We start from the raw sequence: 142,071 nt of genomic DNA on the forward strand, positions 1-142,071 counted from the left end.
CGAGATGTATGTAAAGCTGGGCGTAGACTGGCCAGACGAGCACCGGGAAGCTATCATAGCTCGGATAAAACAGTATGTGGAAGAGTTTACCAACAAGCCAGAGGATATTGGGGGGGTAGACCCTAAGATCATCTCGCACAAGTTAAACGTGGATGCAAAATGCAAGCCTGTCAAGCAAAAGAAAAGAACTTTCTCTCTAGAGAAACAGATTGCTATCCGAGACGAAGTGGAGAAGCTCTTGAAAGCCGGGTTCATCAGGAAAGTAGACTACCCTGAATGGCTGGCCAATGTAGTCTTGATCAAAAAGTCCAACGGTAGATGGAGGCTTTGTATAGATTTCACTGATCTGAACAATGCCTGCCCAAAGGACAGTTTTCCTCTGCCAAACATTGACCAACTGGTGGACGCGACGTGCGGATTTGCGGTCTATGCCTTCTTAGATGCTTCGCAGGGATATCACCAGATCCCGATGAGTAAAGATGACGAAGAAAAAACAGCTTTCACAACGGATCTGGGGACCTATTGCTACAAGAAGATGCCTTTTGGTTTGAAAAATGCTGGAGCAACCTATCAAAGACTCATGAATCATGTTTTTAAAGATCAACTGGGCAAAAATGTCGAGGTTTATGTGGATGACATAGTAGTAAAATCTAAGGGGATCGAGGATCACGCACAGGATTTGGCAGAAACTTTTGAAAAGCTGAAGGGTTTTAACCTCAAGCTGAATCCAGAAAAGTGTGTTTTCGCAGTCCGCTCGGGGAAATTTCTAGGGCACCTCATCTCGGAGAAAGGCATTGAGGCCAACCCGGAGAAAATCGAGGCAGTGATGAGCATGAAAGCACCCAGCTCGGTGAAGGAGGTACAAAAGTTGAACGGGAGAGTAACGGCGTTGGGCAGATTCATGAGTTGCTCGGCCAAACGATGTTTGCCATTTTTCAAAATCCTGAAGAATACAAAGAATTTCAAGTGGACAGAGGAGTGTAACGCAGCTTTTGAAGAGCTGAAGGTTTACCTCAGCACACCCCCGGTGCTAGGTAGACCTGAGCCCGGAGAAATCTTATACTTATATCTCTCGGTGAATGACGAGACAGCAGCAGCAGTCCTTGTGAAGGAGGATAAGGGTCTGCAAACCCCAGTTTACTATCTCAGTAGAGTCTTGAAAGGCCCGGAGGTCAGATACCCAAAAATTGAGAAATTTGCTTTGGCATTGAAGGTGGCGGCGGAAAAACTAAGGAGATATTTCGAGGCTCACATCATTGTAGTACGTACGAACCAACCTTTGAGAAAGGCGCTGCAGAGGCCAGAGATGTCGGGACGGCTGGTCAGCTGGTCGGTCCAGCTGGGAGGATATGACATCCGGTATGAACCAAGACCGGCTCTGAAAGCACAAGTATTGGCAGATTTTATAGCTGAGACCACAGCAAGCGACCAACCTGAGGAACCTGACGAACAACTTCTACGGTGGGTATTAGAAGTCGACGGGGCATCAAATCTGGATGGATCTGGAGCGGGCGTAGTCTTGAAAGGCCCTCACGGAGTCACACTCCGAAGCTCGGTAAAATTCGATTTCCCGGCATCCAACAATGCCGCGGAGTATGAGGCTCTGTTGATCGGATTGAGAATGGTAAACGTGGTCAAGGCCGAGCACGTAACGATAAGGAGTGATTCTCAGTTAGTCGTTTGCCAAATCTTGGGTACTTTTGAAGCTCGGGATTCGGAAATGAGGAGATACGTGGACAGAGTCAAGTTCTTCTTGAACAAGATTCAGGAGCTCGGAGGAAAATGGGTGATAGAGCAAGTTCCTCGCTTGGAAAACCAAGAGGCCGATGTATTAGCCAAAGCAGCAACAGTGAACGAAAAAATACCGGGGGCTCATTTCTCTGTTCAAAAGCATTCCAGTATCGACAACCATGAAACCATTTTTCTAACTCAGCTGTTGGAAAATTGGATGCAAGGTATAGCCCACTACCTGATGGATGGAACTCTGCCAGAAAATAGAGATAAAGCCTACAAAATCTTGCGACAAGCTCCGTACTACGCGTTCCTCGACGGAGTCTTGTACAGAAAGTCATTCACCCACCCGTGGTCGAGATGCTTGACGGCAGAAGAAGGGGAGTATGTGTTGAGAGAAATACATGAAGGTATTTGTGGGGCACACATAGCTCCTCGCATGTTAGCAAAGAAAGCAGTGTTGCAGGGCTACTACTGGCCCTTGATGGTCAGACAGGCAGAGGAGATAGTAAAGAAGTGTGAAAACTGTCAGAGGCACCAGAACATCCGACACGCTCCTACTACAGAGCAGTGCCCTATTACTAGTCCTTGGCCATTTGCAACGTGGGGAATTGACATCCTGGGGCCTTTCACGCCAACCACGGGGCAGAAAAAGTTCTTGATAGTGGCAGTAGATCACTTTACTAAGTGGCTCGAGGTAGAGGCAGTGAGCACCATCACGGAAGCTCGGATCCGGGATTTCTTCTGGAGGCAAATCGTGTGTCGTTTCGGTATACCCAGAGCGTTGGTAACTGATAACGGAAAGCAGTTCAACTGCCGAGCCTTCAAGGAATTTTGCAACGACTTGCACATTGACTTACGTTTCACTTCAGTAGTTCACCCACAGAGCAATGGGATGACCGAAGTAACCAACCGGACGATCCTAAAAGGGCTCAAGGCCAGGCTGGGGGAGTTCGATAGACAGTGGCTGAAAGAGCTACCGAAGGTCATATGGGCTTACAGAACCACGCCAAGGGCAGGCACAGGAGACACCCCGTTTTCTCTAACATATGGGTGCGAGGCGATGATACCGGTGGAAATCGGGATGCCAACTCTAAGGGTCCAGTTCTTCGATGAGGCTAAGAACGTGGAAGAACAGAAATTATGCTTAGACCTACTGGAAGAGCGAAGAGAGCAGGCAGCGCTAAGAATCGAAGCATACAAGCAAAGAATGGCTAAGTATCATAACAAGAGAGTTAAACCCTTGAGTTTCCAAGTTGGCGATCTGGTCCTACGACGGGCAGACATTACTAAGGGAAATGCTGGAGTGGGAAAACTCGAACCTAACTGGGAAGGCCCCTATCAAGTCACTGAGGTCGGACGAGCAGGAGCTTATAAAATAGCACACATGTCGGGCAGAGTGCTTCCGAGAACTTGGAACTCCCAGGTTCTTCGGAAATACTATCAATAGTTACTTGTTTTACTTTTTCGAGGTACCTAGGGGTTTTTTCACTTATGTTTGAGTTAGGCCTTTGTAAAACTCAAACATAAGTTTTTCCCCTCAATGAATAAAAAAGATTAAAAAGAATTTATGTCTTTTCAAAACCCGAGCACTCTACTCGGTAAAAAATCCACGGGCTATGTGCCATCCACGGGCTATGTGCCATCCACGGGCTATGTGCCATCCACGGGCTATGCGCCATCTACGGGCTATGTGCCACCAGCGGGCAATGTGCCATCCACGGGCTATGTGCCATCCACGGGCTATGTGCCATCCACGGGCTATGTGCCACCAGCGGGCTATGTGCCACCAGCGGGCTATGTGCCATCTACGGGCTATGAGCCACCAACGGGCTATGTGCCATCTACGGGCTAGGTGCCACCAGCGAGCTATAAGCCACAAACGGGCTAGATACCACCAACGTACTACGAGCAATTCTCGACCCCGAGCAACAACAACTCCGGGTTGTCCCAAGACAATAGGCTATCCACGCCGAGCAACTTGCTTAAACTTGGTCTATGAACAACTAAGAACCAACATATGAAAACAAGAGGATAGAAAAAGTCCACACTACTGGAGCCAGCTCGGAAACTAGTTTGAATTAAGTATGCAAACGTGTTGTCACATACTTAACCAAAATTTTCAAAAATAGAAAACAAAAACATCATTCAAAGAAATAACACGAGTATAACAAAGAGAACATAGGCAAGTAAAAAACAAGATGTATATAAAGGCCAAAGTGATCAAACCTTGCAAAAATATTCAAAGTATAACAAAGGAGCTCGGAGCTCGACATTACAAAATAAAGGAAATCTCATTCAAGAAAACAAGTATATACAAAAGAAAGTATTCAATCTTATAAAGAGAGCTCAAAGCTCAATATTCAGGAGTTACAAAAACTGTTCAAAAATTACAAGGCAAAAAAGAAAAAACTATCTAAGGAGGGTTGGAGCCCGGTTCCTGGTCATCAGCAAGGTAGTCTTCGATGTCGGCGGGCACATCATAGTCTTCTGGCAGCTCCTTGGCTCGCCGACCCAGCTCCTCGATGTCCAGAACAAAGTCTGAAACATCCACATCGGCTCCGAAACGACCTCGGACATACTCGCCCGCTTTAACCTCGCTGACATAGAGGATGCGGCGGAAGTCGTCATAAATCTTCTCTTCCCGGCCTGTGACTTCCTTCACCTCGGCCTCCGCTTTCTCAGCCCGCTGGGTGATCTCAGCAATCTGCTTCTTCTGGTCGGCCACGGTCTCCCGAAGACCCTTAGAAGCCAGATCGTTCCGAGTCGTCAAGTCGGCCAGCTGCTTGGTGAAATCGTCCCGGGCAAGGACTCTGTCATTCTCGAGTTGAGTCACCTCAGCTCGCAGCTTCTCCAGCACACCGAGGTCCTCAGCCCGGCGATCCTCGGAGCTCTTCAACTGAGACTCCAGCGTAGCAACCAGGGCAGCCCCCTCAAAAGCTTTCTTCTCTGCCTCGGAAGCCCTCCTCTCGGCTTCCCGGGCCCTCTTCTTCTCGGTCAGAAGAAGGTCCTTGGCCAGTGTCAGGTCGATCTCCACCTTGCTCTGGTTTTGATCGGCCATGTAGGCCATCTGCGAGGCCTGCAATAAACAAAAAACACAAATCAAAATAAAAACAAAGACAAAACAAGTAAAAGGATGAGAATAGAAGATATTTACCTGGAGGCAAAAGGAGGAAACCACAGCCCACAAATTCTCAGGCTGGTGGGACTTGTAGTGCTCTCGGTCAGCAGGAAGAGTGGTCACACGAGCAACGTCGCCCGCAATGACCAGGTCATGCAGGGTAGCTGGTCGACCATCGTTGTGCCTGCTGACCCACTCGGCGAAGCTGGCTCGAGTGATGGTCTGAGGACCCGGAGCAGTGGTGCTCGACCCCGACGAGATGTCTGGAAGATCAGGCATCCGAGTTGAAGGAGCCCTAGAACTTTGCCCAGCGGGCGCAGGAGTTGCCCCCTGGGGATCAGCCGAGCCCCGGATGGGACCATCCACCGTCTCGGTGGAGTCCAGGTTCACGAACGGGATATTCCCGACCGGTTCGGCACCCACCGGCACCTCGATCCCCTCCGGTAAACGAACTCGGAGGGGGATAGCATCAGCACCCCGCAGGGGTTCTTCAGGAACACCCGTGGTAGCAGGTGCCTTGGCAGCAGGTGACTTTGGCACCTCGGTAGCTCGGGGAACCGGAGCAGGAGCCGGGGCTACATTTCGGCTCGCCGGCCTCTTTCTTTTCTTCCCGGCCAGCTTGCTCAGATCTAGGCTGTTCACTGCAACAAAAATGTACACAACGAAGTCAGTACTCACACAAGTAACAAAATTCAAGGTAAAAAAAAAAAAAACAAGACTAAGCAAACAAGACTACAGAGCAAGTCACAAACCCCCATCACCGGGCGCTGAACTCTTCCAATAGTCAAAAGCAAGCTTCGGGCACAAGTCATCAGCTTGTGCTTTTTTCCCCGGGGGGGCATCATCCCGAAGGGCCGCGATGTCGTTATCCTCCAGAGGTCCCGGGATGTGGAACCACTTCTCCGGCTTGTAGCATTTGGTTACCCACGAGGTACCCATCCCATCAAAGGCCGAAGGATGGGAAATTTGAAAATAATCTTCTTTGAAATCCCGGAGTGAATCAATCACTCCAGAGACCAACCCCCCGGGAACAGCCTTCCTTTCGCTCCGGAACCGCAGGTATGCAAAATGGTTCCGGTCTTTGAGGGACATGAGGTACAGGCAGCAGAACAACCTCATGCTAGGCACCACCCCGGTCTTCTCGCAGAGCTTCAAGAAGCAAGAGAAGTGTCGAACCCCATTAGGGTGAATCTGCGACAAGGGCACCTCGAAGTAACGGCTCAACTCCTTGTAGTGCTCGAGCAGGGGAAACCGGATCCCAGACTGCAAATGCTCCAGGGTCAGCATGATGGTGTTCGCAGGAGGCACGTCGTTCAGCTTTTGCCCCTCGGGCACCAAAGACAGCTCGTATTCGACAGGAATACTGAACGTTTCCCGTACTGCTCTCAGAAAACCCCGGGTGCACCGAGAGGCCTTGATATCACGGTCATCATTTTTCTCGCTGGCCTCGGGAGCTTTTCTCTTCTTTTTCCCTTTCTCGACCGGTAAAGGTTGAGAGGTCCCAGTCTCTTCCACATCCGGGGTGTTACCTCGGAGAGGGCGAACGACTACGAACTTCGTAGACGGCTCGTCTGTGCCCACACCGTGATCATCATAACCCCTCCCCTCTTCATGATCTAAGGTTTCACCCGACATACCTATAGACACAGAAACCAGCTCGGATGAGACAAGTTTCAAATAGAAAAACTAGATAAACTTATAGCAGAATCGAAATTATGGATCAAAGACAGAGTTCCTAAGGGGTGAAACCATCAGAACATGAAGAACATCACGATGAATTTCCAGAATTTCTGGAAACTCATCGCTCAAAGCAAAACATAAACTCAAACACAACAAGGCATTTCAATTTCTGGAAATCAACAACAAAAGATCTAGCAAATCACAGTACTGAAACACATAAAACAAGGCAAACACGAACGAGTTTCATCCATCTTTGAAAATCAACAGACTACAAAACGCAAGGGGAGTTCATTCTCTCTATGATTCAGAAATCCAAAATCAGAATTACAAAGGCAGAAATCAAAAATCAAGCACACAACCAGAAGCCTATCACTAAGAACACAGAAATTCAAACACGTATTCAAAACTGAAGGAAACAAAGAACTAAAGCAAAAACTCAGAAATACTCACTTGTATATAGCACAGATGATCCTTGGAGAAAACAACAGAGCACAGTAAATCCTTCGCAAGAAGAAACGAACACAGCAGCGAACAACTTCAATTAACAGAACCAGCAAAATCTCCCCAACGATGCGAAGAACAAACAAAAAGGTCTTCAAACTCAGAGAAACAGAGAAATTCAGAAGGCGATGAACTGAGAAATTATAAGTTTTTAATTGTCTAACTCAGAGAAACAGAGAAATGAAAAAGTCTCTAAAGGTTTGAAAAATGAAATTTATACCTGAAAAGAGAGGGAAACTGAAAGGACACGCCTTTAATTTTTCTCTCTCTTTCCACTCATAACGTCTCCTAGAAAATTGCACTAGCAATAACTGCTAAACACGTGGCTGAGACGTGCGCTGAAGCACAACCGCCATTTAAGACACCCACCCAAACAGCTGTCATGCACGCCAACTCGAAAGGACAGGTCTTTTCACATAGCCGTTTCAGCCCACCCATCTCCCTGACAAGCGGCTCGGTGTCAGAGATCACTCAAAAACAAAGTAAGCACGCCCAGAATCACGTGACCTAATAACCCGGATAAACTCACCATCTCGGACATAAATATCCGACGCACTGGGGGGGGGACTAGTGATAACGTAGCACATCTAGTAGGGGCGAAGCAACCTCGCCAGGAACGAACATCGCTAAGTCAAGCATTTTACCGACCTGGTAACAATTCCCGACCTTCTTGAAATCATAGAACGCATGACTTGGGGGGTCACCGGATCGATGGGAATTCAAACATCATCCGAGACAATCATGTCTGATAAGGTCGGACCAAGAATCGTACCCGAGCTCTGAAGTATGTCCAATTCAGACCTAAGCCGAGCTCCGAGCTCCTGAGCCCGAAAGACTGGACCATCTGGTCCGAGCTCTGAGCTGCTCTCAGATACAGGAACCATGATAACTTGACTCCCAAGATATCCGGGCTCCGAGGTCCTGCCCGAGAGCGCTCACTCGTGTACCAGATCCTGGGACCACAGAAGATCTTCTGACAGGTACGTGAGGAATGTTCCCTCTGACACACCTAACAACCCGTGCCACCCGCAGGGATATTCTACCACGTCAGCATAACTGATTCTTGGGACCACTGGGCTCACAGCCTGCCAGCAAGGCAGGTTTGTCCTTAAACCCTAACTATAAATAGAGGGTTTAAGGACAAACCCTAGGTAATTTCTTTTTCTCTACTCTAAGCACTCTCTTTTCTCTTCTTCTTCTTCCTTTACCTCAAATCTTACTTGAGCGTCGGAGTGAACGTCCGGTGACCCCCACCGGAGTTCTTTCTGACCTCTGTCTGTTTGTGGTGTGCAGGTCGTTATAGCTCGGATCCTGTTTGGTGATTTATCAATAACCAAATTTTGTAGTAGTATTTTTTTTAGTTTAGGAATTAAATATTTTTAAATTGAATCAAATAAACTTTTAATTTTTGATGGAATCAATTGAAGCTACAAATTCAATTGTGGGAAGAACTGTCAACAATCCATCAAAATTACCCGGCTGATCACAAAAGTCAACCATATTTGTGGAAAAACGAATATTACAAAAAACGGCTTGTCGTCGCATACTCAAAACGGCAGACAAAAACCTAAAACAATCAGTAGAACAAAACATTAGGGTTTCTCACATCAAATCCAGACCCAAACAACTTAGCTTTCACAATCCACCAAAAACAATGGCGACAACAAATCAACAACAACAGCAGGGAACCACAAACAACAAAATAGAGAAAAGAAAACCCGTGTTCATTAAAGTGGATCAGCTCAAACCCGGAACCAACGGTCACACACTGATCGCAAAAGTTTTAACTTCGACCACAGTTTTGGAAAAGGCACGACCCACTGCTTCATCTAATCGCCTACGCAATACCCAGATCGCCGAATGTCTTATCGGCGATGAAACTGGCGCTGTTCTCTTCACTGCCCGTAATGAGCAAGGTGTAATTTTTTGGATCTTAATTTTTAATTTGTTTGTTTATCTTTAATTATGAATGTACCCTTTGTTTGATTTGCTTGAATTGTTGATGGGTTTTAATATGTGTGTAAATTGGTGTACATTACGTGGAAATGTTGGGAAATGTCTGGGATTTGGTAGGTAGTGTTATTGGGTTTGTTTTATTGATTTATGGGACTTATTTGATTGTTTGATGCAGTGTTTTTTTTATGCTTTGTAGTGTTTTTTTTAGTTGGGAATTTCTATGGCCAATTTGTTTTGGTATTTGGGAATTATGGATTTATTGGAAATGTTGATATTGAAAGATAGCTACACTGGCAATTTGGCATTTGATTAAAGTATTGATGGTGAAAGAATCGATAGATTCGCAATTTGGCTTCATAAGTCTCGGTCTGCTTTTGCTATTTTGTTCTTAGCTCTCCTATGGATGTTCTATGTGATGGAATCTTCAAATGAGCTCTTAAAGGCTGGGTGGGGTTGCAACCTTGGATGTATATGCCTGTGTGTCCTTGTTTATTGAGTAGAATTTTAGATAAAGTAGCTCTATTTCCAGAGTAAAGAATTGTTAGGAATAGATAAATTTTCTTCTAGTTTGACAAATTACCTCTCTTTCACCGAAAAGAGAGAAATTGACACAAATTGAAAGAAGGGTTGATTGCAAAACAAATCATGAAGTATGTTTTGCACTTTTAACACTAACTTTCAATTTTGGCAATTTTAAACAAGAACTATTAGTTTTTTGAAATTTAAAACACCGATCAATTTCCAATAAAAATGCTGACATGGACTGTTCTGTTGTCCACTGGCCCGGCGTTCACATCAGCGTTTTCTGATTGGAAATTGCTAGATATTATGAAATGGAAAGTATTGTCAGTTTGTGTTTTAAATGGCCAAAATTGAAAGTTCGTTAAAATTGCACAATAGTTTATGAATTATTTTGCATGTACCTCTTAAAAGACGATGATTTTGTCAAACTGAAAACTCATACATTGATTATTGACTTCTAGTACTTCCCTTCTACCTTTTCCTTTAAACAATCTGTGAGTTGTGTCAAGATGCTTTTGTCACCAGAAAATTTTCAGCATGGCAAATGAAAGGCTTGAGCGTGATAATTTAGGTTTTATTGTTATTTGTTTATATAATTTCCTTCAAAAGTAGATGCAGTAACAAGTTTTCTATTTGTAGTCATGGACTTGACCGTTGTCCATCTGTGAGTTGTTTATTACCGCTTACGTTGATAACAATACTGGCCATCTTTTGCGCAGTTGACTTGATGAAACCAGACACTACTGTAATTATCCGGAATGCAAAGATTGACATGTTTAAGGGTTCCATGAGGATGGCTGTTGACAAGTGGGGACGCATCGAGGTCACTGAACCGGCCAATTTTGATGTAAAAGAGGATAACAATCTTTCCCTTGTGGAGTATGAACTGGTGACGGTGGCTGCTGAAGAATGAAGTGATTATGGTAGTAATTCTGCTAGTAATTTGACGTCTACATAGTGGTTAATGAAATCGAAAAGCCTGGTGGTTGTTTCTGCTCGTTCTTCGTGTGGCATGGGTGCTATTAAGATATAATTTCAATGGTAGTTGGGTTTGGTATACAGAAATTCCTGAAATTGGTTAGCCCTTCTTTTTAATTTTAACTTTGTTAACGTCTATTAGGAGTATTTAACGTCATGAAGTGCTTGACGAGATTGTCACTTGATCTAATCTTGTGAAGGATTGGTGGAATCTGAACTATTGGTGTTAATAGTAAAAATCCAATTATCTAATTTCTTTCTCTTTGGTTATTTATTGTTTACATCAGCTCTCTTTTGAAAAGATATTTGGTTTCCTTTGATCAATAATCGGTTGTTAAGCTTCATAAGCTTATGCATACTCTTGAAGGGTTTAGCTTAGAACGATATTAGTCTCACGTAAACAACTCAATACTTGCTTTTTCATATGCTTCTGAAAGAAGATGTGTGTAATGGTGCATTTGCTTTGCAGGGATAGATCTTAAAAAAGCGAATAGCTCAATTGAGCAGCGAACTTATTATCAATGTTTAGCAGCAGCAGATTACAAAAAATATCCGCTTTCATAATGTACTATTCATTGCTTGCAATTAAACGTTTTCGAGTTTTTAATTCTGTCAAAAGAATGATGCTCTATAAGGAATAACAAAATCCACTGAAACTCCATGAAAAATGACCTTTGAATTTGATGCACCACATCCGAATAAAGAACAATCATCCATCTACAATACAAGAGGTATGAGAAAATAGAGTTACAATCTCACAATTGAGTAAACTTGCTAGTTGACTATTATCAAAAGCAACAAAAAGAATAATGACAGCAATGTTAAGACGCTGTAACTTTTTAATTCCCCAACCTATTAAGTCAATCAATGGTGATCACTGATCAAGGATCTTAACGAGAAACATCCGAATTACAACAGCCTAAAAATGATCATAAGCCAAGGAAACTGCACAGTTATTATCAAACCAAGTAAACGACTAGTTCTTCCCCAAGTTCAACAGCCCTTAAACATATTCTTAGCTTTCTAAACTGGAAGAAGTATCTAAGAATCCTAATAGGCTTTCTTTCATCACCTTCTCATTCAGTGCATGTACAAAAACATCGCTTGTATCCTCTGACATTCATCATACATCATCATTGCAATCTGAATGAATACAACGAATTAGTACGCCCCCTATATGATTATACGCACATGAAAGGAAAATATAATTTCACATCAAGTCACAAAACTGGAATACATTTTTGCACTGCCATCAAATTGCCTAACAGTTTGTTTAGCATCAAATGTGTTCGAAATGTAATAAATCAACGGAGGCATACATGCAAAAACATAATTACCACCGAGCATGACAACAGTTTCATTCCCTTACTATTTAAAAGGTCGTTTCTACAACAGAAACCTAAGAATTCCCAAGTATCAAAACCAAACAGGTATAAATTAGTGTTATAAGCCTCGACATTATTTCTAGAAGAGCCGATAAGAAAAGAATGCAAATGACCCCATCTTTGGTTGCTTGAACTTCATCTAGGCTTGGATTGCCCTACAAAAGGAAGAAGAATGAACATTCTCTTATATAACGAACCGAGATAAGCATAGACTTACAACACTACTAAAAGTGGAAAACCCCAAAATCTTAACGCTTCCTCATTACGGAAAGATCATAAAATACCTAATCTTGCAATGTTCCCCACTTCCCTAGACACCTAATGAAGGAAAAAAAAACGGTTCCATTATCAACACTTTAAAGAACGCAATACTAGAATTAATTAACAATCCGACAATACTTATCAAGATCGCCAAGCAGATTAATTACTAAGAAATTCAATTAGTCATAATTAATTATCAAGATCACCAAGCAGCAAACACAAGCATACATGTTATTATGCGTAAAATTATTGAAATGTACCGACAAGTTCAAAATAATTCACCTTCGGGAGTCCAATTAAAGGCACGAGGCGAAGCCGAGAGCATGGAAGTGAGTAAAGCAGAAGCAGTAGCAGTGTGATAAGGAAGCAATGTCTCCACACTGCAGCTCATTTCCACCGGTGACCTGTAAAAAATCGAAAACAACAAATCGCCAATTAATTTCAATGACAAGTGCTTATACTGTTATAAAGAGGAAATAACAGTAAATTTACCTGAAAATGCGATTGGCGAGTGAATTTTGCTTAGGGATGCGAAACGGAGAGGAAGTTGAGGTGGTTCCGGGCCTGGATTTGAGGCCGGAGCTGAGTCTGGCGGTGGAGCGCATGAAGGACCTGGCGGCTCCGGTGGCGGACATGGCTGTCAATATTATTGTTACTGGATTGGGAATTTGGGAGTGTTGTGGGGAGGTGATTTGAGGGTTTAGATCAGGGTTTTGCTTTTGCAGTTAAGATCTAAGGTGTTCACAATTGTAGGATACGTGGATCGTTATGACCCGTTAGATCATGGTATTACCTTCTGTATTTTTTTTTTAATTTTTTTTTTTGATATAGCCTTCTATTTTACCATTGTGATAAGATTCCTAAATTTTCCCCTTTCAATTTCTTACCAAGAAGGTAAAATATATATATTTATACTATATATAAAAGCACGGATGTGGAGGAACAGGCACATTTACTAAATTATCTTTTTTAATTTATAGCTAATTGATCATTTAAATGAAGGTTTTATAGTAATTGATAAATTATAAAAATAAAATATTAATTATAACTACTTCTAATTTACTTAGAATTTGTACTTTAGTTAAACTACTCCTAACAATATTATAGTTAACTTAGGATACGAACTATGTCTTGATAATTTGAATCCATCCTAAATATCTTATTACGGTAAGATAAGAGTTTTAAAGGTAACAATTTCCATTAGTTGTTTGGTTTACATGGTAAAATTATGTATATACAAAAAAGGCTTCTTTAAATAAGTACCCTACATGGATATACTTAATTAGATTTTTACTGGTTACCAAAAAAAAAGTTGATGGCATATTTTTTAAGTTTCTAAATTGCACAAATAACTTTATGATATTTGAGGATTACTGTCAACTATAAAAAAGGAAGGAAGTGGTTATAAGAATCAAAATCTCCTACAAAATCTCAAAGCATAAATATATAGCAATTAATATTCAAAATTCTTTAATAATCCTTAATTATAGCAACTGATAATTTGAATTATATGCCATAAACGGCAAAAGGGAAACCAAAAAAATAAAATGATTAAAAAAATGAAAACAACAAGCATTTGAGAAATAAAAAAAATCCAGCAAAACAAGAAATTCAAATGTAATTCCCATATATAATGGCAAATACATGATTCTTAAAAAACAAATAACAATTTTTTTAAAACTAGCTGTAATTATTTTTTTCAACAAAAAAACGATTTGATTTTTTTTAAATAATAAAATTTTACTAATAGTTACCTAATGGTTAACTAATATGAAAATTAACAAATTTTTTATTTTATAAATGCAAGAATGACAACATTGAAAGTTCTGATATGACGGAGTATGGAAGGAAGATCTTTATGTAGACATTGGTTTTACTTTTCAGTTAACTAATAGTATACTATGAATCATTAAAAATATCAATTTGTTCTTAATAACTTAACATTAGGTTGAAAAAATAAAGTTAATATGAAATTAACATGCAGTTAACTAATAGTATGCTATTACTCATTAAATAGGCACAATTAGTTAACTATTAGTCACATATTAGTTAATTGTAATTAAAAAAAGTAATTATCAATATATATTCATATTTTATATAAAAATTCATACAAAATCAGTTAACTATTAATTAACCATTAAAAAACATATAGTTAACCTTAATTATTTGTACATCATTGCCAATATCCCAATTATAATAAAAAAAGACAACAGCTGCCAGACACCGCGCCTTCGTTTATCGTTCGCTTTCGTTCATCATTCGCCTATCTTCGTCCCACTCCAACGACTGCTTTCTTCGTTCAACTCAAACCGCCTTCGTTCATCGTTTTTTTCATCAGTTTGCAGGAAAAAAACTGCAATATAAAAAATAACAAAGACGATTCAAAAACTTTAAAAATGCTTGCAGAATTAAAGTTTCTGTTATGAGTTAACTAATAGTGTACTAATAGTTACCTAATGGTTAACTAACATGGATACTGACAGTAATTATTTTTTAAAAATGCAGGAATGACAACATTGAAGGTTATTGTTTATTATAAGATCAAAGGAATTTTAATTAAAGACGATGCTGGATACTGAACTCTAAAAGCAATAACATATAAGGATTTTTTAGAACAATTATCTTGGCATCAACGGATTTCTTGACGTTTCTGTCGTCTCCTCCATGGCTTCATATCTGCGATTTTCGGACGTACGGCGGCAGCTTGGGGCTTGAGACAAATAGTTAGCTGAGGGCTGCAGCAAAAACGAACTCGATGGCGGTCGAGATGGCGGAGGGCTTGCGTCGGAGGCGGGCTAAAAGAGATGAAGAGATTTCTCGGTTGGAGGTGGGTTTTTTGGCAGCCCTTGTTTTCGTCATTTTCAGAAGATATTCAACCTAATTTCTAAACAAAATGGGGAATATTTTGTTAATGATAGGAGTTACGGATTGAAGGCAAGAATCTAGGGAAAATATATGAGGAAAAGGAAAGTGCATATAAAGTCCCAAAAATCTAGAGAAAATCTTAAGAAATAGGAAAGTAACGAATTGATTGTGGGTTTGCTGAATTAACAGTTAAGTATTTGTCAAATTTATAAATTTATTTGTGTAAAACATATATTGTTAAATCAAAAAAAAAAGTTTGTAACCGTAAAAAATTAAAATGAATTTGGTCACCGTAAAAACCACAATATTTTGGCCCAAAACAGTATATGGGCTAATTTTCTCTACAAAAAAATCAATCTTTGATAACAAGTTCAACTTTTATTATTTCATAATAACTTCACTAATTTGATAGTCATATGTAAAGAATTTTGCTGTACTATATTAAACGTACAGATGGGAGAGGTATGTATACATGTCCGTTAATATTTTAATATTTAATAAATATACACTAACTAAAATAATCTACTTATAATTGTCTAGATTACTAACTATTTTAAATATATAATTAATACTATTTTAATTATTATTTAATTAAACATATATATTTAATCCGTAATAAATATAATTATCATTATTTTAACGAGTCATACTACGAGCCACGTGTGAAACACGTAAAGCGACACTAGTGTACAAAAATACTGCGACAATAAAAAAGTACAAAATCGAGTTAAAAAATTACAAATTTTGAATCTAATTGACTTAAAAAAATTAAAATAAACTTATTTCATTTCGAGATATAAATTTGAAAACCGCGTTGACCTTTTACTCTAAATTCTTATTCCATATTTTTTGCATTGTTTGCATTATTTTGCTTTAAGTATATAGGATGTTAGATCTAATTTGATGTTTTCTAGAATTTAATTTATTACTCCCTCCGTCCCATTCTAATTGAACACTATTTCCTTTTTGGGTGTCCCATTCTAATTGACACTTTCTATTTATAAAGTACTTTTCACACTACTTTTCTCTTTATACCCTCTTCAATTAATACATTTAGAAAGCATATTTTGAAAATTTGTGATGCATTTAATGTAATGTAAGGATATAAAAGTAATGTTACTAAAATTTCTTAAATAATGTGCAATTGAAATTTTTTCAATTAGAATGAGACGGAGGGAGTACATAGTACTTCAATTTTTCTTGATACCCTTTATCTTTAAGTTTGAAAAAAAAACTCATTTTATACATTCCTTGTAATTTTTAACTCAATTTTGTACATATCTTTTCTATGTGTCAAAGTATTTTTGTATCTTCATTGCATTAAACAAACTTAAGAGATGTCAAATACCATTTACAACCTATTTTTTTAAAAATTGCTACTTTTTTTATATAGTTCAATTTAGCTAAAAAAGCATAAAATTTTCTAAAATATTGAATCTACAATATGAGCATTTTATTGAACAAATGCTAGAACTTTATAAAACACGCACATCACACATCTTTATGATCAGAGTATTTTTAAAAGAAAAAATATAAAATGTGTGAACATATGAACAGAATGGAGGAAAGACGAAATCACCTCCTTCTGCCATGAAAGAAACCAACTTTGATTTAAAGAAAGGACGATCGCTTGGCCTAAGATTGGATGTTTATAGTACATCAGAGTCTTGTCGTTATAATATTATAATCTTAATCACAAACAAGATGCTTGAGATGTTAGCTCTTTAACTTCTTAGCCTTCATTTTCTAAAGTTTTCATGCACCTATTATAAATTTTACATAACAAAAGAAACAATATTATAAATTTTTATCAAATTATTTAAGTTTAAACAAAAGTGTCAAGTTCTAGTAGTACTAAAGTATATAACTGCATCAATTTTTAAATAGAAAAAGTTGTATTGTCATATGATCTTTATCCAATTTCCAATTTAAGTTATCCAGCGCTTAATCTATACTATATATAAAAGCACGGATGGGGGGAGGGGACAGGCAAATTTACTGAATAATCCTTTTCAGTTTACTACTAAATAAAGGTTTTATAGTCATTAACCAATTAGTTATTTAATTAATCACTATTATAATTAAAATCCTAATTAGAATAGGTAGCTAAATTGTCTCCAAATTAGTAGGAATACCTATCTTTTAGTTTGATTGAACTATAAATTAAAACACTGTATTTGGTCAATATATTATTATTTAAATTTCAATCTTATTATTTTTAAAGATATTATTAATAAAATTAAGTTAATTATAATTATTATATGACCAAAAGAAGAATAAATTTAGTATGGAAACAAATTTAATAACCGAATTTATTATATTTATTTTTATAAATTTTTTTAATTAATTTAATATTAATTGTAAATAAAAAATTGATATAATTATAATAAATTTACTAATATATACATTCACAAGTTACGTTACGAGCCACGTGCATAGCACGTAATGCGAAACTAGTACAATAATAAAAGGGTTAATTTCTAAAAAAATTACGAACTTTACACGAAGTTTCATTTTAATCATGAACTTTAAAAGTTGTCATTTAAAGGCATGAACTTTCATTTTGTTTCAAATCTATCGCCAAAGTAAAATCCGGTGTATTTTATCGAACCAAAAATTCCTAATCCTATATACTCTAACTAAAAGATAATAAGATTTAATGTCAATTTATACTTTGGGTCTTTCATTAATGGTTTATTGAAGAATTTAGTTAACAAAAATACACTGAAATGATAGATTTGAAACAAAATGAAAGTTCGTGCCTTTAAATGGCAACTTTTAAAGGACATGATTAAAATGAAATTTCGTGTAAAGTTCGTGATTTTTTTAGGAATTAACCCATAATAAAATACCGAATGATTAATATATAGAAAACATGATATCATTCATTTAATTTCAAGTGTAGCAGCTGATTACTGCAGTTACATTGAATTCATGATCGTAATTGGCTAAGAAATGTAAGAAAATAATTGAAATTGAGTCAAAAACAAAGAAAACCGGCAAGTTTTGCAGCAAGAAAATGGAGAAATGGGCCATTTATGTGTGAATTAAGGTACCATTATAGTAACCAATTTTTCTCAACAGAACATATTTTACAACAGCAGACAAAAACAGAAGATCAGATTATAATCAAATGATGTTTATCTTATCAAAAAATGCAATTGGACTATCAAACTTTTGTCTTGCTTTTACTTCTGCTCATCTTTTCCATAGTGCCAACTAGTAAAGGAATGCAGATTCCTTCCGACATTTCCTGTCTATGCCTTGTACTTACTTCAGAGTTCACCACTTTAACTGGTTTAGTTTCTCGTTCACTTAAGCCAACTCTTCTGGCAAAGTAATGGTCTCCTTTCGCCGGTCTAATGCCGATTAGCCGCCCCAGCGACACGCTATTGTCTTGGAAAAAGGATGCTGTAGACTGGTTCGAGCCGCAGATGGGCATCAATAGGTGAGCGAGTCATACAAGATTTTTATTAAGTCTCGACGCAATCATTATAAAGTTCTATGTTTCAATTGCGATAAAATTCTTAAATAAACTTTGTTCCCCATATAGAACTATAATTTTTTTATTAAGTTCTCGATCTCTGAAATCGAATTCTCAAGCAAGCTAGGCGATCCTGTAATATCGACTCATCTAGCTCGCTATTCAACACAACATCTTTAACTAGAGAAAATACTCTATGATTTGTAATTCATGACGCAAATTTATGAATCACTAGGACGATAATTATGCTAAATTCAAAATGCGACGCCAGCAGCCATATTTATGCTAAATTCAGATTACTATTATATGCTTATCAAAAATAGAAAAACTTAGACGATTAAGTATAATATATTTCTAAAACATAACCTATTCATTTATTCAATTCACCATTATAGAGAATACTACTGAACTTTAATGTAATTGAATCAAAAACATTCAATCAATAATGACCAAATAATCTTAAAATCATTTATCAATTGAAAATCTTAATATAATTTCAAATGGTAAATTGAGTTCATTAGTAGTAAGTTCACCTCAGTGTCAAGATTAGAGGACGAGTATGAGGAGAAACTGGCCGAGCACAAACGCAGAGCGGAACGAGGTTCAACCGGAGCAGCCTGGCAAGGGTCCGCCACTCGAAGCCGCATGTTCATGATCTCCAACCCAAGTGGCCATCCATTTGAAGTCTCATTCTCCTGCAACTGCAAACAAACCATTAATTAATGAACATCTAAAATAGTTAATCATACATAGATCAAACAAGACTAACAAACCACAAAAATGAAGCAACCGTACAAAACAAGAAACTAATTCAGGACAAGCAACAAAAATGACCGTTGGTTACCTCTGTTGTTGCCATAGGTTACACAGCTTCCACAAGACAAGTTAATTGGTTTAAAGACAAATTAATTTGTAAGAAATTGTATAATGCATGACAAGACCACTGAACCACGTTTAAACTCTCTCTGCCGACTTGCTAAATTCCCTTCTAAAAACATTAAAAATTTAAGACTTATGGACCCACTAATATATGTTCAAATTTTCACATCAAACCAGCAAATTTTCACTTAATTAACAATTGACAATCACAACTGACAGTTAACTTACCGCCAGATACTTATTAAAGACCCTATATAGCAATTAAGAGATGAAATTGAACGGTCCAAAGGGGTTATGTGGCACCTACTAATGACTTTGATTAGCTGAAGTACTTTAAATCTAAATTAGGAGGAGATTCTGTGTCTTATCAGAAAAGGGTTAAATATAAAAATAGAATTTTTGACTAAATCCTAAGCTAAAAAGTTTTAATAAATGGTGGAAGGTAAAATTGCTGCATCGGTTTCACTTTCACCCTGCATTGTAGGTTAAAGAACATATCATTTACTCAATATTAAAAAAAAAATAGACAAAACGCTTATTTGAGTCCCTACGTTACCATATTTTTAAAATTCGATCTCTTACTATTATTTATTTCAGTCGCACTTACGACACGTGTGTGAAGTACATACACTCCATTTACGTGACCAAAAAAATCAATGTCCGTAAAACTAAAAGTGTACAAATCCAATGTTGATAAATAAAAATAAAAAAAATTATTTAAATTATGCGATCGTGCAGGGATTTAAATATGTGCTTTTGCCGGTAAAATAAATTAGATGTAGGCGATCAAAGGCTATATACAGTTGAAAGTTGCAATCACGATGTACTATTGAAAAGTATTAGCAGCAGCAAGTCATTTTCAGCTTGAAGATGACATTGACAGGCCAAATTAAAGAAGGAAAAAAATCACAACTTTTTTTTAAGTTTAGGAGACGACGTGGCAACCATTACTACTACGAAAAGTAATATTTTGGTCTTTAATTTGGCTGGCAAAATAGTCCTCATTTCCTAACTGACCCGGCACTTTCTTTCTGTTTTCTGCTATCCAGTACCATTATTAATCAGCTTTGAATTTTTCTTCTAGCAAACAATATTTTGGTTTTTGAAATTATATTTCGAAATTAAATAATTCATTTTTAACTATTTTGATCAATTAGAGATAATATTTTATATTTTTTTAATTAATTAAGGACAATAGATTTTATTTTTAAATAACATTCCGGTTCATGAATGCGTCCATATTTTACAATATTTTTTAATTAATTTAAATATAAAGATCATTGTCTTTAATTGATCAAAACGGCGGAAAAGAGAATTATTGCATTCCGATCACAAGTTCAGGAACCCTTTTACTCATTTTTCTTCTTTATGAAATGGGTAGGGTATTGACCTCTCCAATAGTTGATGGGTCAGGCCTGAATCAAAGGTACAACACAAGAAAGGCTATTGAGGCAAATATGAGGCTTTCATGACATGGATCTTTATAGATGGGTCATTGGGCCTATTGTGGAATTGATATTCGGCCTCATGTTCTGTTTGATAGTTTCAAGCATTTGGGCTGCATAACATTCAAAACTTGTATTTAAAGTTTTCTTGAAGTGAATATGTGATTTAGTTTGAGATGGTTACGGCCCAGGTTGACTCATAATGCGGCCCAAAATCAGCCTGGCCAAATTTGTAACCGGAACCGGTCACAATATAAAGAAAGTAGATTTTGGGCTGGTTTTATAGTTTTTGAACCGGAACCTCAAATTTTAGTTCTGAACCAAATTCGTTTAAAATAGTATATTTTAATTATCTAATCTATATATAATAAATTAAATGAAATTTTGTTAGTTTTAAGTATAATTAATCACTTATTTCAAATTTAATTTTAATTTTATGTATTTATGTTCAATTTTCTAAAATATATATTTTTAGAACTAGCCGAAACCAAAATCATAAACAAGATTCAGCTAATTTAAGCTGGGCCGAAACCGGCCAATTTTGAACCGGTCCTTGGAACCGTCCTAAAAATGGATGTGAATTAGAACTGCCGGTTCATAAGCCATAACCACTTGCAGATTGAATAACATGTAATTTTATTTAATATGATAACAAATATTTTATTATATAAATTATAGTTTTATATGGAATCGTATGATTTTTGCTTATACTTTTATTATATAAATTATAGTTTTTATATAGAATCATGTTTTCACTTTGTAATTTTCCCTTTTTACCTGTAAAATTTGCTTCTCTCAAAATCAATATTTTACTTTACAAGAATCAGATCGTAAGTTCGTGACTTATGGTATTTTGTCACTTCTTTGCAACATTTATTCTTTCATGCAAATGATGATGAAAATGTTGTTATTTTGTGTGAACCTATTCAAAGAAATATTACATTAATTAGACATGATTGGAAACCCTGTGAAATGGATCCAATGCCAGTTCCATAATTTAAATTGCAATAAATGAAGTAGTACGTGACTACCATGTCCTGTCCTATTTACCTAATTAACATAATTAAGTTTACTTTAATTTGAGTAAACTTATTTAATAGTACAAATCAAGTACTTAAACTAAATCATAAGGAAATAGACAATATGATGTAAAGATGGAGGTGTTGGCAGCAGAAGTGGGTGGCCGTTATTATTAGTCACTATTATATCACCCAACTTTTTTTATCACCATTTCATATCCAACATAATAAGTACTTAATTGGTACAGTTTGTTTTTTTTACTTTTTTTATGTATCAATATCATTCATCATCATAGGGCTCCATATCCTTTAACACTTTTTGGCTACATTTTTTCCTAATTTATTCCCAAATTTTATATGGTCGGATCATTTCGGTTCATAAAATTGTATCGGGCTGATCAATTAAATCTGATTCCATCCATTAAGTCAAAAGTTTATAATTTCAAATCATATAAATCCAATTTTTTTATTATTCTCTCGAGTTGGATGTATCTGATACGATTTTGAAAATTTTAGGTCTATCTGATATGACTTTAAAAAAATTAGGACTGTTTAATTTTAATTGATCAACTGAATCTATTTACTTATACGATATAAATTTATACGTTGAATTGACTCTTTTTTCACTATGCTATATTAAAACTTATTAGTATAAAAAACCTTCAATTATGTATTGCATAACAAAATTGCTTAATTATACTTAATATTCTTTGGTGGATTGAATAGGTCAAAAAAAGAAAGGACAAAGGCACCAATTCTTTAATTTTGAAACAAAAACAAAGTTAGAATTAGAAAACATTCATATATATCTAAAGAGTCAATCCACCATTCACGGAGGAAAGCTTTGAGCTATAATTTCATGGAAGTGGTTTACCAACTAATTAATTTCCTCATGCCCAATCGAATTATTGTTTATCCCAATTTAAAATAATTACATTTGTAGATTGAAGTGTTTAATTCCCAAATATATCCATCATAATATTTATTTGCTAATAGTGCAAAAAAGCCTAACATTTTCAACTTTTTACAAAAAAGTCAAAACTTTTCAGATTTGCAAAACTTGTCGCATTTGATAATTTTGTTGCAATATCTAATTATTTTCAATCAATTTAATTGTACCAATTTTTTTTTTATCTTAATACAATACTCAATTTTTTTTATTTTGAACTTCAAATTTATTAATTTTTTTTCTTCAAGTACCGAAAAAATTAAAATTTAATTAATTGCTATTTTAATTTATTTATTTTAGTTAACAATTAAATTCTTTGAGAAATTTAACTGAAAATTTAGATAATTAAATTGATTGGATAGAATACAACAAAATTATTAAATTGGATAGATTTACAAATTTTAAAAACTATAGATAGATTTATAAAAAGAAAAAATATTTAATTTTTAGGAACATAATTTTGTCGTCATGTTAGGTATATATCTTTCACAATATCTATAGGTAGATCATATTGTCATTTAACATATCAAATTAATTTATACAATGTGTGTGAATTTGCTGCTTATCCTAGGATAGCAAGCAGAAGATAAGATCGCAATGCAACAGTCCATTAGAGTAGACAGAGTTAGTGATTTTCAAATTCTGTATATAAAAATTGTCAACCTATTATAAAAATTGAAAAAAGAACAAAGAAAGCATGGCTTAGTGCATATATATAGAGACATTGCACATGTATTCCACAATATTCACACATTACATTATATTGTTATGATTCACTTTTTTACCATCAATTTTTTTAAGGCTTAATACATAGTTTGATCCCTGAACTTGTACCCCTTTACCCATCTAACCCCCAAACTTAACGTCTCACCTATTGAACCCCTGAACTTGTTAAATAACCCGATTTGACCCCCGAACTTGATAAATATATAAACATTGAACCCCTCCGTACACAATTTCTTCTAGTATGTTTCAAGTGACAGGTGGACACGATATTAGAAATATTGGTGGGAGTAATTAATTATAAATTGGTGAGAATGTGATAATCCACCCACATGCTTATGAGAGTGTTTAGGTTCAACCATGACCTAATAACTAGAACTAGTTAATAGGTGGTTGAACCTTTACACTTATAAACTCATTTATATTTGTTCTCCTAAGCAATGTGGGATTATCTTTAACACTCCCTCTCAAGTGCAACCGGGACTGGACATCCGGTTGTCACTTGAAATTGACTCCCCCTGAAACTTTTTGATTTAACAAGCAGCGGCAACACCGGACCGGGCCGCTGGGAATGAACATCCAGACGGACAACCGGCAATTTAAGAATCCGGGCCAGACCCACTGAAATTTTTGATTTAATACGCAGCGGCAATACCGGACCGGGCCGCTGGGACTGGACATCCAGACGGACAACCGGCAAATTAAGAACCCGAGCCAGACCCGCTTTGATACCATATTAGAAATATTAGTGGGAGTAATTAATTATAAATTGGTGAGAATGTAATAATTCACCCACATGCTTATGAGAGTGTTTAGGTTCAACCATGACCTAATAACTAGAACTAATTTAATAGGTGGTTGAACCTTTACACTTATAAACTCATTTATATTTGTTCTCCTAAGCAATGTGGGATTATCTTTAACACACGAAGGGTTCAATATTTACATATTTATCAAGTTCAGGGGTCAAATCGGATTATTTAACAAGTTCAGAGGTTCGATAGGTGAGACGTTAAGTTTAGAGGTTAGATGGGTAAAAGGGTACAAGTTCAGGGGTCAAACTATGTATTAAGCCATTTTTTTAAATATAAAGGACATATATTTGAATATTTTTTTACTCCAATACAAATGTCTATATTTAAAATTAAAAATTAAGAAATAGACAAAAATGAACGATTTTAAAGTTTTTGGCCATAAAACAAAAATAAAGTTGGAGCATGTTTCAATGATTGTACCTATATAGAACGTACTGTAAATAATTATTCATTTTATGAATTTAAAATTTAAAGTAAGTAATAATAATATTAATATAAAATTCAATAATTCTTAAATTATTTTACTTTCTTCATCTTTATAAAATCATAACAAAATGTATCACTTTATATTTTTGTAATCCGCCCTGCTTACGTTCTAACAATATATATCATTCATTTACATGACCTAGCAAATATGCTTTGAAACAGTTTTTGTGGGAGAAAATGACTTGTGGCTTAAATGGTAAGATCGGACATCTAGTAGGAAAGTGTAAAGATAGCTTTACATATTTGTTTGATTGTGAAGTTGAAGCTTCACTTAATTTTGTTAGGCTGTAATGTAATGTAATGAAGTTTCAAAGATGACTTGTGGTTTTAGTTTTTTTGGTTTGGAAAATTTTCAACCCGAACCGAACTTTTAATTTAGAGGTAAAAACCGAACTGTACCAAACCGAAAATTTTAGTTTGGTATGGTTCGGTTAAAATCGAATTTGACTATTTTTTATTTTTTTTATATTAAAATTAATTCAAATATTGAATAATTAGAGTCTAATAAACTTTCATATATGTTTAAATAATGATTATTAACTCATATAATTAAGATATAAAGACAAAAAACATATAAATATAAATATATAGAGATTTTTTTACAAATACCGGAAAAAATAAAAATATTTACAAAAATACAAACTCAAAGTTTTGTTTACAAACAATGCCATCTTTTTAAAAATATTTACCAAAATACAGTTTTTCTGTATACAAAAATATGATTTTGTATACAAAAAAATGAATTTGTATACATCCAGCACAAAATTCGTACATAAAATCAGATAATATACATATACATTTTTATTGTATATAGTTCGTATATAATCCGTATATAATCCGAATTATATACGTTTTTTAAAAAAAAAATCAGATCTGAAAATGAGAATATCAAATCTGAAAAACGGAGAAGATGAAAATGAAGCCAAATTTTGTATATAATTCGTATATAATACAGATTGTATACAATTCAAAAAAAAATCCAGATTTGAAAATATCAGATCTGATATTTCAGATCTTAAATCTCAAGAACGGCGCTAGATGAGAACGACGGAGGCGGCGGTGCAATCAGATCTAGGAGAGTTGTTGCCGTTGTTTTTGCGGCGGCAGATTTGCGATGGCTACATGGTTGCAAAAACGGCGGCGGTTTCTCGTGACGGTGGCGGCTTCTCGCGACGGCTATGGGTTGCAAAAACGATGGCGGCTACTCGCGACGGCGGCGGCTTCTTGCGACGGCGGCGAGTTCTTGCGACGGCGGCGGCTGAATAGTGGAGGAAGTGGATTGATGGAGGTGACGAGTATTAATGGAGGAAGTGAGAAAATAAAATTAGGGTTTAGGTGAGGAAGATGAAGAAAAAGAGGGAAATGATATTTTTGTTAATAAAAGAGATAAGGTGATATTTTTAGAAATATGGAAAATATTTTCGTAAAGAGAAAGATAAGATTGTATATTTGTAAATATTTTACCTTATTTTGGCATAGAGTGTAAATATTTCAAATATATATGTATATTATTTTTAAAAAATATATATGTTTTATATAAAGTTCGGTCAATTCGGTTTTTCGGCCGGTTCGATTTTCAAAACACCTAAATCAAACCGAACACCGAACACCAAATACTAAACTTTATTTAAAATAGAAACACAAACTGTTTTCACCGAAAAATCAAACCAAATAACAAAATTTGGTTCGATTTAGTTTAGTTTTTTAATTTAATTGGGTTCGGTTTTTGTTCACCTATGCTTAAAGTAGACAGAGTTAGTGGTTTTCAATTTATACATAAAAATTGTCAACCCATTATAAGAATTAATTGACAAAAAGAACAAACAAAGCATGGCTTAGTGCATATATATAGAGACATTGCACATGTGTTCCACCATATTCACAGATGACTAAAACTGTGTCGTTTCTCACATGAGCCATACCAAAGAGACTAGTCACTTGGGCAATCCTAGGTGCCAATTGCCAAAGTGAGCACTCTATATTTTTTTTTTTTGCCAAAGAGCATTCTATATTTGATCGCCTATATATGGTACATTAGGAGGTTTTTTTTGTTGATCACCCAATTTTTTTTTTCTGTTTATACGTCAATTTTAATTTAATCTTTAATTTAAATTTTACTTATAACTATTTGTTCAAATTAGAGTGGAAACAGAATTCAAATACGTATATATTACATTATGTTGTTATGATTCACCTCTTTACCATCAAAGATTTTAAATATAAAGGGCATATTTGAATATTTTTTACTCCAATGCAAATGGCAATATTTAAAATTTAAAATTAACAAATAGACAAAAATGAACGATTTTAAATTTTTTGGCTAAAAAAAAAATAAAGTTGGAGCATATGATTATACCTACATAGAACGTACAGTGAATAATTATTCATTCTATGAATTTAAAATTTTAAGAAAGTAATACTATTAATATAAAAATCAATAATTCTGAAATTATTTTACTTTCTTCATTTTATAAATTTTTGTAATCCGCCCTGCTTACCTGCTAACAATATATAGCATTCATTTACATGACCTAGTAAATACACTTTGAAACAGTTTTTGTGGGAGAAAATTAATGACTTGTGGCTTAAATGGTAAGATCGGACATCTAGTAGGAAAGTGTACAGATAGCTTTACATATTTGTTTGATTGTGAAATTGAAGCTTCACTTAATTTTGTTAGGTTGTAATGTGATCAATGTAATGAAGTTTCAATAAGATGAAAGAAATGAAAACTGGTAACTACTCCCTCTACCATCGGACATTGCTCGTATTATAAGCCAAAACAACGGTCATTGTCTCATTTAAGGATAACTTGTAGATTATGTTTTACTTATAGGTCAAGTAGTTGTCATGTACCCCAATTTATTTAATGCCAATGTGGATAGAGCTTTGAATAATTTTAGCATGAAATTCATGATACTACCATACTATTCTTATACATTCTAATCAATATTTTTCTAAATCATTTAATATATAGTATATGATGCATAGCCATTATTTCAATTTAATATACATATATTTCTTTTTGGTATAGGTCCAATCCCATATCCATAAGTATCTGTCTGATTTAAACTGAGCCGAATTTGACCTTACATAAAATTTTAAAAGCAGTTTAATATTGGAAATTTAAAATCGAGACTTCTGATTAAGAGAGAATGAGCTATTATATATCATTCTATTTAGTCTTCACCGCTAATATGCATGTTTTTCAGGTTGAATTTTTTACTCTTTTACAGTAAATAAAATTTGAGGGTCTGTTTGGTTCTTTGTTCAAATTTATTTTCACAATTTAAATTTGAATTTACATTCAAAATACAATATTCAATTTATTTTATTTCATTAAATATGAATTTCAAATTTAAAATTCAAACACAAAAATTCATTTTCAAATAATTTTTAAATAAAATTTATTTAAAAATAAAATGAAATGAATTATATACACTAAAATTGATTCAAACAGACCTAAAGTAAATTGGACACTAAAATACTCCAATTCAATAACTAGTCATTGTACCAATAAATCAACTAAACTGCAGCGTAAAATCCTCTTAGAAAAGCAACACAAAAGCCACCATATAATATACAGTTTATTTATAATTAGTTTTTCATAAGAAACCAAGAAAAAGAAATAAAAAGATCACATAATAATAACAAAATTAAGCACCACAATAAATCAAATTTAAGTATTTTTTTGAAAATATTTCCCACTAAGACATAACTTAAGTATATCTAATAATACCACCCAATAATTGGTAATATGATCACACAGAACTTCGGATCACAATTTTTTAAAAGCTCAAGGATCAAACTGCTCATCTTGGAACTCATCCTGGTTCTGAAAGTTATCCATGGAGTTTTTATACTCGTAGGTATTCTCGTTCTGATTCTCATTGGTGTTGTAAGAAGCACGTGTATCATAATAATTGGGTCTCGAGTTCTGGTTCTGATTATTAGGGTTATAATTATTCTCACTGTTTACATCATAGTAGTATTTTCCATTCTCCACGAACCTCGTATCACTCATGCCTTGTCTCCCTGTATTGCTGTAATAGTTGCTTTCTTGACGGCTGTTGCTCATCGGAGTGTAGCTGTTTTCTTGACGGCCGTTGGTCATCGGAGTGTAGCTATTTTCTTGACGGCCGTTGGTCATCGGAGTGTAGCTATTTTCTTGATGGCTAGTTTCACCAAAATTCTGTGCATTGTTGTTGCTGTAGTACTGATTGTTGTTGGTGTTAGCGTAATTAGTATCGTAAGTTTCTTGGTTTTGGTATGGGGTTTGGGTCGGGGTCTTGTAAGGGATGTAAGTGGCGGGGTTGGCGGCAGAGTACGGTGCATTTCCCAATTTAGTGGTGGTCGGAAACTCTGTCTGGGTGGATTCTTGGCCGTATAAGCCATAACCATTTTGAGTTTCCGGCATGAAAGTTGGCTCTTGTTCTTGCTTGTTCAAGTTTTCTTCCTCTTTAGTGGCGGTGGTGGGGATGGTGGTGGTGGCTGGATTCACGGTGGTTGTGGCGGTGGTGGTGGTGGTGGGAGAGACTTTGCTGAAGAATTGGCTCTCTCTAGCATAAATTTGCATAAAGAAAAGGGTTAGGATGAAGAGAAATGAAATGAATTTTGGAGGAAAAGCCATGATGCTGGCAGTAGCAAGAATGTGAGTGTGTATAGTGAAGTGAGTGATTGTAATATTTTGGTGCAATCTCTTTATATAGGCAAAAGGTTTCCTCCCACTATGCCGCTGGTTTTTTTCAACTCATTAGTTGCAAACAGAGATGGAACAGACGATGATTGTGGTCTCTACACCACTCAATTTTAGCAAATAAAAAAAAGAAAAATTAAAAAAATAAATTATAAAGTTTAGTATGTTCTTTAATTTTAATACTAATTTTTGATTTTGATGATTTTAAGTACAATTTTTTTTATAATTCGAAATATACTGATCAATTTTTTGATAGAAAAAAATATTAATATAGATGCCATGATACTAGACGCCTGAATTATCCACAACATCATTTTTTATTACAATATGATTAATCTTTTGAATTGTAAAAATTAATAATTTGTATTTTATATTTCCAAATTAAATAGAGAATTGATAGTAAAATTATAAAATATGTTTAAATTTACGATTTATTTTGCAATGAACCCTAAAATTTATCTTTTTCATGTTTCTTAACTTTGTTTAATTTCTTTTCCTTAGGTCATTTTGGGCAATGTTATTAAGTAAGATCCTCTTATGTGAATACTGAAATACTAATCAGTCACTGCTATAAATTGTTAGCACAATTAGTTGAGTGATTGAATATTTGTCCAGCTTGATTGGATATTTAGTTGAGAGATTAGAAAATTCTAAAAGATAAGTTTTAATTTATTTTGTTACTATTATCTTAGCATTGTTTTTTTTGGAAACATATAGACTTCAAATCAATAGTTTTAAACAATTGTTATGATATCTTATGACATTAATCACTATGAATTACTATGTTGGGATCTCATTCTTATCTTTGAAGCTAATCAAATAAGAGGATAATTAACTAAGTTGTAAAGAATCCGAATGTGATGAAAATGGCAGAAATTAAATGACCCAAAAAGTAGAAATTGCTAAGAAGCTTCAAAAGTGGGTTTCATTTTAATGACTAGCTTAGTTTAATTCGTTCATATATGCAAAAATGGAGAAAATATAGTGCCGGGGCGGGTAATTATGCGAGGATTGTGGAGAGTGGGGCTAAAGCCAATAATGGCATTTAGTGCACCCAACATGTTTCTTTGGCTAATTCTACTATGCATACCCCATCTTCTCACCTTTTTGCTACGCTATCCCCTGTCTGCCCCACTCGTATTCCTGCATGCGCACCCAAGTCAAGTGTGTTATAATTTATAACAACCTACGAAAATAAATAAAATAAAAAAGATAATTATCAAAATAAAAAAATAAATGAAACAATTAAAAAAAACATCACAATAGATTAAAAAAATAAGCCAAAATGTCTCAAAAACTATCGACTTTTAGACCTTTTACAATAGCATTCTGATTTTGTAAAATTGCTAATTTTATTTTATTTCGTATTATCGACTTTAAATTGTATTCTGAAACACTAAATTGACCTATTTTTTACTCAAAAAAAAATTTAAAAAAATTCTTTATATTTTACATATATTTTAAATACCTTTTAATGTTAGGGTTTAAAGATGCGTGAGGGGAGGGATCTCTGTCTGTTCAGGCTCTTGTATAAAAGTTGAGTTCTAATTAGGGGTGTGCAAAACCGAACTGAAAAACCAAATCGAACCGACAAATTCGATTCGATTCGGTTGAAAATTGTACATAAATTTCGGTTGGTCGATTTAATTCGGTTTTGAGTGTAAAAACTTTATGAGTGTTTTACATGTAAACTGAACCGAAATAACCGAATCGAATCGAAATAACTCACCGAACCAACCGGTTCGGTTTCAAAAATATTTCCTTCCTCTAAATTTTGGTTCGGTTTTTAGAAAAACCCAAAAATTCGGTTCGGTTCGGTTCAAACCGAATGCACGCCCCTGTTCTAATACATTTGTACGATCAATATTTCTAGCAAAGTATGTATGTTCTCATTTTGTTAGGTGAATATGCACTTTATGGCATTTTGTGGGTTGATAGGATTTCTAATCTCTACTGCTTTTAGCAAGTGAATACACAATCAGCCATGAGTTAAACATGCTTGCTTAAGTATATTCCAAGTTCTTAATCCAACTTTATGTATTTAATAAATTTAATAATCTGAAACTTTGTATTAAACTAGAATGCATATCTAATAGTATATACTTATAAGGGATTGTGACCATTTATTTTGCTGCAAAAAGGAGTCATGAATGGGGCACATGCAAGTTGATATCGATCAAGATCTGTAATGAAAATAAAGAAGAAATTGTACAATGCTTGGTGGGTTGTTCTTGCAATTACCAAAGCAAGTAATGTAAATAATTAATATTTGGTGAGATAGGTCCAAACCAATTGCATGGCACATGATCAATTATTAGTGGGACTTTCATATTAATTAATGGATTAATCCTGCAATTTACTCATATTCCTTTTAACTTTCTGTTTCTTTAGTGTCCGCGTTCCTAGAAAAAGCTGTGGTAATATTTTTCTTTTTTCCTTCTTGGAACGAGAGATATATTTTACTCACAAAAGCTTAGTAATACTCAGTTTGATTTATGCCATTATATGGTTGTGCGATGCAGGGGGAGCAAAATGTCCGATAGACCGAATTACTCGATCGAGCTAATGACTTTCGATTGGTTCAAATAAAGTTGGATTCGGTCGGTTCGAGTTTTAAATTTTTAAACTTAGGTTTTCAATTAATGGAACCGATTGAATAAACAATTTTTTATTTTATTTTTTATAATTGTTCTTTATATTTGTCGGTTGTAATTGAATCGATCGAATTACAACTTATCCGGATCGGTTTTGAATTTATTTCGGTCGACTCAGTTTTGGTTGGTTGATGTGTAATGTTTGGTCGGTAGGATTTTGAATATTTAATTGATCTGTTAGTTCGATTTTAGAATTTTCAGTTGGCTTTAGTCGAACTAACTGAATGTTCACCTCTGTTGCAATATTGTTTTGTTTGAAGTAAATTTTTACTAAAGGAGGGTAAATTAAAAATTAAATTAGTTATTAATGGAACCACAAATTTCATTTTAATTTATAAATTTTCAGAAATAACCATTTCACCAAAATTTGAAGGATTAAATTCTTTTCATATTGAATAAGACCCATCGATTCAGTCAGATTTTTGGTTCCATTTATTATAATTTAACTAAAACAGTTGTGTCCAAAACCAAATTGAACCGAAAAAATTAACTATTTTATAATATTAAACCGAATCAAATTTGATTCGGTTTTTATGCTCATAACATTCTCGTTCCCGCATTAAATTATTGAACCAAACAATATATATAAAACAAGCATTCTGTTTCAATTTTGATTGCTAATGTTTAACCAAACAACCATTACTATTTGAAGGAGACCCACTTCCGCAAATGTGCATACATTGTTCACCCCAACCAAAAAATAAAAGTAAAAGTAGAAAAGGGTAAAGGGTAAAGGAAGCTTCTATCCATAAGAGTTGGTACATTTGCCAATTTAACACAACAAAATCAAAAGGAAAAAATGAAGTAAAGTTTTCAAAAGCAAAGTCTTAATTGCTTGACCACTCTTGTGGGTCTAAAATATAGCCAAAATTATGCTAAAGTGAAACAAATAATGCTTTTGATAAAGTGTCTAGTGATTAAAATTTGCTCTTGGATATAAAATTTTTATTTTATTTTCTCTTTTGCAAAATAAATTTAATTTGACACCATAATCTCAAAATTAATGTTTGGATGAAATTTTTTAATATTCATCAACAACATTGCATAATTACATATTACAATTAACATAAAATCATAATATTTTTCAATTCAGGCTTAAATATTAGTTACGTGTGATTTTTCGACAATCTGAACTTGACCTTCATTTAATTTTGAATTCAATATCTCCATTTCTAAACAAAATTCCTCTATTTCTTTGGAAAAAAAAAATCGGTCCCAGCATGAACTAAAATCCTACCCTAGCTTAAGGTCATATTTGGTTCATGAAATAGGTGCGGAATAGAATAACTATTCCGTATAGAATAATAATTCTGTATAAAATAACAATTTCTTTATTTGATTCATGGAATATGTATTCTCTGAAATTGCTATTCCATGATTTTGTAGAATAAATAATCCTTTTAAAAATTAAAGAATGACTATTCCATTTTTTTATAGAATAGCTATTTTATTCCTTTTTTTATGGAATAGCTATATTATTCTATATTATTTCATTACATGAACTAAACATGGCCTAAGAGTAGTTCGGATCCTGGTTAATTGGTTATAATATGGTTAGATTAAGAAAAACAAACAAAAAGTTCAAATTTCAATCTCTATTTTCTTTTAAATCAACCTATCATGTAACTAAAATGCAATAGTGTTATAAGATTAAAAAAATCATATGAAAATACAAATAAGAATTTTTAATATTTCATAGTTCATTATATCATATATGCTCCATTGTCAACCTTTTGACCCAACACTTATTTTTAACAAGAAAAAAGAAAAACTAATTTGCCTTTTTTTCTTGGTTTAGGTGCAGTTTCTTCCGTGACTGGCGCGGGTTTGGATAGAGAAATATGTGGACTGGCAGCAGCAATTTGGCCTCTTTAGAACAAACTATAGGTTATCTCAAAAAAAAAAAACAAACTATAGGCCTACTGCTGGAAAAGAAAGACAACAAAGAAAAAGAAAAAACACAAAGTGAAGTAGTTGAAGGGTAAAACAGTAACTTAAATATCAATTTTATCCCATTAACTCACGTGAGATTAGAGTATAAACTAATTGAACTACTAGGGAGTTATTTGAAATCGATTTGAAAAAAAATTAAAATTTATTAAAAAAAAATTAGTCAAATTCTCAAGCTGAGTATCGCATGAAAAAAACTAAAGAAACTCACAAAACTTAACAAGTCTAAACGAATACATTACATCATAAAACAATAATTTATTTTATTATAATATTAATTTTTATACCACTAAAATTATAATTATATCATCTTAATTGAATCTAACACTTTATCATGAAATACTTTAAAATATACTAGTTTCGCATTATGTGCTATGCACGTGGCTCGTAACGTAACTCCTCAATGAACATATTAGTAAATTTATTATAATTATATCAATTTTTTATTTATAATTAATATTAAATTAGTTAAGAATTTTGTAAAAGTAAATATAATATATTCGGTTATTAATTTTTTTTTCACACTGAATTTAATCTTCTTTTATTTTTATAATAACCATAATTAAATAATTATTAATTTTATTAATAATATCTTTAAAAATAATAAGATAGAAATTTAAATAATAATACATTGACCAAATACAGTATTTTAATTTTGTAGTTCAATCAAACTAAAAGATAGGTATTTCTACTAATTTGGAGACAATTTAGTTATTTTTTACATACTAAAGATTTAATTGGAGATAATTTAGCTACCTATTATGACTTTAATCACAATAGTGATTAATTAAATAACTAATTAGTTAATGACTATAAAACCTTTATTTAATAGTAAACTGAAAAAGATTATTCAGTAAATTTGCATGTCCCCCCATCTGTGCTTTTATATATAGTATAGAAGATATAGATATAAATAGACTACATATGATAATTCTTTTCATTAAACTCAAACTCGAATTGGGTATGAACAGTTTGGATTGTTTGAACGTGATCACGAGCTTGAGAATTTAGACCCATCGAGGTCAAGGTTTTGTTTTAGAAAGAAAAAAATCGAGCTCAAACTTAAACTTTTAAATTTAGCTAAGTCTGTTAAAAGTTTAGTTTTACAGAACTTGTATTAGTAGTTGTAATCCTATTTTCTATATATACATCTCAGCTATTCCTGGAAAAAAAAAATTAAACTTTTACATTTAAGCTCGAACATAAGTCTTCGTTTGAGATAATCATCAACTTTTTTTCATATATGGCATTACGGTTACTATAATAATATCATTCAGAACTTTGTAAAAGAAAGAGCAATCATGACAAGGCATGCCGACATTAAAAAAAAAAGAGATAGAATGTCACAAGTATCATTCTGACTTCCAGACAAATCTAACAGTAACATATACAATAACCAAATTTCAAGATTAAGATAAAACCAGAATTACTATAATCCAAAATCCCAGCAACAGATTATGTAATAATTCAAGATTCAAGATCAGGAAATGGATTCCAGAGCAAAAGTGAAAACAGAAACATATTAGGAACTAAAATAGGAATAGCAGGATTAATATTACAGCCAAGTTTTTTCCTTCTAAGCCTATTTCTAACATACTCTCTTCTTTGCTCATCCCCCCACTCTGCTTCCTCTACTCCCTTCGCAAGAATCAGCGGCGGAGGCACTTGGTACGGACACTTACACCTCCAAGAAGTCTCCGGCAACCCTAGTCTGGATGCCCTTTTGAGAAAATGGGAGAATACCCACCGGAAATGGACTGAAGGGAAGGTGGATGTGCCGTTGGTGCAGAGGATTGGTGGGTAATCCCAGTTGATGTAGCATGGGATTTGTGTGGAGATTAGGAATTGAGAGTGGAGGGATGGTGTTGTGGTGGGGCTGGTTAGGATGTGGGTTAGTGCCTGTAGTCTCTGCTCCCATGTGGTGTTCTCCATCTTGAAGATAAGGTTGGAATTATGAAAGCTCTGTTGCTTATGGACCTAGAGAAAACAGACTTAGACACTCGAGGCAGGCCTGGGAAACACTATGCGTTCTGGCCTGGCTGAGTCTCCTAAATTTCATGTATTGTTTGGTGTTGTGAATTGTGATAGTGAAATAGGTGCATTTGAAGTTTGAACCCAGAGAAATCGAATGATAAGATAACTGATTTTCACAGTTTCAACGGTCCAATAATTTTTGGTTCTTGCATTTTTTTCAGGTTCAAAGAAGTTGAACCTTATTTTTATTTTTCGGAAAGATTGAACCATAATGACCTTTGTTCTTGATTGACACAGTCAGTCTGATTCTATTCTTAAATTACACTGATAAAAAAATAGTATAAATTCACATTTTTGAATTAATATCTAATTTTTAATAATACAAATTTTTGATGCCGGACCCATGAAAAGTGGGGCAAATCGTTTGATTTTAACCTTGTAAGCCTAAAGGAGGACCAAGCAGTAATAAAACACTAGAAGAATTCACCAAGTAAATGAAGCTGCATGTTTCCCAAAAAACGCATTTGTAATTCATCCCCCTCATAAAAACTGAAAAAATGAGAAGCAATAAAATGACTGGTTGGAGGGGTAATGTGTGTGGTTTGGGCGTTTGACCTTTTGTTCATCTAGAATATGCAGACGCCATCTTCTCAAAAACAAAAATGTCGACTAGCGTAACTTTGATGAAAGCAACAGCCAAGCACCAAATAGCGGGAAGATGATTAAAGCAGAAGCCTGGAATATCAACAAAATTCACAGCAACAGTTATTGTTTTTTTTCTTTCTAGAATTATGTAAATAGTGGATGCAGAGAGGGGAGGGTGAGCCTGGGTAGAAGAAATCGTACCACAAAAAAGACTAGCTCCTCGTTAACAAGGCATGCAGCGTGTCTTTCCATTTCTCGTTTGATTAATCCTTGCAGCTTCAGAGAAGGAAAAATAAGAAATGTCAAAGCAATACAATGGCAATGCTTAGGTTATAGTGGCATGGTTGGATGTTGTAATACTACCCTAATTCCAGTTTAAATCAATTATTTTTTCAGTTAACATAGAAACTATTGTCTTACAGAAAGAAGTAAGAAACAGAAATAAAAAAAAATCACCTGCATCATATCCATAACTCTATAAACAGAAAACCAGAACTGGGAACACAAATAGAGAAGTCACACTCAAACTGTATTTTCTAAGATTGAACCCATTGGGAGCAACCTCATTCAAGCATTGAGTGTAAGACTATGTACTAATAATCAAGGTTTTGTCTAATATAGTAAATCATTCACCAACCTAGCATTTGAATATATACTTAAAAAAGAAGAAGAGAGGATTTGGGGAAATTAAAGGGTATATCATAATCATACTCATCATGGCGAATCTTAGAAATTTAGATATTAACTTATAATCAGCTGAGGGAAAGAAAGCAGAAACAATGTACATGGTTAAGAATGCAACTACAAACCTCATGGTGGGACTTTTTCATTGCTGAATAGATTCTTTTTAATTGATTGAGAGTTTGGGATATGAAGGATCTCGAGGTGACAAATGAATGCAAGTCCAATGGCCAAAGGGACTCTGGAAGATAGTTGCTGAATAGCTCATTGATTAACTACAAATCCACATAAAACATGAGACTGTGTCAAAACCTACACCAGAGATAACACATCAAAAAGTTAGGCACGATCGGTGCCCAATAATGAATGAAATGTTAAAAATACTTTGCATGATTTGACATTATTGAAAAAAGACCAAAGTATATTGGAATCAGTATCACCTTCAAGAATGAGCATCTTGGGTGTCCAACTCGCTTTTGAGCCTTTAATACGTTCATCTAAGCAAAAGAGGGAAACATTATATAAATCATTCTATGCATAACACTAGAATATAAAAAAGAAATCAGCCTGAAAAATACAAATGACAATGTTGTTGTTTAGCTAAATCATACTTGTCTCAGTTGAAGAGCCTGCTCAAATTGTTGGATTTGGATCCATTGCTCTGACACTACATCGGCCATCTGTGAGCAAAAGAGAATCACTCATAATCATAACAAATAATTCCGCATAGCAAAGAATCGAAATCACAAGCAGCTCTTAAATTACATCTTCTATTGCACAAAAATATTGATCATACAACGGGTTTGAATAGTTCTGACCTTGTCAACCTGTGAAATTTTAATCTGCAACCTGTCCTCCGCCTCTTCTGCTCTAGACCGTAAAACATAAATGTCAAAATTGTTCTTCCTCGAAGTCGCCCATAGAGCTCGAACCTAATCATCATTCAACAAACTACACATTTTATCAATTAAAACCTTTTCAACATAACCAAAAACCGCATAAAACGGAAAAGATAAAAAAAAAAAAACCTCTTCCTCAAGCACATTTATCCTTTCATCAATCAGCAGTGATCCAGTCTACAAAATAAAGAACACAAAATCTTAAAAAAAGCAATAACGCATTGAGAATATCACCTAACGAAATAAATTAAATATACCTTCAAATTCGACAGCGTAAATCGGAGATGGTTTATCATCTTCTCCATATCCTGAATTTGCTTCTCCTGGCTTTGTAGATAACTGTCACTAGCTTTTACTTTTTGGGTGATTTTTTCAACGGAAGATTCTGTCTTATATTAAGCAAGTAATTCATTTATTCTTAGAGTTAGGGTTTTTAAATATGAATTGCATACTCTAATCAAATTAAACCAATGAAATGAAATGGAATCTGTTGTTAAGTTACCTAATTGAGCAACCTTGAGATTGGCTTCGTGTAATTGAGTGAGGAGGTGATGGCTGCTGCTGTGTGGATCTTGTGATGTGAGATCTATCAGAGAGGAGATAATAATGGCGGGAAATAATATAAATAGAGTAACCGCCACCATTTTTGTCGTCTCTATTTCCTCTCAAGTCTGCTATTTAAGTTTCTGTAAGATATAGAGGGGAAGTGCAGAGTTGATGCTAATTCTAATTCTGACTGCTTTGTACGACGTCGTTTTCAAACTTCCTTTTTCTTTCATTCTTTTTAAATTTTTTATGCTCAAACCAAATCAAATGATTTTTCTATTTGGAAACTATCTGAATGTAGTGCAGTTTTTGAACATAAAAATTGTTGCGTTTCCCTGCCCTACCGTGGCAAATTTTTTATTTTTTTTTGTGAGAAAGACTCCTTCCCCGAAACTTAAGATTATTGTCAAATTTCGGAATGTGAACAACTCGTAAACACTCCGTTTATTGAAAAAGGCGGAGTCAAAGTTTGACGCTTGAATGGCTAAGGCTTAGGCCATCAGGCGCGCTGTCATTTTCTGGTAAAAATTAATTTGACGTGTTAGACAATTCAGATGAACAAATGGATCAAAATAGAATTTAGAGATACTACTTCAGATGCGCCATGACAAAAAATGGTTCAAAAAAGTTCAATTTATTTCCAGTGCACAAAAGTATATAATTAAGATTATACAATTCGACTTTTATTTGAATGATAATGATACTATAGTACATTTGTTTGACCTTTATTTTCAAGTTCTTCAGTCCCAATAGACCACCACTTTATTTGTGACTACTGCGCTAAACTTGACCCACTGCATAACAAAATTTGCTAAAATTTTGTCTCCTCTCTAATTTCTATTGGAAGATTAGTTGGGGCATCTACAGGATTCAATTCCCCAAGATTTTTCGGCATATTCTTCAATTGTTCGATCACTGCTAAATCGTCCCGACCCAGCCGTGCTAAGAATGCTCATTTGAGTCCACTTCTCTTGATCAACGTATGCTTTATCAGCAGCAGCCTGCAGTTGTATAGTGTCAAAACTACAATCGGCACTTATAATCATTAAAACGTCAATATTCATGAATTGAACGAAAGTAATACCTGTGCCTCTAGATAGCTCTCGAAATCAGAACCTAAAAGGTAGAAGTCGCCGCCATTTTCCACACTGTCGCATAGTGGTTTAAAATAGTCTTCCAAGCCAAAATAGCCATTTCGTATCATTCTACATGTGATAGCAGAGTCAAAATCAAAACATGGCTTGGCAATCAACATAGCATCACAGGTTTGTGTGTGAAGAGTTATAAATAAATTCGATGAACATCAAAGCATACCCAATGCCTTGGACAAAAAAAACTAGATGCAAACATTTCAGCAGATCAAACTATCAGCAGATAATGAGATTCACACTTTTTTGGACTGAAAAATTCACTTTCAGAATGATAGAGGTGCCGTAAATGAGAATGAATGAGCTAAAACCCAGGTTGAAGGATCATAGTTTTTCTGGTTTCTTTGTTCTTTCCATGTCATGCTTAATCTCAGATGCATAGGATAGCTTTTATGCTATGTTAATGCCTATCAAAGGAGTTAATTGCGTACCTCACAACACGAGCAAATTGAAGAGGTACTTTAAGGGCAGGTCCTTTCTCCCGCAAAACTGGAACCTCGTGTATTTTTGCACCGAACAAAAACTGAAATGAAAGTTTATTTCATTAGAAAGCCACCAATCAATTATTGTAATAAAAGAACACTCTATCAGAAATCAGATTAAGAAGACACTATTGTCCATGAAGCTATGAGGTAAAATAAGCTAGAAAGAGTAGTGGGTTTTCTGTGTCATTTTTCTCATATGAACTTCGACAAATAGTATCCCTACTATCTACTTTACTTCCCATGCTTACCATATTCTCTGCGCCTATTTCTTCAATAATTTCAACTGTAGAACCATCTGGTGTAGCTAGAAGTAAACACCCGTTCATCAAAAATTTCATGCAGCTAGTTCCTGATGCCTCATGGCCAGAAGTGCTATAAAACAAAGAACATGGATATGACTCGGGATTATTTACAGAGAAAAATAGATTTCTTAGGAGAGTAGAGGAAATACAAAAGTACACTAGAGAAATTAGAAATTTAATTGCTAGAAATCTAACACAGGTACCATTAAACAATTACAAATTCTCAGCTGGGTGGTTGGTGGAAATATTATCGGCAATTTAACAAGATCAGTTAAAAGAGAACGTGGTTACACTAGAGTACGAGGTTATCATCAAAATTGGCATGTGAAGATATCTACAAACCTTATGTGCTGTGAAAGGTCAGCCCCTGGTATTACCAGTTCAGCAACAGAAACATTGTAATCAGGGATAAAAACCTGTCACAAAAAAATAACAGAATCAGAAATGATGATAAGAAAATCATGCAAAAGAAAAATATAAAAAAAAAATCTTCATACAGCTCCCAAGAGATATGTCTAGCAGAGAACAGAAAATGAAGAAATAGCACCCAGAAACTAACATAAAATGGCTTTGAGATAATAATGTTCGAAAAGAGGGCCAAATGTAGGGAATAAGATAATCCGGCTTTGGAGAGTGAATAAAAAGAACTATTTTTAAAAGCCAAGGCGTTTGTAAAATTATAGCAACTACACTTCTTTCCTAGAAACTGTTAAGTAGATGTTGATATTTTAGCTGCTAAAACAATGTCAACATACTCAATTTTGCAGAAGCAAGCAAGCATGTGCTCCCTTACAATTTTATGCAGGACTATTTTTTCCTCTTACCAACTTTAAAAGATCACCAACATCTGGATCATTGTTAATTTTTTCTGCTACAGCATGACAAAGTTTGATAATCTTCTTTGCAATTTCATAACCAGGTGCTGCTTTTCCTCCAATTATGCAGACACGAGGGACAACATTACTCCTCTCATTCTTCTCCATGTTCTGTGATAAAGTCAGAAGAACATCATATATCCAAAATATAACCATCTCAGCACTAAATGAAACACTATCCATTTAAAGTACATTTGTTAACTCTCTATCATCAATGAAAAACAGAAAACCTGGTTCTAAACTGACAGGTACTAAGTTAATATATGCATGGTGTTAAACAGATGCTGAACTTGTCCTTGCACACCTCCCAAGGAAGTAATAACTACTGGACCAAGTGCAATTAAGTTTAGCAGCACAGAAGATAGGAAAACGCAAAACTGTTCACTTACTAAAGTGGGTTATGGTGTGGGGAAATGGACTAAATCTCATATCACCTGGAACTCTAATTTGTTAAACTGAAACTAATATACTTTTTCCAGTGAGAAGATTTACTTCACCTTGATGCAATCATATCTATGGATAATGCCAAGAATATTGAGAAACTGTCTTTTGTACTCATGAATTCTCTTTATCTGCACGTCAAACATTGCATCCACGCTGACCTGAAATGAAATATTGTGCTACTAATATAAAAGGATTACATTCAAGCTTCTCTAGGACATAAACCTCTGAAAAATAAATGAGGAGAAAAATAGTATTTCAATTAAGCTGTGACTCAAACCTTGACCCCACTCATTGCTTCTATATACTCTGCAAGCCTCATTTTATTAACCTTCCTAACCTACAAAAGTAAGAAATACTGCAGCGAGTAACACACCTATATAAGAACTATATAATTCACTTCTAGAGCAAATGCATGCATATAAAAACTAATACCATCTTCCAGTCTTGATGTAGTTCAGCATTTGTTGCATGCTCTTTCAGGCCCGCTAAAAGGTCCATGTCACGTATCCAACCTTCTGTTCCAAGCCATTTCGTGATAACAGCACATAAACTTGGGTTGCTTACCACAATCCAGCGACGCTGAGGTATCACAAATTATGACAAAGAATTATGTAGTTTCTTTCACTGCTGGATAACTAGTTTCTAAAACAGGCATGATAAAGAGGGTGATTGATTTCAACCTGAGTTACTCCATTTGTCTTGTAATCAAATTTGTGAGGCCACAGCTCATAGAAGTCCTGCAAATTTAATATCAGATAAATTTGTAAGTACACTCTAAGTGCAATATTCAGGAAAGGCAATAGCTGGTTAAATAAAATCAAAGAAACGGATATGAAACAGGCAAGTAAATGGAAATTTCAATTTACCTTAAATACTCTTGTTTTTAACATCTCCGCATGTGCTTTAGAAACGCCATTCACAGAGTGAGCGCTGACAACTGATAGATTTGCCATCCGAATACTCTGTACATCAATTGAAATCAAATTTCATTGTTCAATATCTACACAAGTTGTGTGCACAAGAAAAATTCATTAAAAATTGCATTTCTTAGTTACTTAAAAATATAGAAGCCATTCACCACACCATTAGCATAAAATTCCATTTTCCAAAAAAAAAAAAAATAGGTAGACAGAATAAATTTAGTGAAACCAAAATATAGTTGGTTCATTCTCAATGACAACCAACTAGGCTTGACCAAAAACTAGTGAGGACCGGTCAACGAATCTTTATCCTCCATTCAACTCTATTTAGAGCCAAGTCCTCTGATGTTAAGTAATCTTTCACCACGTCGTCAATCTAACCCTCATAATACAAGTTATATTTTGGCCAGATAACACACAGAACCTCATGCTTCCAAGTTTTACAACTTAGACAAGGGGTAGAAGATACATGATTTCATTTTCTCTGTAAAGCCAGGAAAGGTCTCAGAAGATGAGAAACTTTGGGGTCTTAGAATAGCTAAATAGAGAAATAATGTTGCTATATTTAAAAACAAAAAAAAACAAACTCTATTGACTTTTTTGTACCAGTAAAACAATGTATAGAAGTTGCCTCTTAGGACAGACTTGCTAAATCTATTCGCACAAAGTAGTGAAACTACAATTTTCCAAGATAAGATGCATTTTAAAATATGGAATTTTCAATAGATTTTGCAAGTACCTTCACAGCACCTTCCTCAACAATTGACATCCTGGAAAGTCGGTCGTAGTCTAGACCGATTCTCTTCTTCAATTCCTCAATGAAATTATAATTTATTTTATAAATAATCTGCATAAAGAGCAATCTCATCAGGACCAAAATAAGATGATAGAATCAATTTGATGTCTCTCCATTTCTCAGTCATTTTGCAAAAAATGCTTCTTCAGTCTAACTGCGTCTAAAAAGTACAAAAGGCTTGTTGAGCAGAGTCATGATTAAAGTTAGATCATAACATAGACATACATTGTGAACCCACAATACTTGGAAAGCCCAAGAAATGCCGTAAAAGATTTATGCAAACTAGAATAGCATGTTTAGAGAGAGTAATTAATTCAAAACAACTGAATAAACCCACTTGTAAATGGCGTGGCAGAAGACTCTCCAGCAAATCAACAGGAATTTTCTCCAGGTTCTCAGGCAATACTGTGTGGGTCGTGAAAGAGAAAATTTTGCACACAATGTTCCATGCTCTGCTCCAACTTAAATGCTCTTCATCAACAAGCACTCTCATGACCTCAGCTACCGCAAGAGATGGGTGAGTATCACTCAACTGCAGGGCGACCTGCATAATGCAGAATAAATAGTGTAAGTGAACAGATAGAAAAACAATAAAAAAAGATCCTACCAAACATTCTTTTTTGGGAAAAAAAAATCCTCTATGGGTATAATCTCTTGTAAGGCAAGATCTCAAAGCAACTCATGCATGTACAGAATAACATGGAATTACCAATCACCACAAGAATTAATTGGATTGATCGTCATTTTACTTTTTCTTAAATGAAAGGGCACTAAAGCATAGAACTATTCATTCAGACCTACAATTCATCCTATCCTACATGACAATTTGGTCTACGTACTGGCCATCTTTTTCTGGTAGAAATATGTAATGATGCCTAGCAGAGAAAAATGATAGAACAGTAGCCATTGAGTCATAATAATTTTAAACCAAGTTATTCCTTAATAATGTTGATTGGTATAAAATCTGATTGGCACATAATGATAGATGGGAGATCTCTTTAGAAAGAAACCTTTTCTGGAAAGTCATCGAAGTTGCTGTGAGTGTCTTTAAACCTCCGAATAATGTCTTGCAATGAAGCAGAGACGAAAAAATACTGTTGTTTCAATCGTAATTCCTTCCCCTGAAATAGTTGATCAAGCAATAAAAAAAAAATCAGATTAGATACATAGCCTTCAAAGTATCAATATATGCTATTGTGGCAGGAACAAACTATAGTCATAAAGCAAAAAGCTCCAATTGAAAGAATGAAAATGAAGGAATCTTTCATGAAAGCACTACAAATGGAGCATGAAGGAACAAGCTAATTAGGCTAGCTATGGTTACAAGTTACAACGCATAAGCTGTAACTAACCAATAGAAAAGGAAAACCCATGCCTGGTATGAACGGTCGTCAGGGTACAAAACGCTGCTTATGGTTTCTGCCTTCTGTCTATTGACAACAGCGTTTATGTAATCTCCAGTGTTAAATGACTCCTGCAAGAGGTCCAATTATCATTAAGAGAGAAAAAAAATAGTGATATAACAAATATACAATGCAAGTATTTGTTTCTCTGCAGAAGCAAACTGTTTATCCATGTCTATGCTGCATAAAAAAATATATGAGGTGCCAACATTTTTAAGATAAAGAATTCAACATACTACATTACTACTGCTAGATATACAAGGTTACTATTAGCATTTACAAGTCATTAGTGAGCAAACATTTTATTCTAAACAGTTAAAATATCCTTACAAGTAATTGAAATCATGATCATAGGATAACTATTCCTTGAAATATATACTGTGACCAGTAACTGGAGTAAAAATGCATGCCTGAAATGAATAATAGTCATCCGAAATAAGACTTACCATATCAATTTGATCACTGGGTTTAGCAGCCCAAAGGCGAAGAGTAATAGTATTCCTTGTCCCATAGCCAGGTATTGGATTGTCATAGGCTACAGCCTCAACCTACCACCACATGCATAAACTTTAATAGCCAAAAAGGGTAAATTTCAGGAAGGCGTTCTTGGTATGTGAAGCTATTACTATTTACCGTTTCTTTGGGGACCCAAACTTTACATTTTTCTCCATTGAAATCTCCCTCTTCAACACTTCCATAGAACTAATTAAATCCAATATAGCCACATAAACAGTTAAAATGGAAGTGACTGCAGTAGAACAGATGAACTAGTATTACTATTATCATTGAAGCAAGACTTAATAAAATGATCAATGTACAGAAAGAGAGAAATGCATGTAACCTTCACAGGATAGGTGACATGGATCCGTTCAATCTCCCAAGGATTTCCAAAATTTAACCAGTAATCAGGTTGTTCATGCTGATATCCGTCCAATATGACCTGACGGAACAGCCCATACTGGTAGCGTAACCCATACCTGCAAAAAGTAAGATGTGAGCTCTCTACATAATAAACTATTGAAATTACAATAGTCACCAGATTAAAATTTGAATAATTAATAACAGAAGCGAATAAAGTATACCCCCACGCAGGGTAGTCTAATGTTGCTAAGGAATCCATTTGACAAGCTGAAAGACGAGCAAGCCCACCATTACCAAGAGCAGCATCCCCTTCCTTGAAACACCAAAACAAATCAGTAAACAAACAGATATAAATCAGGCAAGAAAGTCCAGTAGTATCTAAAACATGCCTAGAACAACAATCACTGCGATATTAGTCAATCCAACAGTCCGAAAAAAGGAAAAGAAAAGGCCAAACCTGCTCTGCAACAACTTCAAAGTCGAAACCAAGCTGAGACAATGCATCTGCATACTGGTCTCGAATGCCGAGATTAATAACACTATTCGACAATGACCTACCTGATATATTATTTCATTTCGTGAAAACCGCAGATTTAATTAAAAGAAAATGCAATTAAAAAGATTCAACTAAACTTAAAACTTTACCCATAAGATACTCAAGCGAGAGAAAATAAATACGCTTAGGATCTTTCCTCTTGAAATATAATTGTGTATCATGCCACCTTTCAATTAACCGATCTCTCACACTATGAGCTAAAGCCTGCACATAACATGAAAAACCAAACAGTTATATTCCCGCCAATATTTAAATTTCAATAACTAACAGTTTTATTTTAATTAATTTGAATCATTTGATTACCTGATAAGCTTCAAAATCGTCAAAGCTAAAACGTGACCTGGCAACAGTATACTCCACGTGATCCAAAATATCTTTCTGTAAACTAATCGGATCGTTTTTCAAAAACCGATCCATTAACCCGAACATCCGCTCCACTTTACCTTCACTACCGCCAGTGCCGAGCCTCCGCCTCACCGTTACTCCTGTCTGAGAGGTGGACCCTACCTTAACAGACTCACTGACTCCATCTCCACCGTCAATCGCATCAATCAAAGCATTCTTGATCTTCTCCACGCTATCAGCGTCGTCGATTGAATTACCGTGCGAATCAGTGACGTGGAACGTTTTTGTGAAATACTCACCGGAGAAGTCGACAGTAGCTTTCTCGATACGGAGGCCGAGGATCTTGAATACACGTGTAATGACCTGGAGGAGTCCGATTCGGTTACGCGCGTGGATAACGAAGGCGGTTGTTGCGTTTGTGTTTGGAGTGTCGGAGGTTGGGATGGTAGTTACGGTGGTAGTGGTGGTGGAGGATGCGGAAGCTGACGTGGCCGAGAGTGATTGGCTAGAAGGCCGGGGAGTTCGGAAGGTGACATTGGTGGCGGTGAATGGAGGAGGGGTGAGGGATGGGAGTGAGAATGAGAGTTTGGAGTGAGAGAGCGGTAATGTGATGGCCGGAGACATTGCCGTTCACCGGAGAGATGAAATCACGTGCTAATCATGAATAGGAAATGGCAGTGAGTGAAGTGAAATGAGCAGAAGTGGAGATGTTGACTTGTTTTATTTTGATTTTTATCGTGAAAATGTGGAAAAGGTTATTAACTTTTGGGAGAAAGAAAGAGGATCAAATAAGTTTTCAAAATATAAAGGAAAAGGGGCAAATATGCCCCTAATGTTTGGGTAAGAAGCAAATATGCTCATAGAGTCTAAAAAGGAGCAAATATATTTCTACTAAAGAAGGCCAAATAAGTTTTTCTCCTAAACGGCGTATTAATAATATAAAGCACGTAGATTTTGCTAACATGACATATATGTAAATCTTGCATGGCATTACTAAATCCTAATCAATCAAGAACTTTAATTTACGATGTGAAAATAAAATTAAAATCGTTTAAATTTAGACTCTTGATTGATTTAAAATTGAGATTTTAGGTTTTTGATTTTGAAATCGTTTGTTTTTTCATTATAAAGAGAGCTGAAAAGATGTAATCCATGAATCTATAAATGTATATAGGATTTATGTTTGTCATGTCAACAAAATTTACGCATCGTTAACATATATATCGTTTAAAGGAATGACTTATTTGCCTCTTTTTAAAGACGTTAGTGGTTTATTTGTTCCTTTTTAAAGACGATAGAGGTATATTTATTCATTTTTACATTTTAAGAGTATATTTACTCCTTACTCCCAAACGTTAGAGATATTTAACTTTTTTTCTTTTTTTCAACTCAATTAAATCAATAAAAATCAACCGATTAGTATAAAAACTAGAAATACTGATAACAGTATTTTTATAATTATCGAGTCATTTTGTAATCCAATAGTTAACTATAAAAAATCAATTTAGTTAATTTTGTTACTAATTATCTTCGACAATTAAATAAAATATTATGGAGTATGATGGTGTAATGGGCGGTGTAATGGGCGGTGTGTATGCCCACTAGTCATAGTAATCCCAAGGCACTGAATTTGGCTTGCTTTGCTTACCTCGGGACTCATGGGTCTTGACTCTTGAGGGATACACACTATACACTTTTAATTTAATTATTTTTATTACATATTTTAATTTAACTAGTTTCGCATTACGTGCTATGCACGTGGCTCGTAACGTAACTCGTCAATAAACATATTAGTAAATTTATTATAATTATATCAATTTTTTATTTATAATTAATATTAAATTAGCTAAGAATTTTTATAAAAGTAAATATAATATATCCATACCGAATTTATTCTTCTTTTGGTTTTATAATAACCATAATTAAATAATTAACTTAATTTTATTAATAATATCTTTAAAAATAATAAGATAAAAATTTAAATAATATTATATTAACCAAATACATTATTTTAATTTTGTAGTTCAATCAAACTAAAAGATAGGTATTCCTACTAATTTGGAGACAATTTAGTGATTTTTTACATACTAAAAACTAAATTGGAGATAATTTAGCTATCTATTCTAATTAGGACTTTAATTAAAATAGTAATTAATTAAATAACTAATTAGTTAATGAGTATAAAACCTTTATTTAATAGTAAACTGAAAAGGATTATTCAGTAAATTTGTCTGTCCCCCCATCCGTACTTTTATATATAGTATAGATAATATAAATCATCAGCTGCAACAACCAAATATAGGCCCAACTCAAACCCATCCCAAATTTAACAAAACTGAACTCAATCCACTCTCTTTGGGCTTCATCAAAAGCCCTCAACCCAACATTACAAAAGCGGTTATAAACCACAAACCAAACCAAAACGACAACGACAATAAGATGAAGCATTTGATCTGGAAAGTTCCACACTTTTCTGGTAGTCTTAAGCCAAGACATGTTCCAGATGAATCCCATACTCCAGCTCGCTATATGAAACCCACTACACCACCACCAATTATTATCACAAACTATTCTCTACAACTTTCAACTTTGAGCCGACAAATTAAGAAAGAGTTAGAAGCTAAATCAAATTAATAAATTATGGGTGTGGATTATTACAAGATTTTACAGGTTGATAGGAATGCTAGTGACGATGATCTCAAGAAAGCTTATAGAAAACTTGCCATGAAGTGGCACCCTGATAAAAACCCCAATAATAAAAAGGAAGCTGAAGCCAAATTCAAGGAGATTTCTGAGGCTTATGAGGTATTTTTTTTATCATCTTTACTGTTGGTTTTGATTGTATTTTTTTGGGTCTTGTTTGAATTGCATGTTTATTGAATGAAAACTAAGTTTTTTTTAGTTTTTCATCAAAAAGATTGATACTTTGTTAATTTGTTTAGTGTTTCATCAGAAAGTTTGATACTTTGTTGGGTATTTGTTGGCAATTAGCTCTGATCTTATCATTTGATTTGATTATATACAATTGCAACCTATTACCTCCTTCGGACAAGGACGGGACACTTGGATACGGACATGGCGAAATAGTGTTATTTTAAGGTTTCTTATCTTAAAAAGTATGGAATTTTGTGTCCGAAACGTTAAAGTGTCCGAAAAGTTTCCGAAACGGGAGACATTGATTGTAAGACTAGCCCATTCCACTGAAATCTTGAAATTGACTTGTGCTTGATCTTTTTTGCAGGTTTTGAGTGATCCTCAAAAGAAAGCAATATATGACCAGTATGGAGAAGAAGGGCTTAAAGGTCAGGTACCGCCACCGGATGCCGGTGGACCTGGAGGAGCTACTTTCTTCTCAACCGGAGATGGCCCAACAACGTTCAGCTTCAACCCCAGAAATGCCGATGATATTTTTGCTGAATTCTTTGGCTTTTCAAGTCCATCATTTGGTGGTGGAATGGGAGGAGGTGGCAGTGGAATGAGGGGAGGTCCAACAAGGTCTTCCTTTGGTGGAATGTTTGGTGATAATATTTTCACTTCTTTTGGTGATGGACGGCCGATGAGTGCCGGTCCTCGAAAAGCGCTTCCGATTGAGAATATGTTGTCGTGTTCCCTTGAGGATCTTTACAAAGGAACTACTAAGAAGATGAAGATATCAAGGGAAATTGCTGATGCTAGTGGGTGAGTGTTATGTTTTTACTTTTTTCATATTGGCTTCTGATTGCTGTCTGTTTATTTATTCATGTGTTATATGACAAATGTTGGAATTTCCTAATGTTTGAAACCTAGGTAGCATGAAAACATAAATGCTGATTAAAAATGGAATACTATTTATTTATTTATAAGAATCTATTAAATATAGAGTTTTTGAATTTTAAAAGCGTTTCGTAAAATGAAAATATTCAAGCAGTTTTCATACAATATAGTTTGAAACTGATTTTGTGAAATTGTTTTGTATAGTTTGTTCCCCTATTGATGTCGCAAATTCCAGAATCGGACACATAAAAACAGACAATAATAATCCCTAATGGCAGCTTCTTTTGAAATTATAGTGTCTTGAAATTAAAAGAGTACGTTTCATAAGAACACTTTCGCTTATCGCCTGATATTGATATATTATTAGTGACTAGCTATGTAGTATGGAACTTGTTAAATTGTGACATTTCATTTTTGTTCTCGAACACATTTCTAGAACTCTTATGAAACATTTTGCTGTTTCTGAAACAAAAACGCAGTTGTTACGTTTCACTGTATTTTGTTTCAGCGTTTCTGTTTCTGTTTCCATGCAATATACATGACTAGCTATGGTTTTGTGAAGGTGGCTTGCTAAATGTATGATGGTTGTGCGACTTAATTTTGCATTGAGATTCTTGTCTTCAGTCCCGATTTGAACCACGGTGTACTAACCACTTGATATGTCTATTACACAGGAAGACGATGCCCGTTGAGGAAATTTTGACAATTGTAATCAAGCCTGGCTGGAAAAAGGGAACAAAGATTACCTTTCCAGAGAAAGGCAATGAGCAGCCGAATGTCGTGCCTGCAGATCTTGTCTTCATAATCGACGAGAAACCACACAGCACATTCACCAGGGATGGAAACGATCTGGTTGTAACGAAGAGGATATCTCTTGTAGAAGCTCTAACAGGCTATACTGTTCAATTGACAACTCTAGACGGTAGAAGCCTGACCATTCCGATCAACAATGTGATCCATCCAGACTATGAGGAACGAGTTCCTAATGAAGGCATGCCAATTCCAAAGGACCGCTCAAAGAAAGGCAACTTGAGAATCAAATTCAACATCAAATTCCCAACCAGATTAACCGACGAGCAGAAATCGGGAATTAAGAAACTACTGGCATCGTAGATCAAGTTTTGGCCGCTCCAACCAAGTGAACTGTTGTGAATATTTTGCATTTTCTTGAGATGGTTGTTTTGTGTTAGCTTCTGTTGTGTGGCATGCCTATACTACCTTTACATCTAATTTAATAAACTGTATCAAGCTTAGTCTGTCAAAATGTAGATCGAAGATCATTTATTTTCAATTCAGAACCATCAAAGCATTTATTTTACAACTTAGCCATGGTGAGAATTCTAATTTACTGTATAGATTTACATAATTAAAGGGATTATAGGCACTATAATTCATTCACCACTCTAAATTATAGAGCTGCAATGATCATTTCATGTGTTGATAAATTTTGTTTTTTAATACTTAAAATAATCAATTAATATGTGCCAATTTGTCCTAAAATGGTGAAAGGCTCACTTTAGCCTCTAAGGTTAGATTAAAAGAATAGATAAAATTTTGAAGTCGAAGTTGGCTCAATTATCACTCTGAAATTGTCTAAAATGGTTAACATGACATCAAGTGCTAACTGTGTTAATTTTTCCGTCCATGACATATAGAAAAAAAAATTAAAAATATACTTAATCTTCAAAATATTTATTAATTTTATATTTATTATTAATCATTTATACCTTCTTCTTCATTTAAATATCAATAATTAAATAATATTTAAAATTAGAATATTTATTAAAACAGTCAAAACTCAATTAAACATGTCAACTCTAATCAAACACTTCGAAATCCAATTTAAACCTAATTAAATCTAATTAAATCATCTAAACAATTCAAATATTTTTAAATCACCGCTGATTTTTCTTCCAAATTTATTCCGAAACAACCAATATTTTTCCAGCCACAACCTCCTTTTTCCCGACGGTCTTCTCCGGCTTGTTCTTCTATGGGAAGAACAGAAGCGATTTGTTCTTCCCATGGAAGAACAGTCCGGAAAAGACCACTGAAAAAATTCTGGCGATCGGTAGGAGGTGGTGGTCAGAAGAAATTGGGGCGTTTTGAAATATATTCAGGGTAAAAGTTGATGATGATTTAAAAATATTTTAATTATTTTAGTTGATTCCATTATGTTTAAATTGAATTTCGATTGGTTTAATTAAATTTCAAAGTGTTTATTTAGATTTTGAAGTGTTTAATTGAGTTTCGATTGTGTGAATAAATATTTTAGTTTCAAATATTATTTAATTATATATATTTAAATGAAAAAAAGGGTAAAAATGGTTAAAAAATTCATAAATATAAAATTGGAAAGTATTTTAAAGATTAAGAATATTTTTGATATTTTTTTTATATACCATGGACAAAAAAAATTAATATGGACAAACTCAAGGTCATAATTGAGCAAACCTCAACCTCATAGTCTTATTTATTCTTTTGGTCTAACCTCAAATACTAGAGTGAGCCTTTTTGACTTCTAAAATTACATTACACTCCTATAGTTCCACTAAAATGATTAATCTAGCTCGCATATCTACCGAGGGCCATTCGATTATCGTGAAAATAAAAGGTCATAGAACAACTTAAAACTAATTTATTAATAGGATTTCTACTGCACTTGAAAGAATCATAAACACAAAACAAAGAACTTGTACAATGGGGAAAAAATACAGACAAAAAAACTCATCTCAAACGATCATACCTTACACAGACAATGCAAATTGATCGAATAATAAATTACTCCTACCTCCTAACTACTTTTTCTAATTTCGTATTGCAGAAAGCTCCGCCCGTTTCTTTCTGTCTTCTATCATATAATCATTGGATAGTTGAGCTGCCAATAAAAATAATGCAACTCACTCGCTGTAATCGTCTGATGAGTCTATGCCTTCATTGTTCACCATTCTATTAGCTGCTCTTTGTGAGCCCTCGCTCGAATCTTCCTCGGAGCTTTCAACTCCCACATCAACGACATTAAACTCCCTAGAAGCATTTCTACCTCCATCGTCGTCACTCATTTCCATTAAGTTTCTGTTCCACCCATTAATGGGTCGATTAAAACTCTGCTCCCAACTTCCTTGCTCAAATCCTTCTGCTTCAGCGTTTTCATCAGATTCCATTGCTTCAATGCTGTTGCTAGGTTCAGCATCATCCATATCTACACTAATTTTTTCATCACCCCAATCGTCCTCAGTCAAGTTTCTAAACGATCCACTGTAGCTCCGTGGGCCAACTGTGTCCCTCACTCGACTAATTAATGTCTCGTCATCTGCTCTTACTTCTGCTCTCCTCTTTCGAACTGTGCGGCGACCCCTACTAGAAACTTGCGGATTTGCTTTCCGGCTTTGTTGTCTTGGTTTAAAATTAAAGTTATCAACTTCCCTGGAATTCCGCCTTAAGGCATCAGATTTAATACCAGATAAGCTTCTCTGTGACTTCATACCGTATCCTTGATCACGTCCTACTCGCCCACCACGTTTGTGGTTGTTACGCTTAGTAGCACGGATGTCAGTGAAGTGATCTTCTTTGAAATGTTCTTGCTTTACTTCTTTCACTTCGACCTCTTTATTCTTAAGTGGAGAGTATCTCGAAGAAAGCTTCTGCAACCGAGGAAAAGGCATAAGATAATCAATAAGATGTGAGCAATGAACATTTTAGGTAATAAAATCCAAAACACAAACACCTAACTAAAAATAATCTTTCATTCTTTGGCAAAATGTATAGTGTGATTGCCTATAACTTAGAATGCAAATATCATGCAATAGGTGGTTTTTCAAATAGATAAGAGAAAAGAAATGAAGATACGTGAAGATACATCATAACATAACGACAACAAGATAAAATCCAGGGAGGAAAAAACTAACCATGGACAGTTTAAGTGGCTTGCTCTCACTGACCGGAGCTTTCTCTTGCCGAACGTATGCAACTGATGCGTCGAGATCAAAAAGCCTGAGGGCCACAGCCGCAGTGGTTTTTGGTATCCATGAAAGCACAGGGACCGATCTCATATCAGGACCTTGTATTGCGCACTCGGACAAAATTGTGCCACCCAAAAATTCTTTTGTCATCTCAAAGTTAGCAGATAAACTATCTCGTTTTATGGCACTCTCGAGAATGGTCAATACCTGCAATTTAAAATGTTAAAATAAGTGAAACGGCCCTTCAATATAGAAAACTATAGGATATAATACTAAACAGTATATCATCTCATGAAAATGGCTCATCTCAGCTTGTATGCTTATGCTACACTCCATAAAAAGGGATGCATAGGAAGCAACACACATACAACATTCAAGGATTTCTGCTTGCATTCTTAGAATGTAATGCCTGCATTTTCCCGTGTGTTGTGATGTATTTATCTGGAGGGGTGTACTGTGAAACCGACAAACAGGAGACACTAATGCACGTAGAATATGCTGACTATGCTAGATGCAATACACCTAAAGGGTTCGCGGAGTAAAGTTTGGCTAGGCATCCTTGATTATAAGTTTCCAATTAAAATAGAACAACACCAATATTAATTTCCTGTCCAAAATAGTTATTTTTGGCAGTATTAAAAAATATTAACAACCTGCAGGAGTTCCTCAGATGATGACGACATATTCAGCTTCATAGCCCAGATCTCTCTGTGGTTTTCGGACCAAAATGACTCCAGTGCTTCTGACGGAACAGATGCCTGCTCATTCAAACATGATAAATAAATAAGCAAATAAAATAAAATTGCAAGCACATGAGATCTCGGACTGCGAGATTTATAGTTAACAATTGCCATTTTACCTCAATGAAAGACAATAGAGCCTTAAGTGATCTGATTCCTGGAGGCAGAGAGGAATCACAAACCCCCGGCTCTAACCTCATTTCTCCTTTGCACTGAACTTCATGTTCAAAAATATTAAAGCTCTTATTAGCAGCAATAAATGTCTGGTGGCAAGAAAGACAGTGGGTGTCTCCAACGAGATAAGAATCCAAGCACCGGTCACAAGTGACCAACAGCTGGATACACCTCTTCTTTCCATGTCTCGAGGCACATAATGTTGAGGAATTAAAGCATTCCTTCTGCATCCACTTCTGAAAATCTTGGTTTCTTTTTAAAGCACTTCTTTTTTCCAATTCATTTCTTCCGAGCTCAATTCTAAGATGAGAAAAATCATCCGAAGGATCAGAATTTAAACCACACACAGCACTGATAGGACTACCAATACCAGCCGAGCAATTGGAGCTGGAGTCTGCTTCACAAGCTTCATTTTCAGCTATTGCTAGAGAACGCAAGTTCCTGTGAGTGTTATATTTAAAGGATTTCTCGATCTTTTGCAACATAATATGCAAATGGGACTCCCTAACCCCACGAGTGTCCAAAGATGACAAAAGGGCGTCCAAGGCCTGCTTAGAAACGGAGTTGCATAATGTCAGTAAATTTTACAAGGTATCAGCCATAGAAAAGCAACATAATTCTTCATCAAAATAAAAGCTTCATATATGATATGTAGAGTGGAAAAAGAAGTCAAAAGAGTTGCATTACCTCTGCAGAATCAATAACCCTCCAAATTCCATCATGCAATTCAACAAATATCCTACCAGAACAAGGATCATTTCTGGAAGCAGATGCAACAAACTGCCAGTACCGATTCCTTCGACGATCTTGCCCAAGAGGCAAGGACCTATACACATATGTCTCTTCTGCTAGGTGACCAACATAAGCTTTCAGTTTTGAGCGAGACCTTTTTGAAGTGCAACCATGTTGCTGATTTGAGAAGTTATCTGGATTTGAGGAGGGATCATGAACAATGAGTTGCCTTTCAGTTGAAACCCCTTCTAAAGCAAGCAATGATTTTTGGTCTTCAATGGGAGATGCCTCCTTATTGTTGTTGTCAGTGAGATACAATGGAGTTTGACTACCCTCCATCACAGAACCAGCAATTTGGATTTCAGCTTTTCCCCCAATTAAAGATGAAAAATCTAATTTACTCATAATATCTTCTTTTAGACGACTTTTATCTAATTGTGCCTCAGCCCACATTTGCTTTTTCAGAGAATTTGCTGCTTCCAAACGATCCTGCAATACTACGGTCAATTAACAGACCAAAAAGTGGAAAAGGAAAGAGAAAGGATATTGAACCTGCTTCTCTTCCAACTACAAGTGATTTAACATAGGATTGAGTACAAAAGGCTACTTACCTCAAGAACAGAGCGGATGGTATTTCCTTCATTTGCTATACCAACCAATGCAGCCAGGGCATTAAGACGCTCCTCGACACTGAGATGAGCATACTCTCCTTCTGCAAGCCCTTGAATCCATGATTCACCTGAATTGCTTTCATCAATCTCGACGTTATCCTGATCTGCCTTGCTAGACCCTGCATCTTCTTGCATAATACACTGTTCCATCATACTTGGTGTCTTCAAATTCTTCGGACCTTTCAGTGGGACACATAAAGGTTCTTTTACAGATTCATTTTGTACAATTAATGAAACACCATTGCAGACATTAGCTTTTCCGCTTCCAGAACAAGTATTTGCTTCACTGTAATGCTCTATGCTTTTGTTAGCATCCAATGAAGTAGCTAAATCATCAACTTCTGGGTCCTCATCAACATCACCTTCAGATTCCTCATCTCTTTCAACATCATCAACATCATCTCCACCTAAAAACCCATTTTCAAAAATCCGAATTTTCTTCCTAGCAGCTGCAAGAATTGACTCAGCATCAGCAGGATCCTTTCTGTAGGCAGCCCGTAGGCAATACGTTGAAGGAGCAATTCTTTCGAAAAGCTTTTGATCCCTTGTCAGTGCAACAGATATAGAGGCCTCCGGTGTCTTGCTTGTCGTTAGGTCTCGAAGTCCAGATTTCTATATTTACATCAAGAAGAAAGGATAAGGACCAGGTCTAATGGCATCAAGGTAAATTTTGCAGATGAAAGAACTCACCTGAATCTTGTCTGCAAGTTCTAACACTGTCAATCCCTTGCTTCCCTCAAGTGAAAGAACATGGAAAGCTGCAAATTTAACTGTTCCAGGTGTCAATCTATGCCTAGATCTTCGGGGAAGTAATAAGCCCCTTTCTCTCATGAGTGCAAATGCATTTTCAGCTGCCGATCCATTACGAATAGTAGAAATTGTATCTTCACAACCTTTAACCTGCAATTTACGAAATGTCTAATTGAATCAGAACATAGAGTATAACATATAGCAACATCAGTGATCTATCTGCACCACCAAATTGCGAAAGTAGGCAACAGAAACTTGGAGAGTCCAAGTCATCTTGTCACTGATTATTTAAAAAGTCTAACAATAATAAAAAGTTTTATCAAATTAAAATGACTGCAAGTGGTTAGAGAACCATGCTCCAAAAGTGAAATGATCGAGCAACATCTTATGCATAGAATTTATTTAATAAGACAGCACTGACTTTCAAAGCAAGTATAAACATTTTATTACAACGATGCTGCAAACTACTTTCCTCCGCAAAGCCACCCTGAAGTGTGACCATTTTTTAAGTTGCACCTATGAAGATGCCAAACAAACTGATCAATATACAATCATTGACAATATGGAAGGGAATCCTCAATTTTGAAAAAATGGTTCTCACTTCAGGACTATTCTGTCCTTGTTTCAACTCAGCCTGCCTAATCTCAGGCTTCAATTTCTAGTTTTATGTGATATGTATTATGTCAATCAAGGAGCTCATCATCACAGACAAGGACTCGGAGAAGAATGCAAATTACATAGATAATTTAGGGACAAACCTCGTCATGGTCACCCAAATATGTCCATGTTGCACCTTTCTTTTTCAACCGTGGCCCAAATCCTGCAGATAATGCTAACTGCCTAAATATTTCAGGCCATGTTAATGGGTTTAAGTGTCTCTGCCAGTTTCGTATGTCGAAGCCCCACAAATATGCCTAATGCACACAGTAAGAGAAATCAATTCAGCATCACGCTAAAGGTTAGCAATAGCATGCCCATAAATAATTCATTTACTATAACAGTGAACCAGAACTAACCCCCTCAACAATTTGCGGATGTCCACCTTCAGGATTAGCTGGAGAGTATTGATTTGCTCCCAATCCAATAGATGGTGTTCTAGCAACATCTTCAATATCTTTGATTATCAGTCTCAGAAGAGCAAGATGTACTTCACCCAGCAACCTCGAATCCTAAAATAAAACTATATAAATGGGAAGGGAAACCGCATATGCATAAAATGAAGCAAGAAAAGAAATGACTAACATTTGTAACTCACATAGTCATGAAAAGCTTGAACAAGTTCATCGAGCGTAAAAGGCCACAACCCAAGAACATCAGCAAACGTAATAAAAAATCTCCAAACCTGAAATGTCCATTGGGTGACAACAAATGCAGAAGAGTGAATGACATTTAAAAGAATCACAATATAAACTTTTATTAAAAATAAAGGTTAGTAAATGAACACATCTAAAGATACCAGGATCTTAGTCATAGATAAAGAGTTAAAGACTGCAAGATGAAGCTAATACAGTTAATCTTTAACACATAACAAAATCATGGCTACAGTACGAATACTGTGACAACAATGATCATATGTAGGGCTATCAAAATAGGTCATCAACTGCTAACCTGATTTGTCAAGCATGTAAAATTGGTGCGTGTGGAGCCTTAGCGGGTTTATGTCGAAAACATTTCGGCCCATTTATGATACACAATAAATGGGTTCATATCACAAATCACATGTTGACTTGCGAACCCGCCTAACCCGTTTATAAATTAAATTATTTAGAATAATATAGAAATACAATTGTTCATGATTCATAAAATTTAAAAAGAAAACTATTATATATATTAAATCTAATTATACTTAACTATATTAATATATAAATAAAATAATTATATTAAAATTTTATAATTTGAGTTTGGATTAATAAATTTGAGATTAAAATCATATTTCATATGTTTCAAATATTTTTATAGGTAAATGGGTTGTCGTATTCGTCATGTTAGTCGTGTTAATTGTGTTGTATGTTTGCCTTAACGAGTTAATCGTGTTGTGTCCTGTTACCCATTTTGAATTCTTGTCGTGTTAGGGTTGAGAATTTTGACACAATTAGTTAAATGGGTCATACTCGTGCTGACCTTAATCGTGTCAACTAAGTAAGTCGACGCGAAACAATCCGCCAACACATTTTGAAACCCCTAATCATAGGCTAGTTCACTCCTCTCAATCATACAAATCACATCAAGCATAAATAACCCCTTCATCAAAAGAGAACAAGTAAATAAAGATGAAAGCAATTTATACATGACATACCATTAGAAGATTCCCCACATTTTCCTCTGAATCCATCCAAGGCTCAATAGAAAATGGCTTTTTCAATTGTACGAATTCTGGCGGGAACATGCTCAAAGAGCCTGAAGCAAAAGACTATGTTATGGCTGGAAAGACAAAAAAAGGAAGAGAGTCGTGCATGACCTGCTGCATGATGCTGAACCATTTAAGATGCAAAAATTGAAAACGAAATCATTTAAGAGCTTTGTGATAATTCTATCTTTGTTCAAGTAAAAACTTATCTTTACAGAATTAGCTCCAAAACGTTCACTTCTTTTCACGAAGCAAACAGTCAAATCATTTGCTTGCGTCAATAAATAAATTTTGAAAGATGAGGAATTTTCTTCACAAAATTGCAATTTTCTGAGTATGCTGATCAAACACTTGACTGTTAAGATCTCATATCTTTGAGCATACACTTCATAATTGACCTGTTATCTTTGTAAGATCTAACTATATCCCCTTCTTACACCTAAGTGAAGATCCATAACAGAAATGTAAGCTAGTCTGATAGCATATCCAAGCCCAAATGCCACGTAAAATTGCAGCTTGTAGTAGCCAGTACAATAATCAATATCGTAGGCATGCTCCACCCCTAGGCCAATTCCATAAAGTCGGGATGCGCTAAAATCATGCAACCCAATGCCACAGTAAAATCCAAAAAGATTAAGGTCACACATGGTAGCAAACAAATAAAACAACAAATCTATTTGGTACTTCGCAAATCAAACATCTTAACATATATGGCCTCAAAGAAAGTGAACATCCAGCTAAGTCTACATTAGGACACTGTAACATATTCTAAGGGGATTACGTTTGAGAACTTAGCATTAATCAAAATAAAGAACAAATTACTTATTTTTAAAAGGGTAGGTAATTAATTACCTCTGAATGACTCAAGAGTTTGCAAAGCATCATAGTTAAGGTGAACTATCGAACTTAGCCCCCTGCTTGCAGCTGCTAATTCCATGAGCTCCAGCTGTTCATCCTCTAAGAGGTCCATAGATTCCTTAGCAATTTTGCGGGCAGTGGCCTTCTCAACTGCAGTTTGGCGCTTAACTGCCTCTCTCTCTCTTCTAAGCTCCTCCCTTTGCCTCATTTTCTCAGCCTTCACAATAAATAAACAGAAAGACGAGATCATTGAGATGATCTTGATCTGGAAACCAACACACTAGCATAAAACTAAGCTTACTTTGAAATTAAAAAAATGGACACAAGCACTCACTTTTATATTCTCTTTCTGCAAATATTTCTCCCTTCTTTCAATTTCGCGTTTTTGCTCACGCAATGATCTCTCCTCCTCTCTCTGCCTTTCACGCATCAACCTCTCTTCTTCCTTCTTTCTTTCACGATCATGCTTTTCCATCTCCCTTTTCACGCGTTCCTCATTCTAAAAGAATAAGCTCAGATATCAATATGAAGTAATGATCTATTAATTAAATTACCATCTCATTACTGATAATAAAATACCTTCCGCCTCAGTAGATCCATTTTCTCATGTTCTTTGTGGATTTGAAGGTCATTAGCTTCATGATCCATAGATGTTCTAGGGGCATCAGTCTACAGGAAGCAACCATATAACTACAAAATCTTTTCTTGGAAAAGAAAAACAAATAAATTTTGTCTGCAATGCACATTCAATACCTTGCGCTTCTTTTCCATACGCACATCTGTTTCAGTGTGGAAGACTTGGTCATTGGAAAAGCTATCTGGATTTTCTGATCCCATAACTGGTTGACTACAGGTCTGGGAATTTATTCTTTTGTTTGTAAAGGAGTCACGCTGCAGAAGATAATCATCATCCTCGTAAGGTGATGAAAAAACATGTCTCTTCTTGTCTGATTGAGAAAAAAGGCGAGCACGAGATGTTTGGCCTTGGGCACCATGAACCCTGGACAATGATTCATCTCCAGGCACAAATAATGGTCTGCCCCTCAAATTATCAACCAGAGAATCGAGATAAGGAGATTGAGCAGCTTCTCCATAAGCATCAGACCTAATACTGGACTGCTCAGGAAGAAATTGATAATCATGAAGCACCCTTGTAGATGCCTGGGACAAACATTTAACAGCTGTGAGAAGTGGGCAACATAAGAGCTTTATATAACCAAATAGTTGATGCTGACTAAGAATGAATCCAGCTGCTCAAGCGAAAGAAATAAGTACCATAAGACATAAATTATAGACCCATAAAGAGCTAAAGAATTGCAATCTTTTTTTCTACCAGGTCGTAAACGTATTAAAAAAGACCAATACGAATGATGGTGCAGCAACCATTGCAAAAGCAATATCTAAAAAGCGCCCAATATATGTTACCAAGCAATACTAAATATGTAAAAAACAATTTACGGCTTTAACATTGAGGTGTGGTGTGGTAGATATCTTTTATCATGTTGACACATCTAATTTATTAACCAATAACCACACTATAAAAAAAGAATCATATCCATCAATAAACAATGCATAGTGGTGCATTATGACATTTGAGGAACCAACCTTGCTAGACTTTGTGTTGTGTCTCTCATATACTTTGCCATCATAAGGATGAGCTGATCGTCTCTGCTGCTCCACCAATGCTGTCACATATAAAACACTACTGTATTTAGCAAATGAGCTCCAAATATCAAAAATTAAGGAAATGGAACTATCAAAACCAAATAAAACAAATTCGCAAAGTAAACTGCATTTGCAGAGATCATAGCCAGACGAGAAAGTATTGTCATAAAGAATTTACTGAAATGTGTGATCAAAATTGAACCCCTGTGGATCAAAATTCATTCTCTATAGCAATACGCTCATAGACGATAGACCACACTGTAAAAATTGAAACATCATACTTTTATCTAAAAACCTGCAACCTATTAATCTTAATATAGTTACAGACTACAGTATGTGACAAACTAATATAAAGATCGCACGAAATTAAACCGACAGAGAAAGCAGCACAATCTAATCACATCACAGTTCAACAGCATTTGATCAAACATCTAGTAGCTAAAAGTAGTGCATTATTGAAATCATTTTAGAAGATCATACATAAAAGTTCACAAAATGCATCAGGAGGCAATGGATCAAACTCCATTCCCAGAATTGGTCCATCCTCCCTTAGCGGCTCCCCCAACTGTGCTTCCACGCACGCAATAGATCTAAGCTCCATAACTGACTGTGGCGACGAATCATAATACCTCCTCATCGAATGAGTGTCATCTGAAACCCCCCTCCTTGACTCCATAAATGGACTAGAGCCTGAACCAGACCCAGAGCCATAATCACTTCCAGGCTCAGGTACAATTGCCCTCACCTCAACAGGAGACTCCGGCAAATTCACCATCTTACGCTTCCTGTTACCAGGAGTTTCCTTTTTCTCCTCTTTCTTGTCTTCTTTCTTGTCCTCCCTTTTGTCCTCCTTTTTATCCTTCAGTCTTCTATGACAAAACCACATTTGTAATTGCCTATCAGTCAGATTTAACCTCTGAGATAATTCTTCTCGCACCTTGTCTGTCGGATACGTAGACGCTACGTATACATGAAAAAGTGAACAAAATCAACAAACTCATCCATGTAAACATCATAACCTAAAACATCAACAATTACATAAACTATCTCACAGCATACATCTAAGTAAAACTAAAGTTAACATTAAAAACAATTATAGAGAAGATGAGGATCAAAACACAAAAATTACATAAAAAAACAAATTCATATATACACATCAAACAATCTAAAACTTCAACATCAAATTTTAAAACACAAACATAAAAAAATAAGGATATACCAGCATAAGCTTTTTCAAGAGCATCGAGTTGAAAAGGAGTTTTCATCTGACGTTTAGGTTTAGTTAGTCCTTCATTAGAAACAACAGCGACGTTTTTACTGCTGTTATTCGTCTCGTTACCGTTACCGTCGCCGTTGCCGTTATCCTCGTCGCTGCTGCTACTGCTGTTGCTATTACTGCTATTATTCTGATAAAATTCCTCATCGGAATTGGAATTAGCCTCCATGGAACCGATCGCGATCTCAAAATCCACAAAATTAGGGTTTGAAATCCACAGAAACCAGAGGAAAACAATAATTTGTTTTAAGCTTCTCGTTTCTCTCTCTATTATCTAATAATCTAAGAACTAAATACGTAAAAGTCAAGGAAGAAAAAAAGCGAAGAGAATTATTATTATTGTTATAAACATTATACAAATTTTGTATTTTGTGTTGAACACGAAAATTAAATGAACAAACAAAGAAAATTTGAATGATTAGATAATTATGATAACAATTACTACCATAATAATAATTATTATTATAATTTTTACAATAGGAAGGAACAAGAAAATAACAACAGTAGACTCTAATTTTGCTTTCCATGTTTTTCATCATTAATTAAACTTTTTTTAACTCTGTTTATTAGTAGTATTTAGTTTTTGTTATATTATTATTGGTGTTTCATGTGATGTGTGTATTTACAAAAAAGAATATTTTTTTAAATTTTGGTTTTTATTTATTTGATTTGTATAAAGAAAAAGGCTGTCATGTTCTACTGTTTTGTTTTAAATGTAAATATTTATTTTTTAAAAATTTAAAAAGGTGAAATGTTGAAGGGAGGATTTTGTTAAGATATTTTGGGATGTATGGCTGGGTTCTTGAATCTTGTTTATGCCTACGAGAACTTGTTCTTTCGGTAAGCGAAAGCATATGGGATCTTTGGCTGCCTCAATCAAGGGATGATTTTCGGTTTGTGTTAGTGGACGGCCCAAGTTTTGTTCCCGCCTTTCTATTTGGGCCTCACTTTTTTTATCCAAAGGGCTTACTGGGCCTCAGTTTAATGTAGACTGTGATCAAGTGGAGCTGTTCTAATATCAATCAAGAGAGAAAATAAATAAATGAACAAAGGATCACTTTACCCCCTGAACTTGGCGCAAAGTATCAAAAACGTCAAAATTAGCAAAATGGGGTCACTTTTACCCTGAACTTGTCAAATTTGGTACAAAAACCCCCCTCCCCACTCTCACTTAAGAGAGTGAGATACACTCTCCGGTTTTCAAAGTGGTTTCGGTTTCTTAAGGTGGTTTTTGATAGAAAAAGGTTTAAAATAGTCCTAATTCTTTTTAAATATTTTAAATTAATACATAATAATTTAAAAAAAAAACAATTTAATCCCTTTAATTTAAAATTTTATATGACAAATTAACCCCCAAATTTTATATATCTAACAAATTAACTTCCAAATTAAATTTTTAACAAAAATATTAAAACTTTAAAATTTTTTAATAAAAAAAAAATTAAATTCTAAAATACCCACGGGTCTTGATGAACAGACCCATGGGTCTGTTCATCAAAGATTTGATGAACAATTTTTGTTCATCAATTGATGAACAAAAATGTTCATCAAAAGATGAACAGACCCACGATGGGTCTGTTCATCATTTGATGAAATTGTTCATCAAAATGATGAACAGACCCATCTGGGTCTGTTCATTTTCTTCAAATGAAGAAGATGAACAGACCCAGATGGGTCTGTTCATCGTCTTCCTCGTCAAACGAGGAGCGGATCCGCTCCTCGTTTTGGCGAGGAGCAGATCTGCTCCTCGCCTGAGGAGCGAGCGGAGCTGCTGCTCCTCCTCGGAAAAGAGGAGCAGCAGCTCCCTTCTCCGGCGAGGAGGCTCCTCCTCCTCGCCGGAACTGTAAAAAAAATTTGAATTTTTTTTGGAAAAAATCTAAAAAAGCCCCTAGATTAATTAGGGTTGAATTATGATTAGTTAATATTTAATTATTATTAATTAGAATAAATAATGATTAATTAGAACCTCACTCTCCATTTAAGGTGCCACGTCAGCATAGGGGTGTTTTTGTACCGGTTTTGCCAAGTTCAGGGTAAAAGTGATCCGGTTTTCCTACTTTGGACGTTTTTGATACTTTGTGCCAAGTTGAGGGGGTAAAGTGATCCTTTGTTCATAAATAAAATGAAAGAAACTTTCTTCATGATTGGAACAAATTATTTGACACTTTAAGTCTTGGTTCAGTGGCCAAAATCTTAGGATGGTTAGGATGGTGTATGAGGTCGGGGTTCGACCCCCAATTCTCTCAGGCGGTGTTGCTTGATTAAAAAATATCTAACAAATAACTAACTTCCGCTAATTTCACTAACAATTAGAGTAGGTCTATATTTGATAAAAAAAAATCATTTGAGAAATAAATAAAAGCTACTAAGAGTCAAAATTTCTTATATTTTCAATTAGATTTGACTCCAAGAGATGCTAATTGTTTTTTTGCCATTAGAAAGGAGAAACGCTTATAAAAGTAATTCAATCCACATCTAGCAGAATAGTGTTCGAGGCTTATACCGTTAAGCTAAGCTCATTGGCAAGAGACGTTAATTATTGGCAGGGATATAGGTTCTTGAAACTGCATACAAATTGGCTGAAGATGTGGTTTATTCCAACAACTCATAAGTTTTACACTGCTGAATGCTGATGCTTTTTATCTTTTTACTTGCTTCTATAACTTTGAAATTTTCTTCTTAAGGGTGTGAACAATTCAAATGAATTCCGTAAAATTTTATGAAATTCTTTTAAACTAAGTATAGTAATTGTGGTCAAGGTGCTAGTTTTGCACGAAGGCCACCTTAAATAATGTTCACAAATTTATCCGAACGCTTTCTGCTGAACTCATTCTAGAACTTGTTTACTCATATAAAAGCTTGTTCTGAATCAAACAGAGCAAGGGACATACATTTTTTATTTTTACAAACATGAATTGAGAGAAAAATGATAGCAGAAAAAATAAATAAACTAAAAAAGGTTCGGAATGACAATAAAGCGAGTACTTTTGTCATTTTTATCTTTAGAAATAATAGATTATTACTTTACAGGTTCTTCCTTCTCATGCTGTTTTTCCCTTCTGCAAAAATATGGTAAATCCAAATCAGTCAAGGAATATTTCTGATTTCATTATTAGAAAGACAAAAGTTCACAATAAATATAATACTCACTCGTTTCTCTTCTTCAATCTGAGCCTTCAGGTATGAGTAAATTGCCACTCCAACAATTGCAATGCATGTTCCGATTCCAGTTTGTGTTGAAATTCTGTTACCTGCAGAGAGCAAACATTGTATTTTATCAGTGTAAAATTTTAATTCATGGAAACTAGTTAGAGGAGCTAGAAAAAGATTAAAAGAAAGTAAGGGATGGATCTAATTACCAAAGATAACAATTGAAAACCCGATCACAAACGCACGTTTCAGCACATTCCCAACTGCATGTGTGAGTGGTGCAACCCTCTCCAAAGTGTTGGTAGCCAATTGAAAAATCAATAGGAACAAAAGATGTTTTTATAATTGTCTAAAAAGACTATGTCATTGCACATCTTTTCAAAGAAAATGATCGCATTAGTTATAAACTAATGTAGACATTCATTTAAAGTCAGCACACGATTATGACAGATCAACAGACAACATTCTAACCTGGTTGTAGAGGTGATAAAACATTCCAACCCAAAAGAGGTCAGTTACGAACTTGGTCAAACCAACTTTAGCAATTGCATCGTTAAAGCCATGCTTCATCAGTTGAGGTCCTTCAATCTGCAAAAGACAATGATTCATACATATGGAAAGTCGATTGCACTTTTAATTTAATATTCTAAATGTAATTTATCAGGAGCATCAAGGTTCTATTTTCTTTACTCACAATTATGGCAGGGGGAAGACAAACAAAGAGAGCAATAATGGAAATGTAAGCATAGATGTTAGTGCTGTCCATATCAGTCTGCAGGAGAAAAACAAGATGATTATTGCATAACGAATTTATAAATTGGATAGCAAATGGCAGGAAAAGAGACAAGAATGTCACTGAAAAATCACCATAGATTTCTTTGAGTAGAGACTTTTGTAAGCAAAAGAGATGTTGGAAATCATAGCACTGATAAAACCAAGCCAATTGAACGACAGCTCAGTCAATGATGCCATGGAAACACATGCATTTGATTCATACTTACAAATCAGGCAAAAAGAACATTACTATATCAGCTTCTAAATCCTAAAACCTTTCTGGACCAAACATAATTAAAACAAATCACTCAAATCAGCATAAGACTAGAGTTAATCAGGATACGGTTTTTCAATCTAAATGTGGTTAGAAGTTAATCAGGTAAATGGCACAAGGAAAATGTAAAAACAAGAAGCTTACCAAGAACCCAGGAGCCAATGAAAGCCACAAAGTAATGGGAATGGACTGTCCCAAAATAAATTGAGAAGCAGCAGCATTGAAGAATGGCTCAAGAGCTGAAACCATTCAAAACCATAAGATTAACAAATACTGTAAGAAAAAGTTAACAAATTGGTTTCAATAATTTGCATAGTGAAATAACATCTCTATAACACCTTTAATTGTATGGGTGAAGGAGACAGCAACTGCTGCAAATGAGACATTACTAGTCACTTCGTGGCATTCTTGGAAGGGTACACTTTCCTGCATGTTCTTTTGTTTCTTATTGTACAATTATCATGACCAAGTGCATGACATATAGCAACAGGTATCAACAGCTTCAGAAGCTTGGAGTCAATTGGCTACACAAAAAACCCCGGTCGGAACTATAAGTTCATACGGATCTAAACAAAATCTAAATTACAATTCCGTCATTACACTCAAATAATCGTACTTATAAGATCCGATCATCGATAAATTTAAATATCAATAAAACTAGTAAATATTGACTTACAGCGCGTTTAGGAAGACCAACGGACCAGCTAACCGAACAGTAAACAACTCCAACCAACAAATGGATCACAGACACAAAGCTGCACAAACAGAACACAACAAGTTAGTTCAAAACTATGCTAACTAAATATTCCTTAAATTAATATAATTAATTGCATTTAAACTGTTACAACTTACTAAGGATAAGGAAAATAATTGTAGATCTTCTTGTTAAGTATGTTAAATATCACGTTTAAGAAATACCTGCAAAAAAATTATTTAAATAATTAAACAAATCATTTTTTTGGTAGATAAATAAAATATTAATATCGTAGTAAGGAGCTATGACCCGTGCGTTGACCGTTACAACTTACCACATGAAGAAAAAGAATCTGGTAATAAGCGTCGGGTATTTCTCAAAGAATCCGACTGGAGCAACCTTATCCCTGGAAAAACAAACGACGAATCAAAATCTGTGACCGGAGAGTTTTTGGCCGAGTTAGAACGGAGGAAACGGACCTCACCCGGGGGAATCGCTTCCTTCAGCAGGAGAAGAAGCGACAGCCAGTATTGGCCGGAGAGTCTCCCTTTTAGTTACCGGTGAGCTCTCTAGTAGCAGAGATGGCCTGAGTTGCCTTCCCCATATTAAATTCCCGCCTTTACCGACAGCTCCAATCGGTTTGATCGAAACGAATGAGGTAGTGTGGCTGCTCTCACGGAAAGACCTGCGTAGGCTGGGCAAGGAGGAGAGAGTGGTGGCGCGTGATAACACTCGCGACTCCATTGCTGTAGAGAGTGGGAAATGTGATTTGGGTGGTAAGAGTGAGCTCTTAAAACCGTTTTTTGTGGCTCTCAAATGACAACTATGAGAGCAGTTATTCACATTTTGTCGCCTTTTTCAATTCCGTTGCTATCAGCTGCGTCGCGGAACATAGTAACATAAAATCAACGGTGTGAAAAGATGAGGGGGTAAAATCAACGGTGTTAAAAAATAAGGGGGTATGTTTAAATATTTTAAATTTTTATTTGGGTAAAATTATTTTAATTTTGTCACGGACATAGTAATATCATTGGTGAGGATTATATTTGGTGACGGTGCGGGAGGATGGGGAGGTGGATGGCGTGGGTCCACTTATCTTCAGTGAGAGGCTTGCGAGGAAGGGCATGTCATATCCAATCCAATCTTCTCCTTCTATTTTCATTCCTTTTTATGTTATCTATTATCTAGTGGGTCTAGCCTTGTTAATGGGTGTTGGTAAAAATACGCAAGCGTACGTATGCCAACTTGTAATACAGACTGCGAAGTCCGGATATCGTACCCACAGAAAAAGCTCTAAAGACAACTAGTTAAGGTACTCGATTCGAATAGCCGAAAAGATAACTTTTGTCGGGTTTGTAAATTAAAAGACAAATATTGATAAATGTAGATTAAAGTAAAGTAAAGCTGTAATTCAAACGGTGTTTTAACAATAATGGGAAAAGCAGGGATTATTAATCTTAGTTATGCTGTTTACTTGATTCGGGTTATGGATTATATGGTTCTGATGACGTTCGAACTAATCTAGAGCACCTAAAATTCTCTCTCGAGCAACAGGCATAAGCATTAAACTAACTAATCCTAGGTTAATTATTCACTCTCGCACAATGATTAACCTAAGTATAAATCGATTTAATGATTATTAAGCAAATTCAAAGAACTCGCACTCGTTAATTCACTCTCGCACAATCAACTCCTGCGTTCTTAATTATATTGTTCTATTCCAATTTTACTCTCTCGAGCTAAAATCAAAACATATGGCTCAAAACCTCTCACAAATTGGGTTATGCTTCATGACTTGCTAACACTTTGTTTAAATGCTCAGAAATTCAATTTTTCACAATGTTCTTTTCAAGTTTTTATGCCCTAAATTACGACTTTTACAGACGTCATGCAGTTGCAAAATACAAATTTTCACCTCAGTCCTATTAAGTCATGTCAGCAAGAAGGCACATTATTTAAGAGTTATTCAACACATGTTGCTCAGACATAAAAAACTAAGATTAAACAATTCATTAAATAGGGGAAACAAAAACAAGAAAGTTCCAAGCATTCTAACGCAGTATCTTCACAGTATGAGCACAATTATAATCACAGCAAAATAAGAGAGAAAATGTCTGACCATCATATCCACTAGAAGCCAAATGTTATCAGAGTCATAACATCACAACGTCACGTTTTCTACAAAAAGAAAATGACACAACAGACAAAAATAACAAACTGACACTGACATAGCAGAAATAAAACAAGCAATAACAGAAAATAAAACACTAGTTTTTCTACCAACCCCCACACTAATCTATGCATTGTCCCCAATGCATCAAAAAGACAAAAAGTAAATAACAATAAAAATAAGGATAAAGTCTAAAAAGTAAATGTGAAAGGGTGAAAAGAAAATAAAACTCAGAAATCCTCCGGCGGTGGCGGCGATGGATAATCGCCCTCTGGATGAGTGGCTCGCATGTAGACCCTCTGCATCTGGAAATGAGCTCGCTGCTCCCTCAACATCTGTCTCTGAATATCCAGCATGCTTCTCTGATAAGCTTCCTGAGCCTGCGGCTGTACCGGTACTCCCCCATCGAGGGGTACCTCAGTAGCCTCTGCGTCCTCGTCTGCTTCCTCAACCTGCTCAACCAAGCCAAACTTCTTTTTGGTCCCTTTACCGCGCTCTGCCACTGACTGAATCTTTCCCTTGGAATCCAGAAATAAAGTTGCCTTGAGATGCTGAATATCGAAACGAGTTGGAGCGCGCATCTCCATCTCAGCAACCTCCTCAGGAGTGTAAGCACCTAACTCTAAAGCAATCTCGCGAACCAAATGACCCATACCCAAACACCTGGCTACTCCGGTCCTGCTAGGAAGATCCCGCAGCATCACAAAGATGCGAAATCCCATGTCGACACCCCTACACTCTGGGTGCAGCAAGCTGTCCATAATCAGCAAATCTTCTTTGTGAACCTTGTTGGCCTCAGATTTCCCACAGATGGTCTCCACATACCACTTATGCATGATATACAGCGACGAGTCCTTGATTGATCGGGTCTTGTTAGAAACCCTGTTGCTAAATTTTGGTTCACCTGTCAGCGCATTCCAGATGGCATCCTTGTTGAACTGAGTCGGTAACTCTCCTATGCCCTCCTCTCCTGTCTCAAAAAGCGTGCGCATCCACTGTAAACTAATAGAGTATTCCTTTCCTTTCAACCGAAAGGTCAGAGTCATCACCCCAGGCTCTGGCTGACACACAGTTGTGAAAAACTCGAGTGAAATGAGCTTCACAGTATCATGGTTCACATCCTCGAGTGCAGTCAAATTCCACTGTTTCAGATGGTTTCGCACATCCTTTTCGATTTTTAGCTTCTTCAGGACCTTAAAATCAAGCTCTCTGGCAACCACAATCTTCCTATCCTTCAGACTCTGATACAAAACCCCCTCTTCCTCTGTCCAGATATCAAACGGAGCATCATACTGCTCTTTGAGATTCACACGCGGCTGTTCCGCATCACCAGTCCTACTACTCTGTCCTATTTCCCTATTAGTATCATCATCCTCAACATAACTAGCAATTTTTACCCTAGGCATTGTCCTAAACTCACTGGAATTTAGACTGAAATCGAACAGAGATGATGGCACTTACTGATTGGGGAAAGTTGTATGCTCTGCCCTTGACTAACCGGATGTGCTGTCGAGGTGGTGCCTGGATGTTGATAGGAGTGAAATACTCCTATCTTTAGGATGTCTTTTCGTATGCTTTTATGTGTTTTCACCCCGCTTTTATATGGAATTGATTAGCTTATAGAGGGTGTTTATGTTTCAGGGAATCAGGAGCATTACGAAGAGTTTTGAGGCCGGAATAGTGGAAAATGAGCGGAAGCGGAAGTCGAGCGCGAAAGAAGTCGAAAGCCGGAAGCAAAATAAGCAAATCCCCCCCTTCTGAAGAGGTGTCTCGAATCGAGACATCCCACTTAAATGGGTGTCTCGAATCGAGACACAAGTTTTAGAGAAGCAGATTTTTCTGCTTAGTGTGTCTCGAATCGAGACACACTCATAAGTTGAGTGTCTCGATTCGAGACAAGAGTAATAGAGGGAGCTCAGATTTTCTTGGTTTCTTTCCCAATTGGGCCAAACATTCTAGATGGGTTGTATTTTTATTCCCTATTTTGGGTAGTACTATATAAGGATACCTTATTTTCCCTTTTTAGGGTTATGCACTAGATTGAGATTTGTAGCCCCCATTTTCCTATTACTATTCTCAGATTTTTAGATACAATTGTTCTTAGTTCTATTTCCAGATTCTTGTTCTTAACTTTGGTGATTAATGCAAGATTATTATTATTCAAGCTTCATTATTATAGTTATTGTTGAATGTTTTTCTTCTACTTATTAAAGGTAATCTTTCTACATCTTAATAGTATGTTTAATTCTTGTTTAATTATTGTTTTAGTTTTGATAATGGCTAGCTAAACTCCTTGTTTGGGGGTTGTTGATGATTGCCATGATGGGTTGAATAGTTGATTAGGGTTGATTTGTGTTGGGAGTTTGTTGTGATTATTGGGGCTTAATGCTTAGATTAACTTGATCTATTAATCTATGTTTAGAGACTAGTTAATTAGGCGAGAGTCAATTAATTAGACGGACTTAGTTGATCGCAAACCTAAAATCTAATCACGCTAGGGCGGTTTAGGGATTAGGTGGTTAGAAGTTAGCTTCACGATTGGATTAGATTGTCATTGTTGAATTCTAATTACGCGAGAGCGATTTAGACTTCAACTTGTTAATCTAATCTCAATTAGACCTAATTGCGGACTCGAGAGAGCGGATTAGGCAATCTAGGAAAACTTGACCCGAACCGATGACACTACTTTACCCGATTTTCTAGGATTCGTTAGTGGCATGATTTAACAACCTTTAAACGCCTTTTTCCTATTGTTTTATCCCGGTAATTAATTAATTGCTTTAGTTGTTAATTGCTTAAAGTGTTGATTTCACTAGTTTTAAATTCCGTAGTCATTACTATAATTCCAATTGATCGTTGCTTTCCGAATTGAATTTCCAATTACATGTTCGCTCACTTTAAACCTCTTGTCTTCGTGGGATCGATTCCGTATTTCCGGATTACTACAAGTTAGTATTTTTGCTAACAAGTTTTTGGCGCCGTTGCCGGGGACAAGGTTGCGTTTAATTGATTGAAAGTATTGTGAAATTCGGTCGAGTTAGCGTTATTTTCTGTTTTTGGTTTATTGTTATTAATTATCTTTCGTGGTTTACACTCGGTTTTCTTGTCTTTGTTTGTGTAGGGAATTTGATTTTCGTGTATGCACAATACGCGACGAGCAAATCTACCACTAGAACCGTTCCAAGATAACCTCGGTAACTACGAAAGAGGTGTAAGAAGAAGAGCCCGTATACCCGAAGTTATGAATAACGAGGGAAACAATTATGATGAAGAGGGGAGGTTCAATCCTCTAATGGATGGAGGGGAACAACAATATCCACCCGCTCCTCCATTAGGGAATGTGAACCGACCAAGGCAACAAGACCACCTAAGGGATGATCGACCCCAAGCGCACGCACAAGTGCCAAACCAACAAAGACAAACTTTGGGTGAGTTTTTCTTGCCGGATGTGGACAATGCAACTTTTGGATGCTTCGCAATGCCGGTTCAAGCGGCAACTTTTGAGATCAAGCCGAGTACCATTCAACTTTTGGAAAATCGTTGTGCCTTCTTTGGGTTGAGTCATGAGGATCCTAATGAGCATATCGCCAAGTTTTTGGGTGTTCTAAACACATTCAAGCTTCATGGGATAACGGCGGACCAAATTAAACTTCGGATGTTCCCTTTTTCCTTGAGGGACAAGGCTAGCATTTGGTTGCACTCTCTACCTAATGAGTCCATTCACAATTGGAGGGAGTTGGCTCAAGCCTTCCTTAACAAATATTTCCCTCATGGCAAGACTACAAAGTTGACTAAAGACATACTTGAGTTTGTCCAATTTGAAGGAGAATCACTTCATGAGGCATGGGAGCGGTTCAAGGATTTACAACGAAGTGTACCCCATCATCGGCTCAATAGAGAGCATGTTATACAAATCTTCTATGATGGGACGAATGTCACTACCCGAGCTACTATCGATGCGGCTTCGGGGGGTTCACTTATGCAAAAGACCTATGAGGAAGCCCTTGAATTGGTGGAGAAATTGGCCGTGGTTAGTAGTACTTGGGGTCCTATGGAAAGAAGAGCGCCACCTACTCAAAAGTCACTCATGACTCTTGATCAAGTGAGGGAGATGGAGTCCATAAAAGCCGCAAATGCTTCGCTTCAAGCTCAAGTGGATGCTCTCAAGAAGCAAGTCGCTCCTATGCAAAGAAACGCTCCGGTGGCTTATGTTCAAGTAGGTTGTGAATTTTGTGGTGATTTTGGCCATTCGGGAGGAGAATGCCTAGTTACGGGTCAAGCCTTGAGTGAGCAAGTCAACTACATCGGGGGACAAAGGCAAGCTAATGACCCCTACTCTAACACCTACAACCCCGGATGGAGGAATCATCCAAACTTCGGGTGGAGAAATCAAGAAGGGCAAGGCAATGCTCAAGGGCCTAATCAAGCGGGTCCAAGCTTCCAAGGTGGAAATAGACCTCCCCAACAACAAGGAAATTACCATCACAATCAAGGTCATGGCAACAATGCGGGTGCTAGACCTCAACATCCTCCCAGGTTTCAACCTCAAAGAAACATGGATGAAGGGAATATGCTTGCTAAGTTGATGGATGAGCTTAGAGAGATGAAGCAACTTCAAAAGAATCAAGCCGCCACTAATCAAATGCTTGAGACTCAAATCTCTCAACTTGCTATCAACCTTCAAGGTAGACCACAAGGGGGATTGCCATCTACTACGGAGAACAACCCTAGAGAACATGTTAAGGCGATAGAGCTCCGAAGCGGGAGAAACCTTGAGAAAGCCAACGGAAAGAGGCAAGTTGTCGAGGAGGATGAGCCTCAAGTGGTAATTGACATAGCAAGTTCAAGTCAAGAGTTGCCAAAGGAATGTGAGGAAGTGGTTGTCGAGGTTGAAGAGCCCTATGTGAGGCCGCCACCACCTCCACCGTTTGTACCACCGGTTCCATTCCCAAGCCGGTTGAGGAAAGCTCAAGGGAACGAAAAATTTCACAAGTTCCTTGAGATTTTCAAGAAATTGCAAATCAATCTAAGCTTGGCGGATGCACTTCGAGAGATGCCCCAATATGCAAAATTCTTGAAAGACATAATTATGAACAAGCGTAGTTGGGAGCAAGGTGGGACAATACCGCTCACGGAGCATTGTAGTTCAATAATCCAAAGCAATTTACCGACAAAGCTTAAGGATCCAGGGAGTTTTTCTATACCTTGCACCATAGGAAATATGAATGCTATAAACTGTTTGTGTGATCTTGGGGCAAGTATTAACTTGATGCCATTGTTTCTTTTTAGGTCTTTATTTGGTGATCAACCGGTAAAGCGCACCTCGATGGTATTGCAACTTGCCGATCACTCTCTCAAAAAGCCGTATGGGATAGTGGAAGACGTACTCGTTAAAGTGGATAAATTCATCTTTCCGGTGGATTTTGTGATCTTAGACTATGCGGTGGATAAAGAATGTCCTATGATTCTCGGTCGCCCTTTTATGAACACCGGGCGTGCTCTCATCGATGTTCACGCCGGCAAGCTCACCTTGAGAATTGATGAGGAAAGTGTGGAGTTTGATATGAAGAGAGTGATGCGGAATGCCATCGAGGAGGAAGATTGCATGAGAATCGATTTGGTTGATGAACTTGTGAGGGATACTCTTGAAGCGAGTATGGAAGAGTTTAATCAAGACGGAGTGACGAAAAATCAACTTCTGGGTTCCTTACATGAGTGTCTCGATTCGAGACACCCAACTAAAGTGGGTGTCTCGAATCGAGACACTAAGAAAAAGGGAGCAGAAGCTCCCTATGGTTTTGTCTCGATTCGAGACAGTCCCATAAGTAGACTGTCTCGAATCGAGACAAGAGCAAAAGAAGGGGACCCAAATTTTTCTGAAATTTCGAAAGTCACCTTCCATTCCGATAATCCGAGTGATGAGTATTCCGAGGAGGATGAACCTAAGCCGGAGAATTTGAACAAGAGTAGTGGTGTGACTCCACCATCTTCCGAGGTGCCACCACAAGTTGAGTTGAAGCCACTTCCATCTCATCTCCGGTATACCTTTGTTGGGGAGAATGAGACTTTGCCAATAATCATCTCGAACAAGCTTTCTAAGGAACAAGAGAGGAGGGTGGTACAAGTGGTGAAGGAGCATGTATTAGCAATAGGGTGGCAAATCTCCGACATTCGTGGAATAAATCCTCAAATTGTGATGCATAAGATCAATCTTGAAGATGAGTCAAAGAAGTCGGCTCAAAGGCAACGAAGATTGAATCCGAATATGAAGGAGGTAGTGCACAAAGAAATTGTTAAGCTCCTCGACGCCGGAATAATCTACCCTATCTCGGATAGTGAGTGGGTAAGCCCAATTCAATGTGTCCCTAAGAAGGGCGGTATGACAATGGTGGAGAATGAAAAAGGAGAACAAATATCCACAAGGACGGTAACCGGTTGGCGAGTATGCATCGATTATCGGAAGCTCAACGAGGTAACCCGAAAGGATCACTTTCCGCTACCATTTATCGATCAAATGTTAGAAAGGGTAGCGGGACACAAATTTTACTGCTTCCTTGATGGGTACTCCGGTTACAATCAAATATTAATTCTTCCGGAAGATCAAGAGAAGACGACCTTCACATGCCCCTACGGTACCTTTGCATATCGGCGAATGCCCTTCGGACTATGCAACGCACCCGCCACATTTCAAAGATGTATGACCTCAATCTTTAACGACATGATTGAGGATATTATGGAGGTGTTCATGGACGATTTCTCCGTGTTTGGCGATTCGTTCGATGGTTGTTTAGCGAACTTAAGGCGGGTTTTAGCAAGATGTGTTGAGACAAACTTGGTGCTAAATTGGGAAAAGTGCCACTTTATGGTGGATGAAGGCATTGTACTCGGGCATAGGATATCGGAAGCGGGAATTGAAGTGGATAGGGCAAAGACAGAGGTTATTGAAAAATTAGTCGCTCCGGCTACGGTCAAAGGAGTTCGGGCATTTTTAGGCCATGCGGGCTTCTACCGGCGATTCATTAAGGACTTTTCATCTATTGCACGGCCCTTGACGAGATTGCTAGTTAAAGATGTGCCGTTTGAATTCACCGAGGAATGTCAAGGTGCTTTTGAGAGGCTTAAGGAGGCACTTGTGACCGCGCCAATTATATCGTCTCCGGATTGGAGCTTGCCCTTTGAGCTCATGTGTGATGCGAGTGACCAAGCTTTAGGGTGTGTTTTGGGTCAAAGGAAGGATAAGAAGGTCCACGTGATTTACTACGCAAGCCGGACCATGGCGGGAGTTCAACTCAATTACACCACCACCGAAAAAGAGATGCTGGCGGTGATATTTGCTTTAGACAAGTTTCGGCAATATTTGCTCGGATCAAAGGCCATCATTTATACCGATCATGCCGCCTTGAGATATCTTTTTGCTAAGCAAGACGCAAAACCAAGGCTTATTCGATGGATCCTTTTAATGCAAGAGTTTGATGTAGAAATCCGAGACAAAAAAGGAACGGAGAACGTTGTGGCGGATCACCTATCACGGTTAGAAGTTCCGGAACCTATTCCAATTGGTGTTGATATTAATGAACGGTTCCCGGATGAAATGTTGATGGTAATCTCGGAAGTGGAGACACCTTGGTATGCGGATATAGCTAATTACTTGTCTTCAAATGTCATGCCACCGGATCTATCGCACCATCAAAAGAAGAAATTTTTGAGTGATGTGAAACGTTTTTTGTGGGATGAGCCGTACCTTTTCAAGATATGTGGTGATGGGATGATTCGGAGGTGTGTATCTTTAAAGGAAGTGATGCCAATTTTGAGCCATTGTCATGAGGCGGATTACGCCGGGCATTATGGGGCGTCAAGAACCGCGGCTAGAGTGCTAGAAAGTGGGTTCTTTTGGCCTACCCTATTTCGCGATGCCAAGGAGTTTGTGGGGCATTGTGATCGTTGTCAACGAGTAGGGAACATTTCCAAACGAGATGAGATGCCATTAACCTCAATCCAAGAAGTGGAGATCTTTGATGTGTGGGGCATAGATTTCATGGGGCCATTTCCGATGTCTCATGGAAATCTTTTTATCTTGGTTTGTGTGGATTACGTATCAAAATGGGTAGAAGCGGAGGCTTTACCTACAAACGATGCCAAGGTAGTGGTGAAGTTTCTCAAGCGTCTAATTAACCGATTTGGGACTCCAAGGGTTATCATTAGTGATGGGGGGTCGCATTTTTGCAACCGGCAATTTGAGGTTTTGATGAAAAAGCACAATGTGTACCACCGAGTTGCTACTCCCTATCACCCCCAAACGAGTGGTCAAGTGGAAGTTTCGAATCGGGAGTTGAAGAGGATTTTAGAGAAAACAGTAAATGGGACAAGAAAGGATTGGTCCCTCAAGTTGGATGACGCTTTATGGGCTTACCGCACGGCATTTAAGACACCTCTCGGTATGTCGCCGTATCGGATTGTGTATGGTAAGGGGTGTCATTTGCCGGTTGAATTAGAACACAAAGCCTATTGGGCAATTAAAAAGTTGAATTATGACTTCAAGGCGGCCGGTGAGAAGCGTTTGTTGCAACTTAATGAGTTAGATGAATTCCGACTTGATGCTTATGAGAATGCCAAACTTTATAAAGAAAGAACGAAGAAATGGCATGATGCTCACATTTCACCCAAGTCATTTGAAGTTGGAGCTTTTGTGTTGCTTTATAATTCAAGGTTGCGGTTGTTTCCGGGAAAATTAAAATCTCGGTGGAGTGGTCCGTATAAGATCCGTCACGTGGCGGTTCATGGAGCAATAGAATTAGAAAATCAAAAGGGAGAGACGTTCAAGGTCAACGGAAACCGTTGCAAGCCCTACTTGGGACCTTTGACGGGTCAAATAGATGACAAGATCTATCTTGCTCCCCCTTCAACTTAAATGCCACGGATTGACGGTCGAGCTTTCGACCTTAAACAAGCGCACTTTGGAGGCAATCCCAAGAGGTTTGAATTTTAATGCTTTTAGTTGTTGTTTTTGTTTTACAATTACCTTAAGTTTAGTTTTCTTTTGTAATTGTTGATGATTTGGCGTATTTCATATGATTGTTATGTTCGAGATAATGCGTGGTATGTTCGGTTTTTGGATGTGTAGGAGTTCGGTGGAGCAAATTCTTCAAAAGATTCAAGGTTCCCTAAGAAAGGAAAAACAGAATAATCTGTTTTCCCTTGTCTCGAATCGAGACAAGCTTCTTAGGAAGTTGTCTCGATTCGAGACAAAAGAAGCAGATTATTCTGCTTCTCTTTTCTTGGTGTCTCGAATCGAGACACCTATTTAACAAGGGTGTCTCGATTCGAGACACTTGACTTAAGGGGGGGACTTTGAAATTTTCTCATTGGCTCTTATTTGCTTCACATGGATTGATGATGTGGCACGATCCTAACCCTTCAAGATTCAAATTTTTGACATGGATCACCAACTTCCAACACATCTTGGCCCTTCAATCCATAGCTATGAATTTAGCCATAAAAAGGACTCCATCACTTCATCTTCTCCACCATTCCATACCTAAATTAGAAAACCTCCATATCCAAAAGCTTCTTTCTCTTTCATCAAGCCAAACCTTCAAGAAGCCCTAGCCATCATTCAATCTACCCAAATTCAATTCCAAACACATTTCCGAACACCCTTTACACCACTCTAGCCATGTCACGAGTTACACGATCAAAGAAGACCGTCGCGCAAACTTCGAACCCACCACCACCGGAGGTTGAACCAACGCTAGGAACCTTCCGTTCCAATCGTAAGAAAAGTGCTTCCGGGTCCAACGTTTTCGGAGTTAACACTCCGGGGGCTCTTCGACACCGTTTTGATACGCCTTTTGATATCCGTACCGAGGCGGAAGGGAATATGTTCAAGAGCCTTAAAAAGAAAGGTATTTCCGTTCCATACAAGATTTGTTGGGAGAGCATGACGAAGTTGAAAATCCATGGGATTGTAAAGCCCTATTTCGAGTGGTTGGATTTTACAAAAATGGAAGCTTCTCCACATGAGTATTGTGAGGAACTTACTTATGAGTTCTTCACCACACTCAAACCATCACCAACAAGCGAGACAACTCTCACTTTCCGGCTAGAAGGGAAAGAGCGGGAATACACGTTGGCCAACTTGATTGAAGATTTTTCGTTGTGGGATATGGGATTGAAGTTTATGCCGGAAGAATTTGATGACAATTTGGTTTGGAATGGGGCATCGGGTAAAGCGGTTTTTGATAGCCACAATGCGAAGCTAAATGAAGTGAGGGATATCGCTGCCATAGTCTTGCTCAAATGGTATGCTCACTCTTATGCCGGGCGCCATGAGTCCAACAAGGTAACACGATCGGATTTGCTAATTCTCCGGGTACTCAAGGATGAAACCAACCCGGATGTGCATGTTAATGTGGGCTATCGATTCATGAAAATCTTGTTAGAAGCTCCGGTGAAAAATAAGAAACTCGGCCATGGTTGGTTTGTGATGCACTTAGCAAGAAAAGACCCCGAGTTTGATGAAAGCAAATACAAGTTGTTACCTCCAAAGATGATCGATGTGGATCATCTCTCGCATGGGGGCTATGCAAGGAAACAACGGGTTGTTGGAAAATACGTACAAGAACATTGGGAAGACACCCATCCCGGCGAACCTTTCCCTAGAGCGGGTTGGAGTGAGCCAAGAGAAGAGCCCATACCGAGGCGGCCAAAGGAGCAACCTAGAAGAAAAGATAAGCATATGGCCGGCACTAGTGCCGAAGGTGGGGAACAATTTGCTAGTGTTCCGGAGGGAGTCCAATGGGAGCAACCACCCCCATACGATTTCCAAGCGGATCAACGTGCTTTTATGGCGGAACAAAGAAGGATGTGGAAGAAGATGGAGTATAGGCAAGAAAGGATGCAACATCGCATGAGGAGGCATGAACAAAAGATGCAAGAGTTTTACAATGCCCAAGGCGGTCCGCGTTTCCCGTCTCCTACACCTTCGCCGGAGCCACCCGAGTTCGATTGAACTCGAAGATTTGCTTTCTTCAACTCTAACTCATGCAATTTTCCGTTTTATTTCATTGCCATGGGGACATAGCATAGAAATAGTGTGAGGAGGGGTTGTTGAAAATATGAATGCGTTAGAGTCTCGGTTTTATTGTTTTGTTTTTAATGTTTGCGTGTAGGAGTCTAGTTTGTTTGTTTTATGTTGTTTATTTTGAGTCACCTCGCACTAAATCGTTGGCTTGTGTATGTTGAAGCATGATTAGTGACCTTGGTGTATTTGTGAAATGAAAGTTTTATTCCCGATCAATGAAGTTAGCAAGTGCATTTTTCTAGTTTAAATCAATCAAATGTGGATGTGTTTAATAAGATGCAAGTTGTATGACATGGTTCAATGAAATTCGAGTTAATTCCATGTTAATTGGTGTTGTGTTTTGACAAGTTGTAATGCTTAATACGGATGCATGATGTGTGCTTTTAAATTGACAATTGGTGCCATTTTTGAAAATTTGAGTATGATTGGCATGTTTTCATAGGAATTAAGTTTTTGGCATGACACCCTTTTATTGAGTGATTATTGAGCCCATTTGTTGTTGTGAGTATTGATTGCATGCTTAAATTCCTAGAACTTGCTTGGTGTCCGCTCAAAACTATAGAGGTTGAGTGTCAATGACTAGATGAGTATGGCATTAGGAATACCCCAAATTTTTGAACAAAATCACTTAAAAGCCTACCCTGTACCTTTAGAATCACCATTTTGAGCCTAAGCCTTTCCTTGTCATACACAAATCACACAACTCCTTTCAACAACTTACCTCTTAAAACACCCAATTTGATTTGAATGACTTAATGATGAGAAAAATGCGACACTAGCTTGATGACTAGAAAGAAATGTGAAAGTGTTAAAAGAATAGAAATTTGCCTCGAGAAAAAGAAAATCAAAAGAAAGAAAGAATAAAAACAATTTCAAGATGAAAAAAAAAAACAGAAAACAAAAATAAAAAGAGGAAAATGAAGAAAAGAAAAGAAAGAAAGGATAAACAAAGGCAATAAATAAAAATAATTCAAAAGTTCACAAGTGTTGAAAATCCGAGCTAGGTCGAAAGTATATTAGAAAAGAGTCGTTCAAATCAAGTTTTAGCCAAGTATCCAAATCTACCTACCCCTAACCCATAGCCAAGTTACAACCCTCACAAGTCCATATGATAGTTGTTGATTACCGAACCAAATAGTGGAGTTCGGGACTAAAGGCAAGCTTATGGTGAATAAGCACGATGTGAGTTTAATTGTTTACCCTAAACACTTGTGTGTTGGAGTGATATCTTGTGAGTTTCATTGTGCTTTGCTTGGTTCCTATGAGAATAATGCCATGATTTACCATTTCATTTTGGCCAATGTGTGCATGTCCCGTAGATGATTGTAACTCCGAATTGGCTTAACACAAATGCCTTACCAATAGTATTCTCAATGTCATTGGACTATGTCATTATAATTGCATTCATCGTTGGTTGCATCGCTTACAATTGATAACACTAGAAATTTGTCTTGTGCCTTCATTGGTTGGGAGTTCGTGTGTTGTCATGTGTTTACAATCTCCAAGGTTGTTAATTGTTGTGGTTTTTAGTGAGATTCATTTCTTGCTTGGGGACAAGCAAGGTTTTAGTGTGAGGAGGTTTGATAGGAGTGAAATACTCCTATCTTTAGGATGTCTTTTCGTATGCTTTTATGTGTTTTCACCCCGCTTTTATATGGAATTGATTAGCTTATAGAGGGTGTTTATGTTTCAGGGAATCAAGAGCATTACGAAGAGTTTTGAGGCCGGAATAGTGGAAAATGAGCGGAAGCGGAAGTCGAGCGCGAAAGAAGTCGAAAGCCGGAAGCAAAAGAAGCAAATCCCCCCCTTCTGAAGAGGTGTCTCGAATCGAGACATCCCACTTAAATGGGTGTCTCGAATCGAGACACAAGTTTTAGAGAAGCAGATTTTTCTGCTTAGTGTGTCTCGAATCGAGACACACTCATAAGTTGAGTGTCTCGATTCGAGACAAGAGTAATAGAGGGAGCTCAGATTTTCTTGGTTTCTTTCCCTATTGGGCCAAACATTCTAGATGGGTTGTATTTTTATTCCCTATTTTGGGTAGTACTATATAAGGATACCTTATTTTCCCTTTTTAGGGTTATGCACTAGATTGAGATTTGTAGCCCCCATTTTCCTATTACTATTCTCAGATTTTTAGATACAATTGTTCTTAGTTCTATTTCCAGATTCTTGTTCTTAACTTTGGTGATTAATGCAAGATTATTATTATTCAAGCTTCATTATTATAGTTATTGTTGAATGTTTTTCTTCTACTTATTAAAGGTAATCTTTCTACATCTTAATAGTATGTTTAATTCTTGTTTAATTATTGTTTTAGTTTTGATAATGGCTAGCTAAACTCCTTGTTTGGGGGTTGTTGATGATTGCCATGATGGGTTGAATAGTTGATTAGGGTTGATTTGTGTTGGGAGTTTGTTGTGATTATTGGGGCTTAATGCTTAGATTAACTTGATCTATTAATCTATGTTTAGAGACTAGTTAATTAGGCGAGAGTCAATTAATTAGACGGACTTAGTTGATCGCAAACCTAAAATCTAATCACGCTAGGGCGGTTTAGGGATTAGGTGGTTAGAAGTTAGCTTCACGATTGGATTAGATTGTCATTGTTGAATTCTAATTACGCGAGAGCGATTTAGACTTCAACTTGTTAATCTAATCTCAATTAGACCTAATTGCGGACTCGAGAGAGCGGATTAGGCAATCTAGGAAAACTTGACCCGAACCGATGACACTACTTTACCCGATTTTCTAGGATTCGTTAGTGGCATGATTTAACAACCTTTAAACGCCTTTTTCCTATTGTTTTATCCCGGTAATTAATTAATTGCTTTAGTTGTTAATTGCTTAAAGTGTTGATTTCACTAGTTTTAAATTCCGTAGTCATTACTATAATTCCAATTGATCGTTGCTTTCCGAATTGAATTTCCAATTACATGTTCGCTCACTTTAAACCTCTTGTCTTCGTGGGATCGATTCCGTATTTCCGGATTACTACAAGTTAGTATTTTTGCTAACAGATGTCACGGTGGTGAGCAGTGACTGCAGCTGAGCGGCGGAGATGGTGACAACGGGGAGAAGACGAGCAGCGTTTATGGCGGCTGAGGGGTGCGGCAGTTAGGGTTTGTGGGTGTGGCGGTTTGTTGTTGATGGCGGTGGTGGTGGTTGTTTGTGGCGGCAGTTAGGGTTTGTGGGTAGAGGGGAGCGGTGCGTGGTGGTGATGGTGGCGTTTTCTGATGTGGAGAGCAGTTAGGGTTTTGGTTGAAAGGAACGGTGATGGGTTTTAAGAAATTAGAAGAATTTGATGAAATGTATCACCTCGCTGTCATTAAATGCTCACGCAACACGACCGTGCTGCACTATACACGTTCGTGTTGTTATGGAATACACGACCGTGTAAGGTAGTACACGTTCGTGTACTTGACTGATGCGGCACGTTCGTGCTTTCTGGTACACGCTCATGTACTTTCATGAGGCACGTTCGTGTACTACTATACTCGGTCGTGCATTTTGCTGGAATTGCAGACCTGACAACAAATTTGGACCTGTTACCTGCACAATAAACAACTCCACTACCGGATCATTCTGAACTAGCAAAAATTGAAAAACGACATATAAACTAAATAAGCAAAAACAAGAAGGAGCTAAAATAATGAAAATTCACCCTAACTAAAATATAAAATAGAACCAAAATGCATTAAAATATAACAAATTTGGACTTCCGTCCAAATATAGCTTGTTTAAGGTCGCTAGCTTTGACCGTATAATACCTGACTCAGTTTGGAGTGTCGAGAGTGTAGCACTCTCTTCCTTCGTCTGTCAACGGACCTAAGTACGGCTTGCACCTCTGACCATTGACTTTAAACGTCTCTCCATTTGCGTTTTCAAGCTCAATTGCGCCATGTTCAGCTACATGTCGCACCTTAAAAGGTCCACTCCATCTCGACTTCAGCTTGCCAGGAAATAGACGCAAATGAGAGTTATACATTAGCACATGACTACCTTCTGTAAACGTCTTAGGCACAATATGAGCATCGTGCCATTTTTTGGTCTTTTCCTTGTATAGCTTTGCATTCTCATATGCTGACAAGTGAAACTCATCAAGCTCATTTAGCTGCAGAAGTCGTTTTTGCTTAGAGAGCCGTGAGTCGAAATTAAGCTCTTTAATAGCCCAGTATGCGCGATGCTCAAGCTTCACAGGCAAATGACATGCTTTTCCGTAGACCAGTCTGTACGGGGACATACCGGTTGGCGTTTTAAATGCCGTTCGATATGCCCATAGCGCATCACCCAGCTTCTGAGACCAGTCTTTGCGAGAACCATTGACTGTCTTTTCAAGGATGCGCTTCAACTCTCTGTTGGACACCTCGACCTGTCCACTTGTCTGGGGGTGATATGGGGTTGCCACTCTATGATAAACGTTGTATTTCTTCATCAGTGCGGTAAAGTGCCGATTGCAGAAATGTGAACCCCCATCACTAATGATCGCCCGTGGTACACCAAATCGATTTATCAACTTCTTAAAGAATGCTATGACCACCTTTCCATCATTAGTAGGTAAAGCAGCTGCTTCCACCCATTTCGACACATAGTCGACACAAACTAGGATGTAAAGATTGCCACAAGACATAGGGAATGGTCCCATGAAGTCGATACCCCAGACGTCAAAAATCTCCACTTCCTGAATAGAAGAGAGAGGCATCTCATCGCGCCTCGAAATATTGCATGTCCGCTGGCATCTGTCACAGTGCTGCACAAAGTCTCTCACATCTCTATACAGTGTAGGCCAGTAAAAGCCACTTTCTAGTACCCGTGCTGTTGTCCTTCCCGAAGCATAGTGACCCCCATAATCTGAAGAATGGCACTGAGTCATAATAGCCAACATTTCTTCCTCTGCGACACATATCCGGATCATCTCATCTGCACAAACTCGGAATAGATATGGCTCATCCCACAGATAGCGCTTAACATCAGAGAGGAATTTCTTGCGCTGGTGACTGCTCATGTCAGGAGGCATAATGTCAGCTGAGAGATAGTTGGCGAAGTCTGCATACCATGGATTCATCATCTCCTTAATGAGCATAAGTGCCTCATCAGGAAACCGTTCATTGATGACTTCACCTTCTATCACTGGCTCGGGCACCTCTAACCGTGACAAGTGATCTGCCACCATATTCTCTGTCCCTTTCTTGTCTCTGATCTCCAAGTCAAACTCTTGTAGGAGCAACACCCACCGAATCAATCTAAGCTTGGCATCTTGCTTGGCAAAAAGGTATCGCAGCGCAGCATGATCAGTATAAATGATAACCTTTGAGCCAAGTAGATACTGCCTAAATTTGTCCAGTGAAAACACTACAGCTAGCATTTCCTTCTCCGTGGTAGTGTAGTTCAGCTGAGCGCCTGTTAGAGTACGACTCGCATAATTGACGACATGAAGCTTCTTGTCCTTCCTCTGCCCCAGTATGCTTCCCAACGCCTGATCGCTTGCATCGCACATGATCTCAAAAGGCAGATCCCAATCTGGAGTGGAGATGACTGGGGCAGTGACCAATGCTTCCTTTAACCTGAGAAAAGAAGCTAAACAGGCATCAGTAAACAAAAAAGGCGCGTCCTTGACAAGTAAGGTAGTCAAAGGACGCGCTATGGAAGAAAAATCCTTGATGAACCTGCGATAAAAACCTGCGTGCCCGAGAAAGGCACGGACTCCCTTCACTGTGACTGGAGGTGGAAGCTTCTCAATTACCTCTGTCTTTGCCTTGTCAACCTCGATACCCTCTCTAGATATCTTGTGCCCCAGAACAATGCCTTCTTCTACCATAAAGTGGCATTTTTCCCAGTTCAGCACCAGATTCGTCTCTTCGCATCTCCACAGGACTCGGTCTAAATTTTGAAGACAACACTCGAAGGAGTCCCCGAAGACTGAAAAGTCGTCCATGAACACTTCCATGATGTCTTCGATCATATCATTGAAGATCGAAGTCATGCACCTCTGAAACGTAGCAGGTGCATTGCAAAGACCGAACGGCATGCAGCGGTAGGCGAAAGTGCCATATGGACAAGTAAAGGTAGTCTTCTCTTGGTCCTCTGGGAAGATAATGATCTTATTGTACCCAGAGTAACCATCCAGAAAACAGTAAAATGCGTGTCCTGCCACCCGCTCTAGCATCTGATCAATAAAAGGAAGCGGGAAGTGATCCTTCCTAGTTTCGGCGTTCAGCTTCCTGTAGTCAATGCACACTCGCCACCCAGTAACCGTGCGAGTAGAAATCTGCTCCCCTTTTTCATTTTCTACAACAGTCATCCCGCCTTTCTTAGGCACACACTGAATTGGGCTCACCCATGAACTATCTGAAATGGGATAGATGATGCCCGCATCAAGTAGCTTCACAATCTCCTTGTGAACCACCTCCTTCATGTTAGGGTTCAGCCGTCTTTGTCTCTGCGCAGATGCCTTAGACTCATCCTCTAAATGAATCTGATGCATCACTACTGAAGGGCTGATCCCTCTGATATCTGAAATCTGCCACCCAATAGCCAAGATACGTCCCTTGACTACATCAATGACCCTCTGCTCTTGCTTTTTGGTGAGCTTGTTGCTGATGATAATTGGCAAAGTGCCATCAGCTCCCAAGAAAGCATATCGCAAATGTGCTGGCAAAGTCTTGAGCTCCACTTTTGGTGGCTTCTCTGAAGAGGGAGGAGTGATGTGCTTGCTCTTCAACAGTGGTTCGAGGACTGGTTCCTCTAAGTACTCCTCCTTTTCAGCATCTTCCTCTATATTCGGCATAGACTGCATGATAGCATTGTTTTCTGCTAGTTGTTCTTCTACTAACTCATCCACCATGTCTACCCGCATACATTCACCTCCAGAATTGGGATGGCGTGTTATCTTTCTCATTTCAAACTCAACGCTCTCATCCCCAATTCTCAGAGTTAGCTTGCCATCATGAACATCGATAAGAGCTTTGCCAGTGTTCATGAATGGTCGTCCCAATATCACTGGGCACTCCTTGTCCGCTGCGTAGTCAAGGACAACAAAATCAACAGGGGATATGAATTTGTTGACCTTCACTAAGACATCCTCCACAATCCCATGTGGCTTTTTCAGAGAGTGATCCGCTAGCTGCAACATCATCGGCGTGGCCTGTACCCGTTGATCACCAAACATACTACGAAAAAGGGATAAGGGCATCAAATTAATACTAACACCTAAATCGCAAAGGCAATTGACAGATTGCATGTTACCGATAGTACAAGGGATAGTGAAACTCCCTGGATCCTTAAGCTTGTTCGGTAGACTGCTCAATATGATAGAGCTGCAGTTTTCTATCATCGGTACTGGTCCCTCCGCATCCCAACTCCGCTTGTTGGTGATGATCTCCTTGAGAAACTTTGCATAGTGCGGCATCTCTCTCAATGCGTCTGCCAGACTGATGTTAATCTGTAGCTTCTTGAAAGTTTCAAGAAATTTATGAAAATTCCAAGTGTCCTGCGGCTTCTTCACTCTGTGTGGGAATGGCACCTTTGGCACAAAAGGAGGTGGCGGAGGTGGTTTAGCAACTACCTTTTTAGGCTCGCCACCCTCACACTGTTCCTTTTCTGTCTCAACTGTAGCACGTCCTGCATATGGATCATCCAGTGCTTTCCCACTTCTCAACTCAATAGCCTTGAGATGCTCTCTGGGGTTTTCCTTAGTAGTGGATGGTAAACCCCCCTGACTTCTGCTTTGCAGTGCTTTAGCCATCTGCTGATTCTGCACCTCAAGGTTATGAATTGTGGCAGCATGATTTTTAAATGTTTGTTGCGTCTCGGCATCCTTCTTCATCATCATCTCCATCAATTTATCAAACTTGTTGTGGAGAGACTCGCCTTGCTCTCTTTGTTGGAAGCCAGGAGGATGCTGCGGTCGGTTGTTCTGATGCTGAAAATTCCCCTGATTCTGAAAGTTCCTTTGATTCTGGTAGTTGCCCTGATTGTGTTGTGGCCCCTGTCCGCCCTGAAAGCTCGGACCTGCCTGATTGTTGGCATTACCCCCATTGTTTTTCCATGAGAAATTCGGGTGATTCCTCCATCTTGGGTTGTAAGTGGAAGCGTATGGATCATTGCCCTGTCTTTGCCCTCCCACGAAATTGACTTGCTCATTGTGCGGCTGACCCCATACAGAACATTCATTCGACATATGACCATGCTCCCCACATACCTCGCAGTTACTCTGAATGGCAGCTACACTGTTAATATAAACTCCTACAGCCTGCCGTGTAAGAAAATCCACTTGATTTTGCAGTGCTGCAGTCTTTGATTTTAAAGCCTCCATTGCAGAATCAACAGTAACTGCCATAACTCCTCTCTGCGCAGGGGCCTTCGCCCTTTCAGATGGCCAAAAACAGCCATTTACTGCCATCTCATCTAACAGATCGAATGCTTCATCCGCCGTTTTTCTCATCAGAGACCCTCCTGCGCCTGCGTCAATAGTGCGTCTCCCCAGTTCAGTTGCTCCATTATAAAAAGTTTGGATCAGATTCTCCCGAGTGATGTTATGATGCGGAACTTGCCTCTGCATCTCCTTATAGCGCTCCCACGCTTCATAAACTGATTCCCCATCAAGTTGCTGATAGAGCATAATATCCCTTGTCAGCTTTGCAGTCTTTGCCATGGAGAAATACTTGTGCAAGAAAGCTTTCGCCAAATCTGACCAAGTGTGAATGCCTGCGCTAGGTAGAGCGTGAAACCATTGTATCGCCTTATCTCTCAGAGAAAATGGGAACAGGCGTAACCACACTTCGTCGTCAGTCATGTTGTCCATCTTGAATGTGCTGCATACTTCCAAGAAGTTTGCAAGATGGGCGTTAAGATCTTCCCTAGGTAGCCCATAGAACTGGCAGTTATCCTTCAACAGCTGAATGACACTCGTTTTGATCTCATAATGGGTAGTTGGCACAGGATGTGCAAAATAGCCATGGGTGTTGTTTCCCATATTCGGCTGAAATATCTCCATCAGTGTTTTCACTCGAGGCCCTTCATTGTTCTGTCCTTGTGCATTCTGCGGATTCTGCTGATTTTGATTCTGCGGGATCACTCGGTTATCACCCGCATTGTTAAATCCAGGAGGAGCATCATTTTCGTTCTCCATGTTGAGATTCCTTTGAGTTGAGTGTGTTGCCTTTCTGACACTGCGCTCAAAGGTAGTGAGGTCTTGTTGAAACGGTTCTAGCGGTAGTCCTTTGCGTCGTGTACTAAGAGAAAGGTACCTGAAACAATAAAATCAACAAACCACACGCGTAAAACAAGAAAAATAAAGACTAAAACAAGCCAAGCAATCTAAACTTAGTTGTTAAAGAAAAACTCTCCCCGGCAACGGCGCCAAAAACTTGTTGGTAAAAATACGCAAGCGTACGTATGCCAACTTGTAATACAGATTGCGAAGTTCGGATATCGTACCCACAGAGAAAGCTCTAAAGACAACTAGTTAAGGTACTCGATTCGAATAGCCGAAAAGACTATTATACTCGATTCGAATACCTAAGTATAAATCGATTTAATGATTATTAAGCAAATTCAAAGAACTCGCACTCGTTAATTCACTCTCGCACAATCAACTCCTGCGTTCTTAATTATATTGTTCTATTCCAATTTTACTCTCTCGAGCTAAAATCAAAACATATGGCAAAGACTAAGTGATCAGTTTAGGCTAAGCATTAAGCACAATAATTAAAACCCATCAAGAACGCAAAACCCACAAGTCCAATTTAATTAAACAGACATAATTTCGATTAATAATCCCAAATGAAGGGTTTACCTAGACATAATAATGAAATAACTCAAAGCAACAATTAAAGAACTCATTCTAAGATTAGATTGAATACTGAATATAGAATTAAAAATAATCGTACCTTGTTCGAAAGTAAACTAATGATAATCGACAATAAAATAATGAAAAACTGAATAAATCGATAATCCAACAATAAGAAAACTCTAATCTATGGTTTATGTGATTACAAAAACTACGCGAACCCTCGTTCCATGTTAAACTCACTATTTATACGGCTCCTAACTTCATAATCTGATATTAGGTCAAGCTAGATGAAAACCCAGAAGTGCCCTTTGAGTTTCTCGGAGTTTGGAGCTAAAACGGACATTTTTGTCTTTTTCCAGTCGCAGCTTTCGACACTTACACGACCGTGTAAGGCAGTACACGTTCGTGTTCTTTATGCCTTAGCCAAATCTTCATGCTTTCAAACTTCATAAAATCATGTCCTTCGGCGAAAGTACACGTTCGTGAACTTTTGTTCTTCGAGGTAGTACACGTTCGTGTACTCTGGGACTTGGCTAAATTTCCATTCATTCTGGCTTCCAAAACTCTCCCTTCGACGAAAGTACACGTTCGTGTACTCTAACACTACAGATAAGTACACGTTCGTGTACTTCATCACTTAGCCAATTCTCTGATTTCTTTCTCAGCTCCTCAAATACCACCCTTCGGCGATAATACACGTTCGTGCACTTTTGTACTAGAGAGAAATACACGACCGTGTACTATGTGACTTGGCCAAAATCACCTACTTCCGCTTCTCGATTCTCCTATGATCCACTTCGACCTCTTGCAATTTCTGAATATCAACAAAATCACTCCAAATTACGCCATACTTGCACATTTTCCCTGAAATACTCGACATAGCAATAAGTGCCCACATAAAGCTCAAAAACACATATCAACATGCAAATACCGTATCATAAGTATACCTAAATATAGGGGTATTTCTACCCCTATCAATGGGCCGAGCTAGGCTGCCGAATTTTACTACTTTAATCTCGGGCCGGATTTTATGTTTACTACTCAAATCCGGCCCTTATACTCTATATATACAAGTTCAGACTTGACTATTTCGGGGTTATATATACTTAAAAAGAAAAACAGTAATTTAAATATAAACCCGCGGAGGTATATTTAAATTATTGTTTTTCTTCTTAAATTTATGCAACCCCGAAAAAATGTCACGTCCAATTTTGTATGCATAGAGTTTAAGAACCGGACTCAAATAGTAAATATAAAGTCCAGTCTGAGATAACAATAGTAAAGTCCGGTGGACTCACTTTGAGCCTAATCCAAACCCGATCCAATAACAAGTCTAACCCAATTTACTATTGGCATTCTAAGAGCATCTCCAATGGCCTCTTTAAAATTGACAAACTCTCTAATTTAAAGAGTTATGTCAATAAATTAAAGTTCAATGGATTCTTTAAAATTTAAATTTAGAGTATAGAGTAAAAATGACTCTCTATATGTGGAGAGCCATTTTCACTCTTCACTTCATTTTTGTAAAGATAAAACTTTAAATTTTAAAATAAGTTGGTTATTTTTCATTTAAAATTACTATTTTGAAATTTAAAATTTTAAAAACTGAATAAATAAATCAATATTATTAATATTTTTTATTTTTTTATATTTTTATAAAAATAAAAATAAAATAAAAAGTAAATGTTAGAGAGTCTATTGGAATAAATTTAATTATATTATTATTTATATTAAAGATACTCTTTATTTTAATAATTATGCTCATGGGAGATGCTCCGATTGTAATGAAATGTTAGGTAGTATTATAGTAAAAAGTTAGCCTGTTCCTAAAGTTTATGCATTATAATGAATTCACATTTGATCGACAATATTTTTTATTTTTAAATTAATTGAAAATAAAATTAAAGTATTCAAAAAAAGAAAAAGATAAAAGTAGATAAAATGAACAAATTCAGCAACTGGATAATCTAATTATATTTTTAATTAACCTGAAATTAGAGATTATCATCTTTAATTGATATATAATTAAAAATGTCTAATGTGAGTTAATTGACGTTGATATATAAGTTTAGGGACTGACACTACCATTTGACCCTTTGTTCGATATTACTAACATAGTGAACTAAAACGTTATAGTTCAAGACTTCAAGTCTTCAGGAGTAGGCATTGCAGCGACTCCCAGATTACTTTAACATTGCACATAATCTTTAGTTTCAGTCTCCAATGTCTGCCTTTATAAGGGTGACACTGTAATCTTTTGAAGCTGCCAAAAATTCAAATTTTCCTACTTTTTATCCCTTGCTCTCCACCTGTTTGATTAAATGCTCAAGAGAAAAGACACCATGAAAACTTTCTTCAAATGGTCAAAAAACATCACACCATCTCAAGTAGAGCAGCTGATACGAGCTGAGAAGGACATACATAAAGCTATGATCGTGTTTGATTCCGCCACTGCGGAATACGGTAATGGTTATAGACACGATCATAACACATTTGGTGCCGTGATCTCCAAGTTACTATGCGTGAATCATTTTACACCAGCTGAAAATATGATTGATAGAATGAAAGAAGAGAAATGCAGTATCACGGAGAATATTTTCCTTTCGATCTGCAGAGCCTATGGTCGAGTTCATAGGCCACTAGATGCTCTCAGAGTTTTTCATAAAATGAAAGATTTTGAATGTCAACCTACAGAGAAGTCTTATATCACCATGTTTAATATTCTTGTTGAGGAGAATCAGTTAAGGGTTGCAATGAGGTTTTATAGGCACATGAAAGAAATGGGTATTTTGCCGAGTGTTGTTACTCTTAATGTTTTGATCAAAGCCCTTTGCAAGAATAGTGAAACTATTCATTCTGCATTTAGGATATTTATGGAGATGCCTAATCGCGGGTGTGATCCAGATTCATATACTTACGGGACTTTGATAAATGGTTTGTGTCGGTTTGGGAAGATTTGTGAGGCGAAGGAGTTGTTTGAAGAGATGGGACGAAATGGTTGTTCTCCATCTGTTGTTACATATAGTTGTCTAATTCATGGTTTGTCTCGGGATAAGAATATCGATGAAGCTGTTGAATTGTTTGAAGATATGAAAAGGAAAGGGATCGAGCCAAATGTGTTTACTTACAGTTCTTTGATGGATGGGCTTTGCAAAGAAGGGCGTTCTTCACAAGCCTTGGAGCTGCTGGACATGATGATCAGCAAGCGGAATAAGCCTAATTTGATAACTTATAGTACCTTAATTAATGGATTTTGTAAAGAAGGGAAACTTCCTTTAGCTGTAGAGATGCTTGACAAGATGAAAATTCAGGGCATAAAACCTGATGCAGGGCTATATGGGAAGATCATAAACGGATTATGTGAAATGTGCAAGTTTCAGGAAGCTGCAAACTTGCTTGACGAGATGGTACTCGCAGGGATCTCACCAATTAGATTAACTTGGAGCCTACACGTCAAGACTAATAATATTGTAGTCCAAGGTCTCTGTACCGATGCTGATCTGAGTCGAGCCTTTCACGTGTATTTAAGTATGCGTACTAGAGGTATCTCAGTTGAAATGCAGACTTTTGATGCTTTAATAAAATGTTTCTGCAATAAAGGGGACCTGCATAAAGCTTCTCGCATTCTGGACGAGATGGTCCTGGATGGATGCATTCCTGACCAGCAAACATGGAGCACAATGGTATCTGGACTCTTGAATGGAAGAAAGGTGCGCGAATTATACGAATTCTTTGTGATTAAGTTGTTGCGTAACTCATTTTAACATGTTACAAATACCCTGTAACTTTTTATTTATAGTTCATTCAATTACATATTGTTTTGGTTTTGCATACATTAAATCCACAACCTGAAGATTGTATTTTGCTGCATCTTCAGCAAAATGTTTCTCAAACATGTCAATGACCAACAAGCCGCAAGTTATGGCAGTCCTATAACATGCATTCCTCTGTTATTCTTCAAACTCTCAAATGCTCGAGTAGAGCACGAGAGTCAAGACTGCCCCTACTCTGTCACCTCTTTTTGTGACATGGGAAGGGGTGAGTAAACGGTCGGAACCAACTAATTTAACCAAAAACCCAAATTAACCAAATTACTTCTGTATCCCTTTAACAAAACTGACCGAATTATCTATTTTCACCATAATCATTTTAGCTGAGTTAACTAAAATCTTATAGATGAATAATAATTATTCGGTTAGTTCTATTAAACCGATAAAAATAGAGAATAATAATAATTAAAAATAAACTGAAATATAACATATTCACTTAATTCGGTGAACCAAAATGTTAGAAACATTAACCGTCGCCGGACCAAAATTTTTATTAACCAAAGCAAATTAACGAAAACTTTTAAATAAATTTAACCAAAATAGGGCTGTTAAGCCGGTTAATTCAGTTTAATCTACTGTTTGCTTACTCCTAAGTCTAACTATGAGTAACAAGGCCGAAGGTACAAAAAAACCCCTGAATTTTTTCAAAAAGTACAAGACAGCCCTTTTATTTTTTTTGGGTGCAAATCAACCCTTTAACTTTTAAAATTGAACAAAAAAACCCTTCCGTCCAACATCTCAGTTAAATGATGACGTGGCACATTGGAAAAAGTTTAAAAACAACCTTAATGTTTAAAATACTTACAAATTTATATTTATAAATTTTTTTAATCATTTGCACCCTTCTTCATTTAAATATATGTAATTAAATAAAATTATAAACTAAAACTTATTAAAATTAAATTAAACCAATGGAAAGCCGATCAAATCAATCGAAACCTAATTAAACACTTTGAAACACAATTAAAAAAATTTGAATTTCGATTAGTTTAATTGAATTTCGACGTGTTTAAAATAATTAAACACATCGAAATCCTAAACAAATCAAAATCTAATTAAGTACATCGAAACCCTAGTTAAAACCCAACTTAACCCAACTAAATCAATCACAATTTAATTAAAACTAACCAAACCAATTAAAATTTAATTAAATTTAATTTAATCAATCAAAATATTATTAGACCTAATAAAATTGATTAAAATGTAATTACATCATTTAATTAGAAACCTAATAAAACCACCGTCCCGGACCGGCCCTCCGGCGATGAAGAACACCGCCGACATCACCTTTGGGCGGTTGTTGCTCAGAACAGACCATCGTCTGTTCTGAGGAACAACAGAACAGACGAAGGTCTGTTCTGAGAAGGAACAGACCTTCGTCTGTTCTGAGGAACAGATGACGGAATCGTCTGTTCCTCATAACAGAAGGGACGGAGGTCGGTTTAGAACAGACCTTCGCCAATAGACGGCAAAGGTCTGTTCTAAACAGACTTCGATCTGTTCTCTCAGAGAACAGATCGAAGACTTTGAGAACTGGGTTTAAACCCAGTTCTCAGACGACCTCCGGCGACCGGAGGTCTTTTTTTTCTACCTAAAGGGAAAAATGTCAACTAAGTTCTTGATTTTATCATATGAATTTTTTTGAAGGATTAATTGAGATATATTGTAAATGATAAGGTTATTTTTGAACCTTTTTCTTAATAAACTTAACACCGTTAACCGCTTTATTTAACAGAAGGGTTTATTTGTCCGATTTTAAATTTTTGGAGGGTTTAATTGTTCAATTTGAAAAACAATGAGGGTCGATTTGCACCCAAAAAAAATAAAAGGGCTGTCTTGCACTTTTCGAAAAAGTTCAGGGGTTTTTTTGTACCTTCGGCCGAGTAACAATCTTGTAAAGGAGACAGCTCCAGCAGGAAAATGATTGGGTTTGCTTGTTAATGAATTATTGAATGCTTTGCCTTTAGGGACATTTATTATGTTTCAGCAGAGGTGGTCATGACACACGGGTAGACCTATTCATGAATCTGGGTATCAGCCCGGCCCGTCGAGGCCCCTCCTCCTTGGGCCGGACTTGGACGGTGATTTATTAGCCCACGTCCGGCCCGAGCTTGACTCTGAACAAAATTCTCTATTTTATGGGCCGGGTTGGATTTTCAATTTTTTATCTGTCTTTTCATACAAGTCTGAAAAAGCTCGGCTTGTCCCCATATATATAGAGCTAAGAGCCCGATTTGGGTAGTAAATATGAAACCCTGATCGGGCTCATGCCGGACTTGGGATTCCATAAAAAATAGTAAAATCCGGCCCATGAACATGTCTACTGACGCAGACAGCACGATTCGCCTAATACGTAAAAGTAATGTATTAGGGTTGCGATTAGAACATTTTCGTGTCATAAACGGGTCAACCCGTATATGACACAACTTAAAACGCGCCATGTCCAAGTTGGCATGCAAAGACTTTATCAATTTCATGTATATGTTATAAATTTTCAAATAAATTTTTAAAATTGATAAATATCAAGCAGCAAACGTGATGATAACAATAACCAAAAATGATTTTTCATATGAAACATATTGTAAGAGAGAAAATCTTAAATGAACTTGGTTCACCACCAGCCATTGAGTGCATGGTACAAAGTACAAACAATAAATATCAAAAATACAAAATGTTGAATTAGATTCATGCAAAGTTAATAGAAATTAGAATCTCTCTTTTATTGATATTAGATTGAAAACTACCATACTTTCACAAATTTATAGTGAAAATTCTAACTAATACAAAGAGAAACTCAACTGAACTAATCTGAGAAAAGAAACTTCAAATAGTATCAAGCATCAGGGAGAGGGAAGCCAATTCCATGGCGCTTGGTAGGGAAAACAACAAACAACTTACTACAAATCACACCAATACCAACTCGCATCGCCATAAGAATCTTCCGGTTCTCAACCGTCAGCGACGGATAGAAGCAAGACACCGTATTCTGTTCAAACAGAATAACAGAAGCAAATACAAGTGCTGCCATAATTGCATGCACGAAATCTATAAATCTCAGCTTGTAATTTGCAGCAAGTTCAGGTGGAAGAGTCGCTGATCCATCCATAATCCATAATCCATTAACCGTAGCAAACCCGTAACACACGGTACCTTTCTTGTCTCGGAAGCTATCGGTGAAGGTCGACAGGATACATGAAAGTCCACAGATAGTTACTAACCCGGCAGTTATGAGCCGGCTCGCTGAGTCACACTCGCCCTGGTTTGAGAAAATGGGTGCTAGAAACTGGAAAGCAAGAACTGTTCCAGTTGGTAAATGATTGGCTAAGTTGGCTGAGGTTAAAAACGTTTGACTAACTGCTTTTTGTCTCCGGGTTTGTTTCTCTTCTGTGTCGGGAAGAGGAAAATCTTGCGGGAGAGGCTGATTTTCAGTTTTAGTTTCGAGTGTTACTTCTGAACTTTCTTTTCTGTTTCGAAGAGTAGTGTTTTTGGATTGTTCTGACATGTTTGTTTGTGCTGGCTTGTGTCTTTGAGAAGAGATGGGGGTTTGAGTTAAGGTAGTGGAATGGTGAGTAGGCTAGCTTAGTGAAGTCTTTAAATAAGTGTTTTTCAATTTTTGTTGATATTTTTTTTGTAAAATGTTGGTTGTAGATATTTTTTTTTGACAATTGATATAATAAGGCCTCACTAAAATAAAAATTATAAATTTATAAAAAAATATAATTTTAAAAGGTTAACTACTCAGAAAAATTAATATTATTTAAAATAAAATTAATCTTTTTATTTTATTTTAATATTAATTTCTCACTAAGTTGTACAACTTCTGTCTCATTTTATTTGTTATTTTTTACACTTCTGATATTTCAATAAAAATGTCACTTTATATTTATTAACATGTATTTTTTTATTACTTCTAATATTAGTAAACTAATGTGTAAAATTAATGAAGTATTTGAAAATATCATATTTCTGAAGTAAAAATGAAGGACACGAGAGAAAATGTCATATTTGTCTAATGTATCTGAAAAATGGGTGAAAATGACAAAAAAGTAGGACCGAGAGAATATTTTATTTAAATCCATTAAATATTAAAGATAAAAAATTTATTAATTAATTAAAGTAATTATATTTAAGAATTTTATTGTTTGTTGTATTTTTAATTTCTAAAAGTTTTATTTTTTTTTCTAATTAAAGGAAGATTAAAACCTGAATTTATGAAAGATAAAGCACAATAAATGAATGAATGAACTACTCGAGAAGTGAATTTAACCTAATATTATAGGCGAGGAGTTATTTATTTGACGGTACAAAATGAAGGCGTGGGCCCACTTATCTTGAGCGGGAGGCTCGTAGGGCATGGCCTATCCAATACAATCTTCTCCCTCTGTTTACCACTCCTCTCTCTTATCTACAGTACGTCTAAATTTCTACTTTTTTTTTTTTGCATGTGAATCTTTTTGTTTTGTTCATATTGAAAACGTGGCTTTCACGACTTCAATTCTTTTTGACGAAGATATTTTTATCTATATGTAGAAAATGAAAAATAATCAAATATGCCCTCCATATTTTTTTTTTGCCAGAAAGATGTGAATCTTCATTAAAAATCGACTATGAAAGTCTCGTACCTAGCCACGACAATTGGGCTAGGGAATTGTTACAAAAATCCGCTTCTCTAAGGGCTTTTTTGGCTACTAAATGAGCCACCCAATTAACATTACGTCTAACAAAACTAAAAGAATAGCCAGTTTGACGACCACATAAGACTTGGCAATCACTAATCACCACCTCGCAATCTAGACTAACTTCAGCCGATCCGTTCATAGCGTCAATAATGTTCTTTGCGTCCCCTTCAAATATAACAAGATCGTGCCGAAGAATAGCAGCCAAACCGATGGCCTCCCGCATCGCCAAAGCTTCCACCAGCTGTGGTGACGAGACGTTTTCGAAACGCTTAGCAATGGAATAGAGAACTGAACCCCGATGATCCCGCGCCACACAAGCTCCCACTCCGACATTCTGAGCTATATCAAAGGCCCCATCAAAATTTATTTTAACTACATTAAGCCGGGGAGGAAACCATCCACTGACAATAACATCTTCCCTATGGCTCGAGACCGTATTTGCAGACGTCCCTGAGCGAAGCGAGGCAATGCTATTTTCTGCAAAAAGAGACGATGATAGCTGCAAAACTGCGATTGGGTCACTGTCTTCCTCAAGGAAAATCAGCGCATTTCTCTTCTTCCAAATGGCCCACAGAGTCCAAACGATTTTGCAAAGGATATCTTTCCCACCAATTGCAGCTTTGAATTCCTCACAAACAGCAATCCAGAATTCCTTTATTGACTCCATTGCCAACACCTGCGACCAAATATTGAGCTCAGATCCCATCCACACCGCTTCTACAAACGGGCATCGAAACATCAAATGCTCGATCGTTTCTGGCTCGTTACAACGAGGACACAACTCCGATAAACTTGAGATGCGATTGTGAAGGCTGGCATTACAAGCCAGGCCATTCTTTAGACACTTCCACATAAAACATTTGATGTTGGGAGGTAAATTCAGTCTCCATATTACCTGCCAAGGGATTGGGTTTCTCGGCCGATTGGATGCATTAAATCTTGAGCTGAATGAGGCATGGTAAGCAGTTTTGACTGAAAATTGGCCGGTCTTTTCCCAGTGCCAAACCAGCCTGTCATCAAGTCCCGTACTACTTATCGGCATTTGGAGGATAGCGCTTGCTTCGTGGGGTTGAAAATAATTCCTAACCAGGTCTGCATTCCAGCCTCGTTTGTCCTGAGACAGCAAATCCGAGACCATATGAACAGAAGCCGGTAAGTTAGTTGTAGCGCTTGCCAGAAAAGGAGGCTGAGTAGGGATCCACAGAGTATTTTTAATAGGGACACTTTCGCCATTCCTTACTTGCCACCGGACTCCTTGGCTAAGGATTGCTCTTCCGCTTATAATACTTCGCCATGCCCAAGAACTATTCGAGTGAAGATCCGCTTCCAGGAAGGATTTATGTGGAAAATACTTCCCTTTTAGAACTCTTGAAAGCAATGATTGCGGTTTGTTTAAGATACGCCACCCTTGTTTTGCGAGAAGCGCAAGGTTAAAGTGTTCCAAATCCCGAAAGCCCAAGCCCCCGGCTTCCTTTGGGAGGCACATTTTCCGCCAAGAGATCCAATGCAACTTCCATTCGTCGTGGCGTCTTCCCCACCAAAAGTTTGAAATAATGGAATTGATTTCTTTATGAATACTTTTAGGAAGCAAGAAGCACGACATGGAATAAATTGGCACCGCCGTAGCAATACTTTTTATGAGAACTTCTCTACCACCATAGGAAAGTAGACACCCTTTCCACCCCGCAACTTTTTGCCGCACCCTAAAACAAATCTCCTTAAATGTTTGGATTTTGGACTTCGACACCAAAGCGGGAAGACCAAGATATCTGTCCTGCCCTCCCATTCTTGACACATTGAGAGATGTCGCCAACTGAACCCGAATATGATCTGGAGAATTACTGCTAAAGAGCAAAGAAGATTTCGCCAGATTGACGACTTGGCCTGAAGCTGCTGAATAGAGTTGTAAAATCCGAACTATGTGGCTGGCCTGTAAGGGGTTTGCTTGAAAGAATAACAAGGAATCATCCGCGAATAAAAGGTGGGTTATACTCGGACTTCGTCTTGAAATTTGAACACCAGTGATATCGTTATTTCCTTCCGCTTGAGACAGCAGCGCCGAAAAACACTATGCACAAAGAAGAAACAAAAAAGGTGATAACGGGTCTCCTTGACGGATACCACGGCTTGGAACAATAAAGCCTCGCGAAGCTCCATTGAAGGTCAAGGAATAAGTAACTGAAGTTATACATCGCATGATCCAGCGAATCCAAGTGTGATTGAAACCAAGCTTTCGCAACATTCTTTTAATAAATAGCCATTCCACACGCTCGTATGTCTTGCTCATATCTAGTTTCAGAGCCACTTCAAACTTTGTCTTGCTTTTCCTCGTTTTTAAATGGTGGGTCAATTCGTGTGCCAGCAAGATATTGTCCCCAATATACCTCCCCTTAACAAAAGCACTCTGCTGTTCTCCGATAATAGAAGGCATAAAAGCTTGTAATCTGTCCGTGAGTAGCCGAGAGATGATTTTATAAAAAACCGGACAAAGACTGATCGGTCGTAGGTCCGACATCGATGTTGGCACGGTCACTTTCGGAATAAGAGTAATGGTCGTATGATTCATCCCTCCAGGAAGTTGCTCTCCCCTAAAAAAGCTTCTAACCGCCGAGCAAGTGTCAACACCGATGGTCTCCCAATTGCTTTGAAAGAACAAACCAGTTAAACCGTCTTGCCCTGGAGATTTGTTCGGATGGATTGCAAACACTGCTTTTCGGATTTCGTCATCGGAGAAAGGACGAGTAAGGCTCCTGTTCATAGCTGATGTGACCTTTGGAGTAACTCCGGTAATTGCAGCTGCTATATTCTGAGGGTTGGATGTGGTATAAATATTACTAAAGTGATCAAGGGCTATATCAACTATCTGCTGTTCATTAGTGCACATGACACCAGCGCTGTTACGGAGTTGATTAATATTGTTTTTCTTCCGTCTTTGAATAACCGAAGAGTGAAAAAAGGCTGTATTGCGATCCCCATATTGTAGCCAGTTTGCCTTAGATTTTTGGTGCCAATAGAGTTCCTCCCTTACATGTTCAGCTGCTAAGAGAGCTTCAGTATCTCTAATCTCTTCCACATGATCACCGAATCCCTGCTGATGTAGGGCAGATAGACGTTGCGAAAGAGCTGAAATATTTCTTCGTGCATTGTGTTTCTTATCCCTCGACCATTTAAATAACCATTGACGACAATCTTTAAGTTTTTGAAACACCCGCCACATACTGTTAGTGGATGTTGAGTTATTTAAAACCCAGGCCTCCGTAATGATTTGATGTGCCTCCGGATTATTTTTCCATCTCTGATCATAAATAAATCTGCTTCTACTCCGCTTAGTCACTGGAGCAGATTCTAAGAGCAACGGTCTGTGATCGGAACCTAATTCTTCCAGGTGAAGAACTTTCCCCGTTGGATACTTTAAAATCCAATCCATCGAAACAAGAAATCTATCTAGCCTCATCTGGATATTGCCACTGCCACCTCTCCTATTGTTCCACGTAAACAGATAGCCCGCAAAATTTAACTCTAAGAAATTAGAGTTGCGAATAAAATTTCGGAAACTTTCAGCCCTATTGACATCAAAAGGCCCACCCCCTTGTTTTTCCGAGCTAGAGCAAATACAGTTGAAATCCCCACCTAGGACAATCGGACCCGACAATCTAATACAGAAATCTTGTAGAAAGGAAAATTGAGAAACACGCGTCGCATACGAAACATCTAAATAAATTCCAATAAAATGCCAACTACAATTATCATCATCATTAGAGACCATACAATGAAAATAAAAGCCATCATGGCTGAGAACAGATACATTACAACTAGAGTGCCAAGCCAAAGCCAAACCTCCGGAGGTACCTACAGGATCTTGCAGCTGAAAGTTTCGGAAACCCGCACTACGAAGAAACTTTTGAACCACTGGCCCTTTATTCTTGGTCTCCGACAGGAACACTAAGTCGGGAGAATGAGATTTTACAATCTCTTTGAAGTTATGGAGAGTCAGGGGGTTCCCCACACCCTGAACATTCCATCCGAGAATCCTCATATATCCCTTGGGGCACCATTATGGCTGGTCCCCTCCACCAATTCAGTTTCAGAATGAACACAAATTTTCTTCACAGTTCTTCCATCATCCACATCTCTTCCTCGCTTGGTAAAGTTATCGAAACTCCCCTCCGCTTGAGCATTAAAGATTGGAACAGTAACCAAGTTGTCATCACACTCGTTAGCAGCAGTACCTCGAATATGTCTAGCAAAAGCCTTCTTTCTGAGTTTAAGAGGTAGTTTTTTAAGAGCCTCAATAACTCCCGGAGCAATAGTAGGCATAGGAAAAGGTAGAGATGGTGCAGCTCGGTAAGCAGGGGTTACAGAATGAACACCTTGGGTAGAGATGATAGGAGGAGGCGCGGGGTCGCTCATTGGGGTTATTGTCGGGTTTGTGGTGAAGATAGTGTCTTTGGATGTAGGTTCAGTGTTCCCCTGATTTTGAAACATATGCAGCATACCTAATTCCTCCAAAGCCCTAGGATTACAAAGGATACCATCTGGAGGTCCATTAGACAGATCAGGAGGAGAAGAGAAAATGAAAGGGCTTAGAGAAATCTGTTTGTAGGTCAGGGGTAATTGCAGGATGGGTGTGTTTCATGTTCTCCAAGATATTGCATACGTTCATGATATCAGGGTGTTTCTCAGCAGTCATGCACGTAGCTTCAACTCCGGGTATGAGAAAACCCGGCCCAGGCCCAATCACAGCTTCTACTTCAGAGTTGGGTAAGCCCGTCCCAGGCCCAGAGATACCCAGCATAGTGGTAGTGGAGGCAGACAAGCCCCCGACAGCCTTAGCACAAGGAGCCAGCTGTTGGTGACCAGGTTGACTAATAACCTTATTTTCCCCAAGGATACTTTTTCCCTTATCTTTTTGTACTCCCTCTGACACCACTTTCTGGTTACCCCTATCTATCCAGCGGTTAAGGACCTGATTGTTCTTCCTGGTCGAGGTGGAAGGAACTACCTGAGCTTTGTATGGACTACCGGTAATAGTCAGCGGTGGTGTCGTCAAGGCATGCCCCAGAGTTGTTGAGGAGTTCAATGCAGGAGGGAGCTTTCCTGACCCAAACCGCATCCATAGGCCATAATCAGGAACACCTTCTTGTATCATGTCCGTGGGATTTGAACAGGAGATGGAATAATGGCCTATGAGACCACACTTGAAACAAATATCAGGAAATCTTTCATAAAGAAAGAAGACAAATTTGTCTTTGCCATTCATCTCTGTAGTAAAGAACCCTCGCCTGAATGGTTCTGAAACCTTCACTAAGACCTTCACCCTCATGATACCACAGAGATCCCCCTCTCCATCATCCCTAGTATCCATGGTTAATAACTTTTCAAACAGGCTGCCTATAAGAGTCGCATTACGCTTACTTATCTGGCTTGCGGGAAGGCCAGATGCATGAATCCAAAAAGGAGAAGTACTGAAATCAATGCTATCCAGGGCTACATCTGGAGCCCATTTCTGTAAAACCAGCAAGTTGTTGCTAAGGCACCAAGGTCGACCATTCCATGCCCTTTCGAGGTCCTCCGCCTTGTTAAACGTAAACGTGAAGATGTTGGATGCATCCTTCTTAACTGTAAGCCCACTAAACGCTCTCCACGACTTGGCCAAGATTTCTCTAACTGAGGAGGGGTAGAAAATCTTAGTCCCCCAAAACTTTCCAACCAAAACCAGTTTCTCCTCAACATCTTCATGAAAAAGGGCGAGCTTTGGTTCCGAGACTCGAAGCTTTGCTGTGTGTAGGGCAAGATTATTTATAGCTGCATTCTCGAGAGCCATTTGTCGAAATAAATGAGGTGGGTGGAATAAATGAGGTGGGTAAGGATAGGGGCTGTAGAATGATAATAAGTGAAGGAACCAGGATTTAATGCAGTTGTATAAAAGATGAAGGTAAAGAGCATAATATATAAGGTTTACTTTAGGGTTTTGTAGTAGAAGTGGGAGATCTGTCAACGAAAAGAGTGAGGAGATCCGAGTGCATCTTGAGTAGACCGTAAAATCCAGGAGGGATTCCATGGACTGCCGGTTACAAGGATGAAGTAAGGGGAAAGAAAGCTTTGGAAATGAAAAACCCAGAAGAAGAAAAGATAAAGTTTGACAAGAAGGTGAGGAACATTGTTTGGTTAAAAACAAGACAGAAACTAGGTGGGATGAAGAGGTAGAGTAAGCTCAGATGGTAGAGTGAGGCGGTAGGATAAGTTCAGATTAGAATGAGGCGGTAGGATAAGTTCAGATTGTCACATCGGAGGGAATACCGGCGATGGTCAACAGTTCAAGGATAAACCCTAGAGAGAAAGAGAGAGAAAATAAAATTTTTTTGTGTCAAAATCATAAGCTAGAATCAAGTTGGTCTTTTATATTTAGAAAGATGCTAAAACATTCCTAAAAAAAAGAAAATGCTAAAACACGCTTAATATTTAGGGAAAAAAAACCTCAATTAAGCCCCTCCTAACATCGTTTGAAAACCTACCAATCCTTATTTAGGTAGAATCTTAACTAGACTTATTGAATTTAAAATGGTTCAAATATGACCTCAATATTTGGCATGAGATTCAAATATGTCATATGTATGAAACTGTTCATATACGATCTTTATGTATAAAAAGGTTCAAATATGAAAAAGATCAAATATACCCTTAACGTATAGATACAGTTCAGTATGCATCTGCATGAGGGCGTGGGTTCAACCCACCCCTCTGCCAACCAGTGGGCTGAAAAAAAAATGTATTTCCTGAAAAACTTAACACTAACAACTAACACCTAACCTAGTGTAATTCTATCTTTGGCAAAAAAAGGAACTATGCCCTTAATGTGAAATTTTACCGAGTCATTAATTCGCGAGCTATTTAGAGTTGACTTGATAAGTAATCAAAAATAACTCGACTAATAAAGAGTGGGCTCGAGCTCAAAGTACTCGAATTAATTACAAAATTGAATTTGAGCATTAAAACATTCCGCTCAATAAGCCCGGGAGCCTAATCAAGGTTTAACAATTTTTTTTATTTTTTATAGTTATACATATAATATCCTTAATTTTACATAAAATTTAATTTTAAAATATTTATACATGATAATCAAGTCGAGTCGAGTTTGAGTTTCAATTGTTCTATTGAGTTTGAACTCGAGTGTCTAGAATGATATTAAGTAAGATTTGAATCAAGTTTCAAACTTTAAATTTTAAAATTGAGAAAATGGGATTTGTCTTGAGTAAGACGAACATTCTTTAGTTATTTAAAAAAACATATTTATATATTTTTAAAAAATTATTTAATAAAAATAATTAAACTTTTTTGAATTAGTTAAGATTTTAAATTAGATTTTAAAGAGGAGTGACCTATTTGAATTTTTTTCAAGTAAAAAAAAGTTATTTCTAACCTGAAATTTAGTGTTTTTGAATGATCGTCAAAAACTAAAAATTGAAGGTGTAACTGGAACTCAAAAGTGTGAATTTCGGTACAATTGGTTTACAATATCAGGGTGAAATTGAAAAAAGATTAAAAGATCAATTTTTTTTGAAACACTAAGCCATTTTTATTTTATATGTATAAGTGTATCGCTGCAAAAACAATCATGATTTTAATTATTAATCTGACTTATAGATTTAAGTAAATTGGGAGTTATTTTTTTTAATTTGGAACATGAGTGACAAGAAACGTCAAAAAATGTCTAAATAGGATGTTTGAAAAAGATTAAACATAAAAAATTATTTGGCCTACTTCATGAAAAAAAAATTAAGTGAACTTGGTCCACCACGTAAGATTATGCAACATCCATTTAAAATGTGACACGTGGCGTGATTATTTACAACAACGAATTAACGACAAGTACGTCTTTTAGTGATTATTTAATATATTTTATTTAGAGTTAATATGTTTTTATTAATTTTTTTTTGTTAAAGATAGTAGTCAATTTTTGGAGTGTTAATTGTCAGTTATTAGTTACGTAGACGGATTTTGAACCCAAAACCTTTCAATGCACTCGGAAGTGCTTCAACCATCCAAATTAGGACTTTATTGGCTTTTTCATTAATTGATTAAATAATCACATTACATGTCTGACATTAAATGGATGGTTTTGGTTCACTTATAAAAATTTCTCCTACTTCACAAAAAAATTTTGTGTGCACAAAATTTGCCACGTAAGATTATGTCCTTTTAATTAGATCTGATTAGCGTAATCAGTAGTCAAAGGGAACGCAATGACTTCCAAAATACATAAACAGTACAAAATCTTACTTTTAATCTCAGAATTCTGCCTTCATAGAGCATTAATTAGATATATTTTGCACTTCAATCTGTTGAAATTACCACTTACCAACGAACGACGTTGGTCTCCTGTCGTTTCATCGCTAGCTCTCCATCTGTTTGATTAAATGCTCAACAGAAATGACCCCATGGTCGAAAATGATGACACATATCAGCAAATATGGAGCGCTATGGTGTCTGCTAATGGAACAAAGGTGCGCGAATTATACGAGTTCTTTAAATTGATTAATTTGGTTTATCCGACAATTTGCTAACTATGGGAGACAACCTTGTAAAAAAGGCAGTTCTAGTGAGAAAATTATTGGATTTGCTTGTTAATAAATTATAGAATGATTTGCCTTTAGGGCCATTTTATTATGTTTCAATACGAGTGTCAAAATGGGTCATCGACACGCGGACACTATTCGCCTTATAACATGAAAAAAAATGAGTCATGTTATAAACGGGTCAACCCATATAACACAACTTAAAACATGCCGTGACCGGGTTGACTGCGAAGATTTTATCATTGTTATAATTATAAATGGTGTAAATTTTCTAAAACCGAACAACAAACATGATGACAAGTGAAAACATAATCATAAATGATTCTTCATATAGACGCATTGTAAAGGAAAAACTCTTACATGAACTCAGTTAACTGAATTATCAAAAAAAAAAACTCAGTTAACTGTGTATAATTATGAACCATCCATTAATTGATAGTATTTTATTAATCGGTTAATTTCATTCAACAATGACATATGTCATGCATTTAATAGATGGTTCACAGTTCTACTTGATGAATTAGGTTCCTGCAAGTATTTCCCCTTGTAAGGAACAAAATAGCAAGAAAAAAACATAATGAGTTGATTGCTTCAAAAAACTTTAATTAGTGTCAACAAGTTGAGAGAGGGAAGCCAATTCCATGGCGCGTTGTAGGGAACACAAGAAACAACATACTACACATCATACCAATACCAACCGGCAACTTCGTAAAAATCTCTCGTTTCTCAGCTGTCGGTGTCGGACAGAAGCAATTCATTGTATTCTGATCAAACAGTATGAGAGCAGAAAATACAAGTGCTGACATAATTGCATGCATGAAATCTATAAACCTTAGCTTGTAGTATGCAGCAAGTTCAGGTGGAAGAGTTGCTGATGCATCAATAAACCATAAACCATTAATTGTAGCTAACCCGTAACATACTTTGCCTTTCTTGTCCCGAAAGCTATCCGTAAAATTCGACAGCAAACATGAAAGTCCACAGATAGTTACTAACCCAGCTGTCATGAGCCTGCTAACTGAGTCACATTTGCCTTGATTTGAGAAAATGGGTGCTAGAAGCTGGTAAGCAAGAACTGTTGCAGTAGGCAAAAGATTGGCCAATTGGGCTGTGCTTAAAAACGTCTGACTAATAGCTTTATGTACCTGAGTTTTGTTCTCCTCTGTGTCAGGAAGAGGCACATTTTGCAGGAGAGGCAGACATTCACTTTTATTTTCAACTGATCTAATCTCCATTAGTTGTGAACTTTCTCTTATCTTTTTGATATAAGTGTTTTTGGTTTGTTCATGTTTATCAGAAGAGATGGGGGTTTGAGTGAAGGTACTGGGTAGGCTAGCGTAAAATGTCTTGAAAGAAGTGCTTTTGAATTTTTATTGATTTTCGATTCGGCTAAACTGAATAGTTTTGTTATTGACATAATAATATCATAGGCAAGGATTATTTTTGGTGACGGTAAAATCGGATTGTGTGGGTTCCCGTTATCTTCAGTGAGAGGCTTGTATCTACTGGGATTTGTGAGGAAGAGCTTGTCCTATTCCAATCCAATCTTCTCCTATCTATAGTATCTAACTCTGTTTTTCTCTGCCTGTGACTCAATTTGTTTTTTTCACTTTTGAGATATGGCTTACATTGCTTCAAACTTCAACATATTCAGCTCAATCAAATTTTTTTACCACAATAGTCTTCAGGAGCATAACTTAACTGCATACTCAAATCGATACTGGTACTGAATAAAAATTATGCATATGAATTCGACTCTAATACAGATAATATGATATACATTTTTAAAGAACAATTGAATCCATTATACGTTTCCTAACTGCAATAGACTGTTACATTATAACATAGTGATACTAACATTGTGATTTGTTTTAGATTAATTCTAAGTTGTGTCAGAAGTTTGGTTCAAGAATACTTTTACCGACCTCTTATTTTGCACTGTAATCTGTTGAAGTTACAACATACCAATAAAAAGCATTGGTCTCCTATTCTTTCATCACTAGCTAGAGATAGGTATTAAGGAACACATCAATGTCCTGCAAAAAAAAGATCAAAAAGAATATCAATAGAGGTTTCGGATGTTAACTCCAACGATCAAATATTTGATAAAAAAAAAGTAAGAAAACAGGAAGAAGAGAATAATATATAGCTTGAGAATGAAGATAATTTGTCTATGATTTGTCTAGAACGTGGTCGTACACGAGGCCATATGATTAATTAATACTGATTTTGTTCACCAATATCCATATGCTAATATTATAGTGTTCTTTCATATTATACCTAAAAAGAATTATATATATGTACGTATGTCGGTATGAAAACAACTATTTTTAAATAGATGTTTATTATTCAAGTTCTCTTTCTCGAGTTTATGCATCTCTTGCTCGAATTTTGGAGTTGCTCATTTGAGTTTGGATGTTGCTCGAGCACTTATATCATTTTGATGTTGCGCGGTTCAAATTAATTATGTTAGATTTGATGGAATTTAAAGAATGCTACCATATTCCTAAATGCATTGATTAACATCTTATTAGAAAAAGCAAACGCTGCCTAAAAGGAGAATTCTCGTTTGGGGTGGAGATCCAAGCACATGAAATGGAAGTTGGCCTATGCTTTTCATTCATCACTAACATGTAACTAAAGTGATAAGTCCTAAATTTAATTTGCATTTCATAATTACCAAATCAAAATCTCTTAATTTAATTGGATTTCCCTAACTAGATTTAAATATTTGATCATCAATTATTCTCCATTTTCATTTTAATTGACGTTTTTAGGTAGAAAAATTTCTTTCGAATTATTTGATGTTTTACATTTATCAATGCATATAAGTTTTTTCTTTTTTTCCATTGCCTCTATTTATCATACACTATTTTTAAAATGAACTAAATTAATGATTGACCAGGTCACTACGAATAACTTTGATGATTCATGGTTAATATAACTGTCATCTTTTTTCTTACAGTATGCATTGCAAGCTATGCAAATTCCAGTAACACACTAATATTTATATTAGGTAATTCATAATTTTACTATTTAGAGAAAACTAATTTCAGATTTGATAAAAAGTTCAATCACTAATGAATCTACATATTTTGCAGAGTTTTGGTCAGTTGCCATTGGAAATTATCAAACCGGCGTTGGTCTCATATCCTTTCATCACTAGCTCTCTACGTGTTTGATTAAATGCTCAACAGAAAGGATACCATGAAAACTCTCTTTAAATGATCGAAAAAGATCACACATATTAGCAAACATGTTACAAAGGTACGCGGATTAAGTTGTTGGGTAGCTCAAATCTAACATGTTACAGACGCTTATATATGCTATACCCTGTAGCTTTTTGTTTATATTTCATTCGATTACATATTCCTCTGGTTTTGCATGCATTGAATACTAAAAAATAAATTATATTAAAATCTTCGGTAAACAGTGAATCTAATTTTAAAATTCTTAACCATTTTATTATGTTTCATAGGAGTGTCAAAATGGATTGTTGACACGCGGACACGATTCGTCTAACACGGAAAAGTAATGGGTTGGTTCTGAGGTTGAACGTGTTTGTGTTATAAACGGGTCAATGACACAGCTTATAACGTCTCGTGACCAGGTTGACATGCGGATATTTTATCATTGTTATAAATGTTGTAAATTTTCAAATTAGTTTCTAACATTAATTAATATCGAGCAACAAACATTATGACAACAATAATCATAAATGATTTTTCATATGAAACGCCTTGTGAAGAAAAAATTCTTACATGAACTCGGTTGATTGTGTAGGTTCGTAATGGCATGTGTCATGTGACACATCTAATGGATGGTTCACAGTTCTACTTGATGAATTAGGTTCATGCAAGTATTTCTCCTTGTAAGGAACAAAACAACAAGAAAAGACATAACGAGTTGACTGCTTCAAAAAACTTTAATTAGTGTCAACAAGCAGAGAGAGGGAAGCCAATTCCATGGCGCGTTGTAGGGAACACAAGAAACAACATACTACTTATCATACCAATACCAACCGGCAACTTCGTAAAAATCTCTCGTTTCTCAGCTGTCGGTGTCGGACAGAAGCAATTCATCGTATTCTGATCAAACAGTACGAGAGCAGCAAATACAAGTGCTGACATAATTGCATGCATGAAATCTATAAACCTTAGCTTGTAGTATGCAGCAAGTTCAGGTGGAAGAGTTGCTGATGCGTCAATAACCCATAATCCATTAATTGTAGCTAACCCGTAACATACTTTGCCTTTCTTGTCCCGAAAGCTATCCGTAAAATTCGACAGCAAACATGAAAGTCCACAGATAGTTACTAACCCAGCTGTCATGATCCTGCTAACTGAGTCACATTTGCCTTGATTTGAGAAAATGGGTGCTAGAAGCTGGTAAGCAAGAACTGTTCCAGTAGGTAAATTATTGGCCAAATGGGCTGTGCTTAAAAACGTCTGACTAATAGCTTTATGTACCTGAGTTTTGTTCTCCTCTGTGTCAGGAAGAGGCACATTTTGCAGGAGAGGCAGACATTCACTTTTATTTTCAACTGATCTAATCTCCATTAGGTGCGAACTTTCTCTTATCTTTTTGAAATAAGTGTTTTTGGTTTGTTCATGTTTATCAGAAGAGATGGGGGTTTGAGTGAAGGTACTGGGTAGGCTAGCGTAAAATGTCTTCAAATAAGTGTTTTTGAATTTTTATTGATTTTCGATTTGGCTAAAACGAATTTAGTTATGTTATTGACATAATAATATCATAGGCAAGGATTATTTTTGGTGACGGTAAAATCGGATTGCGTGGGTCCCCTTATCTTCAGTGAGAGGCTTGTATCTACTGTTTGGATTTGTGAGGAAGAGCTTGTCCTATTCCGATCCAATCTTCTCCTTCTGTTTACCATTCCTTTTTCTCTTATCTACAGTATCTAAACTTTCTGTTTTTCGCTGCCTGTGACTCTATTGATTTTTTTCATTTTTGTGATGTGGCTTATATTGCTTCAAAATTCAACATATTCAACTCAATCAATTTTTTTTATCACTTAGTAGACTTCAGGAGCATAACCTAACTCCATATTCAAGTCAATACTGATACTGAATAAAAATTATGCGTATGATAATGCAGCTACTGCAATTTCAGTTGCTGACCTGGATAATAGCACATCAGCTCACACACTTGCTGCATGTTCATCTCAGATTCAACACACACCTGCTGCATGTTGCTTACTCAACAAGCCAGCTCATGAGGAACGGTTATTCTGTTAGAGTGGTTATTTTCTGGTGTTTTTGATTGTAGAATAGCAGCAGCTTAAGTCTATGGTTCTATAAATAGACCAAGCTGAAAACAGAGTCTGTATTCACAATTTTATAATTAATAAAGCTTTGTTTTCTCTCTTTATTGTTTCTTCTTCTTGTTCCAGAAATTGGCAGTTACCAATTTCTTCATGGTATCAGAGCTTTTCTGATCCAATCTCTGAGTTTTATAATCAAGCTTTTGAGAAACAATCAAAGTCTATCAATGGCGAATCACTTCTCGAGACCAGAAGAGTCTCTGTCCAGTCCATATTTTGTTCATCCTGGTGAGAATCCCTCGCTTAATCTTGTTACAAAGGTTTTGAATGATAGCAATTACAATACCTGGTATAAAGCAATGCGTATGTCTCTGATTTCTAAGAATAAATACAAGTTTGTTAATGGTTCTATAATCATGCCTGATAGAGATGATGATGTTTATGATGCTTGGGAAAGGTGTAATACCTTAGTAATGTCATGGTTGTATAGGGCTGTATCTCCTACAATTGCAGACAGTATATCAAATTTTGATACTGCACTTGAGATTTGGTTAGATTTGAAACAGAGGTTTTCTCAAGGAGATGCCTGTAGAATGGGAGATATTCAGGAAGAGATATATGCAATGAAACAGAATAATATGTCTATAACAGAGTATTTTACTCATTTGAAGTCATTATGGGAAGAATTACTTAGCATTAGGGCTCTACCTACATGCTCTTGTGTTCCAAAGTGTTCTTGTGGTCTGCTAGATGCTATTAAGAAACATGAATCAGGAGATAGAGTGATCAAGTTTCTAAAAGGGTTAAATGAAAATTTTAACACTGTCAAAACTCAGATTTTTATGATGGAACCTCTTCCACATATCAATAAGGTGTTTTCGATAGTCATTCAGCATGAAAGACAAATGTTAGGAGAAAGTAGTAAAGCAATTGCAGAATCCAGTGTTTTTATGGCAAAAGGAGAGAATGATGACTCTTCTGAGGCAGGAGATTATGAAACAAAGGTTTGTTATGCTAGAGGGAGAGGAATGAATCAATTCAGAGGTTTTAGAGGAAGAGGCAGCTACTCTAATTCATGGAATAACAAACAGAAAATGTGCACTTACTGTGGAAAAGATGGACACACAGTTGACATTTGCTTCAAGAAGCATGGTTATCCACCAGGATACTTCTCAAGATTCAAGGAAGAAGGAAAAGCAGAAAGCTCTTATGGAAAAGCAGAAAGTTCTTATGCTAATCAAGTGCAAACTGATAATTTTGCTATGCAGAATTATAACTCCAGTCCAAGTGGAGTTAATGAAAGACAGTTGAACAATGGAGATAATAATTCTAAAGTTTTCACTTTTACACCTGAAGAGTATGGCAGAATTATGTCCTTAATACACAATACTACTTCAAAGCAGACTGAGGCAATTCATGCTAATTCACTGGTTTCTAATTTTACAGCAGCAAAAGATGAAAAAGGTACTATTCATTCTTGTTATTTCAGTGCTACAAGATATAGAGACACCTGGATTATGGACACAGGTGCCACAGATCATATTCTTTGCAATTATGATTTCTTTCAAGATTGTTTACCTGTGAATAATGTCAGTGTTAAGTTACCTACTGGACAACACATACCAGTAACTCATATAGGGACTGTGAAATTGAACAATGGTTTGATCTTAAAGGATGTTTTACATGTACCATCTTTTGACTTCAATTTGATATCAGCTAGTAAGCTGACAGTGGACAAGACAATTTGCTTAATATTGCATTATGAAACTTGTTACATACAGGATATCCTCAATTGGAGGATGATTGGTACAGCTGATAAAAGAGAAGGTTTATATCACTTGTCAGCAGAAGTTTCAAATCTCAAGAGGTGTAATGCAGCTACTTCTAATCAAAGTAAAAGTTCAGATTCAGCTAAGCTTTGGCATCTTCGTTTGGGGCATTTGTCAAATACCAGATTGAAGTTGCTACAGAAGCTGGATCCAGCAATCATTTCAGATTTTAATAATGTCTGTGATATTTGCCATCTGGCAAAACAAAAGAAATTGTCCTTTCCAGTTAGTTACTCTACTGTCAAGAGTACTTTTGATTTGATTCACATTGATATTTGGGGACCTATGTCAACTCCATCTATTCAAGGATATAGATACTTCCTTACAATTGTTGATGACAATTCCAGATTTACATGGATTTTTCTAATGAAAAATAAGAGTGAAGCAAGAACACATTTACAGCATTTCTTTCAATATGTTTCTACTCAATTCTCCAAAACCATCAAGGTAGTTCGTTCTGACAATGGACTAGAATTTGATTTTCCAGAGTTCTATCTTAAACATGGTACTCTACATCAGACCAGCTGTGCATACACTCCACAGCAAAATGGGACAGTTGAAAGAAAGCACCAGCATATACTCAATATTGCCAGAGCTCTCAGGTTTCAATCTTCACTACCTTTACATTTCTGGTCTTTCTGTGTTATGCAAGCTGTTTTTCTAATCAACAGAACACCATCTCCCATTATCCATAATAAAACACCTTTCCAACTGCTTCATGATATTAAACCATCTTTTTCAGAGATCAAAGTATTTGGCTGCTTAGCCTTTGCTAGCACAAATGCAGTGCATAGACATAAATTTGATGAGAGAGCCATCAAATGTCTATTTTTAGGATTTCCTAATAACACCAAAGGCTATATACTTTATGATCTTCTCACCCACAAAATCCTCATTTCTAGACATGTCATATTCTATGAACATGTTTTTCCATATTCCAAAACCAAAGAATCACTTCCTGCTAACACCATTAGTGATTCTTCATTTTTTGATTACCAACTTCCCATCAGCTCACACACTTCACCATCATCCAGCCCTTCCCTATCACCCACTAATCCTTGGAATTCTCCACCTTTGTCATCCAGTCATTCTCACAGACCCATTTTTCAGTCTGTTGATTTTCCAGAACTTAGAAGATCAACAAGACACACCTCTCTACCATCCCACTTAAAGAATTTTGCTTACTCTCTACCACCTTCTCTTGACAAACCATTAACCACTCCCCATCACATCTCTACTGTTCTTTCTTACCATAACATATCCCCATCTCATAAACATTTTTCCATGGCCATAACACAACTTTCTGAACCAAAAACATATCATGAAGCAGTCAAACACCTTTGTTGGCAAGAAGCTATGTCTTCTGAAATTAAAGCTTTAGAGCTTAATAACACTTGGATATTGACTGATCTTCCAAGCAGTAAAAATGCCATAGGGTGTAAATGGGTATACAAAGTAAAATACAGGTCTGATGGCTCAGTGGAAAGGTATAAGGCTAGGTTGGTAGCCAAAGGTTATACACAGACAGAAGGGGTTGATTTCATGGACACATTTTCTCCTGTGGCCAAAATTACTACCATTAGAGTGCTGTTAGCTCTTGCTGCTAAGAATAACTGGCACTTACATCAGTTAGACATAAATAATGCCTTTCTTCATGGAGATCTGGATGAAGAAGTCTATATGAAATTACCTCCTGGTTTCATTGGCACTACTGGTAAAGTCTGTAAATTGCAGAAATCATTGTATGGCCTCAAACAAGCCAGTAGGCAATGGAATTCCAAGCTCACTGCTGCTTTACTTCAGCAAGGCTTCCATTCAGCAGACTCTGATCCATCTCTGCTAATCAAGAGTACAGGTTCAACCTTTATAGCATTATTGATCTACGTGGATGATGTTATTTTGGCTAGCAACTCTCTATCAGAGATCACAGCTATTAAAAAGTATCTTCATCATACATTCAGCATCAAAGACTTGGGTCAACTAAAGTATTTCTTAGGCTTTGAAGTAGCCAGATCAGCTGCAGGAATTAATCTGTCACAAAAGAAATACACTCTTGATTTACTTCAGGATACAGGTTTTCTGGATGCCAAACCTGCCATGACTCCAATGGTTGTCTCTCATAAATTGTTCAAGGATGACTCTGCCTTGTTATCTGACAACACTGCCTATAGAAAACTCATTGGCAAGTTGCTCTATCTTTGCAACACTAGACCAGACTTATCATTTGTTATTCAGCAACTTTCACAGTTCCTGGATTGTCCAACAACAAATCACATGCAGGCTGCACACAGAGTACTCAGATACTTAAAAAAGTCTCCTGGTCAAGGTATTTTTTATAGCAGCAAACCAGACATGAAGATCACTGCCTTCTCAGATGCTGACTGGGCAGCATGTTCAGATTCCAGGAAATCAGTTTCAGGCTATTGTGTGTTAATTGGTGAATCACTAGTCTCTTGGAAATCTAAAAAGCAGTCCACAGTGTCCAGGTCTAGCTCAGAAGCTGAGTACAGGGCTCTGGCATCCTTATCATGTGAGTTACAGTGGCTCACTTATTTGCTCCATGATTTACAGCAAGCTTTCTCCTTACCTATATCACTCTACTGTGATAACAATTCTGCCATCCAACTTGCTAAGAACCCTGTGTTCCATGAGAGAACAAAACATATAGAGATAGACTGTCATGTTGTCAGAGAAAAACTACAGTCTAAACTCATTCATCTTCTGCCGGTCTCTAGCTCAGATCAGTTAGCTGATTGCTTTACAAAACCCTTAGCTCCCACTGCCTTCAATTTATCCTTTTCCAAGCTTGGCATTTCTGACATTTATGCTTCAAGCTTGAGGGGGGGTAATGCAGCTACTGCAATTTCAGTTGCTGACCTGGATAATAGCACATCAGCTCACACACTTGCTGCATGTTCATCTCAGATTCAACACACACCTGCTGCATGTTGCTTACTCAACAAGCCAGCTCATGAGGAACGGTTATTCTGTTAGAGTGGTTATTTTCTGGTGTTTTTGATTGTAGAATAGCAGCAGCTTAAGTCTATGGTTCTATAAATAGACCAAGCTGAAAACAGAGTCTGTATTCACAATTTTATAATTAATAAAGCTTTGTTTTCTCTCTTTATTGTTTCTTCTTCTTGTTCCAGAAATTGGCAGTTACCAATTTCTTCATATGAATTGAATTTAATGCAAATAACATGATTTACATTTTTAAAACTCAATTGTATCCATTATATGTTTCCTAACTGCAATAGAATGTTACATTATAACATAGTGATATTAACATTGTGATTTGTTTTAGATTAATTCTAAGTTGTGTCAGAAGTTTGGTTCAAGAATACTGTTACGGGCCTTTTATTTTGCACTGTAATCTGTTGAAGTTAATACATACCAATGAAAAACATTGGTCTCCTATTGTTTCATCACTAGCTCTCTACCTGTAGGATACCCATGAAAACTCTCTTTAAATGGTCGAAAAGATCACACATTCTCAAGTTCAGCAGCTGATATGAAAGAGGACCTGCATAAAGCTGCTCGCATTCTTGACGAGATGGTACTGGATGGTTGTATTCCTGACAAGCAAACATGGAGCGCAATGGTGTCTGGAATCTTGAATAGAAGAAAGGTGCGCGAATTATACGAGTTCTTTGTTATTAAGCTGTTGGGTAAGTCAATCTAACATGTTACCAATACCATGTAGCTTTTTATTTATTTTTCATTTGATTACATATTCTTTTGCTTTTGCATGCATTAAATCCACAACCTGAAGATTGTATTTTTCTGCATCTTCACCTGTCAATGACCAACAAGCTGAAAGTGTTGGCAATCTTATAACATGCATTCCTATGTTATTCTTGAAAAACTGATTAAATTATCAATTATAATTGAAAATTAATTTAACTGAATTAATTAAAATCTTAAAAAAATAAAAAACCAAACCTAACGAATTAGTCAGTTAATTCAATTAAACCCATAAAAATATAAAAAATAAAACCTAAAAATAAATAAAAAGATTAAAATCTTCGGCAAACGGTGAATCGAATTTTAAAATTATTAACCATCACTGGATCAACAATTTTGTTGACCAAACTTAATCAAGCAAAACTTTTAACTAAAATTAAACAAAATGGAGTGCTTAAATTGGTTAATGCGGTTTCTCCGACAATTTGCATATTCCTAACTATGGGTGACAATCTTGTAAAGGAGACAGTTCTAGCAGGAAAATGATTGGATTTGCGGTTTCTCCGACAATGACTCATTTCAGTAGGAGTGTCATGCGTCCGCATAACACGGAAAAATCACGGGTCAGTTTTGAGGTTAAACAGGTTCGTTTCATAAACGGATTAACACAACTTAAAACATGTCGTGTCCGGTTGACATGCATAAATTTTATCAATGTTATAAATATTCTAAATTTTCAAATATTTTTCTAAAATTAATTAATATCAAGCAACAAACATGATGACAACAATAATCATAACTGATTTTTCATATGAAACCTCTTGTAGTGGAGAAATTCTAACATGAACTCAATTGTTAATATAGGATTGCGAACCATCCATTAATTGTTAATAGTTTATTTATTGGTTAGTTTCATCAATATTGACATGTTAGACAATTGATGGATGGTTCACAAACCTACACAATGAAGTAGGTTTATGTATGTATTTCGCCTTGTAAGGAACAGAATAACAAGGAAAGAACATAATGAGTTGACTGCTTCAAAAACTTTAAGCAGCGGTAGCGCTAAGCAGCCGAGTGAGAGGGAATCCAATTCCATGGCGCTTTGTAGGGAACGCAACAAACAACATACTAGATATCACACCAATACTAACCGGCAACTTCGTAAGAATTTCTCGTCTCTCAACTGTCGGCGACGGACAGAAGCAATTCATGATATTCTGATCAACCAGTACAATAGCAGCAAATACAAGTGCTGACATAATTGCATGCATGAAATCTAAACACCTTAGCTTGTAGTATGCAGCAAGTTCAGGTGGAAGAGTTGCCGATGCATCAAAAATCCAGAATCCGTTAATCGTAGCAAAGCCATTACATACATTGCCTTTCTTGTCTCGGAAGCTATCTGTAAAGCTTGATAGGAAACATGAAAGTCCACAGAGAAATACTAACCCAGCTGTCATGAGCCCGCTAACTAGGTCACATCTGCCTTGATTTGAGAAAATGGGTGCTAGAAGCTGGAAAGCAAGAACTGTTCCAGTTGGTAAAAGATTAGCCAACTGGGCTGTGCTTAAAACCGTCTGACTAATAGCTTTATGTATCTGAGTTTTGTTCTCCTCTGTGTTGGGAGGAAGCAGATCTTGCAGGAGAAGCAGATTTTCATTTTCATTTTCAAGTGATCTGATCTCCATTAATTGTGAACTTTCTCTTCTCTTTCTGAAATAAGTGTTTTTGGTTTGTTCTGAGTTTTAACATTTGTGTTTGTGTAGACTTATATGTTTATCAGAAGAGATGAGGGTTTCAGTGAATGTACTGGGTAGGCTAGCATAAGATGTCTTGAAATTAGTGTTTTTGAATTTTTATTGATTTTCCGATTTGGCTAAAATATATTTGTTGAATTTAGTTTTGTTATTGACATAAAAATATCATAGGCAAGGATTATTTTGGTGACGGTATAATCGGATTGCGTGGGCCACCTTATCTTCAGCGAGAGGCTTGTATCTACTGTTTGGATTTGTAAGGAAGGGCTTGTCCTATTCCAATCTAAATATCTCCTTCTGTTTACAATTCCTCTTTCTCTTATTTACAGTATCTAACTTTCTATTTTTCTCTGCACAACGTAGACTTCAGGAGCATAACATAACTCCATACTCAAATCGATACTGATGCTGAATGAGAAGTATGCATATGAATTAAACTTAATACAAATAGAATGATATGCATTTTTTAAAATCAATTGAATTCATTATATGTTTCCTAACTGCAATAGAATGTTACATTATAACATAGTGGTACTAACATTATGATATGTTTTAGATCAATTCTAAGTTGTGTCAGAACTCAGAAGTTTGGTTCAAGAATACTGTTACCCCCAAGCAAGCTAGGAGAATCTGTGTTCTCAGAGACCTAGCTCGCCATTCCTCCTAAATGGTCAGGCGCCCAAATAGACCACGGTAACCATTCAACCTTCAGGATGTGGGATCATGTGCCACTCACTCCAAAAAATACGTTGTAGGTGTGTGACCCCTGAACAGATTTTTATCTCACTTGAGGACTAAATACCAGACAGCAGTAATGATGGAAGGTTAATGCATTTCTAGATATTAAACACTCGGCCTTTTACGTTATTTAATTCTTTCTAGTTAAAAGAACCTACCTGACCTTAGCGTTGGAGTAATTTTCAAGCAATCGCTGCCTGTATCCTTCTGAATTTGTTAATTGTGCAAGATATCGCCTATCAGGAACTTTGAAGATTCTGAATTAACATAAGTACCATACTACCATCCTCTTTTCTTATAGTATGCATTGCAGTATTAAGCCAATTCCTTTATTATGATAATATTTAAATTAAGTAATTCACAATTTTACTATTTAGAGAAAACATTTCATACTTGATAAAAAGTTCAATCATAATGAATATACATACTGCAGAGTCTTGGTTAGTTGCCATTGAGATGACAACAGTACGCTAATTATGGAATTTAATCTTCTTACCATATTTAATTTCTTACCAACTAGCTTTTGCAAATTTATAAGAAAAAAACAGAAAATCCATTTGGATATTTGCTCATATTTTTATATAGATGGTTTGTGTCGGTTCAGGAAGATTTGTGAGGCAAAGGAGTTGTTTCAAGAGATGGGACGAATTGGTTGTTCACTATCTGTTGTTACATACAGCTGCCAGATGAAGCTGTTAGATAGTTTGAAGATATGAAGAGCAAAGGCATTGAGCCAAATGTGGTTAAAGAAAGGCGTTCTTCACAAACCTTGGAGCTTGGAAATGATAATTAGCAAGCGGAATAAACCTAATTTGATAACTAATAGTACCTAAAGTAATGGATTCTGTTAAGAAGGGAAACTCCCTGTAGCCGTAGAGATGCTTGACAGGATGAAGCTCCACGGCATTAAACCTAACACAGGGCTATATGGGAAGATCATAAATGGATTATGTAAAATTTGCAAGTTTCGGGAAGCTGATAACTTGCTTGATGAGATGGTACTTGCAGGTATATCACCGATTACTCAATGAGATTAACTTGGAGCGTACATGTTAGGACTAATAACATTGTAGTTCAAGGTCTTTGTACCGATTCTGTTCTGAATCGAGCCTTTCACTTGTATTTAAGTATGTGTACCAGAGGCATATCTCTCGGTTGAAATTGAGACTTTTGATGCTTTAATGAAATGTTTCTGCAATGCAGGGGACCTGCATAAAGCTGCTTGCGCTCCGGATGAGATGGTACTGGATGGATGGATTCCTGACCAGCAAACATGGAGTGCAATGATGTCTTGAATGGAAGAAAGGTACGTGAATTATATGAGTTCTTTTTTATTAAGTTGTTGGGTAAATCAATCTAACATGTTACAGTCTTACATATTCTTATGTATGCTATACCCTGTAGGTTTTGTTTATATTCCATTAGATTATTTATTCTATTGGAAGTGTCATTTTTGTTTTTTAATGAATCATTCTTTGCATTTTGGGGAATTTTATTATGTTTCACTTCAGATTTGATGAATATTTTATCAATTTTACTAGAGGTTAAACAAAATATTACCAATTATATAAAATTAGACATAGAATTACAAATGAATTTTAAAGTAAATCATATATAAAAGTTGTAGATTCCGAAAAAAAATTCTTAAAATGTGAGCAAGTAATTTATACCAAGCCACACACACGACGATAACATTAATGATCATAAATAAATTTGCGTATGAAACCCCTAGTAAGAAACAAAATAACAAGAAAGAATACATAATGAGTTGACCGCTTCAAAAACATTAATTAGTGTCAAACAGAAGAGAGAGGAAAGCCAATTCCATGGCGTTGGGTAGGGAACACAACAAACAACATACTGCAAATCATACCAATACCAACCGGTAACGCCGTAAGAATCTCTCGTTTCTCAGGTGTCGGTGACGGATAGAAGCAAGTCACAGTATTCTGATCAAACAGTGTAATAGCACCAAATACAAGTACGGACATAACTGCATGCATGAAATCTATAAACCTTAGCCTGTAGTTGGCAGCAAGTTCAGGTGGAAGAGTCGTCGATCCATCAATAATCCATAATCCTTTAACCGTAGCAAACCCGTAACATACATTCCCTTTCTTGTCTCGAAAACTATCCGTAAAGTTCGACAGGAAACATGAAAGTCCACAGAGAGATACTAACGCAGCTGTCATGAACCGGCTCACTGAGTCACAATTGCCTTGGTTTGAGAAAATGGGTGCCAGAAGCTGAAAAGCAAGAACTGTTCCTGTGGGTAAAAGATTGGCCAAATGAGCTGTGCTTATAAATGTCTGACTAATTGCTTTCTGTATCAGGTTTTTATTCTCTTCCGTGTTAGGAAGAGGCGAATCATGCAGGAGAGGCTGCTTTTCGTGTTTATCATCGAGTACTTTGATCTCCATTAATGGTGAACTTTCTGATCTCTTTCTGAAATAATTGTTTTTGGATTGTTCTAACATATGTGTTTGTGCTTGAGACGTATATGACATATGTTTATAAGAAGAGATGGGGTTTTGAGTGAAGGTAAAGGAAGGTTGGGTAGGCTAGCTTTGTGATGTCTTGCAAGATAAAGAAACTAAAATTTTGACCTGAATTATAGGAAACAAAGTCATTAGATATGGTTCCATACCTAGTAAATTTGTTACAGTCATGAACTTCATCAATATCCATAAGACAAGTGAGTATGTTGGACGAGAAATTGTTGTGTGAATCCAGTTTAACACGTAGAATCTGATTTTTTTATGGCATTTAGCATTTTTGAGTTGAACATCCAATCATATTTGACTCGAGTTAAATTAAACTTTTTTAACAAATATATTATTGCGATTATGATTATTTCTTGCTATGCTTTATTCAATTGTACTTCTCTAGGACTTGCTTTCCTCAGACACATCTTTAAAGAACCTAATATGGCTGCTGATGCTTTGTGAAAACTTGAACATTAGTTACCTTGTTTTTATTCTAGATGATTTGTCTAACTTCTGTTTGTAATATTATTAAGCTGGACATTGCTCGTTTTATATTTTATAGAGGTATTTAATTGAAGTTTATCCCAACATTAGTTTTTATTTTTGGCTGTATGTTTCTTACTATGGCATGAGAAAATTTTATAGTTTATTAGTTATCTCTGTCTGATGTAAACACAATATTCTTTCGCCACAAGTGATGGTTATTAATAAAATTATACAGTTTGTTCACGTATCAAAATGAATAATTATATTAGTAAGAAAATATGATCAAACGTTCAATTAAATAATTTTTAAATAGCACGTATGTATATATACACTTAAGAATTTTTAATTTCAGATATAAGCATTAAGCACCTTGCTAAGACCGTCGATTCAATTCAGTCCAATAAATTTACAGGATAATTTTTAGTAATCGACATTAATATGGACAATGGAAGAAGAGTGGAATTAAGAAATGGGTTATTTTCAGAAACTAATTTTTGAAAGTTTTCTTGTTTTAATTTGTGTGTTAGAAATTGCAGAACATAATAAAATGGTAGCTTTAAGAGATAAAATTACGCAACTTTATTTAAAAGCTAAAGGCATTGCTAAGATCAGACTTGTACGCATTAACTTGATGAGCCACGAGGATTTCATGAATCATGATGTGTATTCTGCAAGCAGAGTTTAGGCCAAACCACCGGTGAGTCTTAAAGCTGCTTCTACAGCAAATTGTTGGGTCCAACTTTGTAGTTGGGCTTTGCGTATCACTTCATAGTATTTTTGGGCCTCCATTTAAATGATCATGGACAACAAGTCCAAATCCACCAAAGCAATTCGAGAAAAAGATCAATCCGGCCCTTAAATTTATATTTTCGGAATCAAATACATTACCAACTTTTTAACTCATTTGAATTTTAAAATTTACATTTCAGAGTCAAATAAGTGACTTGTGTGAAGTGTACAAATTAAAAATTATTTGATCTTAATTAAGAGAGTCTGAAATCTTATTGATTAAAAAGTTCAAAGTAGGATTGACCATTTGCTCAAACTAATTCATCAAATTTGCATAAAATATAGGAAGAAAAAGGACATCCATCTCTACGAGATAGGACACGAGCTATTTAACATTTGAAGATAGAAGAATTATTATTTTTAAAATTATTTAAAAATAAATTAATAAACTATTTAAAAAAATTATAATATAAAATTAAATATGATAGTTTTTTTTTTATAAATTTATTCACAATAATTTGCTTAAAAATTAAAAATATATAATAAATTAATTTTGAAATCTTTATAGACGCGTAATTTCTCTTTTAAGAAAATTTATGATTTGGGAATATAAAGGTTCGGCTTCTAGCTTCTTTTTAATCCTTCTAGTTCTAATCCACTTGTTTACTAAATCAGTTTCCAGAGGTAATAGTGTAATGCTGTTTTGTTGGACATATCTACACAGTTTTTGTCAACTCTAGGTGATGTTTTACCTACAATTTTGTCTTGTTCCATCAAATTTAATATTTTTGTCTTAACTTAATAGTATCCCACCAAAATTAATTACTAAGAAATAGGGGATGAGAAGTAGACCTGGCAATTTTAGACACGACACGATTAAATGATACGACACGGCACGAAATTAAACGGGTTTGGGTTTGATGTAAATGGGTTTGGGTCATAAGCGGGTCAACCCGTTTATGACACGGTTAATTTCGTGTCTAAATGGGTTATATACGTCTAACCCGTTTAAACATGATTAACTAGTTTTAATTAAATATTATTTATTTTTATAATTTAAATGTTATTAATTTTTTAATTTTAATTAAATTATTTATATTATATACAATTAAAATAGTATTTATCTCAAAATTTAGTAATAATTCTTTTAGTATTATATTAAATAAGTTAATAAAGTAGTTAAATAATTAAACGGGTTTAAACGTGTCACTTTAAACGGGTTGATTCATTAACACGTTTAAATAAACGTGTTTATACGTGTCGTGCCGTGTAACCCGTGTAATATCCGTGTCGTATTTGGGTTTTGTATATCAAATCCGATTAATAATCGTGTCGTGTTCGTGTTTAAGCTAATCGTGTTCGTGTCTAAACGGGTTTGACCCGTTTATGACCCGCAGACACGAATTGCCAGGTCTAATGAGAAGGATACTATATTGAATTATCTATTGGTAGTTGGTAGTCAAGGCAGCACGGAAACGGAAACGACACAAAATAGAAACGGAAAAACAGAAATTTGATTTTTTTTAAATGAAGGACACGAAACGTGTAAATAATAAAAAAATATAGAGATATATTTATAATATTAAAAATTATTAAATATTAAATTTATTAAAAAAATATAGAGATATATTTATAATATTAAAAATTGTTAAATATTAAATTTATTAAATATTAAATTTATTAAATTTTATTTATACATTTTGAAAATCATACATAATTAAATTCAATAAAAATAAAAAATAAATTTTATCTTAGATAAAGTAATAATAAAATTTATGGGTAATTGATTTAAAAAGATTATTAGTTGAGAACTTTTTAGGTTTTTTTATATTTACGGAAATGGCCCGAAACGTTTCTTTATGAGTTTCTAAGAGTTTCTGAGAATTTCCGGTTTTTGAAACGTTTCCGAAACGAGACACGCAACTTGGTCGAAATTTCCGTGCTTCTTAGCTGATAGTCTATTTTATTATTTTAGAATTTTAAATTAGAAACCATTTCTTTTATTTAATAAAAGAAATTAAAAATTGAATATTGTATAAATAGATATACAATTATTTCAAAATAAATTACTTACTTTATAATCCAATACAAAATGCATCAAAAAAAATTAATCCTTGATATGCTATAAATATAATTTAAAAATATTTAAAAAATAAAATTTTAAAAAACTAATTTTAGTCTATTTAAATGTATTTTCCTAAATTTTTATATTTATTAAATCGGCCTATTAACAAAGAAAGTAATAGTTTTAAATTTTATTTCACATAAATTTAAAAGAAAACTTTTAATATACAAATATTTAAAAATTTGTCACAAGCAAACAATTTATTGGTCTAGTCTATACACATGTTATGTTTACATTTCACATCATTAATGGGTCATCCAGTTTAATGTTGGAGACGTTTTTTTTTTTTTAAGAAAACAATATTATATTAAATAAAAATATCATAATACAAAAATAAAGATAAAAAGTCTGGTACATCGAAATCTTAAACTGAAACATCAGACATAAAAATGAACGCTCTAACAAAAATATCAGCAATCATATTGACTGATCTTTGGTTATAATATAACGAACTATCAGTGCAGTTCTTAAATTTTTTTTAGCACTCGATGATAATAACCTCAACATAAGAACAATTCTCCTGCGAAGAATAGAAAGCCTCAACTAGTAGCAACGTGTCCGTTTTAAACTAAACATTGTGCGAAACTAATTCCTTAACTCTTCCAAGCTTATGGCTTCTACCGCAAGAGATTGTTGCAATTTTCACATCGAACGAGCTCTCGCCCCAAAGAATTGGTCACTATGATCCCGTAACACACAAACCATACCAATATAATGATCGGCTCGAAATAAAGCAGCATCCAAGTGAATGCTTCAAAAAATGTAATAACTGCTCAACACTTGTAAGTTAGAAGGGCAAATTGTCACTTAAAGTCCTTTAATTTTTCAACTAACTAATCTAACATCAACACAGTTCGAAATGTGCGCAATTGCGTTGGTACCATTGGTGAAGAGGTGAGAACTGTTGCTAGTTAATAGCCAACAGGTAGTTAGAAGCAGTGTTTCAACACAGAAAAACATCCCGTCAGTCCACTACAATGGTGGCCTATGTTTCCTCTTTTTGTCTTCTCTCTTACTTCTTAATTAACTCTGCACCAATTTTTTGTAAACTAAATATATTTTCCTTTGGTTTTTATATTGTTAGGTTATTATTAGTTGCGGGTCAGCATTCGGTCTGTTCGGTTAGAATGAATCTTTAAAATCAAACTTTTTATAAATTCAAAACTAAAACCAGTGCAAAATATTTTTCTACTGAAACTTTTTCCAACTATACATATAAAAATTTGAACGGAACTAAAAATTGATCTTTTTGAAATTTTAATCGGTTCGGATAAAACCGTTAAAAACATAAAAAAATCAAAAATATAGTAGTAAATGAGAGTACCGTCTACTGGAATCTACAGTGTTGCATAAGTGAAGTCACGGGTTGTAGACCGTGTGAGATAAATTCCACTGAATACAAGACACCACCTTCCATCAAATCCACTTCCTAGCTAGCCTAGCTTCGAGTCATTTGGACACACTTTAACTTTCATTTCTGCTCCATACTAACTTTTCATTTTAAAAATTATTGTACGCAACCGTTGCGTTACGTTATTCGTATAATAAACTAATGATTCGTTAGTCATATAAAAAAGTTGATAATTATTGCAGCATATCAAAGCCTTCAGCATTGAAGACTTTGTAATTCAGCAGCAAGTTTGGTATTTTGATTACTTCCTCAAGAAGCAACTTCATCCAACTGGATCCAGCTCATAATCCAGCTCATGCCAGCTCATGCCAGCTCACCTATCTCAGTAAAGCAAGCAACATGAGGATAGTGTGCTTTCTTAGGAAGAGTTTGTTACAAAACGGTTATTTTGTAATGTCTATAAATAGAGAGTTTACTCTCAAAACAAAGTAATCTGTTTTTTTACAAGATTAATAAAATTCTCTTTTTCACTTTTCTTCATGGTATCAGAGCCTTGAGTTTCTTTTCCTTTCTTAGCATCCAAACAGATTTCTATCATTTTTCTTAGCATCCAAACAGATTTCTTTTCTTTTCTTTCTTCGATAAGCAGTAATCTTTTTCACAGATTCTTTCAAAGTTCAACCATGGCAATTAGACCAGAGGAAACAATGTCAAGTCCTTTCTTTCTACATCCTAATGAAAATCCTTCATTAATTTTAGTTTCTAATCTTTTAAATGGTAGTAATTACCATCCATGGTTTAAGTCTATGAGAATGGCTTTAATCTCCAAGAACAAGTACAAATTTGTTGATGGAACAATTCAGATTCCAGATATTAATGATCCTCTATATCCTGCGTGGGAAAGGTGTAATACTATGGTAATGTCATGGTTATACAGATCATGTACTTCTACTATTGCTGATAGTATTTCTTGCATGGATTCTGCTTTTGAAATATGGATTGATCTGAAGGATCGCTTCTCTCAAGGAGATGCTTACAGAATTGGTGATATTCAAGAGGAAATTTATGCTTTTAGGCAGAATACAATGTCTGTCACTGAGTATTTCACACATTTGAAATCACTTTGGGATGAACTGGTTAGTTTGAGACCATTCCCTGTTTGTATGTGTATTCCAAAGTGTATTTGCAATGCCTTACCTCTGGTAAGAAAGAATCAATCCAATGATCAGGTTATAAAATTTTTGAAAGGACTGAATGATCAGTTTAGTACTGTGAGGCAACAAATCTTGATGACAGAACCACTCCCTCCTATCAACAAGGTTTTTTCAATGGTTATTCAAAATGAAAGGCAGTTTGCTGGTAATATCAGCATGAGAAACATGATTGATTCAAATATCATGTTTACTAAAGGAGAGTGTGATGAAACTGCAGAATCTTATGATCCTAACTATGAGGCCAATGTTTGTTATGCACGAGGGAGAGGTTATTTTAGAGGAAATAGCAATTTCAAGAAGTTTGCTCCTATGCCTGGGTTCAAACAAAAGCTATGTTCCTATTGTGGATTGACTGGACATACTGTAGACATCTGCTACAGGAAGCATGGTTACCCTCCAGGTTATCAATCCAGTTCTCAAACAAGGTTAAAGACTGATGGATCATATGCAAATCAAGTAGACTTTGAAGGTTTTCATTCAACCAATGATAACACTGATAAAGGAGCCTCTACTACTCCACCAGGAACAGTCTTTCCATTCACAGCAGAGCAATGCCAGAAACTGATGGCTTTAATTCAAAATGAGTCAACTGGATCTAGTTCTCAAAATCCATTTGCTCATGCCAATGCATTATCTGCTACTTTTCAACCCAATTCTGAGACAACAGAAGGTATTCCTCATTGCCTTTTTTCATCTGTGTCTTATAAGAATAAGTGGATATTGGACACAGGAGCTACAGATCACATAGTCTGTGATTCAGCTCTTTTCAAAACATACAATGTTGTTAAGAATGTCCATGTGAAGTTACCTAATGGTCATCTAGTACCTGTTACACATATTGGAAAGATTCACATTTCTGATAAGTTGATTCTAGAAAATGTGCTTCATGTTCCTGAATTTTCCTTTAACTTGATATCAGCAAGCAAGTTAACCGATAATCCACAGATATCATTGATTCTTCATCATGATTCTTGTTTTATCCAGGAATTGACTTCATGGACAATGATTGGCTTAGCTAAAAAGCAAGGGGGTCTTTACATTTTGCTAGAAAAACAAGCTGGACAAGCAAAATGTAATAGTTTAGCCAAAATAAAAGAGCCAAGATCAATTTCTGATCTCTGGCACTATAGACTTGGTCATTTGTCTCATAATAGACTACAAATGATTAAACAATTTGATTCAAATGTCAATGTATCAAAATTAGAAGTCTGTGATGTATGTCATTTGGCAAAACAAAAAAGATCTCCTTTTCCTGTCAGTACATCTAGTACTAAGTCAATTTTTGATTTGGTGCATATAGACATATGGGGCCCTGTTTCTGTTTCTTCAATTCAAGGTTACAGGTACTTTGTTACTATAGTAGATGATTATTCAAGGTACACTTGGATTTTTCTCATGAAGCACAAGTCAGAAACTAGAGGAATTTTGCAGAATTTTGTGGTTCATGTTCAAACTCAGTTTGACAAGACTATTAAAATAATGAGGACAGACAATGGCATGGAATTTACTTTCCCTGAGTTTTACAGCAGATATGGGATAGTACATCAGACCAGTTGTGTGCATACTCCTCAGCAGAATGGAGTGGTTGAGAGAAAACACCAACACATTTTGAATGTTGCCAGGGCATTAAGATTTCAGTCAAGTTTGTCTATGACTTTTTGGGCTCACTGTGTTCTGCATGCCATACATTTGATCAACAGAATTCCATCCCCTGTGATTAAAAACAAAACTCCATTTCAATTACTACATGATAAAGTTCCTACTTATGATCATTTGAAGGTGTTTGGTTGTTTGGCCTTTGCTGCTGTCACTGAATCACATAGATTAAAGTTTGATGCAAGAGCCATGAAATGTCTATTTCTTGGATATCCTTTACATACCAAAGGATACATCATGTATAACCTGTCAACCAAGAAACTGTTCTATTCTAGAGATGTCACTTTCTATGAGAACATTTTTCCATTAAAAACAGTTTCTACTGAGAACCAAACCACAAAAATTCATTCTGATCTAGATTATCCTTTCCTTGTTCACTCTTATCCTTCTACAAATCTAGATCCCTCAGAATCACCTACTCAAATATCCCAACCATCACCAACCCCTTCTTCACCTTGGAATGCTGTTGCATCAGCAGACCCTTTACCTGCAGTTCCTGTTTTTCAGGATACTGAATTTCCTGAGCTTAGAAGATCTCAGAGGACTAGTCATTTACCTACTCACCTGAATGATTATCAGGTTACTTTACCACATACTACCTCACCTCACTCTCTTTCTTCTGTTCTCAGTTATGACAGGCTCTCTCCAGCTCATAAGAAATTCTGTTGCTCAGCAGCTTCTATTACTGAGCCTAAAACCTATAATCAAGCTTTGCAGTTTCCTTGTTGGACTGAAGCAATGAATAATGAAATCAATGCTCTACAGGCCAATGATACTTGGCTACTAACAGATTTACCTCCTGGAAAAAGGGCAATTGGTTGTAAGTGGGTCTATAAAGTCAAGTACAAGTCAAATGGTGAAATTGAGAGATGCAAAGCAAGACTTGTTGCAAAGGGCTACACACAGCAAGAAGGCCTAGATTATCTTGAAACTTTTTCTCCAGTGGCAAAGATGACAACTATCAGGTTATTGCTTTCTTTATCAGCTATCAACAAATGGCATTTACATCAATTGGACATTAATAATGCATTTCTGCATGGAGACTTAGAGGAGGAGGTTTATATGCAGTTACCACCTGGATTTAAGAATCCATCATCCACAGCAAAGGTGTGCAAATTACAAAAATCTCTATATGGTCTTAAGCAGGCTAGCAGGCAATGGCATGCCAAATTAACATGTGCTTTACATAGCCATGGTTTCAAAACTGCAGCTGCAGATCCTTCTTTGTTTATAAAACAAACTGCAGATGTTTTTCTTGCTCTATTGATATATGTGGATGATGTCATTATTGCAAGTCCTTCCTTAACTGCAATTCAAGAGATTAAACATGTTCTGCATACTGAATTCAGTATAAAGGACCTTGGTTCCCTCAAATTCTTCTTAGGATTGGAGGTAGCTAGATCAGACACAGGAATAAATCTCTCTCAAAGGAAGTATGTTCTGGATCTTTTGACTGAGACACACATGCTTGACTGCAAACCAGCTCCTACACCTATGCTTGCTTCACAGAAACTAGTAAAGGATTCCACAGACTTGTTACCTGATAACTCAGAATACAGAAGGCTTGTTGGTAAACTTCTCTATCTATGTCATACCAGGCCTGATATATCCTTTGCAGTTCAGCAGCTGAGCCAGTTTCTTGATTGTCCTACAAGCACACATCTGCATGCTGCTCATAGAGTGCTGAAATATTTGAAAGCTTCTCCAGGCAAGGGTCTATTTTTATCTGCAGCATCATCAGCTAAGATACAGGCTTTTACTGACTCTGACTGGGCAACTTGTCCAGAAACCAGAAGATCTATTTCTGGACACTGTGTTTTTCTAGGACACTCTTTAATTTCCTGGAGATCAAAGAAGCAAACTACTGTTTCTCGTTCTAGTGCTGAGGCTGAGTATAGAGCTTTGGCCAGTCTGACTTGTGAGTTACAATGGCTCTCTTTTCTTCTCACTGACTTAAAGCAAAGTTTTGCTATGCCTTTCTCAGTTTATTGTGATAATAGCTCAGCAATTCAACTGGCTCATAATCCAGTTTATCATGAAAGGTCAAAACACATTGAAATAGATTGTCATATCATTCGAGAAAAGATTCATTCTGGTCTCATTCATCTTCTGCCTGTCAGCAGTACTAATCAAGTGGCAGATACCTTCACCAAACCATTAGCTCCCCTGGTTTTTCATAGTGCTATTTCCAAGCTGCATCTACAAGACCTGTATGATCCAGCTTGAGGGGGTGTATTGCAGCATATCAAAGCCTTCAGCATTGAAGACTTTGTAATTCAGCAGCAAGTTTGGTATTTTGATTACTTCCTCAAGAAGCAACTTCATCCAACTGGATCCAGCTCATAATCCAGCTCATGCCAGCTCATGCCAGCTCACCTATCTCAGTAAAGCAAGCAACATGAGGATAGTGTGCTTTCTTAGGAAGAGTTTGTTACAAAACGGTTATTTTGTAATGTCTATAAATAGAGAGTTTACTCTCAAAACAAAGTAATCTGTTTTTTTACAAGATTAATAAAATTCTCTTTTTCACTTTTCTTCAATAATAAAAAAATTAAAAAAGAAAATTATCGCAAATTTTTATTGGCTTGTTATAAATATGACATGTCACATCCAATACATGAGATAAACACTCCCACAACTGACATAATAGACCATAAACAATCTCTTTTTCAAATTTATTCGAACTTTTACAAATATATTGATTTTTTTTATAAATTTAAAATCAAAATGAATTTTAACTAAAACAACTAGATGATTTGATCAAATCAATTAACTGATTTAACTTATAGATAAATCAAATAATGGATTAGATCAAAAATTAGAATTTTATTTTTAGATAGACTCTATTAGTTTGATCTAACTTCAAGAGTTTATAATAGTAGTTATTTTTAAACATTTTTTTTTGAATAAAATAAAATAAATAATAGTAGTTATTTTTAAACATTATTTATGTGTTAAGCTTCAAACAATACTTCATTAGTTTTAAATTGATAGTCAATTTAGAATAGACATAATTACGAAAATATTTAATTGTCAAGATAATTTATAAAAAGTTTCAATAATCTTAATTGTAACCTTTTTTAAAGTAATTTTTAAAATGTATTTTATTAATACAATTATTTATAATATTATTATACTTAGGTAAATGCCAAAACCTTGATGAATAAGCCATATAGATTATAATGACCCAGTTCTAAAATTCAGTTTTTTTTTTTTTCAGAAATTCTCCATTTGTTTTGGAAGAATATAATGTAATGTAAGCTTTTAGTTGTTGAAGTCTCAGTCTCTGTTAAAAAAAACTGATGATCAGGAATAAAGTAAGCCATTAACATAGTTTGTCTAAGCTTCAATAATTCTGTCCAGACATTTGTAGATAAGACTTATGCATGAGAGATACTACAACAAGCAACCAATATGCCTCTGTGGAAATCCAGAGATTCTTGATTTGTTTCGAATAGCAAATTGGAGATTAGATCAACCCTAAATTGTCTATTTAATAAACAGACTAGGCTTTATTTGATAGGATCAATTTCAATTCTTGAATACCATTTAAATTTTACACTAAAATTATAGTATAAGTTTATTCCATGTTTCCAACCTATAACACCTTTTAACATTAATAAATAGATTATTCTCATAAAATATATCGCGTTTGTTCGATTTAAATATAATCTATCAAATGTGGCACCACACATACCCATCCTTTTATTTTTTTAGCATAGAAAGCTCAAATTTTCATATATTGTTTTTAGCAAAATGTGTTGTATGCTGTCGTTTTAGTCATATAAAATGGCCAAGACGACACCGGTTTTACAGAAAATAACACATAAAACGACATTAAACCATAGTTTAAAAAGTTTTTTAGAAAATGAGATGTACCATGAGATGTATGTTAAATAGTACTTAAATAAAAAAACACAAAAGTTGAGAATATTATATGAAAATAACCTTAAAAATTGCACTTATATTTTTTTGGCATAGGATAAGAAAAACCCTTTAAATTATTCAAAAACGAGCACACAAGCTTTTTGTTATATTTTTTGACCATTTGGATACTTAATGTTTTTAAATGGTAGAAATAAACTCGCACGCTTAAAAAACCCACAGATATAACTAGAGTTTAACATAAGTTATGCTCTTTTTAAATAACTTGAAAAATAATATATACTTGGACCTATTCTTTTTATTTTGTTTTCTTACGAGTACTTCTACAATTTTCGTTTGATAAACCACCGAGTGTCAGACTAGGTATTTAGGAACACATCAATGTCCTGCAAGAAAATATCAAAAAGAATATTAACAGAGGTTTTCGGATGTCAAAGCGATCAAATATTTTATAGAAAAAAAAGTAAGAAAATATGAAGAAGATAAAAGAATAATAGTTAGAGTAGGAAGATAATTTATCTATGATTTATCTAGAACGTGGTTTATACATGAGACCATATGATTAATACTGATTTTTTTCTCACCAATATCTATATGCTAATATTATAGTGTTTTTTCATATTATGCCTATATACGTATGTTTGAGAATACATATTTTATTAAATAGATCTTTATAATTCAAGTTCTCTTATTCCGAGTTTATGACTCTCTTGCTCGAATCTTGGAGTCTCTTCCTCGAGTTTCGATGTTTCTTCGGGATCTTATATGATTTCGATGTTGCTCGGGTCAACTTAATTATGTTAGATTTGATGAAATTTAAAGAATGTTATTATATTCTGAAAATGTATTGATATCACTATCGAATATGGTGTGACATAATTTTCATTATGATATAACAACTAACATCTTATTAGAGAAAAGCCCTAAAATGAGAATTCTCCTTTGCGGTGGAGATCCAAGCACATGAAATTGAATTTTGGCCTATGCTTTTCATTCATCACATGTAATTAAAGAGATAAGTCCTTAATTTAACTTGCATTTCATAATAATTACCAAATCAAAATCTCTTAATTTAATTGGATTGCCCTAACTATATTTTAATATTTGATCATCAACTGATCCTATGATTTCTTGGAATGTGTAAGGCATTACATGTAATGATAATCTCATCTACAAACTTGATATGCTAATGATTGTTAAATTTATTTATTTTTTCTTAACAAAAAATTAATAATAATTAGGTGTTCATATAATTTGGTTAATCAACAATTAATCATCATTTCGTTCTTTCTTTTATTTGGAAATTGCCAATTGTTATAGTCCTCTTAAAAACAAAGATATGAGACAAGTGTTAGCCTATTTGAGTTGGGTTGTCTCATCATGCATGAATTAGCTTATCCAATATCACTTACTATTTCTATAATATTAAATAGACTTATTTTGTTGCTTAAAATAAACTACCACTACCCATTTTTTTGTGATGTAATTCCTCACGTTATTGCTTGACATTGATTTATGCAAAACAAAACAATTTGTTTTTTTCTTGTTCTTTAACAAGCAAAAATTCTTGATTTGGTCGGTGAAAAAGCTATACCCTTTTTGATTTCAATCCAACTTAATGCATCAAAACTAGCTTATGGGAGTGTCAGCAAGTAAATGACCTCTGTTAAAAACAAATTGAATTAAAAATTAATCAAATCATTTCATTTATTTAATCAACAAATAAATAATTTTAATGGAAACTGATATAATCAAATTAACCGAAGTTTTTAAAATATAAAACTGATCGACCAAATCAGTCAATTTATTAAGTTGAACCAATAAAAATATTTTAAAAAAATACTTATAAATAAATGAAAAATATATAGTATAATATTTGGTTAATCCTGAACTGTTATTGAATCAATTTTTTATTAATCAAATCAACCAAACTAACTAAATTAACTAAAATTTAATCCAAACAAATCGATTACTTTATTTAATTTGATTTAATTGAACTCTCCCTCATCTCTAAGCATAAATGTACTAGTAGTTACTGAATTTTACAATCTCAAAAGAACTAAATCACATTAGAGCATGCTGGCTAGCAATAGCTAACCACTTTTAAAAAAATAAACAACAAGATCAGCACATGATCTTATACTTTTAGGTATAGTATTAAAAGTAAAACGTACCCTAAAATACTTAAAATACAAAACACTTATGCTATAAAATTTAAAAACTCTAAAAAAGAAGAAAAATCTTTTTTGATCTTTTATTTTGCCAAGTCTAGCTACTACCACTAATGATTCACAAAGTGAAAAATTTGTAACAAAAGAAGAGAAAGCTACACACAAAGATGTGACTAAAATTGCCCTTTTCCCATAGAAGTGGCAAAGTTAGTCTCTTTTTGCATTAAAAAACAAAAATGGATGTGAAAGGTAGGAGATGGGTGGGTTAGGGTTTGAAGCATAAGAGGACAATTATGATTGTAGTTTGGAACAGACTCAAATGTGTTGGAGCCACAATAACCCACAATTGCCTTTTTCACTATTCTTTTGAATCTTTTTTAGGTTTTCTTTAATTTTTTTAGACTTTTTTTGGTTTCATTAGAATTATATAAAGGAATCAAGAGAATAATAATTGCCTCAAAGTTTGCAATAGTTTTGATTTTTGGGCCCCATGGATCTTGGATGTGGGTTCCACAAAAAAAATGATCCTAATCTTCAAGGGATGGCTGGGTGGGCTACTTTTTCACAAGGTCTATTCTTTAGTTTCTGTTTCTTGCAAATTTAATAGCTAGGATAGGATTGCTCTCAATTAGAGTTTAGGGGTGTATGTTACCTTTGTATAAAAGTTCAAGGGTTTATCTACATCTGACTTCAATCTTCAAATAATCGGTGGACATTAGGGGTGTAAATGAGTCGAGTCAAGTCGATTATTGAAAAAATTGAAATTGGCTCATTTAATTTTGAATGGAGTTACAAATTAATATATTGAGATTTTTTGAATTCATCAAAAGGTCACAAGCTTAATGAGTTTCATTTTTTTTCGCAATGGCTAAATTTTTTATTAATATAATAAAAATTACATATGAACGATTCCTCAACACATTGAGTGAAGTATTCTAAAAGAGATGACGGGAATTGTAGAAATTACAGTCATCAACTACAATTTTTCTAACCACCAAGCGGGTCACCCAAAAATTAGACTTGATTTTATTAACATGCTCGTACAATTTTCGGAACGTTCTAGAAGAGTCTAATCTCTGAACGTTCCATACTAAGTGATTATTGATCTCGATGGTCCTGCATTGCTTGAGCCACCGTTAAAGCAACATCCACAAAAACACCTTCCTCATTAATCAACTCCAAAGCTCGAACCGTCTCTGGTTCATAGTTAAAAATCTGTCGTAAGATGACGACTCTAAATATTTCAGAGATCCGAGTCGTTTGCACCGCAAAAAACAATTTCATCTCCAAAGATGAAAAAAACTATTATTAATTTCGATTAGATCAGATCTAATCTCAATTAAAATACTAGGGTAGAAATTTATTTTTAGATCTAGACCAATTGGCCAAGAAAAAAACTTTATTCAAAATTAAAGATAAAAACTGGAAAAACTGAATTTTAGAGATTGGGGAAGTGATTTTTGACTAAGAATGGCCAAAAACCACCTCCCAAATAAACAAGAAGAAGAGAAATTACTAGAGTTTGAGAGGTTTTTCAAAAGAGAGGCGGCTGGGGTTAGGGTTTAGGAAAAAAAAAGTTAAACCAGCTAATGAGTTTCATTGAGTTTGTGAATAATTAGAGAAGAGAAAATATATTATTGAATCGAATGATGATAGATTGATTACAAGCATATATATATATATATATATATATATATAACTAGAATAGTTCTAATCGAATAAGAACTTTTAAGGATATGAACCTTTAATCATAATAGGAGAAGGAGATATATTCCAATACTCCCCCTCAAGTTGGAGCATGAGGATCGATCATGCCCAACTTGGACAATAACATAGTAACAATTCGACCATCAATAAGACTAAACTTGTGTTTAGGCCAATCGATAATTTTGAGTTTTAAGACTTGATGGTCTTCTTTAATATTTGCAGTTTAAGGACTTGCGTCGGTCCCAATTAATAATTTTCAGTTTTAAAACTTGATGGTCTCCTTCAATATTTGCAGTTTAAGGACTTGCGTCGGTCCCAATCAATAATTGGACGAAAAATATTCTTCGTAGTTTTTGCCTTTCTGAGCCACCGGGCTAATTTTAATACCCGAGTGATTCGAAGGGTGAAGATAACATGGAGACTTGAAGTGCGGCGGCGGTGGCGAGTATGGCGGCGGCGGCAACATCTTTCTTTTCCATATAAAGTAGAAAAAAAGAAAAAAATAGAAAACAATAATAAACTAGTAACATATAAAAAAAATATCATTGGAGACTTGAAGTGTGGCGGCAGCGAGTATGGCGGCGGCGACATCTTTCTTGTCCATATAGAGTAGAAAAATTAAAAAAAGAAGAATACAAAACAATAATATATAATAAAAAACGAAAATTTAAAAGAGGTGTGAGGTGATTTTGGTTAAAAATAACCAAAATCACCTCCCTAAAATAGTAAGATATGTGCGGAGATCAAGGATCAATTTTGCTCTGATACCGTGTGAATAATTAGAGAAGAGAAAATATATTATTGAATCGAATGATGATAGATTGATTACAAGCATATATATATATATAACTAGAATAGTTCTAATCGAATAAGAACTTCTAAGGATATGAACCTTTAATCATAATAGGAGAAGGAGATATATTCTAATAGTTTTATTTTTATTTAGTAAATTTGAATCAAAATTAAATACCATTTTCCTTTATACATATAAATAAATTTAAATGATCTGCAATATATTTATTAAGTATATAAATATGTCTTGAGGTTTAAAAGTTCAAATAACAAATATCAAAATAACACATAAGAAAAAATCTAATCGCGAGTTTGAAAAATCAAATATCACTAAAATTTAGAATGACTCGTTTACTAAACGAGCTTTAAAAATTAAAGGTTTAATTAGTTTTATTGAGTGCGAAATTTTGAGTATCTCTCGAGCGAGATCAATTGGCTTATACCCTAGCTGGGCTACAATTTCATGATGTCTATGCTTCAGTTTCCTGTTGTTGCAAATTGGTAGGATTGCACTCAATTAAAGTCTGAGGGTAAATAAATTCTTTGCATAAAAATTCTAAGGGTTTAACTATACTATTTACCATTCCTTTTTAGTAAAGCCAATTGTGGATTATGAAGAAAAAAATGAAATTTAGACCCACAAAAAAGTCCAATATTTGCAAATGGCACCTAAACCTAATAATTTGATGGACTAAAGTTATAATAAGTACGGTAGCTTTTAAAATTGGACCACTAGTGTGGAATCTGAAATGATATTGATTAAGAATGTGCTGGGTTTGGTCTTTGTTTAGTTGGATAATTAAGCAGTAGCTTTCTATATCTTTTCACTGGCATAAAAAAAGGATTATCAATCTCTTCAAATCAAAGACCCATTTGCCTTGTCCTTTTCGTTAATGAGTCATTTATAGGATTAATTAACTTATTAAATGACTAAACTAAAATAGATTAGTAAAAAACTACTTATTTGTTAGTTGTGCAATTTTGCTGATGCATTTTGGGCTATCAACTACCACCTAAAATTGCAGGATCCTACGATAATGTGTAATTTAAAATTGGCATATAACACATATTTCATATTTGAGAGTCCTTGTAATTGTCAATATTTAGTTTTTATATTTTTAATTGGGATATTAAATTTTCTGGGTCACTGAGTTATTCCAATATTACAAAAAGAATACTAAATTTCAAATCGTTTAAAATTAGTCACTAAGTTATCAAATTATTTCTCAAGGAAGTCACCGTCTTAAAA

General features: G+C 36.0%; 17 protein-coding genes across 24 annotated transcripts; 3 read left to right on the forward strand and 14 right to left on the reverse strand.

The window, feature by feature from the left end:
• The first annotated feature begins 8,610 nt into the window (after positions 1-8,610).
• LOC126660862 (uncharacterized protein At4g28440) lies at positions 8,611-10,741 on the forward strand. Its single transcript, XM_050354563.2, has 2 exons — positions 8,611-8,949; positions 10,231-10,741. Exons 1-2 carry the CDS (start codon positions 8,688-8,690, stop codon positions 10,422-10,424), a joined length of 456 nt encoding a protein of 151 aa, XP_050210520.1. The 5' UTR covers positions 8,611-8,687; the 3' UTR covers positions 10,425-10,741.
• Positions 10,742-10,967: 226 nt separating this feature from the next.
• LOC126660870 (protein NUCLEAR FUSION DEFECTIVE 6, mitochondrial-like) lies at positions 10,968-12,853 on the reverse strand. 5 transcript variants are annotated; one of them, XR_007635460.2, is made up of 4 exons: positions 12,628-12,853; positions 12,418-12,539; positions 11,562-11,632; positions 10,968-11,206 (listed from the first exon to the last, which is right to left on the reverse strand). XR_007635460.2 is itself a non-coding variant. In XM_050354593.2 (4 exons), the coding sequence occupies exons 1-3, from the start codon at positions 12,768-12,770 to the stop codon at positions 12,185-12,187; spliced, it is 273 nt and encodes a 90-aa protein (XP_050210550.1). In that variant the 5' UTR covers positions 12,771-12,851; the 3' UTR covers positions 11,710-12,029; positions 12,159-12,184. The 5 variants fall into 5 exon arrangements, 4 of the variants coding, with proteins under 4 accessions (XP_050210558.1, XP_050210532.1, XP_050210550.1 ...); XM_050354593.2 differs by lacking the exons at positions 10,968-11,206; positions 11,562-11,632 and adding exons at positions 11,710-12,029; positions 12,159-12,192 and having other exon boundaries at positions 12,628-12,851; XM_050354601.2 differs by lacking the exon at positions 11,562-11,632.
• Positions 12,854-18,020: 5,167 nt separating this feature from the next.
• On the reverse strand, positions 18,021-19,694 carry LOC126678257 (uncharacterized). 3 transcript variants are annotated; one of them, XM_050373163.2, is made up of 3 exons: positions 19,592-19,694; positions 19,018-19,185; positions 18,021-18,418 (listed from the first exon to the last, which is right to left on the reverse strand). In XM_050373163.2, exons 2-3 carry the CDS (start codon positions 19,135-19,137, stop codon positions 18,170-18,172), a joined length of 369 nt encoding a protein of 122 aa, XP_050229120.1. In that variant the 5' UTR covers positions 19,138-19,185; positions 19,592-19,694; the 3' UTR covers positions 18,021-18,169. The 3 variants fall into 3 exon arrangements, with proteins under 3 accessions (XP_050229120.1, XP_050229116.1, XP_050229115.1); XM_050373159.2 differs by lacking the exon at positions 19,592-19,694 and adding an exon at positions 19,329-19,562 and having other exon boundaries at positions 19,018-19,179; XM_050373158.2 differs by lacking the exon at positions 19,592-19,694 and adding an exon at positions 19,329-19,559.
• An 8,731-nt stretch (positions 19,695-28,425) lies between these two features.
• On the reverse strand, positions 28,426-29,483 carry LOC126665255 (protein E6-like). The gene has a single exon (XM_050357994.2). The coding sequence runs from the start codon at positions 29,428-29,430 to the stop codon at positions 28,597-28,599; it is 834 nt and encodes a 277-aa protein (XP_050213951.1). The 5' UTR covers positions 29,431-29,483; the 3' UTR covers positions 28,426-28,596.
• Positions 29,484-35,509: 6,026 nt separating this feature from the next.
• LOC126679756 (uncharacterized) lies at positions 35,510-36,268 on the reverse strand. Its single transcript, XM_050374734.2, has one exon. The coding sequence runs from the start codon at positions 36,030-36,032 to the stop codon at positions 35,568-35,570; it is 465 nt and encodes a 154-aa protein (XP_050230691.1). The 5' UTR covers positions 36,033-36,268; the 3' UTR covers positions 35,510-35,567.
• Positions 36,269-36,410: 142 nt separating this feature from the next.
• On the reverse strand, positions 36,411-39,023 carry LOC126679742 (uncharacterized). 2 transcript variants are annotated; one of them, XM_050374715.2, is made up of 9 exons: positions 38,802-39,021; positions 38,557-38,684; positions 38,429-38,476; positions 38,219-38,332; positions 38,012-38,080; positions 37,841-37,897; positions 37,529-37,675; positions 36,921-36,995; positions 36,411-36,809 (listed from the first exon to the last, which is right to left on the reverse strand). In XM_050374715.2, exons 1-9 carry the CDS (start codon positions 38,941-38,943, stop codon positions 36,744-36,746), a joined length of 846 nt encoding a protein of 281 aa, XP_050230672.1. In that variant the 5' UTR covers positions 38,944-39,021; the 3' UTR covers positions 36,411-36,743. The 2 variants fall into 2 exon arrangements, with proteins under 2 accessions (XP_050230672.1, XP_050230679.1); XM_050374722.2 differs by lacking the exon at positions 37,529-37,675 and having other exon boundaries at positions 38,802-39,023.
• A 437-nt stretch (positions 39,024-39,460) lies between these two features.
• LOC126679734 (uncharacterized) lies at positions 39,461-47,751 on the reverse strand. Its single transcript, XM_050374704.2, has 22 exons — positions 46,939-47,751; positions 46,725-46,839; positions 46,537-46,637; positions 46,301-46,392; positions 46,060-46,195; positions 45,852-45,920; positions 45,665-45,766; positions 45,191-45,289; positions 44,826-44,936; positions 44,153-44,359; positions 43,759-43,866; positions 42,966-43,061; positions 42,780-42,836; positions 42,532-42,678; positions 42,377-42,436; positions 42,153-42,257; positions 41,605-41,766; positions 41,123-41,196; positions 40,727-40,850; positions 40,425-40,516; positions 39,930-40,050; positions 39,461-39,846 (listed from the first exon to the last, which is right to left on the reverse strand). Exons 1-22 carry the CDS (start codon positions 47,602-47,604, stop codon positions 39,694-39,696), a joined length of 2,997 nt encoding a protein of 998 aa, XP_050230661.1. The 5' UTR covers positions 47,605-47,751; the 3' UTR covers positions 39,461-39,693.
• A 1,678-nt stretch (positions 47,752-49,429) lies between these two features.
• Positions 49,430-52,058, forward strand: LOC126665450 (uncharacterized). Its single transcript, XM_050358275.2, has 3 exons — positions 49,430-49,785; positions 50,222-50,658; positions 51,408-52,058. Exons 1-3 carry the CDS (start codon positions 49,621-49,623, stop codon positions 51,844-51,846), a joined length of 1,041 nt encoding a protein of 346 aa, XP_050214232.1. The 5' UTR covers positions 49,430-49,620; the 3' UTR covers positions 51,847-52,058.
• Positions 52,059-53,351: 1,293 nt separating this feature from the next.
• LOC126665782 (homeobox-DDT domain protein RLT1) lies at positions 53,352-64,305 on the reverse strand. The gene is made up of 18 exons (XM_050358688.1): positions 63,852-64,305; positions 63,113-63,592; positions 62,573-62,652; positions 61,721-62,128; positions 61,547-61,636; positions 61,302-61,466; positions 60,962-61,184; positions 60,059-60,159; positions 59,018-59,104; positions 58,779-58,931; positions 58,521-58,676; positions 57,703-57,912; positions 56,953-57,624; positions 56,297-56,830; positions 55,555-56,157; positions 55,349-55,453; positions 54,642-54,902; positions 53,352-54,377 (listed from the first exon to the last, which is right to left on the reverse strand). Exons 1-18 carry the CDS (start codon positions 64,075-64,077, stop codon positions 53,634-53,636), a joined length of 5,298 nt encoding a protein of 1,765 aa, XP_050214645.1. The 5' UTR covers positions 64,078-64,305; the 3' UTR covers positions 53,352-53,633.
• A 2,518-nt stretch (positions 64,306-66,823) lies between these two features.
• LOC126665784 (triose phosphate/phosphate translocator, chloroplastic) lies at positions 66,824-69,219 on the reverse strand. The gene is made up of 12 exons (XM_050358690.2): positions 69,135-69,219; positions 68,959-69,024; positions 68,783-68,861; positions 68,567-68,630; positions 68,445-68,501; positions 68,250-68,345; positions 67,926-68,038; positions 67,753-67,830; positions 67,530-67,646; positions 67,268-67,367; positions 67,059-67,159; positions 66,824-66,967 (listed from the first exon to the last, which is right to left on the reverse strand). The coding sequence occupies exons 1-12, from the start codon at positions 69,137-69,139 to the stop codon at positions 66,950-66,952; spliced, it is 894 nt and encodes a 297-aa protein (XP_050214647.1). The 5' UTR covers positions 69,140-69,219; the 3' UTR covers positions 66,824-66,949.
• Positions 69,220-69,265: 46 nt separating this feature from the next.
• On the reverse strand, positions 69,266-69,701 carry LOC126665783 (triose phosphate/phosphate translocator, chloroplastic-like). The gene has a single exon (XM_050358689.2). The coding sequence runs from the start codon at positions 69,542-69,544 to the stop codon at positions 69,281-69,283; it is 264 nt and encodes an 87-aa protein (XP_050214646.1). The 5' UTR covers positions 69,545-69,701; the 3' UTR covers positions 69,266-69,280.
• A 24,249-nt stretch (positions 69,702-93,950) lies between these two features.
• LOC126664621 (pentatricopeptide repeat-containing protein At5g46100) lies at positions 93,951-95,659 on the forward strand. Its single transcript, XM_050357116.2, has one exon. It carries the CDS (start codon positions 94,165-94,167, stop codon positions 95,605-95,607), a length of 1,443 nt encoding a protein of 480 aa, XP_050213073.1. The 5' UTR covers positions 93,951-94,164; the 3' UTR covers positions 95,608-95,659.
• Positions 95,660-98,368: 2,709 nt separating this feature from the next.
• Positions 98,369-99,255, reverse strand: LOC126671749 (protein DMP6-like). The gene has a single exon (XM_050365577.2). It carries the CDS (start codon positions 99,173-99,175, stop codon positions 98,507-98,509), a length of 669 nt encoding a protein of 222 aa, XP_050221534.1. The 5' UTR covers positions 99,176-99,255; the 3' UTR covers positions 98,369-98,506.
• Positions 99,256-109,487: 10,232 nt separating this feature from the next.
• LOC126665687 (protein DMP6-like) lies at positions 109,488-110,446 on the reverse strand. Its single transcript, XM_050358555.2, has one exon. It carries the CDS (start codon positions 110,161-110,163, stop codon positions 109,540-109,542), a length of 624 nt encoding a protein of 207 aa, XP_050214512.2. The 5' UTR covers positions 110,164-110,446; the 3' UTR covers positions 109,488-109,539.
• Positions 110,447-112,625: 2,179 nt separating this feature from the next.
• Positions 112,626-113,660, reverse strand: LOC130015400 (protein DMP4-like). The gene has a single exon (XM_056105481.1). The coding sequence runs from the start codon at positions 113,485-113,487 to the stop codon at positions 112,864-112,866; it is 624 nt and encodes a 207-aa protein (XP_055961456.1). The 5' UTR covers positions 113,488-113,660; the 3' UTR covers positions 112,626-112,863.
• A 6,843-nt stretch (positions 113,661-120,503) lies between these two features.
• LOC126665686 (protein DMP4-like) lies at positions 120,504-121,629 on the reverse strand. Its single transcript, XM_050358554.2, has one exon. The coding sequence runs from the start codon at positions 121,411-121,413 to the stop codon at positions 120,772-120,774; it is 642 nt and encodes a 213-aa protein (XP_050214511.1). The 5' UTR covers positions 121,414-121,629; the 3' UTR covers positions 120,504-120,771.
• A 2,280-nt stretch (positions 121,630-123,909) lies between these two features.
• Positions 123,910-124,943, reverse strand: LOC126665685 (protein DMP4-like). Its single transcript, XM_050358553.1, has one exon. It carries the CDS (start codon positions 124,725-124,727, stop codon positions 124,017-124,019), a length of 711 nt encoding a protein of 236 aa, XP_050214510.1. The 5' UTR covers positions 124,728-124,943; the 3' UTR covers positions 123,910-124,016.
• Between the last annotated feature and the right edge of the window lie 17,128 nt (positions 124,944-142,071).

The sequence above is a fragment of the Mercurialis annua genome, linkage group LG1-X (assembly GCF_937616625.2).
Source record: "Mercurialis annua linkage group LG1-X, ddMerAnnu1.2, whole genome shotgun sequence".
Lineage (NCBI taxonomy): Eukaryota > Viridiplantae > Streptophyta > Magnoliopsida > Malpighiales > Euphorbiaceae > Mercurialis > Mercurialis annua.

What these genes read in the sequence shown, in the direction of transcription:
- LOC126665687 (XM_050358555.2), bottom strand. Translation starts at nt 110,163, where the DNA reads ATGGAGATTAGATCAGTTGAAAATAAAAGTGAATGTCTGCCTCTCCTG.
- LOC126679742 (XM_050374715.2), bottom strand. Translation starts at nt 38,943, where the DNA reads ATGGTGGCGGTTACTCTATTTATATTATTTCCCGCCATTATTATCTCC. An exon ending in TAAATGTGCTTGAGGAAGAG is followed by an intron (nt 38,333 to 38,428) that starts GTTTTTTTTTTT and finishes AATGATGATTAG; the next exon opens with GTTCGAGCTCTATGGGCGAC. An exon ending in AGGCTCTTCAACTGAGACAA is followed by an intron (nt 37,898 to 38,011) that starts GTATGATTTAGC and finishes TCTTTTGCTTAG; the next exon opens with ATGAACGTATTAAAGGCTCA.
- LOC126660870 (XM_050354575.2), bottom strand. Translation starts at nt 12,770, where the DNA reads ATGTCCGCCACCGGAGCCGCCAGGTCCTTCATGCGCTCCACCGCCAGA. An exon ending in CTCGCCAATCGCATTTTCAG is followed by an intron (nt 12,540 to 12,627) that starts GTAAATTTACTG and finishes GATTTTTTACAG; the next exon opens with GTCACCGGTGGAAATGAGCT. An exon ending in CTTTAATTGGACTCCCGAAG is followed by an intron (nt 11,633 to 12,417) that starts GTGAATTATTTT and finishes GTATTCATTCAG; the next exon opens with ATTGCAATGATGATGTATGA.
- LOC126679756 (XM_050374734.2), bottom strand. Translation starts at nt 36,032, where the DNA reads ATGGAGAACACCACATGGGAGCAGAGACTACAGGCACTAACCCACATC.
- LOC126665784 (XM_050358690.2), bottom strand. An exon ending in GTCTTCCCCCTGCCATAATT is followed by an intron (nt 67,647 to 67,752) that starts GTGAGTAAAGAA and finishes TGTCTTTTGCAG; the next exon opens with ATTGAAGGACCTCAACTGAT. An exon ending in TTTATCACCTCTACAACCAG is followed by an intron (nt 67,368 to 67,529) that starts GTTAGAATGTTG and finishes TTGATTTTTCAA; the next exon opens with TTGGCTACCAACACTTTGGA.
- LOC126678257 (XM_050373158.2), bottom strand. An exon ending in CCTCTAATCTTGACACTGAG is followed by an intron (nt 18,419 to 19,017) that starts GTGAACTTACTA and finishes GGCTCGAACCAG; the next exon opens with TCTACAGCATCCTTTTTCCA.
- LOC126665450 (XM_050358275.2), top strand. Translation starts at nt 49,621, where the DNA reads ATGGGTGTGGATTATTACAAGATTTTACAGGTTGATAGGAATGCTAGT. An exon ending in AGATTTCTGAGGCTTATGAG is followed by an intron (nt 49,786 to 50,221) that starts GTATTTTTTTTA and finishes TCTTTTTTGCAG; the next exon opens with GTTTTGAGTGATCCTCAAAA. An exon ending in GAAATTGCTGATGCTAGTGG is followed by an intron (nt 50,659 to 51,407) that starts GTGAGTGTTATG and finishes TCTATTACACAG; the next exon opens with GAAGACGATGCCCGTTGAGG.
- LOC126665255 (XM_050357994.2), bottom strand. Translation starts at nt 29,430, where the DNA reads ATGGCTTTTCCTCCAAAATTCATTTCATTTCTCTTCATCCTAACCCTT.
- LOC130015400 (XM_056105481.1), bottom strand. Translation starts at nt 113,487, where the DNA reads ATGGAGATTAGATCAGTTGAAAATAAAAGTGAATGTCTGCCTCTCCTG.
- LOC126665783 (XM_050358689.2), bottom strand. Translation starts at nt 69,544, where the DNA reads ATGGAGTCGCGAGTGTTATCACGCGCCACCACTCTCTCCTCCTTGCCC.
- LOC126665686 (XM_050358554.2), bottom strand. Translation starts at nt 121,413, where the DNA reads ATGGAGATCAGATCACTTGAAAATGAAAATGAAAATCTGCTTCTCCTG.
- LOC126660862 (XM_050354563.2), top strand. Translation starts at nt 8,688, where the DNA reads ATGGCGACAACAAATCAACAACAACAGCAGGGAACCACAAACAACAAA. An exon ending in CACTGCCCGTAATGAGCAAG is followed by an intron (nt 8,950 to 10,230) that starts GTGTAATTTTTT and finishes TCTTTTGCGCAG; the next exon opens with TTGACTTGATGAAACCAGAC.
- LOC126665685 (XM_050358553.1), bottom strand. Translation starts at nt 124,727, where the DNA reads ATGTCATATACGTCTCAAGCACAAACACATATGTTAGAACAATCCAAA.
- LOC126679734 (XM_050374704.2), bottom strand. Translation starts at nt 47,604, where the DNA reads ATGTCTCCGGCCATCACATTACCGCTCTCTCACTCCAAACTCTCATTC. An exon ending in AGACAAATGGAGTAACTCAG is followed by an intron (nt 42,679 to 42,779) that starts GTTGAAATCAAT and finishes GTGATACCTCAG; the next exon opens with CGTCGCTGGATTGTGGTAAG. An exon ending in AAATAGGCGCAGAGAATATG is followed by an intron (nt 40,517 to 40,726) that starts GTAAGCATGGGA and finishes CTTTCATTTCAG; the next exon opens with TTTTTGTTCGGTGCAAAAAT.
- LOC126664621 (XM_050357116.2), top strand. Translation starts at nt 94,165, where the DNA reads ATGCTCAAGAGAAAAGACACCATGAAAACTTTCTTCAAATGGTCAAAA.
- LOC126665782 (XM_050358688.1), bottom strand. Translation starts at nt 64,077, where the DNA reads ATGGAGGCTAATTCCAATTCCGATGAGGAATTTTATCAGAATAATAGC. An exon ending in TGCATTTTGTGAACTTTTAT is followed by an intron (nt 62,653 to 63,112) that starts GTATGATCTTCT and finishes TATATGTGACAG; the next exon opens with CATTGGTGGAGCAGCAGAGA. An exon ending in AACTTGCAGACAAGATTCAG is followed by an intron (nt 57,625 to 57,702) that starts GTGAGTTCTTTC and finishes ATGTAAATATAG; the next exon opens with AAATCTGGACTTCGAGACCT.
- LOC126671749 (XM_050365577.2), bottom strand. Translation starts at nt 99,175, where the DNA reads ATGTCAGAACAATCCAAAAACACTACTCTTCGAAACAGAAAAGAAAGT.